The sequence below is a fragment of the Bombina bombina genome, chromosome 1 (genome assembly GCF_027579735.1).
Source record: "Bombina bombina isolate aBomBom1 chromosome 1, aBomBom1.pri, whole genome shotgun sequence".
Classification (NCBI taxonomy): domain Eukaryota; kingdom Metazoa; phylum Chordata; class Amphibia; order Anura; family Bombinatoridae; genus Bombina; species Bombina bombina.
Genome location: NC_069499.1, coordinates 1347911473 through 1348055651, shown reverse-complemented (window position 1 = coordinate 1348055651; position 144179 = coordinate 1347911473). Strand labels below are relative to the sequence as shown.

The 144179-nt window shown below is 40.3% G+C and overlaps 1 protein-coding gene across 1 annotated transcript; it reads right to left on the bottom strand.

The window, feature by feature from the left end:
* Window positions 1-64153: 64153 nt before the first annotated feature.
* Window positions 64154-123567, bottom strand: LOC128642596 (junctional adhesion molecule A-like). The gene is made up of 7 exons (XM_053695370.1): window positions 123392-123567; window positions 92213-92275; window positions 85889-86002; window positions 85621-85776; window positions 85349-85551; window positions 64879-64978; window positions 64154-64556 (listed from the first exon to the last, which is right to left on the bottom strand). The coding sequence occupies exons 1-7, from the start codon at window positions 123474-123476 to the stop codon at window positions 64546-64548; spliced, it is 732 nt and encodes a 243-aa protein (XP_053551345.1). The 5' UTR covers window positions 123477-123567; the 3' UTR covers window positions 64154-64545.
* Window positions 123568-144179: the final 20612 nt, after the last annotated feature.

The following is a 144179-nucleotide window of genomic DNA, read 5'->3' as shown; positions in this document are numbered from 1 at the left end:
ACCTTATCCAAGGGAACTACCATAGGATATGCACTGGAATCAAGTTATTACACTTTTGGATTCCAGAATAATGTAATTGGGCTAATACCTGAAGGATACCTAACTGAAGAACAATTAATAGAACAATCCTTTGCATCCATGCCAGAGGGTCTATTTAATGTTCAATCTATTTATCCCTTCAGCTCAGAGGAAGGCATCTGTAAAATTGAAGAAGCCTCTCTAGTGTTTGATCAGCCAATCAAACAGCAAGATTACCCCAATACCCAGAATCATGGGAGCAATGTAAATTATAATCAAGGGGACCTCACCTCTAGATTGGAAGAAGCCTATGAAATAGGACAGCCTGAAATATTTCCAGGATTTCAGCAAATAGTCGAAGAGCAAATATCCTTAGCTAATGGCTGTTCCAGCGATGACGAACGCCAACAGCTGCGAGAACTCCTAATGGAATACAAGGATATTTTCGCTAAGGATTCTTATGACTGTGGTACTACAGACTTGCACATTGCAAGAATACAAACAGATCCTAATGCGCCACCTGTATTTGTCAAACAATACAGACTTCCCTTAGCCTCATATGATTCTCTTGCAGAGATCATAAGGAATTTGGAAGAAAGAGGTATTATCAGACAGGTGCACAGCTCTTATAATAATCCTATTCTAGGTGTCCTTAAGCCCAATGGACAATGGCGTTTGTGTGCTGACTTAAGACAGCTAAACAAACGAGTATACATGTCTGGCTGGCCTGTACCATACATTGACCAGTGCCTAGCACAAATGCAGGGATCCAAAATATTCACTGCCATTGATTGTGCACAGGGATATTGGACCATAAAGGTACATGAAGAGGACCAATATAAGATGGCATTCTCTTTCCAAAAGGTCCAATATGCATTCCAGAGACTTCCATTTGGATACATAAATTCTGGACATGAATTTGCTGTATTCATGCATAAGGCTATGCCTGACGCACTGGAAAGGGGGACCTTATCTTATGTTGATGATGTTTTAATCAAAAGCACAGACTTTGAAAAACACATCACAGAACTTAAACACGTCCTCAGCCAACTTAAAAGGGCAGGTGTCAAATTATCCCTGCAAAAAGCTCAATGGTGCCGCACTTGGGTAAACTTCTTGGGACATGAAGTTACCTCTGAAGGATTAAATCCCCAAAAGAAAAAGGTGGAAGCTATAGTGAATTCTAAAAACCCAACTAACTTAAAGGAATTGAGATCATTCCTGGGTATGACAAATTATTCTCGCAAATTCATTGATAATTATGCGGAATTAGCTAAACCACTACTACTTCTTCTAAAGAAAGATGTGAAATGGCACTGGAGTGAGTCTCAAGAGACAGCCATCAGAGAGCTGAAGAGAAAACTCACTCAAGCACCTTGCTTAGCGTACCCTGAAGGTGGTAAACCTTTCTTCTTAGAGACAGGTTACACAGATATAAGCATGAGTGCTGTGTTATACCAAAAGCATGATAATTTGAACAAAGCCATTGCTTATGCGAGCAAAAATCTATCCCCAGTAGAAATAAAATTTAGCGATTGCGAAAAAGCCCTCTTATCTACTGTATGGGCTCTACAAAATTTCCGCAGCTATATACAGGGCGAGAAAATTATTGTAGAAACGGCCCACCAGCCTTTGCTATATTTGCAAAGTGAGAGAATAAGAGATGGGAATCTGTCTAATAGCCGCATAACAGCGTGGACTCTTTCCTTACAAGGCTGGCCCTTAGAAATTCGCTACAAACAGAATAAAAAGAATCCAGTCGCACAAGGGCTTGCTGAGCTCCACGACTGTACTGCTAGAGATCCTGGGGAAGAATTATCAGAAGATGATTTTCTGGAGGAACAATTGCTTTCCCCATATAAAATATACAATGAGGACCATTGTCAAACATTACCTTGGGTGTATGTTGATGGTTGTTCTTACCACGCCACTATTGATAGTGAGCGCAGATTAGTCGCTGGCATTGGTATAACTTGGACAAATGGAGTCTCAAATATATCTGTAGGTTTCAACATTGGGCCAAGATCCAGTCAAGTTGCAGAACTAACTGCTGTTTTCAAAACCATTGAAATGGCTATTGAACATGGTATTCATGAATTTGTGATCATAACTGACTCAAATTATGTGCGTGACAGTTTTGTTGAATACCTGCCAACTTGGAAAAGAAATGGCATGCAGAAAAGCAATAACAAACCAGTCAAGCATGGCAAGTTGTTCTGCGAGATTGATAATCTGGTAGTATCCAATGATTTAACCATACACTGGAAAAAGACCAAGGGTCATTCCAGAGTTCTAGGTCCTGATAAGGAAGGCAATGACCTTGCGGATTCATTAGCCAAACAAGGAGCCATAACTGGAGAACTCCTTAATATTGACCACTTAATGGGTGCAATTCAGGTAGAAGCCATTACCAGAAACCAGGCAAAACAACAGAGTGAGCCTAACTTGGTACAATGGAGTCAGGATTCTCCTAGTGAGGACCTGATCACTAGTCAAAAAGAAGACCCCATTGTAGGCATCTTCTATAAACACATAGAAGATCCTGAAAGCAACCCCATCTCAAAAGATGATTGTATTGGCAAAGAAGATCTGAGAATCTTAATAAAATCTAAATCACAATTCAAATTACAGGATGGTTTGTTAATTAGAACCTCCAAAACTGGCATCCAGCAGTGGGTAGTACCCACCAAGTTCAGAGGTCTAATGCTTCAACATGCCCATGATGCTCCCACATCTGGTCATCGTGGTGCCAAACTCACGTATGAAATATTACGTGATTATGCTTTTTGGCCACACATGTTGAAAGATGTTCAAACCTACTGTCAAGGGTGTTTAATCTGCCCACAGTTCCAACCCACTGCACCAACACATAGAGCGCCATTGCAGAAAAGGGGGATGGTAATGCCATGGTCAGATATACAAATTGATTTTATTGGTCCGGTAACAAGGTCATCAAGAGGTAACAAGTACATGTTAACAGTGACATGCCTGTTCACTAAATGGGTAGAGTGCATTAGTGCACCTAACAATAGTGCTGAAACATGTGCAGCATTGCTCATCAACCATATATTTTCCAGATTTGGTCTGCCCCAAAGAATCGAGTCAGATCGGGGGACCCACTTCACTAGCGAAGTGATGACAAAAATGTGGAAAATACTAGGGGTTAAAAGAAAGCTCCATATTGCTTATAGAGCTGCCTCAAGTGGTGGTGTAGAGCGTTACAACCAGTCCATTGTTAAAATCCTCAAAAAGTTTGTGAGTGAGACAGGTAAAGACTGGGATGTAAAACTACCTCTAGTCTTAATGGCATTAAGAGCAACTCCAAGTAGTGCTACCAAGATGTCACCTTTTGAACTGATGACTGGTAGAAGAATGGTTCTACCTCAGCATCTGCTGTACCGTACATCAGACCAAAATTTGATAAACGCTGCCAATACACATCAATATGTGGAAAACCTAAGGAGACACCTGCAACATGCCTTTGCATTTGCTCAAAGGAATTTAGAAAGAGCCGCAACTGCCACTAAAACCTATTATGATCTCAAAACATCCAAAAAGGAATATGAAATAAATGATAAAGTTTATCTTTATAACTTTGGAAGAGATCAGGTTAGGGAGAAGAAATTTCTTCCCTCATGGAAAGGTCCTTTTGTCATTACTGACAAAATATCTCCAGTGGCCTATAAAATACGGATCCCCAAAAATGAAGGTTTCATAGATAAATGGGTCCATATCAATCAATTGCGAGCGTGTCATCCCAGATCCCAACTACAAGTCATAGAGGGAGAATGAAGTGTCACATCCCCAAATGAACTAAAGACATACTGTAGTTTAAAGGTGCCCAACTGATAAACATGAAGGCTCAAAATAACAAACTTTCTACATAAGAGACTGTCTAGGAGATGTACGGTCAACATCCTCACCAAATACCACTAACTTTGATCCAATTCAAATACATGTGTCCTACATATTTTTGAATTGGAAAGGGGGATTTATGTCAAGGTATTTGAAATATTATTAAATAATATATAGAGGTATATTTGTCTTTATTTAATAGATCTGTGGATATGAACATGGTCTGTAGACAAAGGTTTGTTCCTAAGAGATCTCCCACATTCATTATGTAAAATTATGCTGAACACACAGGGGGAGACAATGGAACATTTGGCCTGCCAAATTTCAGAACAGTCACTTAGAGGAATGTTGGGGGAAGTAATTTTGAAAGAGAACAGGATGAGTCATAAAAGGCAAATTAAGAGGATAGATTGTCAGATAGGTAACACCACACAAAATATATGGAGACGAAATGTCTGAAATACCCATCTTGGAACTGATCAAAATCATAGAGAAACCGCTTTTATACACATAGGTGTTAATCATCCTTAAACATCAAATACACATCTGCACTACTAGCTAAACAGGAAATATGCTGCATTAAGACTTTTACAACTACTCGTGGATTGACCCCATGTGGTGAGTATGAGACAAAAAGTCTGGCAACTGAAGTTACTGAAAAGTTAGAATGTTAGGATAATACAGTGAAGGCCCATGACTTACATTATGATTTCAAAACAACTGTATATATTTTAATGGATATGAGATGTGTATATATATATATATATATATATATATATATATATATGTATATATGTGTGTATATATATGTGTATGTTTTGAAAGCATGAATATCTTAGCCTCTGCGTGTTTAAGAACATGAATAGATGTTTATGGACCTGAAGAGGAGTGATTATTAACATTTATTTTATTTCAGATCTACATAGACAGGATTCACTTGGAATACAGTACAATACTGAATTAAAAATAAGCTATTATTCACATATAAATGCCAGGATACCGATAACATTGTAATGCATTTTAAACTAATAATTAGCAGTATTAAATTACCTAAATAAAATAAAATATTAATAATATAACATATTTGGTATCAGAATAATCAGAAAAAATAACCTAATATTAACCATCTGTAATTGGGGTTATATATGATTAATGCAGAGAGTGTGATCTGATTAAATAACCATTTTATGAAAGAAATTTTTTTTTTTAACTTGCTTAAAAATGTTAGAGATGGTCTTGTTGTATTTGTTTGTTTGTACGTCTGCTGCCACCTGGTGTTATGTTGCGAGAACTACAGCCAGAAGGTTCTCTCTGGTTGTTAAAAATGAAATTTCCAAGGGCCAATCCGATTTAGACTTCCCAGATAACCAATGGGAAGGTCAGCTCCCGCAGGGCCACCCACAATTTACCAGTGATGGGAAAACCAAATAAAAAGTGAATGCAATGGAGAGAAAGACACAGATTTTCTGCTGAAGCTAAAACTTGTAACTGGTTCCCGCTGGTGTGAGATACCACTTTACTTGAGCAAAGCGAATCTACCCTTCTCATTGATTGCGATATACACTTATTGGTGATCTGAGGTAAAATAATTCCTACCAAGGAACATCGGCTATCGACTGCTTTTTACTTTGGTAACGTATTCAAGGTTTTGTAAGATAAGTTATATGCATAGTTAATTTGTATTTAATAGATTTAAAGAAGCAGTGTGTTTTTCTCAAGTTAGCATTTCACAGCCTATATACATATATTGTTTAAATCTGCGTCTGATTGGCTAAGTAACTCATCTATACAAGTTCTGATATTGTCAGTTAATTTTGTATTAGGATAAATTGCAATTAAATAGCAGAATATATATTATCCTATTGTTTTATAAACACTGTTTAGAATTGTATTGCTTGGATGTTAAAGGTTTTTAGTCCCATTGTGTTAAATAAATAAAAGGCTGAATTGTGAAGGTATATTTTTCTGGGTTTTGTAAGAAGGATAGCATATCTTAAGAGTTGGTTTTAACGCATATACATTTTGTTTCATTTCCTTTTATTGCAAATATACTTCAATATGTTTATGGATATTAACTAAATAAAAGAATTCAGATATTTATATTAATTGTATGGTCTAGTAGGTGCATGGTTGATAAGGGTTTCTACTTCTTTGTATTGTGTTTATAACCCTGCCATAAACTTATATATATTATTTGGATAGCACTACTAAGATTTTCATAAATATACTGACACTGCCTTCAAAAGCACTTACTTGTTTGGCTAAATTACCTAAACAGTTATGTAATGTCTTTAACAAACATTATTATTTTTAGGGAATCACACATTTTTCTTGGCTTTGCCTCATAGGCATTCACTAGTCAAGACAAATTCCTCCTATACCCAGCAGATATATTTATTATATTTCAAAGGGCACCTTCCTCAGCCACATTTTTTGTTCTCTTCCCCTATGGACAGGTTCTCTTTTTTATTCTAATTTGTTGTCTTGGTTTATTTAATATACATTTTTAGTCTATAACCTTTAGAGCATGTCTCCCTTTCCTGCTTTATGCAGTGTATTGCATTTATTTAGCTTTGCAGTGATATAACTCTTATGTGGGTTTTTAAACTGATAAAAGCTTGCATAAACCTCAAAACTGCGTAAAATTAAAAGTAGAATAACAAAACAATATATTATAGTAACCTAGTATGTATGTGTATAAATGTGTGAGCGTGTGTGTATGTGCGGGGAGGGGGTTATGTGTGTGTGACTGAGGCAGAATAGCAGCTCTGTATTGTTATATGTTTATAGGCTACTGAGAAAGGCTGATCTCAGAGTGTGCATGTGTGTGTAAAAATGTGTGTATGTATGTGTGCGTGTAAATATGTGTGTATGAATATGTATGTATGTAACCATGTATGTGTGTGTGTAAATGTGTGTATGAATATGTATGTATGTAACCATGCATGTACGTGTGTAAATATGTGATATGTGTGTCCTGTATAATACCTGGGGGGGGGGGGGGGGGGTAAGTGGAGCTCTGTTAACGGGGAGAAAAGTGTCCCTCTTTTGTTCTGCCCAATAGTAATATAGCAGTTGTTCTTTTGATGCCAACACCTAACAGTGGCCTCAAAAAAAGAGAGTTTGTGGATAAAACAAATGTAATGTTATGTGTTAAAGGAAACAATCCAGACATCATTTACTCCTTATATCACAAGGCATGCTGTCCATACAGATTTCTTCTATAAGTCCTGACAGTCTAGTGAGAGGAGAGGCAGAGTTGTAAACCCCCATTTGAATAATTCACAAGCCGCCACTGCTTATATCCTTGGCAGAATGAGCTACATGGAATAGAGGTTTAACATATGACAGTCCTCTGTACTTTGCAGGAGATTTATCACCTCTCCACCACCAGAGCCTGTTTACGCCATACTAGCGCACATACTTCACCCTCTCAGCAGCAAGGCTGGCGTCCCAGCCACTCGTCCTAGTGAATACATTGTGTTGCAGTCTCAGTGAGGATCGGGTTGGGACCCCTGCAACACTGCTACAATTAGCGCTGCGACATAGCTGTGGACTGCACAGAGAAGACACAACTGGATATCACTGCAGACTGGTCATACCGGGTTGGAGCGCAGGGATCCTACATCTTAAATCGCTTGGTTTCTACTCAAGGGAGGACTGACATCGCTACCATTGCTGAGTCTCTGGGGGTTGCAGAAAAGCTGAGCAAATACAGGCGCCATATTGACAGCCCACAAGCATAGCATAGGCCTGTATCTGAGATCAGCACATCTTGAAGTGGGTCTTACAAGATTGCCTGTAACTGGTGAGATCAGTGTTCCAGAAAACCAAGCAAGTCATCTGTATCAGAAGTGTGATATCAGTATTACCTTATTTGAACACTTGCGGCCACACTGACACTTTCTAGGGTGATTACCTTTCAGAGTGAACCTCTAGTCTTCATATACATATTCTTCTACATGGTATAATCTGGGAACATTACTGTAGGATCAGATGATTAGCATTTTTTTTAGCAATAAAGTATTTTTTTATTAAGGTATGTACAATATTTTTTAGACATAATGCTATTGCACACGTAATAGACAATGATATAGTTTAATTATAACTTTTAATATGCATTGGGAAACAAAAAAATGTGTGTGATTAACTTTATTGCGGTGGTCCGGAACTGAACCTGCAATATCCCTGAGGTACATCTGTAATTTACTCAAAGTTGAACTCTTGTAAAAGTTTTTATTTTGATTAAATCTTGCCTCAGTATCACATTTACTTACTTTACTTCCATCTTGTGGTTTTCTGTGGAATTGCACTGGATTTCACTATTATTTTATCTATCTATGCAACACTGTTCTGACTTTTACTGAATATTCACGTCCCAGGTCCTCACATGTTGCCCTTGTGGGACAAACAACCCAAGAAGTGGAATAGTTTTAAACCTTAAAGGGACAGTATACACCAATGTTAATATAACTGCATGTAGTAGACACTAATATAAGAAGAATATGCACTAGTGATACTGATCTCAAAATATAGTATAAAACCTTTTAAAAATGTACTTAGACGCTCCCAGTTTAGCACTGTTGATGAGGTAGTCTGGCACACCCACTGAAAGGGGCTGGATAAACAAAAATAGTAGACACTCCCCCACCTCCCCCTTCCCTGCATATGAAAAGACAGATAACATAAACAGGAGCCTGCAGGAGTCTGTAAACACATGTATACATCTGGCGCAGTAGGGCTTGGTTAAGACGGAGTCTGAAAATCAGCGAGTTTATAAATTGTTGGCAAGTATTTTAAAATAATTTTCAAAAACAAGCAAAAATACTTGATTAGCCATGCTGTCTGGAGCACTGTGCTCCACCCCCCTTATCAGTGTTTAGACACAGGCATTGTATTTCAACTGAGTTCACAGCTTCTAGGCATGCTCCAACAGATACTCCCTATGCATTTTTGTATTCTACCAAAGCAACAATAGAAATACATACAGCCATAAAAGGAATGTATACAACCCTCATATTATGTTTGCTTTTCTATGTTTACTCTGTAAACATTGTTAATCTCTGTTTCAATTACTGTTGATATATATGTGTATGGAGAAGTACTTACCACATATCCCAATGGCAGGTCATAATACAAATAGTGACCATAGAACAAAAATGTAATCAGAAAATAATGGACAGGGACAATCTAGGGAAGCTCTACTAGAGGGTAACTCACCTGAGACGCATTTAACAATGAAACAAATTTCAAATCTATTTATGCCGAAAATTAATAACCTACAAAAGGGGTTAGATACCTTAACTGAAGATGTCAAACAGTTCTCAGCAAGGCTAACTGAGGTTAAGAGTAGGATCTCAGAACTAGAGGACACAAGTGTTACCAACACTGGTAAAATTGAATTGCTAGAAAAACAATCTATGTTATTGCAACAAAAATTAGATGACCTTGAAAATAGATTGCTGGACAATAATATACAACTATTAGGCCTACCTGAATCTATTATACAATCTGACATCTACATTTTGTTGAGAATACCCCTCCCACATTACTAGGCATTTCCCCTGAGGAGCTAGTGAGCAGTGTTTAGGGGACACACAGGGAGGGAAGAGCTACCTCGCCCAATTATGATTAAATCCCTCCACTTTCAAACTAAACTTACTGTTCTCAGAGCGTACAGAAAATTAGACACAAAGTTTTCACAACTCCCGTCTTCTACTTTTTAGGATTTTTCGGTAGAACTTATGAAAAAATGTAGGGAATTCTCCCCATTGTGTACAAAACTTAACAAAGAAGGCAAACAGGCCTTTATTCTCTATCCGGCTAGGCTTAAACTTATAACACCAAGAGGGCCTAATTTTTTTATTCTCCAGGCAATGCTAGAATTTATCTAGATACAGGGAGGAATTCCTTAGGACCTACTGCACCTGTTCATTTTCAGGGAGAGGAAGGGTGAAGACCTGAATTGCTAACTTTTCTGTATTTAAATTTTCATTATGATAAGAGTAATGATAATGATAAACAAATGTCATCCTAATTATCCCGAAAAGTCCCGAATTGCCCTCCTCTGCACACAATGTTTTTTTTATATATATTATTATGATTTTATTTTTAAATGGTGTTTTTTTTTTTTAATATTGGTTGTTGTCTGTAGGGTGCGCTAAGTTGTGCTATTTATTTAGAGCAGTAGTTCGGGGTAAGGAGGGAAATACTTTTTCACGGCACCTGCACTTATGCGGCTTATGAGGCTTCTCACTGACGCCTAGATTTAGAGTTTTGCGGCCAAAGGGGTGCGTTAGCTACGCGTGCTTTTTTCTGGCCGCACCTTTTAAATACCGCTGGTATTTAGAGTTCACAGAATGGCTGCGTTAGGCTCCAAAAAAGGAGTGTAGAGCATAATTTACCGCCAGTTCAACTCTCGATACCAGCGGTGCTTACGGACGCGGCCAGCTTCAAAAACGTGCTCGTGCACGATTCCCCCATAGGAAACAATAGGGCAGTTTGAGCTGAAAAAAAACCTAACACCTGCAAAAAAGCAGCGTTCAGCTCCTAACGCGGCCCCATTGTTTCCTATGGGGAAACACTTCCTACGTCTGCACCTAACACCCTAACATGTACCCCGAGTCTAAACACCCCTAACCTTACACTTATTAAACCCTAATCTGCCGACCCCGCTATCGCTGACACCTGCATATTATTATTAACCCCTAATCTGCCGCTCCGTACACAGCCGCAACCTACATTATAGCTATGTACCCCTAATCTGCTGCCCCTAACACCGCCGACCCCTATATTATATTTATTAACCCCTAATCTGCCCCCCACAACGTCGCCGCCAGCTACCTACAATAATTAACCCCTAATCTGCCGACCGCATCTCACCGCTACTATAATAAATGTATTAACCCCTAATCCGCCTCACTCCCACCTCAATAACCCTATAAGAAATAGTATTAACCCCTAATCTGCCCTTCCTAACATCGCCGACACCTAACTTCAATTATTAACCCCTAATCTGCCTACCGGAGCGCACCGCTACTATAATAAATGTATTAACCCCTAAAGCTAAGTCTAACCCTAACACCCCCCTAAATTAAATATAATTTAAATCTAACGAAATAAATTAACTCTTATTAAATAAATTAATCCTATTTAAATCTAAATACTTACCTGTAAAATAAACCCTAATATAGCTACAATATAAATTATAATTATATTGTAGCTATTTTAGGATTAATATTTATTTTACAGGCAACTTTGTATTTATTTTAACCAGGTACAATAGCTATTAAATAGTTAATAACTATTTAATAGCTAAAATAGTTAAAATAATTACAAAATTACCTGTAAAATAAATCCTTACCTAAGTTACAATTAAACCTAACACTACACTATCAATAAATTAATTAAATAAAATACCTACAATTACCTACAATTAAACCTAACACTACACTATCAATAAATTAATTAAATACAATACCTACAAATAAATACATTTAAATAAACTAACTAAAGTACAAAAAATAAAAAAGAACTAAGTTACAAAAAATAAAAAAATATTTACAAAAAATAAAAAAATATTTACAAACATTAGAAATAAATTACAACAATTTTAAACTAATTACACCTACTCTAAGCCCCCTAATAAAATAACAAAGACCCCCAAAATAAAAAAATGGCCTACCCTATTCTAAATTACAAAAGTTCAAAGCTCTTTTACCTTACCTGCCCTTAAAAGGGCCCTTTGCGGGGCATGCCCCAAAGAATTCAGCTCTTTTGCCTGTAAAAAAAAAAACATACAATACCCCCCCCCAACATTACAACCCACCACCCACATACCCCTAAACTAACCCAAACCCCCCTTAAAAAAACCTAACAGTCGGAAGTCCAACAACGGGATGAAGTCTTCTATCAAGCCGCATCTTCAATCTTCTTTCTTCCGGAGCAGAGCGGAGCCATTTTCTTCCCATCTTCCATCAGCCAATCAGAATTTTCCTACCTTAATTCCGATTGGCTGATAGAATCCTATCAGCCAATCGGAATTCGAGGGACGCCATCTTGGATGACGTCATTTAAAGGAACCATCATTCGGCTAGTAGGCATCGCTTGAAGAGGTTGGATCCGCGTCGGCTGGGAAGAAGATGGCTCTGCTCCGCTCCGGAAGAAAGAAGATTGAAGATGCGGCTTGATAGAAGACTTCATCCCGATGATGGACTTCCGACTTCATCCCGATGATGGATTTCTTCAGCCGCCGCTTGGATCCAGACTTCAGCCCGAGGATGGACGTCACTCTTCAGCCCCCCGCTTGGGCTTGGATCAAGACTTCGGACCCTCTTCTGGACCGATCGGTGAACCCGGCGAGGTGAAGACAAGGTAGGAAGATCTTCAGGGGCTTAGTGTTAGGTTTATTTAAGGGGGGTTTGGGTTAGATTAGGGGTATGTGGGTGGTGGGTTGTAATGTTGGGGGGGTATTGTATGTTTTTTTTTACAGGCAAAAGAGCTGAATTCTTTGGGGCATGCCTCGCAAAGGGCCCTTTTAAGGGCTGGTAAGGTAAAAGAGCTTTGAACTTTTGTAATTTAGAATAGGGTAGGGCATTTTTTTATTTTGGGGGTCTTTGTTATTTTATTAGGGGGCTTAGAGTAGGTGTAATTAGTTTAAAATTGTTGTAATTTATTTCTAATGTTTGTAAATATTTTTTTATTTTTTGTAACTTAGTTCTTTTTTATTTTTTGTACTTTAGTTAGTTTATTTAATTGTATTTATTTGTAGGAATTGTATTTAATTTATTTATTGATAGTGTAGTGTTAGGTTTAATTGTAGATAATTGTAGGTATTTTATTTAATTAATTTATTGATAGTGTAGTGTTAGGTTTAATTGTTACTTAGGTTAGGATTTATTTTACATGTAATTTTGTAATTATTTTAACTAGGTAACTATTAAATAGTTATTAACTATTTAATAGCTATTGTACCTGGTTAATATAATTACAAAGTTGCCTGTAAAATAAATATTAATCCTAAAATAGCTACAATATAATTATAATTTATATTGTAGCTATATTAGGGTTTATTTTACAGGTAAGTATTTAGCATTAAATAGGAATAAGTTATTTAATAAGAGTTAATTTATTTCTTTAGAATAAAATTATATTTAACTTAGGAGGGTGTTAGGGTTAGGGTTAGAATTAGCTTTAGGGGTTAAAAAATTTATTAGAGTAGCGGTGAGCTCCGATCGGCAGATTAGGGGTTAATACTTGAAGTTAGGTGTCGGCGATGTTAGGGAGGGCAGATTAGGGGTTAATACTATTTATTATAGAGTTATTGAGGCGGGAGTGAGGCGGATTAGGGGTTAATAACTTTATTATAATAGCGGCGCGGTCCGGTCGGCAGATTAGGGGTTAATAAGTGTAGGTAGGTAGCGGCGACGTTGGGGGCGGCATATTAGGGGTTAATAAATATAATATAGGGGTCGGCGGTGTTAGGGGCAGCAGATTAGGGGTTCATAGGGATAACGTAGGTGGCAGCGGCGTGCGGTCGGCAGATTAGGGGTTAAAAAAAATTAATAGAGTGGCGGCGATGTGGGGGGACCTCGGTTTAGGGGTACATAGGTAGTTTATGGGTGTTAGTGTACTTTAGAGCACAGTAGTTAAGAGCTTTATAAACCGGCGTTAGCCCAGAAAGCTCTTAACTACTGACTTTTTTCTGCGGCTGGAGTTTTGTCGTTAGATTTCTAACGCTCACTTCAGCCACGACTCTAAATACCGGCGTTAGAAAGATCCCATTGAAAAGATAGGATACGCAATTGACGTAAGGGGATCTGCGGTATGGAAAAGTCGCGGCTGGAAAGTGAGCGTTAGACCCTTTCCTGACTGACTCTAAATACCAGCGGTAGCCCAAAACCAGCGTTAGGAGCCTCTAACGCTGGTTTTGACGGCTACCGCCCAACTCTAAATCTAGCCGTGAGTGCGTGCAGAAGGGATGGTACTGGAGTTGGAGCGCTACAAAGGTAGGCTTTAGCAAAATTACTCGATCGGCATACCATAATTACTCAGTCTCTAACGTTCCCTTCATGCACTGTGTTTTCCCCACATCCTAAAAAGTGAGGCATGCTTGAGGACTGAATAGTCACTGCAGCCACAGCCAGGGAGTCAGACCTGTATTCTTGGATTGCAGGCAAGTTCCCTGCTCTGTGGTATTGGTGCTGATAATTTATGTGCTGAATGCTGCATATCATTATGTCAGGCAGCGTCCAGCACACTAAGCCAGCCACGGATTTACAGAGCAGTGCACCGAGCTCCTCGTGTGTGTGTGTGTATGTGTATATAGCTATCTATATATACACAGTATATGTATATGAGAAAGGGAAAATGCTGGCGATCAATGAATAAAAGTAAAAAAATGTATGGTATCCAACATTAAAAATGCATAGATCACACACACACACACACACATATATATATATATATATATATATATATATATATATATATATATATATATATATATTACACACTCTCCAAAGGGTGTCCCTCTTTGGAATGTTGACATTTTGGGAGGTATGTCGCAGAGCACTACCAATAGTGTGCTCTACTTTATTTGTTGCACTAGAACAACTTACTTGAGAGTGCTGTAGTTCGTGGTGGTGAGCCCAACACTGTTCTCGTGGATCTACAGAAGATGGCTGTAACAGAGGCCGAGTTGATACAGATACTGCAGCTCATTTTTTAAAGTTAGAGCAGCAGTTGACTGAAGTTTTTGGATAATTTCTTGGATAGAGGGTAGACCTGGCCTAGGCTATCGTACCACAGATACAGGATAATTTGCACAAAAATGCAACAAAAGTTGCACACAAAAAAAAGGATAATTTGGTTCGTCACCTTCCCCAACAAGATGTTTAGGGAGATATCACAGAGGGTTCTCTAAGCTATGTGGAGCCCTCAGAAAAAAATATCACTCAAAATGAGCCCGCGTGCGACCCCGACTTTTTGATCTCTGCTTCAGAGGAAACCTGCAAAGAGGACGTCTCAACTGTACAAAAAAAGAAGCACCCACTAATGGTTTACTGATTGTATGTCCATATTAAACCAATGCCTGTGCCTGTAAACAGAAATTCAATATAAGTTTAGCAGCCCAAAAGTGGCCTTTATCTTCCAGAAGGGGTTGACAACTTCTTACATCTTTAAATATCTAGGGGACAAAAAGGGAAAATCTGTTTACTATTTTTTTCTTATGTTTTCTTATATATTAATGAATTAAGAGTTTTATTTCTTTTTTTATTGAGCGTTTGCACGTTACAAAGCTATTCGGATATACATAGTACAAACTCACGTGTGGCATACAGGTACAATTCTGTAAAAACATATTCTAAAACATATAACTTTTTTTTTGTTTGTTTTTGTTTGGACTACTCTTGAGTCCTGTATATAATAGACAAAAGGGATATGGGAATACAATAAATTGATATGTCCTATTAAAAATTTTTAACAAAATGTAAACTGCATTCTTTGAAGAGTAAGAAACATAACGTATTATAAATATAGCCTTCTTGTATAAAAACCGAGGAGATGCTTAATAAAGAGATGGTGGTAGGAAAGAAAGTTAATTTACAGCGCTCTGGCAACCTGAAGTATAGAGAACAAGTTTTTCTAAATTTGCTATTGTAGGTAAACCGTACATTTTGATTTAGTGATGTGATCATCTAGTGTCTAGCAAAAGTTGTTTATGTCTTACATAAATATTAGAGATGGCATTTAGTTCCCCCTTATTTAATGTAGTGCTGTCCCTTCTACGGTCTTGGCCGCTGGCCGCAAGACAGGGATCAAGCTGTGAGTTACATATGTTAGCCCTCGTACATATTATTTTTAAAGTGATTCTAAGAAAAATAAGATAACTTGTCAGACCCTCTTACTTGCTTTCAGACACCCTCACATGTACACGTAAGGAGAGAAGAAATATGAGGCTGAGACAGTAACAATGTTAAGATAACCTCTGCTGAATTATAGTGTGCAAAATCGCTAAGGGGGAGATGTACACAAATGAAGGGGATATGCAGAGATATTTACAGGAGTGTGTTATTAAACATTTGTCCTTTCTAGATATTATTGTCTACCAGATTTTTATCTTATATATACAGTGGGGAAAAAAAGTATTTAGTCAGCCACCAATTGTGCAAGTTCTCCCACTTAAGAAGATTAGAGAGGCCTGTAATTTTCATCATAGGTATACCTCAACTATGAAAGACAAAATGTGGAAACAAATCCAGACAATCACATTGTCTGATTTGGAAAGAATTTATTTGCAAATTATGGTGGAAAATAAGTATTTGGTCAATATCAAAAGTTCATCTCAATACTTTGTTATATATCCTTTGTTGGCAATGACAGAGGTCAAACGTTTTCTGTAAGTCTTCACAAGGTTGTCACACACTGTTGCTGGTATGTTGACCCATTCCTGCATGCAGATCTCCTCTAGAGCAGTGATGTTTTGGGGCTGTCGCTGGGCAACACAGACTTTTAACTCCCTCCAAATGTTTTCTATGGGGTTGAGATCTGGAGACTGGCTAGGCCACTCCAGGACCTTGAAATGCTTCTTATGAAGCCACTCCTTCATTGCTCGGGTGGTGTGTTTGGGATCATTGTCATGCTGAAAGACCCAGCCACGTTTCATCTTCAATGCCCTTGCTGATGGAAGGAGGTTTGCACTCAAAATCTCACGATACATGGCCCCATTCATTCTTTCATGTACACGGATCATTCGTCCTGTTCACTTTGCAGAGAAACAGCCCCAAAGTATGATGTTTCCACCCCCATGCTTCACAGTAGGTATGGTGATCTCTCTCCTTCAAACATAACAAGTTGTGTTTCTACCAAACAGTTCTACTTTGGTTTCATCTGACCATATGGCATTCTCCCAATCCGCTTCTGGATCATCCAAATGCTCTCTAGCATACTTCAGACGGGCCCGGACATGTAGTGGCTTAAGCAGGGGGACACTTCTGGCACTGCAGGATCTGAGTCCCTGGCGGCCTAGTGTGTTACTGATGGTAGCCTTTGTTACGTTGGTCCCAGCTCTCTGCAGGTCATTCACTAGGTCCCCCTGTGTGGTTCTGGGATGTTTGCTCACTGTTCTTGTGATCATTTTGACCCCATGGGGTGAGATCTTGCATGGAGCCCCAGATCGAGGGAGATTATCAGTGGTCTTGTATGTCTTCCATTTTCTAATTATTGCTCCCACAGTTGATTTCTTCACACCAAGCTGCTTGCCTATTGCAGATTCAGTCTTCCCAGCCTGGTGCAGGTCTACAATTTTGTTTCTGGTGTCCTTCGACAGCTCTTTGGTCTTCACCATAGTGGAGTTTGGAGTGTGACCGTTTGAGGTTGTGGACAGGTGTCTTTTATACTGATAACAAGTTCAAACAGGTGCCATTAATACAGGTAATGAGTGGAGGACAGAGGAGCCTCTTAAAGAAGAAGATACAGGTCTGTGAGAGCCAGAAATCTTGCTTGTTTGTAGGTGACCAAATACTTATTTTCCACCATAATATGCAAATAAATTCTTTCCAAATCAGACAATGTGATTGTCTGGATTTGTTTCCACATTTTGTCTCTCATAGTTGAGGTATACCTATGATGAGAATTACAGGCCTCTCTCATCTTATTAAGTGGGAGAACTTGCACAATTGGTGGCTGACTAAATACTTTTTCCCCCCACTGTATATATATATATATATATATATAATTCAGTGATGTGCTAAAAGTTCCATTTATCTATTGTCAAATAAAAACATTAAAATAAAAATGTATACAATATATACATCTCTCATATAAAACAGGTTTCAGGACTACCCACATGTATTAACTAGGAACATGAGTCGTTAGTGAGCTCTTACTTCGAGTTATCACTTCCGACAGTATTAATGCAGATAAAGAGACTTCTATAGCCCGTTTCAAAACTAAAGTTCATCTGGATGTTTAGTTCAGGTAAGAACCATGGGCATCTTAACTTAGTAATTGGCAGATCGCTTATAAAGAAGATCTTTTTGGGAGAGAGTCCAGGTATTATTAGTTAATTGCTGAATGAATGTGTATCGCCATGCTTGTCTTCAAGGAGGGATATCGGCAAGGGTGATCGCGTTGTGCCTTTTGGAGCCTGTAGAATGGCGTCAAGTTGATTTACCTTTGAATCCAATGTTGTCTCTGTTAAAGTGAATGTAAATTTTGATGCTAAAGTGCCCGGTTTTTAAAAAGGAAATTTATGCTTACCTGATAAATAGATTTCTTCTACGATACGACGAGTCCACGGATTTCATCCTTACTTGTGGGATATTAACCTCCTGCTAAGGAAGTGGCAAAGAGCACCACAGCAGAGCTGTATATATAGCTCCTCCCTTCCCTCCACCCCCAGTCATTCGACCAAAGGTTTAGGAAGAGAAAGGAAAAGTTAAAGGTGCAGAAGTAACTGAAGTTGTAAAAAATTAAATATAATCTGTCTTAAAAAATGACAGGGAGGGCCGTGGAAGAAATTAATTTATCAGGTAAGCATAAATTTCCTTTTCTTCTACAAGATACGACGAGTCCATAGATTTCATCCTTACTTGTGGGATACAAAACCAAAGCTACATGACACGGATGAAACGGGATGGACAAGACAGAGACCTAAACGGAAGGCACCACTGCTTGAAGAACCTTTTTCCCAAAAACAGCCTCAGAAGAAGCAAAAGTATCAAATTTGGAAAATTTGGAAAAAGTATGAAGAGACGACCAAGTTGCAGCCTTACAAATCTGTTCAACAGAAGCATCGTTTTTAAAGGCCCATGTGGAAGCCACAGCCCTAGTAGAATGAGCCATAATTCTTTCAGGAGGCTGCTGTCCAGCAGTCTCATCTGCCAGGCGGATGATACTCCTCAGCCAAAAAGAAAGAGAGGTAGCCATAGCTTTCTGACCCCTACGCTTTCCAGAATAAACAATGAATAATGAAGATGATTGACGGAAATCCTTAGTCGCCTGTAAGTAAAACTTCAAGGCACGGACCACGTCCAGGTTATGTAACAGACGCTCCTTCTTAGAAGAAGGATTAGGACACAAGGAAGGAACAACAATTTCCTGATTAATATTCTTATTTGAAACAACCTTAGGAAGAAATCCAGGTTTGGTACGCAAAACCACCTTATCAGAATGGAATATAAGATAAGGCGAATCACATTGTAATGCTGAAAGCTCAGAAACTCTACGAGCAGAAGAAATAGCAACTAAAAACAAAACTTTCCAAGATAACAATTTAATATCTATGGAATGCATGGGTTCAAACGGAACCCCTTGAAGAACTCTAAGAACTAAATTCAAACTCCAGGGAGGAGTAATTGTTCTAAATACAGGCTTAATTCTGGTTAGAGCCTGACAAAAAGACTGAACATCTGGAACATCTGCCAAACGTTTGTGAAGCAAAATTGACAAAGCAGAAATCTGTCCCTTTAAGGAACTTGCTGATAACCCTTTCTCCAATCCTTCTTGGAGAAAAGACAGAATCCTGGGAATCCTAACTTTACTCCATGAGTAGCCTTTGGATTCACACCAATAAAGATATTTACACCATATCTTATGATACATTTTTCTAGTGACAGGCTTACATGCCTGTACCAAAGTATCGATGACAGAATCTGAGAATCCCCTCTTAGATAAAATCAAGCGTTCAATCTCCAAGCAGTCAGCTGCAGAGAATTTAGATTTGGATGTAGGAAAGGTCCTTGAATGAGAAGGTCCTGTCTCAATGGAAGTTTCCACGGTGGCAGAGAGGACATGTCCACTAGATCCGCATACCAAGTCCTGCGTGGTCATGCAGGCGCGATCAGGATTACTGAAGCTCTCTCCTGTTTGATCCGAGCAATCACGCGTGGAAGGAGAGGAAACGGTGGAAACACATAAGCTAGGCAGAACGACCAAGGTACTGCCAAGGCATCTATCAGTTCGGCCTGGGGATCCCTCGACCTGAATCCGTATCGTGGAAGCTTGGCATTCTCTCGAGATGCCATCAGATCCAATTCCAGCCTGCCCCATTGGAGAATCAGTGAGGCAAACACCTTCGGGTGGAGTTGCCACTCCCCCGGATGAAAAGTCTGTCGACTTAGAAAATCCGCTTCCCAGTTCTCTACTCCTGGGATGTAGATTGCCGACAGATAACAAGAGTGGGCCTCCGCCCATCGGATTATCTTGGATAATTCTATCATCGCTAAGGGACTACTTGTTCCCCCCTGATGATTGATATAAGCCACAGTCGTGATATTGTCTGACTGGAATCTGATGAATTTGGCCGAAGCCAACTGAGGCCATGCCTGAAGCGCATTGAATATTGCTCTCAGTTCCAGAATATTGATTGGAAGTAGAGACTCCACCTGAGTCCAAACACCCTGAGCCTTCAGGGAATTCCAGACTGCACCCCAACCTAGTAGGCTGGTGTCCGTTGTCACTATCACCCACGAAGGTCTGCGGAAACAAGTCCCCTGGGACAGATGATCCGGCGACAACCACCAAAGAAGAGAGTCTCTGGTCTCTTGATCCAGATTTATCTGAGGAGATAAATTCGCATAGTCCCCATTCCACTGTCCGAGCATGCACAGCTACAGTGGTCTGAGATGAAAACGAGCAAACGGAATGATGTCCATTTCCGCTACCATTAACCCAATTACCTCCATACACTGAGCCACTGATGGCCGAGGAATGGACTGAAGGGCTCGACAAGTATTTAGAATTTTTTATTTTCTGATCTCCATCAGAAATATTTTCATGTCTACAGAGTCTATCAGAGTTCCCAAGAAGGGAACCCTTGTCCGTGGAACTAGTGAACTCTTTTCTATGTTCACTTTCCAACCGTAAGTTCTCAGAAAGGACAACACTGTGTCCATGTGAGATTTTGTCAGATTATCGTCCAGATAAGGCACCACTGCTATGCCCCACGGTCTGAGAACCACCAGAAGGGACCCTAGAACCTTTGTGAAGATCCTGGGTGCTGTGGCCAACCCGAAGTGAAGAGCCACAAACTGAAAATGTTTGTCCAGGAAGGCAAACCTTAGGAACTGATGATGATCCTTGTGAATAGGGATATGAAGGTATGCATCCTTCAAGTCCATGGTAGTCATATATTGACCCTCCTGGATCATTGGTAAAATTGTTTGTATAGTCTCCATCTTGAACGATGGGACTCTGAGAAACTTGTTTAGACACTTGAGATCTAAAATGGGTCTGAAAGTTCCCTCTTTTTTGGGAACCACAAAAAGATTTGAGTAAAACCCCTGCCCCTGTTCCAGTTTTGGAACGGGACAAATTACTCCCATGGTAGAGAGGTCTTTTACACAGCGTAAGAACGTCTCTCTTTTTATCTGGTCTACAGACAATTGTGAAAGATGAAATCTCCCTCTTGGGAGAAAATCCTTGAATTCCAGTTGATACCCGTGGGTTACGATTTCCAATGCCCAGGGGTCCTGAACATCTCTTGCCCAAGCCTGGGCAAAGAAAGAAAGTCTGCCCCTACTAGATCCGGTCCCGGATCGGGGACCGCCCCTTCATGCTGTCTTTGTAGCAGCAGCGGGCTTCTTGGATTGTTTACCTTTATTCCAAGCCTGGTTGGGTCTCCAGACGGACTTGGATTGAGCAAAATTCCCTTCCTGCTTTGTGGAGGAAGAGGAAGCAGAGGGTACTCCTTTAAAATTTCGAAAGGAACAAAAATTATTTTGTTTACCCCTCATCTTAACAGACTTATCCTAAGGTAGGGCGTGGCCTTTACCTCCATGTCAGAAATTATTTCCTTTAATTCAGGCCCGAATAAGGTCTTACCCTTGAAAGGAATAGCTAAAAGCTTAGATTTTGATGACACATCAGCAGACCACGATTTTAGCCATAACGCTTTACGCGCTAAAATGGCAAATCCTGCATTTTTCACCGCCAATTTAGCAATTTGAAAGGCGGCATCTGTAATAAAAGAATAAGCTGGTGGACCGGGGGAGGAGACTGATTGCAGGACAGGTGCAGGTTATGCTGCAAACAAGCTCTCTCTGAAACTCCCATGTTAGCCAGTGGCGGTAACTCCGCGCCGAAAACCCAGTCCGGGGTGGCTACCTATCTAAAGACATCGTGATACCGGTCTCATAGCGGTGCAATTACAGCGCACCATTTCTTTATGTATTCCTGCCTGGTCCCTATAGGTGTACGAAATCCCTTTGCGGTGAGAGCAGAAAATTGAAAATTGGAAAACTGTTTAGCCTCCCCTACCCCTCCCACCGGTGCTGCGTGAGGAGGTAGATGGGACGCCGGCAACTGACACTGACTGCAGAGGGCTGTTAAAACCAGAGAAGGAAAAGCGGTAATGTTGTGGCTCTACCTGGATCCAAAAAACGGCTCCCTGTGACATCCTAACTCCCTTGAGCTGCACTAACTCCCCTGGTTGGAGTGAAGAAAAGCGAGCCCGGTTGCCCTACTTCTCCCTTCCTTCTAATACTGCGGGAGGGAGTAGAGCGGACACTGCCTAACAACGCTGGAACCCCGGGCAGGGTTATTCAAGGGTACGGAGCAGGAACAGCTATATATCCATAATTCTTCCACACACCGATGTTGCCTGTGGAGATTTGGCTCATAGCCTAAGTGAGACTTGTCTGGCTGGTTATCCTGTGGCTGAAAAGAGAAAGGGCAGAAAGAACCAAACAACCAAAGGCTCTCATAGTGCAAAAATGGCATGTGGAAGGAGAAGCCTGGACTCAACCATCGCACAGAGCTGCATGGTATAAGGTACCTCCATCACAAAGGCATAAGAGTCTGGACTCTGGGTGGAGAAAGAAAGAGGGAAAAAAAATAAAGAACTTGTGTTGCACGATATACACATTTTCATATACATCTTTTTCCCCCCTTTAAAAGAAACAGAAGCTTAAAGGAGAAAAAAAAGGAAAAAAAAAAAAGTCCCTTTTGGACAACACTCCTATAGTTCAGGGGTGAAAGGAGTAGGAAAATAGCACAGGTTACCTTAAAGAGAGACACTTTTAAGAGGAAAGGTATATATTCTCCTTTATAATCTGGAGGAAGATAACTGGGAAAGGAGAGAACTATATGTTTGTTTTTTCTTAACAACAGCAGCTGCCACTAACTCCCCCACTCGCTTATGCTTGCTCTGCCTACTTTTCTTCTTCTTGACTGAGGACAATCTTCACCTTTTGCCTGTGCAAAAAGCATGAAAAAAAACAGAAAGACTCTGCTACTCCCTAACCCCCTGGCTACTTTATATGCAAAGCATTCTTTATAGTTTAAATTACAAAGGCTCTAAAGAAGTTAATATGCAGAGCATAAAATGTTACAATGTGTATTAACAACCTGGCTTCTGTCTCTGGGGGAAATAAGTAACCATAAGTAATAGTGTACTTGGTTTATCACTGACAATTAATTACTTTCTTTTTTAAAGATGAAAGTGTTGATATTCATAGCATATATATCTGCATAGTATAAAGTATTGATTCTGCCAAAGCATAAGTGGTTAAACCTGCATTGTAATATTGGGGGATAAAGGGAAGGAGGGGGGAAAAAAGGGAAGAGAAGGGGAAGGGAAAAGAAAGGCAGCTTCCACTAATTACTGTGCATACTGTTAGCTGCTTTGTCTTTTTTTTCTTTTTGTTTGCTTGATAATCCCTACCTCTTCTTAAAGACACTACCCATGTCTATATATACACTGGTAAATTAAGCTGTTATCAGTATAGACAGAAAGCTGAGGGAATGCTTATGATCCTACATGTTGATGCAGAATAGTTCATCCTGTTACCTGGGCCTTAATTAACTCATCCTCACTCTACTACATAAGCAAACAGTAACTGAAAGACATTGTACAGCATTAAGGGATAAGGGGCTTTAAAATTTTTTTAAACCCCAGCTAAGAGTATATATAGCTAAGGCGAGGAAGGATATTGGTTTGATATATCAAAATATATAAATTCGGATTAAAACTGCTCTAATTAAACTGCGGCAAGTCACAATCTCATTTAATTTCTGAGACCATTTTCCTTGCCTCCACCATGACTGTCTTCCTTCACTGAACTCACCCCCTTATTTTTTTTTTTTTTCCTTTTTCTCCTCCCTCACCTTGCTCCACCCCACTTCCTCACTGTTTCCCTTCACTACCCCATTAATTAAATCTCACTATTTTTTCCTCCACTAATCTACACACACCACTACAAGCACAGGTATTAATTTAATTTTTTTTTTCACTTCCTATCACACTTTCAGTCATGATGGTTAGACAAGGGGATTAAAAGAAAAAGGAAAAAAAGAGAAAAATCATTATTAAGACTCTAGTCAAGGTATAGATATTCATAAGTTTCTTTACAATCATCCTGTATGCTACACTGACCGTGCGGCAAACTGCATGGACAAATATCTGGAGTCAGCCAAAATGACCTCAAAAAGTAAATCTAGTGATAGAAGGGCCAAACAAAACCCTGAAATGCAGCTCGCTGCCCAACCAGCCTCCCCAGGTACAAATATAAATACGAGTGAGATGCACATTATAGTCCAACAAATATCCTCATTATTTCTACCAAAAATAGAAAGTCTTCAGAAAGGCGTAGATAGTATCTCTGAGGAACTTAAGCAATTCTCAGTGAGAATGCTTGAAGTAGAGGAGAGAGTCTCCGAATTGGAAGACGTGTCTGTTACAAATTCTAAGAAGCTGGAAGAATTGAATCTTCAGAATATTATATTACACCAGCGCCTAGAGGATCTTGAAAATAGGTCCAGGCGCAATAATCTGCGCCTGATAGGTGTACCAGAGGCTGTGAAGAACAATGAGCTTCTTGTCTTTGTGGAAACTACCCTCCCTACCTTACTGGGCTTGGAGCCCTCTCTTCTTAAGGGAAGTATTGAAAGGGCTCATAGAATTGGACCAGAGAGGTCTGCGGAAAGGAGTAACTTCCCTCGCCAGGTAATGGTCAGATTCTTACATTTTCAGATGAAAATAGCTGTTCTGAGAGCGTATCGCCTAATCCCTGCTGTAATGTATAATAATGCTAAAATATTTTTGTTTCAAGATTACTCGGTAGAACTAACGAAACGCCGCAGAGAATTTTCACCAATATGTACTGCTCTTAATAAAGAGGGACATAAGGCGTATCTGCTCTACCCAGCAAAATTGAAATTACTGACAACATCAGGCCCCAGATTTTTTGACTCACCGGGAGAGGTGACAGAATATCTAAAATCTACTGCATTATCTTCTAGACAATCACCTAACCATCCTGCGCAGATCGAACCAGGTCGATAAGGTTTTTTTATTTAGAATTCTATTTGGAATGATTAAACTTCCCTAGAATGGGGTACATACATAATTCTTTGTGAAGATCTAAATGTTTTTGATGGAATTTGTTAGTTTAATTATGGGTTTATTTCTATGGCTTGTTGTTTGGCACATAAGTGCGATTTTTAAAAAAATGTGTTTTGAAATTTTCTTGCAAAGAGTTCTATTTAGAACCTATTACAAAGATGTGGGTTTCCTTTTGTATCTATTGGACGGTTTGCTCTTACACAGTCTTAGTGGTTATAAATCGAATGTTTTGACTGTCTCTCTAAGCTCCATGTGCTTATATGTATATTACTTTCCTTTTTTTTTTTTCTTCCCCTCTCCTCCCCCCACCCTCCCTCTGCTCTTTTCTCCCCTCTGGGATTAGTTTTTATTTGTTTGATAATTAAAGAGGTATGACATTTAAATTTTGTTCATGGAATGTTGGTGGAATAAATTCCCCGATTAAAAGAAAAGCAATATTGACACATATGCGTAGACTTAATGCAGATGTAGCTATGCTACAAGAAACGCATCTTAACGATAGAGAGCATGACAAATTGAGGAGTGATTGGGTGAGGGAGCTCCAATATGTATCATATACCAATGCTAGTAGAGGTTTAGCAATTCTCTTTGGGAAGAGAAAATCAGTGGAAATCTTACAGACTTTAAAGGACCCAGAGGGTAGGTATTTAATTGTGCAAGCTAAGATAGAGACACATACATATACTTTATGTAACTTATATGCCCCAAATAAAAAAGATAAACGTTTTTGGCATAAGTTTATTCAAAGAATGATGCCATTTTCGGGCTCACATATGATCATAGGGGGTGATTTTAATTTAACTCCAAACCCGCTGTGTGATAGGATGGCTGGTCCCGGAGTCGTCCAAAAAAACGGCAGCAGATCTGCAGGTAAATTTGAAAAATCTGTCTTCTCTAGGCTTTCTTCTGATCTATTGGTTAGTGATAGTTGGAGATTAAGACACCCTACGGATAGGGACTTTACGTGTGTATCAAAGGCGAAGGCTTCAGCCTCTCGCATAGACCTATTTTTAATATCTGATGCCTTAATTCCTAATGTACAGTCAGATAAGATACATAATGTTTTCCTTTCAGACCATGCGTCGGTTGAACTTGTTCTTGCCTATAAGGGCCCTATCTCAAATAGAAACACATTAAGATTTCCAGCTTACTTATATAGATCAGATCCTTTTCGTAAATTCCTTCTGCATGCATGGACGGATTTTATCACTGATAATAAAGAACATAGTTCCTCGCCAGAGCTGCTATGGGAGACCGCTAAATCGGTTTTAACGGGTAACATAGTGTCGTATGTTGCACATGTTCGTCGGAACGCACAAAAAAAAATCATTTCTTTGAGTAAAGAAGTAACAGAAGCCTATCAGAAGTTCTGTGAAATTAAAACTAATTGTCACTTTAATCTCTATATGGAAGCTAAGATGTCCTTAGATACCATTGTGGAACGTCAAGCAGCACAGGGACTACTCAAGAGAAACGCTATATACTTACGTTATGGAAACAAATCAGGTAAACTTATGGCCTCGTTAGTAAATAAAAGATCTTTAAAAAAAAATATTGCCTCCATCTCTTATAAAGGGAAAACTTTTACAAAAACGCAGGACATTCTTACTTGCTTCGAAGATTACTATAAGCAATTATATACTAGACAGTCTGATACTAAATCCACCAATATTGCTTCCTTTTGGGAAAATAGTAAATTACCTCAACTATCACAAGAACAACTAACTAATTTAAATGTCCCCATTACTATAGAGGAATTGAATAATACAATATCTTCTCTTTCACTGGGGAAAACTCCTGGACCTGACGGTCTTCCAATTGAATTTTATAAAATTCTACAACCACAGGTATCAGAACTCTTAGTGAAATTGTTTAATACATATTTCATAGAAAAGGCTACTCCATCTGTATTTTTCTCATCAGCCAATATCACTCTTATTCCTAAAAAAAATAAGGATCATACACTGACAGAAGCCTATCGCCCAATATCGCTACTTAACGCGGATTACAAGGTGTACATGAAGATTTTAGCCTCTAGGCTACAACCACTCCTGCCAGAGATTTTACACGCGGATCAGACCGGCTTCGTTACAGGTAGATCGTCAGTCGTGAATCTGCGTAGAGTGCTACATATAATTAATCATTACTGGTCGACTAAAAATGATTCAAACACTCAGTTAGAGGAGGCCTTCCTGTTATCCTTGGACGCAGAGAAGGCCTTCGATCGCGTTGAGTGGCAACATCTTCTGAATACTATGAGACTCTTTAACATACAGGGCTCTTTCCTACAGGCAGTTTCCAATATCTATCTCGCGCCAAGGGCACGAATAATGGCTAATGGTTTCTTTTCAAGTGACATTCCTCTACAAAGAGGAACCAGGCAAGGCTGCCCATTATCACCACTTCTTTTTGATCTGGCACTGGAGCCACTCGCTCACAAATTACGTCAAGCATATGTAGGAATAAATATTAAGGACTCATATCATCACTTAGCACTCTATGCAGACGACATGTTACTCTTTGTAAATGACCCTGCAAACTCTACGCCCAAAATTCTTAATATTATAGAAAAATTTGGTACCTTTTCAGGTTATAAAATAAATATATCAAAATCTGAAATATTATGGTTAAGAAAATGGCCGCATACTAGAACAGTATATCCCTTTAAAGTGGCCACCTCGTTCTTAACCTACCTAGGTATCCTCCTCCATCAGAACCCCAACCATCTTTATCAACTTAATATTAATAGACAATCTATACGGGTATCCCAGCAGCTTGATAGCTGGTCCCTGTTACCGCTATCTTTATCAGGTTGCATTAATTTAATTAAGATGGTTATTTTACCTCGAATTTTATATACTCTATCGATGTTACCCTTCTTACTTCATAGAGAAGATCTTTTAATACTCAATCAAGCTATTAAACGTTTCCTTTGGAAAAACAAAAAACCACGCATAGCGGCGGAAAAACTTTGTATGTCATATGCGGATGGTGGGTTGGGGCTACCAGATCTCAGATTTTACAATTGGGCGATGCTTCTAAGATTAGTATTTGACTGGCAGCTGGATACGGCACATTTTTATCATAAACAGCTAGAACAAGCGGCCCTAGGGGACATTAATCTATCTTTTCTCCCTTACATGGACAGGGGTAAGCTACCACCATTGGTAAAAAATAACATTCTATTCAAAGATCCATTGCGAGTTTGGAAGTTATCTTTTAAACACTTGAATATTTCTCAACCCGATCCTAAATATATACCTTTGAAAGGCAATCCTGATTTTCCCACAGGCACAGAATCCCTGCCCTTTCGTGTATGGGAGACGGTGGTTGGATGCCTTCTGGATCAGTCTTCTTGCACAGTGAATTAAGTAAACAATTTAATATACCACGCACGCAGTTCTTTGCTTATTTACAGACAAGACATTATATTAATAGTCTTAAAGATAAAAATAAGAACTTTTGGAGTCCCTCACCCTTTGTGGCTATACATGCTGCATTTAAAAGGGGACAGTATTCAATCACCCCACTTTATCAAATTTTACTACGTAAAACAGCACTAGTACTACAAGAGTCTCTTTTGGACAAGTGGAAACCAAGGATAGGTAATATAGCTATTCCAGTTCTTAAAACTAGCCTAGAAAAGACCAAAAAAACTACCTTATCCTCACAGTTGAGAGAATCACAAGTTCGTATGTTACACCAAGACTATCTCACTCCCAAACGTATCTCACGCTGGAACACATTGATTGATAATCAGTGTGTCAAATGCTCAATACCTGCCCCATATTTCTACCACTATTTTTATGATTGTCCTCGTATTAAGAACTTCTGGGGCAAGTTACAACATTGGTTACTAATAACCTTTAACCTTAAACTTACTATTGGATTGGAGATGATCTGCTTCTTAAATTGGGACACTAGTTTCAATAGGATATGCCCTATTTTACCCCTGATTTTCTTAATAGCCAGAAATTGTGTGCTGTTCCTATGGATAGAGAGGAAAGCTCCCATGGTAAAGCATCTTATTCACAAATTGTGGCTACAGCTACTTATTGAACAATATGATGCTCAAGTGGATACAATACAACGCTCAACGTTATTTCTTAAAAAATGGGAATGCTACATAAAATCTCTAAATATATCCAAACAAAAACAGATTTTATCTCCCTTCTTACAAACAGAATACATGTTAAATGCGCGTCTGAGAGGTGAATGGTCCTTGGTGTATAGAGACTAATATATAAACATGGTCCCCTTACGGACTGAATGGGTGGGGGGGAGGGGTGGAGGAGAAGATCCCTGATTGTTTTAGTCTTGTGTTTATGGGTTTTTTTTTGGGTTTTTTTCCTCTTCTTCTTTGTATTATACAATATCGTTGGATATGATAGTTCACTGTAATAAACACATTATGTGTCTAGTAACAACTACGGGGGCTGGGGGGGGGAGGGATATGGTCCAAGAAAAAGGGAACTAAAATAAAACTGTCTTTCACTCTGAATGTAACGATACCCACGAGATTGGGATATTATGTATCTTTAAGTTTTGTTTAATAAAAAGAAATTAAAAAAAAAAAAAGAATAAGCTAGCTTGAGAGCTTTAATTCTATCCAAAATGTCCTCTAAAGGGGTCTCAACCTTCAGAGACTCTTCTAGAGCATCAAACCAAAAAGCTGCTGCAGTAGTAACTCGAACAATGCAAGCTGTAGGTTGTAAAAGAAAACCTCCACCTTAGGGACCGACTGCCAGGAGTCCCTAATGGTGTCTGATATGGGATACATTTTCTTGAAATGTGTAAATGTGTACTGCGCCTTTGAGAAATAAAAAGCGTACAATTTTTCCTAAACTGCTTAAAACGTTTAAATAACGCTATACAATTAAATAAACATTCAATTGGGCCAAAAATTATTGCACCCTAAGAGCTAAGGGTGAATTTAACCTCTTAAAGACATTTTAAAGCACAAAATATATTATAGAACACAAGTTTAGGCCCCACTGGAGCTAATGCCTGCTGCCTTCTCAGTCAGAGTAAACTGCGCATCTGAGCGCGTGAAAAAAGGCCCCGCCCATCACGCCGAACATATCAGTCTTTATAACCGCATGGGAAGCGGTTTGCAAAGTAAGCCATGTGGATCCCTAAAACATTACTGTTACACTGCAGCCATACTGACTATTTGTTTTTGCAATCAAATAAAAAAACGTCAAGCTGCCTCTCCCAGTGTCTTATTGATATTGCCCAGTACTATGTCAAATAAAATTATAAACACAGGATTTTCAGTAATACCCTTCATGTACAGGTCTACTGCTTACCCCTTCCCTAGCAGGGAAAAAATGTCAGCCAGTTCTGATATACAAAGGTATCATAGCAAAAAAGTCATGTTGGTCCTCTTGAAAATCTTTCAATAACACCCGGTTCTCTAAGTTGTCCGAGTGAACTCGTGGGAAACCAGGCATTTTTTTCTGTAAACTGTTCTGTTTTCCGGTCCCTTTCATATGCTTTGGCTGGTAACAAGTCCAGCTCCAGTATTTCTGCTCGTAAATGCTTTGGCAGGAGTTCAGAGTTTTCTATGATATCTCTAGGCAGGGATCTTTGGAACAGTTTGGTTAGCATGTTATCTAGTTTAGCGAAGCGTTGGTCTAAGGCCTGCGCTATGTCATGCTGCCATGCGGTCGCCATCTTAAAAAAAACTGCAGACGTGCTGATAAAAGCTGTAGGTTCGGGAGGCTGCTTATGTAGTAATAGAATATTATATTGTCCGGTGTTAGAGAAAAGCTCAGTAAGACAGATTTCTGCTGTCGGCACTGGTAACGCGGCAAATCTGGGGGGGGTTGTTACCTAATGGTTGGCTGCCGCCTTAGGCCTTGTACTTCCGATTTGCGGCTCTGGTTTCATGAAAACAGCGTCTAGGAGCTGAAATTTAGCCACAAGTTTTTATGTAGCTATGATTTGATGGGTGTTATATAGAAGTGTGCTGTTTTAAGATCAATAATCGGCGGATTAAAGAATATTCCTTCAGAGCACACATAGAAGTAAAGAAATTCCCTCAGCACAACAGTAATGAAATATATTCCAAATTTATTGGGTACCTGGAGGAAAAAACATGACGTTTCGGGCTCAGTTGCCCTTAATCATATTATGATTAAGGGCAACTGAGCCCGAAACTAGACGTGCACGGCTAAAAAATTCGGTTCGTTTTCGGTTCGGATCGATTCAGACTTTTCGAATTTCGGTTCGGATCGAATCGAATTCTGCAAAATTTGAATGAATTAGTTTCGGATTTATTCGGATTCGAATAAATTCGTTTCGGATTTATTCGGATTCGAATAAATTCAGCTGAATTTGGTTCTATTCGGTTCCGAAATTCGGTATGTTTTAGTACACTAACACCCATTTAGTACACTAAGTCACTAACACCCATAAGCTACCTATGAACCACTAAACCGAGGCCCCCCCACATCGCAAACCCTATAATAACATTATTTAACCCCTAATCTGCCAACCGGATATCGCCGCAACCTACATAATCCCTATGAACCCCTAATCTGCTGTCCCTAACATCGCCGACCCCTACATTATAGTTATTAACCCCTAATCTGCCCCCCCCCCAACGTCGCCGCAATCTAACTACAAGTATTAACCCCTAATCTGCCGACCGTATATCGCCGCCGCCTATATTATAGCTATTATCACCTAATCTGCTGTCCCTAACATCGCCGACCCCTACATTATAGTTATTAACCCCTAATCTGCCCCCCCCAACGTCGCCGCAATCTAACTACAAGTATTAACCCCTAATCTGCCGACCGGATATCGCCGCCACCTACATTATAGCTATTAACCCTTAATCTGCTGTCCCTAACATCGCCGACCCCTACATTATAGTTATTAACCCCTAATCTGCCCCCCCCAACGTCGCCGCAATCTAACTACAAGTATTAACCCCTAATCTGCCGACCGGATATTGCCGCCGCCTACATTATAGCTATTTACCCCTAATCTGCTGTCCCTAACATTGCCGACCCCTACATTATAGTTATTAACCCCTAATCTGCCCCCCCCAATGTCGCCGCAATCTAACTACAAGTATTAACCCCTAATCTGCCGACCGGATATCGCCGCCGCTATAATAAATGTATTAACCCCTAAACCGCCACACTCCCGCCTCGCAAACACTATAATAAATTTTATTAACCCTTAATCTGCCCTCCCTAACATCGCCGCCACCTACCTACAATTATTAACCCCTAATCTCCCGCCCCCAACGTCGCCGCTACTATAATAAGGTTATTAACCCCTAAACCTAAGTCTAACCCTAACCCTAACACCCCCTAACTTAAATATAATTTAAATAAAACGAAATAAATTTATTATAGTTAAATAAATGAATCCTATTTAAAACTAAATACTTACCTGTAAAATAAACCCTAATATAGCTACAATATAACTAATAGTTACATTGTAGCTATTTTAGGATTTATATTTATTTTACAGGCAACTTTGTATTTATTTTAACTAGGTACAATAGCTATTAAATAGTTATTAACTATTTAATAGCTACCTAGTTAAAATAATTACAAAATTACCTGTAAAATAAATCCTAACCTAAGTTACAATTAAACCTTACACTACACTATCATTAAATAAATTAACTACAAGTACCTACAATTAAATAAACTAAACTACAAAAAAACCCCACTAAATTACAAAAAAAACAAACACTAAATTACAAAAAATAAAAAAATATTACAAGAATTTTAAACTAATTACACCTAATCTAAGCCCCCTAATAAAATAACAAAGCCCCCCAAAATAAAAAAATGCCCTACCCTATACTAAATTACAAAAGTTAACAGCTCTATTACCTTACCAGCCCTTAAAAGGGCCTTTTGCGGGGCATGCCCCAAAGAAAACAGCTCTTTTGCCTGTAAAAAAAAACACAATACCCCCCCACATTACAACCCACCACCCACATACCCCTATTCTAACCCAAACCCCCCTTAAATAAACCTAACACTACCCCCCTGAAGATCTCCCTACCTTGAGTTGTGTTCACCCAGCCGGGCCAAAGTCTTCATCCGATGGGGCAGAAGAGGACATCCAGACCGGCAGAAGTCTTCATCCAAGCGGGGCAAGAAGAGGTCTTCCATCCATCAGAAAAGTACCAAAAAACAAACAAACACTAAATTACCAAAAATAATAAAATATTACAATAATTTTAAACTAATTACACCTAATCTAAGCCCCCTACTAGCTATTAATATAGCTACAATATAACTAATAGTTACATTGTAGCTATTTTAGCATTTATATTTATTTTACAGGCAACTTTGTATTTATTTTAACTAGGTACAATAGTTATTAAATAGTTAATAACTATTTAATAACTACCTAGCTAAAATAAATACAAATTTACCTGTAAAATAAATCCTAACCTAAGTTACAATTACACCTAACACTACACTATCATTAAATTAGTTAAATAAATGAATCCTATTTAAAACTAAATACTTACCTGTAAAATAAACCCTAATATAGCTACAATATAACTAATAGTTACATTGTAGCTATTTTAGGATTTATATTTATTTTGCAGGCAACTTTGTATTTATTTTAACTAGGTACAATAGTTATTAAATAGATATTTACTGTTTAATAGCTACCTAGTTAAAATAATTACAAAATTACCTGTAAAATAAATCGTAACCTAAGTTACAATTAAACCTAACACTACACTATCATTAAATAAATTAAATAAATTAATTACAAGTACCTACAATTAAATACAATGAAATAAACTAAACTAAAGTACAAAAAAACAAACACTAAATTACAAAAAATAAAAAAATATTACAAGAATTTTAAACTAATTACACCTAATCTAAGCCCCCTAATAAAATAACAAAGCCCCCCAAAATAAAAAAATGCCCTACCCTATACTAAATTACAAAAGTTAACAGCTCTACTACCTTACCAGCCCTTAAAAGGGCCTTTTGCGGGGGCATGCCCCAAAGAAAACAGCTCTTTTGCCTGTAAAAAAAACCCACAATACCCCCCCCCACATTACAACCCACCACCCACATACCCCTACTCTAACCCAAACCCCCCTTAAATAAACCTAACACTACCCCCCTGAAGATCTCCCTACCTTGAGTCATGTTCACCCAGCCGGGCCGAAGTCTTCATCCGATGGGGCAGAAGAGGACATCCAGACCGGCAGAAGTCTTCATCCAAGCGGGGCAAGAAGAGGTCTTCCATCCATCAGAAGTCTTGATCCAGGCGGCATCTTCTATCTTCATCCATCCGGAGCGGAGCGGCAGCATCCTGAAGACATCCGACGCGGAGCATCCTCTTCTTTCTTGATCCGACGACTAAATGACTGTACCTTTAAGTGACGTCATCCAAAATGGCGTCCCTTGAATTCCGATTGGCTGATAGGATTCTATCAGCCAATCGGAATTAAGGTAGAAAAATCTGATTGGCTGATTCAATCAGCCAATCAGATTCAAGTTCAATCCGATTGGCTGATCCAATCAGCCAATCAGATTGACCTTGCATTCTATTGGCTGTTCCGATCAGCCAATAGAATGCGAGGTCAATCTGATTGGCTGATTGGATCAGCCAATCGGATTGAACTTTATTTATTAGCTAGGTAGTTATTAAATAGTTATTAACTATTTAATAGCTATTGTACCTAGTTAAAATAAATACAAAGTTGCCTGTAAAATGAAAATAAACCCTAAGATAGCTACAATGTAACTATTAGTTATATTGTAGCTATATTAGGGTTTATTTTACAAGTATTTAGTTTTAAATAGGATTTATTTATTTAACTAGAATAAATTTATTTCGTTTTATTTAAATTATATTTAAGTTAGGGGGTGTTAGGGTTAGGGTTAGACTTTTTAGAGCCTGTACAGGGAGTGCAGAATTATTAGGCAAATTAGTATTTTGACCACATCATCCTCTTTATGCATGTTGTCTTACTCCAAGCTTTATAGGCTCGAAAGCCTACTACCAATTAAGCATATTAGGTGATGTGCATCTCTGTAATGAGAAGGGGTGTGGTCTAATGACATCAACACCCTATATCAGGTGTGCATAATTATTAGGCAACTTCCTTTCCTTTGGCAAAATGGGTCAAAAGAAGGACTTGACAGGCTCAGAAAATTAAAAAATAGTGAGATATCTTGCAGAGGGATGCAGCACTCTTAAAATTGCAAAGCTTCTGAAGCGTGATCATTGAACAATCAAGCGTTTCATTCAAAATAGTCAACAGGGTCGCAAGAAGCGTGTGGAAAAACCAAGGCGCAAAACAACTGCCCATGAACTGAGAAAAGTCAAGCGTGCAGCTGCCAAGATGCCACTTGCCACCAGTTTGGCCATATTTCAGAGCTGCAACATCACTGGAGTGCCCAAAAGCACAAGGTGTGCAATACTCAGAGACATGGCCAAGGTAAGAAAGGCTGAAAGACGACCACCACTGAACAAGACACACAAGCTGAAACGTCAAGACTGGGCCAAGAAATATCTCAAGACTGATTTTTCTAAGGTTTTATGGACTGATGAAATGAGAGTGAGTCTTGATGGGCCAGATGGATGGGCCCGTGGCTGGATTGGTAAAGGGCAGAGAGCTCCAGTCCGACTCAGACGCCAGCAAGGTGGAGGTGGAGTACTGGTTTGGGCTGGTATCATCAAAGATGAGCTTGTGGGGCCTTTTCGGGTTGAGGATGGAGTCAAGCTCAAATCCCAGTCCTACTGCCAGTTTCTGGAAGACACCTTCTTCAAGCAGTGGTACAGGAAGAAGTCTGCATCCTTCAAGAAAAACATGATTTTCATGCAGGACAATGCTCCATCACACGCGTCCAAGTACTCCACAGCGTGGCTGGCAAGAAAGGGTATAAAAGAAGAAAATCTAATGACATGGCCTCCTTGTTCACCTGATCTGAACCCCATTGAGAACCTGTGGTCCATCATCAAATGTGAGATTTACAAGGAGGGAAAACAGTACACCTCTCTGAACAGTGTCTGGGAGGCTGTGGTTGCTGCTGCACGCAATGTTGATGGTGAACAGATCAAAACACTGACAGAATCCATGGATGGCAGGCTTTTGAGTGTCCTTGCAAAGAAAGGTGGCTATATTGGTCACTGATTTGTTTTTGTTTTTGAATGTCAGAAATGTATATTTGTGAATGTTGAGATGTTATATTGGTTTCACTGGTAAAAATAAATAATTGAAATGGGTATATATTTGTTTTTTGTTAAGTTGCCTAATAATTATGCACAGTAGTAGTCACCTGCACACACAGATATCCCCCTAAAATAGCTATAACTAAAAACAAACTAAAAACTACTTCCAAAACTATTCAGCTTTGATATTAATGAGTTTTTTGGGTTTATTGAGAACATGGTTGTTGTTCAATAATAAAATTAATCCTCAAAAATACAACTTGCCTAATAATTCTGCACTCCCTGTATATATATATATATATATATATATATATATATATATATATATATATATATATATATATATATATATATATATGTTAATTTTGATGCTGTGTCATCACCCTGGATACTTTTTGATTGGCCTGTACTATTTATGCACTGACCTGAATAAAAATCATATTAAAAAAAATTAATAAAAAACAAACTTGCATGATCTGTCTAAAACATTAAGAAAAAAAATTGGGTTTCATGTCCCTTTAAAGGGAGAAGCATTTCAGACATAATATTGCTAGGCACTTTGCAATCTAAACTCTGTTAAAAAGACTACAAGATTTTTTTCTTTCCAATGGCATGGAGAGTCCACGATTCCATTCAATTACTGTTGGGAAATTCAACTCCTGGCCACCAGGAGGAGGCAAAGAGACCCCAGCAAAGCTCAAGTATCCCTCCCACTTTCCAGTCATTCTTTGCCTCTGTAACAAGGAGGAAACGAAGATAGTACTCTGAAGAAAAATGAATCTAAGTACTTTAATGGGTATTTCCCCTTCAAGATATGACTGGGGTTAATGCTGTGTCCATGTAAAAGTATTGGTAGCTGTTAGCTGCTGGATGTCGCAGGGAACTTCTCTGTCCTCCTCCAGCAATCTGTGCTAACCCTTCTGGCAACCAGGGTTAGTTACTCTGCTTTCCTTCTACTTCAGGTCCCTATAAGAAGTCTGGATGAAACTGTCAGACCTGAAAGTGCTGTGTCTGCTCCGCAGCATTGACCCTGGAGGGTAAGTGCCTTTTTAATTATTTTATAGGACACTGAGAAGATGGGCCTTACTATAGGTGACCAGATGGCACCTAATACCCTCTGATAGGGTCTAGGGAAAATGCCTGATGGTTTTTTTACTTTAAATATGCAGCAGACTTTTATTCAGGGATTGCCTGTGTTTAGGGACTTGGCTATCAGAAGGATCTTTGTTTTTTTATCATCTTATTACATCTAAGGTGTTACTGTGCCTTTCAATATGTATGACCACAGTGTCTGCTCATTTATTAAGCATCTTAGATGCGATGGGTGTGTAGACCTTTGCAGCCGCGCCATTTTTGTGGGTGTGTAGACTTTTGCAACCGCACCATTTTTGCAGGTGTGTAGACTTTTGCAGCCGCGCCATTTTTGCGGGGGTGTAGACTTTTGCAACCGTTAGGTACTTTATTTGATAAGGAAATAAAAGAACTAAAAAGGGGTCTTTTGTTACTTTGTTACTGTTGGGTTATTTGTTGTCTCATGATGGAGAGGGACAGTATGAACAAATTTAAAAATGATTCAACTTTATTTATTGCAAATAAATGCCTTTACTGTGAAGAGCAAACGGTTTGCCCTCCTGCATAACTGTGTACCATATGTTTGTCTTCTGTCTTGCAAGCCAGACCCCAGGGTAATAAATCTGACAGCCTTGTCAGGAATAGTTAACCCCTCAATGCCTTCTACCTCAAAACTATTAAAAGGCAATTTAGAAAATAAAAAAGTTAAAACATTTTCCTTTTTATTTCTATATTTCTCCAGTATGGAGGGCACAATGGATTAAGGGTCAAAGTTACCATTATCTTTTGACAAATGTTTATATTGTGAAGAGGCCCATGTGATTCCCCCTGCTCAATTGTGTTCCACATGTTTAGCATCTATGTTGCAGACAAAAAATAAAAGATCTGCTATTGCTAAGAGTTAACCCCTCAGAGCCTTCTACCTCTCAGGACATGACATGCCTCAACTTTCTCCTCAGTCCCCGTGCCTAGTAGTTGCACCGGCAATGCCCTGTGACCCACCTCCGTCTCTTTCTAGGGGAATAGTTTTACCAGGGGACTTTGCAGCACAGCTTACATTGGCTGTTTCTGCTACGAGTTCCTTGCCTATTGGAGGGAAGAGAAAGACTAAACATGTTTCTTCTGAATCAGGAATTCTGTCTATCACCAAGGCTGCTTTAGTCAGTTTATCTCATATTTCTGAGGATGACCATTCCTCAGCGGCCTCTGAAAGTGAAATCTCTGATTCTGACTCTGCTTCAGACAGTCCAGTAGAATCAGAGGATGTTAATTTAAGGTTTAAGCTTAAACACCTTCACTTATTACTTAAGGAGGTGCTAACTACCTTGGATGTCCCGGAGCCCAAACCATCTGAAACTCCTAAGATCCCTAAGTTGGACAGAGTTTATGATGTCAGGCCTAAGACTGTGGAACTTTTTCCAGTCCCGGCTCTTATGTCAGACATCATCTCTAAGGAATGGGAAAGACCGGAATTCCTTCTTTCTCCATCTCCTATATTTAAAAAGATGTTTCCAGTTTCTGACTCTATATTAGAGTTATGGTATACAAATCCTAAGGTGGACAGAGCTATCTCCACCCTGACCAAGAGAACTACTATACCTTTAGAGGATAGTACTTAATTTAAGGACCCCATAGATCGGAAGTTGGAGGGGTATTTAAGGAAAATTTTCCAGCATCTTAGTCTGCTATGGCAGCCAGCAGTGGATAGAGCAGCAGTAGCTGAAGCTGCCACGTATTGGTGTGGCTCCTTATCTGAGCTGATATTACAGGAGACTGCATTGGAAGAGATTCAGGATTGGATTAAGGCTTTAAAGATAGCAAATTCCTTTATTTGTGATGCTTAAATGCAAATTGTCAGTCTGAGTGCAAAGTCCTCAGGTCTGGCAGTTCTATCTCGCAGAGCCTTGTGGCTAAAGTCCTGGTCAGCAGATATGGTTTCTAAATCAAGGCTTCTTTCCTTACCTTTTTAAGGGGAAGTCTTTATTTGGTCCTGGTCTTGACTCAATTATCTCCATGGTGACTGGGGGCAGATTTCTCCTATCAAGAGTCTCATCAAATCTAGTGAAAAGAGAGGATTTCTTAAATTGTGTAAAGGACCTCTCTTCCTTGGGAGTGATCGTCCTGGTCCCTCCTGCAGAACAGGGATTAGGGTTTTATTCAAGGAAGAGGGATCATTCCGTCCTATTCTGGATCTAAAATGTCTCAAAAAGTTTCTCAAGGTTCCGTCCTTCAAGATGGAGACTATCAGATCCATTCTCCCTTTGGTCAAGGAGGGTCAGTTCATGACCACTATAGACCTGAAGGACGCATACCTCCATGTTCCTATTCACAAGGAACACTTTAATTTCCTGCGGTTTGCCTTTCTAGACAAACACTTTCAATGTGCAGCCCTTCCCTTTGGTCTAGCTACAGCTCCCAGAATCTTTACGAAGGTACTGGGGGCTCTTTTAGCAGTGGCCAGGTCTCAGGGAATCGCTGTGGCCCCGTACCTGGAAGATATCTTGGTTCAGGCTCCATCTTTTCATTTGGCAAAATCTGACATGGATCTGTTCTTCATCGCTCTCACAGGTGGAAGAAAAACCAGGACAAGAGTTCCCTGATTCCCAATACCAGGTTCTGTTTTTTTGGGGACAATCATAGATTTCGTGTTTATGAAGATCTTCAGATTTTCAGAATTCCTCAGACTTCTCTCTGCCTGTCTCTCCCTTCAGTCCTCGACACAGCCTTCAGTGGCGCAGTGCATGGAAGTATTGGTCTCATGGTGGCCTCCATGAACATTATTCCTTTTTGCTCACTTCCATCTGAGACCTCTCTCACTATGTATGCTCAGACAATGGAACGGCGATCATTCGGTTCTGTCTCAGCGAATCGTCCTAGACAACCACACAAGAGAATCTCTCTCTTGGTGGCTTTGTCAGGATCATCTGTCCCAAGGCATGTGCTTTTTGAGACCATTGTGGGAGATTCTGACTATGGATGCCAGCCTCTCAGGCTAGGGAGCTGTTTGAGGTTCCTTAAGAGCTCAGGGATCCTGGTTGCCAGAGGAATCTGTCCACCCAATCAACATTCTGGAGCTGAGAGCAATCTACAATGCTCTGGTGGCATGGCCTCAACTGAGTTCTGTCTGATTTTTCAGATTATAATCAGTCAAGGTAACTTCTGTGGCTTACATCAATCATCAGGGAGGAACAAGGAGTTCCCTGGTGATGAAGGAAGTCTCTTGTATCATTCAGTGGGCGTAGTCCAACAATTGTCACATTTCGGCAATTCATATTCCGGGAGTGGACAACTTGGAAGTGGACTATCTGAACAGACAGACGTTCCATCCAGGGTGGGCTCTTCATCCAGAGGCGTTCTCTGAGATAACTCTTAGGTGGGGTGTTCCAGAGATAGACCTCATGCCTTCTCGCCTCAATACCAAGCTGTCCAGATACGGGTCCAGATCAAGGGACCCTTAGGCAGTGCTGGTGGATGCACTAGCAGTTCCATGGGCGTTAAATTGGATATATCTGTTCTCTCTGTTTGCCCTTCCCTGGGTCATAGCCGCATCAAGCAGGAGCAGACCTCGGTGATCCTAATTGCTCCAGCTTGGACTTGGTTTGCGGATCTGATGAAGATGTCGTCCTTTGCTCCATGGAGGTTGCCGCTGAGGAAGGACCTTCTACTTCAAGGTCCATTCCTTCATTAAAATATATTCTCTAAGGCTGACTGCATGGAGGTTGAACACTTAGTCCTGTCTAAGAGAGGTTTTTCACATAAGGTCTGGTGCACCAATCTCTCTTGGTGCAAGTCTCAAGGTTTTCCTTGGCACAAGGTACGGGTTCCTCAAATTCTTTTGTTTCTCCAAAAAAGGGTTTGGAGAAGGGTTTGTCTGCTAGTTCTTTAAAGGGACAGATATCTGCCCTTTCAGTTTTGTTGAATAAAAACGTAGCCAGTTTGACGGACGTTCAGTCTTTTGTTTAGCCCCTGGTTAGAATCAGGCCTGTGTTTAAGCCTGTTGCTCCTACCTGGAGCCTTAATCTAGTTCTTCGTATTCTGCAGCAGACTCCGTTTGAGCCTATGCATTCTGTTGATATTAAACTTTTATCTTGGGAAGTTTTGTTTTTGTTGGCTATTTCTTCTGCTCAGAGTTTCAGAATTGTCGGCCTTACAGAGTGACCCTCCTTATCTTATGTTCCATGCAGATAAGGTTGTTCTCTGTACTAAGTTAGGTTTCCTTCGCAAGGTGGTTTCTGACCGCACTATTAATCAGGCGATTATAGTTCCTTCCTTCTGTCCTAATCCTTCTCAGAAGGAACATTTGCTTCACAACCTGGATGTGGTTTGTGCTCTAAAGTTCTATCTCCACGCTACCATGGAGTTTAGACAATCTTCTTTATTGTTTGTAATGTATTCCGGTAGGCGCAAAGGGCCTAAAGGCCACTGCAATTACTCTTTTCTTACGGCTGAGGAGTGTTATTCGTTTGGCTTATGAGATAGCTGGACAGCAGCCTCCTGAGAGGATTACGGCTCACTCTACCCGTGCTGTTTCTTCTTCCTGGGCTTTTAAGAACGAAGCTTCCATGGAACAAATCTGTAAGACGGCTATTTGGTCCTTTATATATCTTTTCAAAATTTTACAAATTTGATGTTTTTGCCTCAGCTGAGGCTTCTTTTGGGCAAAAGGTGCTCCAAGCGGTGGTGCCTTCAGTTTAGGTCCACCTGCCTTTAGTTCTCCCTCCCTGTCCATTCTGTGTCCTCTCTGGCTTGGGTATTGGTTTCCCAACAGTAATTGAATGGAATTGTGGACTCTCCATACCATTGGAAAGAAAACAAAATTTATGCTTACCTGATAAATTAGTCTACTGTGAAAGTCTAACCCCTCACACGCAGGCTAAATATGTCACCAGAAGTGCTAGGAAGTACAGAGGTGTGTATGAACAGCCAAGGGGGTGCACGCCTGATAGTGGCTAGTTCTGCCACAGGTAAGCAGACAAGAAAAAACGGCTGCATGCTACAGGCGCAGTAGGTTAAAAAATAACTTTTAATTAGACAGGTTAAAAAGTAAGGTACATAGAGGCAGCATAATCTGATCAGACTATGATGCCTCTATATACCTAACTTTTTAACCTGTCTAATTAAAAGTTATTTTTTAACCTACTGTGCATGTAGCCATTTTTTCTTCTTGATAAATTATTTTCTTTCTTGGCATGGAGAGTCCATGACCCGCCCTTTTATAATTTTTAAGGCTGCATTTATATTGATAGTCTTCAGGCACTTCTATACTCCTTGTGTTCCTCTCTTTCCTTATTTCCTCGGCTGAATGACTGGGGAGTATGGGAAGTGGGAGGAATACTTGAGCTTTGTTGGGGTGTCTTTGCCTCCTCCTGGTGGCCAGGAGTTGAATTTCTGAACAGTAATTAAATGCAATCGTGGACTCTCCATGCCAGGAAAGAAAATAATTTATCAGGTAAGCATAAATTTCATTTTTTTAACTCTATATTGGTGCATATGCACTGGGGCTGATTGGTAGGTATGTTCTGTGCACAGTGCTAACACTTTGGGAGGCTTTAGTCATGCTGCACTATAGAAGCTGTATATAATACTATATTACAAAGAGCATCTTTCAAATCAGTGTTTCTCAACCGCAGTCCTCAAGTACCCCTTACAGGTCAGATTTTCCTTATATCTGAACTAGAGCACAGGTGAAATAATCAGCTGATGTGTGAGAACAGGTTAGTAACCATGGTTACTGATCAGCTAATTATTTCACGTGGTTTAGTTCAGCTATAATGAAAACCTGGCCTGTTGGGGGTACTTGAGGACTGCAGTTGAAAAACACTGCCCTAAATCACCCCATTCTGCTACAAGAAATAGCGTTAAAGGAGAGCACTAGAAAGGTGCACAATGATACAAAATAATAGAGATTTTATATTACTTTCCATTTGTGTAATTAAATAAAAGTAATAGTAATTTCAAAAGCCGATGTGACAGGGGGATGAGGTGAGACTGTGGAATAAAGAGAATACATTAAGATGATGAGTTTTTAAGAACACAGAGTGTGATAGACGTATGGAATGAAGAGCAAGCTGGAGAATTAAGGATGGTAAATATGTGAGGGCAAAAGATCAGTAAGGCAAAGGGAGCAACGGAAGCAGGGGAGTGAGATGAAATAGCTGAAGAAAATGAATAGTATTATCACTGCCAGTGGTACCTAGTGCTGCTTGGCATTATCAAGCTGGGGATAGGCAATAGGTGGGATGCCAGGCTAGAGAACGGAAAGCAGGAATGAGCAGGGTTAGAGATTGTGAGCCTGACAGGTGAGTGTATGGAATTACCTACCATTGGTGTAAAGCTGAGGCCTTGATTTGTAAATTTGGTCAGACAATTAGGCAGCAATAGGAGAGAGATGTGACAAATAGTGATGTCGCGAATAGTTCGCCGGCGAATAGTTCCCGGCGAACATAGTATGTTCGCGTTCGCCTCGGCGGGCGAACATATGCGATGTTCGATCCGCCACCTATTCGTCATCATTGAGTAAACTTTGACCCTGTATCTCACAGTCTGCAGGCACATTTCAGCCAATCAGCAGCAGACACTCCCTCCCAGACCCTCCCAGCTCCTGGACAGCAGCCATTTTAGATTCATTCTGATCCTGCATTCTTAGTGAGAGGAGGGATAGTGTAGCTGCTGCTGATTTTATAGGGAAATTGATAGCTAGACTAGTGTATTCAGTGTCCACTACAGTCCTGAAGGACTCATCTGATCAGCACCCCAAAAAGCCCTTTTTAGGGCTAGAACATCTTTTTTTTTTCTTGCCTGTGAAACATCAGTCTGCTAGTGTAATCTAATTGCAGTTGCCTGCCTGCAGTGCCACCACTCATATCTGTTGTAACAGTAGTGTAAATTTAAAAAAAAAAACTTTTTTGACTGTGAAACATCAGTCTGCTAGTGTAATCTAATAGCAGTTGCCTGCCTGCCAGCGTGTGCGCCAGGCCCACTTGCCAACTAGTGCCACCACTCATATCTGTTGTAACAGTAGTGTAAATTTAAAAAAAAAAACTTTTTTGACTGTGAAACATCAGTCTGCTAGTGTAATCTAATTGCAGTTGCCTGCCAGCGTGTATGCCAGGCCCACTTGCTAAGTGCCACCACTCATATCTGTTGTAACAGTAGTGTAAATTTTGTAAAAAAAAACTTTTTTGACTGTGAAACATCAGTCTGCTAGTGTAATCTAATTGCAGTTGCCTGCCTGCCTGCCAGCGTGTGTGCCAGGCCCACTTGCCAACTAGTGCCACCACTCATATCTGTTGTAACAGTAGTGTAAATTTAAAAAAAAATAACTTTTTTGACTGTGAAACATCAGTCTGCTAGTGTAATCTAATTGCAGTTGCCTGCCAGCGTGTATGCCAGGCCCACTTGCTAAGTGCCACCACTCATATCTGTTGTAACAGTAGTGTAAATTTTGTAAAAAAAAACTTTTTTGACTGTGAAACATCAGTCTGCTAGTGTAATCTAATTGCAGTTGCCTGCCTGCCTGCCAGCGTGTGTGCCAGGCCCACTTGCCAACTAGTGCCACCACTCATATCTGTTGTAACAGTAGTGTAAATTTAAAAAAAAAATAACTTTTTTTACTGTGAAACATCAGTCTGCTAGTGTAATCTAATTGCAGTTGCTTGCCTGCCAGCGTGTGTGCCAGGCCCACTTGCCAACTAGTGCCACCACTCATATCTGTTGTAACAGTAGTGTAAATTTAAAAAAAAAAACTTTTTTGACTGTGAAACATCAGTCTGCTAGTGTAATCTAATTGCAGTTGCCTTCCTGCCAGCGTGTGTGCCAAGCCCACTTGCCAACTAGTGCCACCACTCATATCTGTTGTAACAGTAGTGTAAATTAAAAAAAAAAAACTTTTTTGACTGTGAAACATCAGTCTGCTAGTGTAATCTAATTGCAGTTGCCTGCCAGCGTGTGTGCCAGGCCCACTTGACAACTAGTGCCACCACTCATATCTGTTGTAACAGTAGTGTAAATTTAAAAAAAAAAAACTTTTTTGACTGTGAAACATCAGTCTGCTAGTGTAATCTAATTGCAGTTGCCTGCCTGCCTGCCAGCGTGTGTGCCAGGCCCACTTGCCAACTAGTGCCACCACTCATATCTGTTGTAACAGTAGTGTAAATTTAAAAAAAAAAAACGTTTTTGACTGTGAAACATCAGTCTGCTAGTGTAATCTAATTGCAGTTGCCTGCCTGCCAGCGTGTGTGCCAGTCCCACTTGCCAACTAGTGCCACCACTCATATCTGTTGTAACAGTAGTGTAAATTAAAAAAAAAAAACTTTTTTGACTGTGAAACATCAGTCTGCTAGTGTAATCTAATTGCAGTTGCCTGCCTGCCAGCGTGTGTGCCAGGCCCACTTGCCAACTAGTGCCACCACTCATATCTGTTGTAACAGTAGTGTAAATTTAAAAAAACAAAACTTTTTTGACTGTGAAACATCAGTCTGCTAGTGTAATCTAATTGCAGTTGCCTGCCTGCCAGCGTGTGTGCCAGGCCCACTTGCCAACTAGTGCCACCACTCATATCTGTTGTAACAGTAGTGTAAATTAAAAAAAAAAAAACTTTTTTGACTGTGAAACATCAGTCTGCTAGTGTAATCTAATTGCAGTTGCCTGCCTGCCAGCGTGTGTGCCAGGCCCACTTGCTAAGTGCCACCACTCATATCTGTTGTAACAGTAGTGTAAATTTAAAAAAAATAAAACTTTTTTGACTGTGAAACATCAGTCTGCTAATGTAATCTAATTGCATTTGCCTGCCTGCAGGCGTGTGTGCCAGGCCCACTTGCCAACTAGTGCCACCACTCATATCTGTTGTAACAGTAGTGTAAATTTTTTAAAAAAAATGTTTTTTGACTGTGAAACATCAGTCTGCTAGTGTAATCTAATTGCAGTTGCCTGCCTGCCAGCGTGTGTGCCAGGCCCACTTGCCAACTAGTGCCACCACTCATATCTGTTGTAACAGTAGTGTTAATTTAAAAAAAAAAACTTTTTTGACTGTGAAACATCAGTCTGCTAGTGTAATCTAATAGCAGTTGCCTGCCTGCCAGCGTGTGTGCCAGGCCCACTTGCCAACTAGTGCCACCACTCATATCTGTTGTAACAGTAGTGTAAATTTTGTAAAAAAAAACTTTTTTGACTGTGAAACATCAGTCTGCTAGTGTAATCTAATTGCAGTTGCCTGCCTGCCAGCGTGTGTGCCAGGCCCACTTGCTAAGTGCCACCACTCATATCTGTTGTAACAGTAGTGTAAATTTTTAAAAAAAAAAACTTTTTTGACTGTGAAACATCAGCCTGCTAGTGTAATCTAATTGCAGTTGCCTGCCTGCCAGCGTGTGTGCCAGGCCCACTTGCCAACTAGTGCCACCACTCATATCTTTTGTAACAGTAGTGTAAATTTAAAAAAAAAAACTTTTTTGACTGTGAAACATCAGTCTGCTAGTGTAATCTAATTGCAGTTGCCTGCCTGCCAGCGTGTGTGCCAGGCCCACTTGCCAACTAGTGCCACCACTCATATCTGTTGTAACAGTAGTGTAAAGTTTTTTTAAAAAAACTTTTTTGACTGTGAAACATCAGTCTGCTAGTGTAATCTAATTGCAGTTGCCTGCCTGCCAGCGTGTGTGCCAGGCCCACTTGCCAACTAGTGCCACCACTCATATCTGTTGTAACAGTAGTGTAAATTTAAAAAAAAAAAACTTTTTTGACTGTGAAACATCAGTCTGCTAGTGTAATCTAATTGCAGTTGCTTGCCTGCCTGCCAGCGTGTGTGCCAGGCCCACTTGCCAACTAGTGCCACCACTCATATCTGTTGAAATAGTAGTGTAAATTTAAAAAAAAAAACTTTTTTGACTGTTAAACATCAGTCTGCTAGTGTAATCTAATTGCAGTTGCCTGCCTGCCAGCGTGTGTGCCAGTCCCACTTGCAAACTAGTGCCACCACTCATATCTGTTGTAACAGTAGTGTAAATTTAAAAAAAAAAAACTTTTTTGACTGTGAAACATCAGTCTGCGAGTGTAATCTAATTGCAGTTGCCTGCCTGCCTGCCAGCGTGTGTGCCAGGCCCACTTGCCAACTAGTGCCACCACTCATATCTGTTATAACAGTAGTGTAAATTTAAAAAAAAAAAACTTTTTTGACTGTGAAACATCAGTCTGCTAGTGTAATCTAATTGCAGTTGCCTGCCTGCCAGCGTGTGTGCCAGTCCCACTTGCCAACTAGTGCCACCACTCATATCTGTTGTAACAGTAGTGTAAATTTTTTTAAAAAAAAACTTTTTTGACTGTGAAACATCAGTCTGCTAGTGTAATCTAATTGCAGTTGCCTGCCTGCCAGCATGTGTGCCAGTCCCACTTGCCAACTAGTGCCACCACTCATATCTGTTGTAACAGTAGTGTAAATTTAAAAAACAAACTTTTTGTCTGTGAAACATCAGTCTGCTAGTGTAATCTAATTGCAGTTGCCTGCCTGCCAGCGTGTGTGCCAGGCCCACTTGCTAAGTGCCACCACTCATATCTGTTGTAACAGTAGTGTAAATTTAAAAAAAAAAAACTTTTTTGACTGTGAAACATCAGTCTGCTAATGTAATCTAATTGCATTTGCCTGCCTGCAGGCGTGTGTGCCAGGCCCACTTGCCAACTAGTGCCACCACTCATATCTGTTGTAACAGTAGTGTAAATTAAAAAAAAAAAAACTTTTTTGACTGTGAAACATCAGTCTGCTAGTGTAATCTAATTGCAGTTGCCTGCCTGCCAGCGTGTGTGCCAGGCCCACTTGCCAACTAGTGCCACAACTCATATCTGTTGTAACAGTAGTGTAAATTTAAAAAAAAAAACTTTTTTGACTGTGAAACATCAGTCTGCTAGTGTAATCTAATAGCAGTTGCCTGCCTGCCAGCGTGTGTGCCAGGCCCACTTGCCAACTAGTGCCACCACTCATATCTGTTGTAACAGTAGTGTAAATTTTGTAAAAAAAAAACTTTTTTGACTGTGAAACATCAGTCTGCTAGTGTAATCTAATTGCAGTTGCCTGCCTGCCAGCGTGTGTGCCAGGCTCACAGCGTATACTGTGCCCACTTGCCCAGTGGCACCACTCATATCTTGTTTAATAGTAGTGTAAGTGTACATTTTAAAAAATAAAAACTTTTTGGACTGTGAAACATCAGTCTGCTTTTTTGTGTCAGGCTCACAGCGTATACTGTGCCCACTTGCCCAGTGCCACCACTCATATCTTGTTTAATAGTAGTGTAAGTGTACATTTAAAAAAAAATGACAGGCAGAGGCAGGCCTCCCCGCAGGTGCCATTGTGGTCGTGGTGCTGTGATTCCCTTTGGCCGTAGAATAATGCCCAGTGTTCAGAGGCCACGTCCCATGAACTCGAAAAGTTCTCAGGAGGACATAGTTGACTTTTTAACACAGGACACCCAATCTTCTATAGCTTCCGCTCCGAACCTTGACGCACCATCCTCCTCCAGCTTATCTTCGGGCACCTCTCAAGTTACCACCACTCGCCCGCCTGCCGCCACCACCAACACTAGCATCACAGCCGCTTCACTTGATGTGTCAGAGGAGTTTTTTACACATCAGTTGGAAGAAATGAGTGATGTGCAACCATCATTGACAGAGGATGTAGATAACAGTGATATGTCTCAGTCAGGCAGCATTACAGACATGGACGTACGGTGTGATGATGATGATGTTGTACCCGCTGCTGCTTCCTTTGTTGATTTGTCAGATACAAGTGAAGCGGTTGATGATGACGATGCGTCCGTGGATGTCACGTGGGTGCCCGCTAGAAGAGAAGAAGAACAGGGGGAAAGTTCAGATGGGGAGACAGAGAGGAGGAGGAGGAGACGAGTTGGAAGCAGGGGGAGGTTGTCGCAAGGAGCTAGTGGCACAGTCAGACAGCATGCATCGGCACCTGGGGTCAGCCAGACAACACGCCAATCAACGCATGCTGTTGCCACCACCAGAATGCCGTCATCGCAGAGCTCAGCAGTGTGGCATTTTTTTTGTGTGTCTGCCTCTGACAACAGCGATGCCATTTGCAACCTGTGCCAAAAGAAACTGAGTTGTGGGAAGTGCAACACCCACCTAGGTACAACTGCTTTGCGAAGGCACATGATCGCACATCCCAAACGCCTATGGGATCAACACATGAGTAGAAGCAGCACACAAACTCAAAGCCGCTATCCTCCTCCTGGTCCAGCATCTTCAGCCACGTCAACCACTGCTGTCCTCCTTGCCCCCTCTCAACCATCCGCCACTCTGTCTCTCTTCCGGAGCAGTTCCTGCTCATCTGCCCACAGTCAGGTGTCTGTCAAGGACATGTTTGAGCGTAAGAAGCCAATGTCACAAAGTCACCCCCTTGCACGGCGTCTGACAGCTGGCTTGTTTGAACTCTTACCCCGCCAGCTTTTACCATACAAGCTGGTGGAGTCTGAGGCGTTCAAAAAATTTGTAGCTATTGGGACACCGCAGTGGAAGGTACCCGGACGAAATTTCTTTTCACAAAAGGCAATCCCCAACCTGTACTCGATTGTGCGAAAGGAAGTAATGGCATGTCTGGCACACAGTGTCAGGGTTTTGACTGTTACTGCACCTTTAAGTTGGTTCACCAATCACAGTGATTCATCACCTATTTTAACACCTGCTCTCCTAACTAGCATTGCTTAGTATTTTGTTTCTCTATCTAGAGTAACTCTGAGCCTTACTCTCTGAGATTTTCACAGATACCTAACTTCAATTTTCCTCCTCAGGATTCATTGTTTAACAAAGTCATTTCTTTAACAAGAGGACAACACTCCTGTCAGCATTGGAATCTGCAGACCTCTAACTTCTTGCTAATTCCTAGCCTGTAGTGTCTTGGCATCTTAACAACTACAGAGAAGCTGTTTCCTTTTTTCTACAAGCAGGGATCTGTTTCTTGCAACACTAACAGGAAGTGATTGGGACCAAATTGTGCGCGCACAAGGAGTCAGAACAGGCAGCAGGTTCGGACAACAAACTTTGTGAGTAACATTTTCTAACCTTCCACAACTACTGTTTTGTGTTTCTCTGCCTGTATTTCTACCGCTTCTCATGCTAACTGGGATTACTAGTTCAACACATACTGTGCACATACTTTGCATTAGCCTGATTTGTGATCTGCTTCAGATTGAGGCTGTGTTTTCCAATTGTGTATTATCCTCAGCAGAATATTAAGATTCATACCAAGTGTGACTGTCTAAATGTTATTTGATGAATAACTACTTCTAACCTTTCATTGTGGATTACAACTCTGAAATTTGTGTTTACCTTACTTAAGGATTTTCTACAGAGATCACTGAGGATTACAAATAGAGATTCTATTTTCGCATATTTTCTATCTAATGTCTAACATGTCGCTTCTCCCTCAATAAGGGTCTAACGTGACACCTGGGTATATAATTAAGTATTCAGTATATCCTGAAAACTATACTTTATAACAACTTTACACTATACTACTTGGTTTCACTTTGAAGCTAGTGTTACCAAATCACAATAGTGTTACATTTCACATTTTTGTCTTGTAAAGTTGTTACCTCCTTGACATAATACTAAGCCTAAAAAAGTTACGTCACAAGTATGGATCCTGCTGAAATACCCCAGTTTGTATTTAACCTAAACCAAAAGGTGGATAAAATGGGGCAAGCAATATTAGACCTACAACTAGAAACACAGGTTCTTAGAGAATTGATAAAGGATCTGAAAGTCCCGCACACCTCAACTATTGAACCACAAGTTAGTTTACCTGACTCCTTTTCTGGAGACAGGCGGTCTTACAGACAATTTAAAAATGCTTGCCACCTCCTATTTAACTTAAAACCTCACACCTACCCAACAGACAGGGTAAGGGTACTCTCTACAATATCTTTTCTCAGGTCAGAACCTAGGGTATGGGCTGACCACCTATGTGAAACCAATGACCCTCTAATAAATTCTTTCTCTGGGTTTTTCTCTGCTATGGATGAGTTATACAGTGATACAGATATCCAACTCACAGCAGAACAAAAAATGAGAAACCTTAAACAAGGAAAAAAATCTGTGGAGGATTACATCACAGAATTTAAATTATATGCTTCCGATTCAGCCTGGAGTTTGGTTTCACTCCGCAATCAGTTTAGGCTCGGCCTCTCTGATTCCGTTAAAGACGAACTAGCAAGGATAGAGATGCCAAGTACTCTGGATGCTCTCATGAAAGTAGCAACTCAGATTGATCGTAGGCTAAGAGAACGTAAGGCAGAACGCACCTACACTGAACCTGCTTCTAAGGTCCCATCGTCCAGCACTACACACTCAAGACCTACAACTAATGACCCCGTCACCCCTATGGATATCGGGGTAATTAGGGGACCACTCACTGCCGAAGAACGAATGAGAAGAAGGAACAACCACTTATGCATGTATTGTGCAAACCCAAGTCACATGGTCACAGTCTGTCCCATTCTACTTAAAAACAAAAAGAGTAAGTTTAATATTGTAAATAATGTAACAAGACTTGATGAACTACCTTCTTATTGCAATTTATCTCTCTTGTTACAGTGGGACCTTAGACGTCTGCCAATCAATGCCATAGTGGATTCTGGAGCTTTTGGCAATTTCATTGACAACACCACTGTACAAATTAATAAAATACCCACTGTTGAAAAAAAACACCCTGTCTCTCTCAAGGTTATTGATGGTTCCGTACTAGAAAACGGTCCTATCACGCACAAAACAATTCCCTTATTAGTGACCACTCAAGGGGGACATACTGAGTATATTACCTTTGACGTTATACCTTCACCACATTTCCAAGTTGTTTTAGGTCTATACTGGCTACAATTACATAATCCTAATATAGACTGGTCATCACTCACTTTGACCTTTCAATCAACATTTTGTAAAAATACTTGTTTTCCTCAAACAGCAGTACTACACACTAGCACTGATGTACCTCCTATACCGACTCACTATCTAGATTTCCAGGAAGTGTTTAGTAAGGTGGAAGCTGATACACTTCCACCTCACCGGGTATACGACTGCCCAATTGAATTAATCCCAGGAGCAACACTACCTGTAGGTCATCTTTACCCCCTTAGCCAACCTGAACTAGAACATTTAAAAGAATATCTGCAAGACAACCTAAAGAAAGGTTTCATCCGACCGTCTACCTCTCCTGCAGCTGCAGGTATGTTTTTTGTGACTAATAAAGACTCCACTCTTCGTCCCATCATAGATTATAGGGAGCTCAATAAACGGACCGTAAAAAATCGGTATCCACTCCCTTTAATTCCCGAAATGATCGAACGACTTACTGATGCCACAGTGTTCACAAAACTTGACTTGCGTGGGGCTTACAACCTTATTCGTATAAGGGAAGGCGACGAATGGCTCACTGCCTTTAGAACTAGGTATGGGCTCTTTGAATATCTTGTGATGCCATTCGGCCTTTGTAATGCCCCCGCAACTTTCCAGCACTTTATAAATGATATATTTCGCGATCTCTTAGATGTTTGTTTAGTTGTCTATTTAGACGACATCCTGATCTACTCTCAGAATATTTCTGACCACATAAAACACGTACGCTGGGTGCTGGCCCGTTTAAAGGTACATAAGTTATATGCCAAGCTCGAGAAATGTTCGTTCCACAAATCTACTATTTCCTTTTTGGGGTATACCATCTCCTCAGAAGGCGTACAGATGCAGTCTGAAAAGGTTGAAGCAGTAAAAAATTGGCCACAACCTCATGACCGCAAATCCCTACAAAGGTTTCTAGGTTTTGCTAATTATTATAGAAAATTCATAAGGAATTTTTCTAGAATTGTTAAACCATTGACTCAACTTACTGGTACTACACACCCATTTCTTTGGGAACAACAACATACCGCTGTCTTTGAACACCTGAAAACATTGTTCACCAAAGCTCCCATCTTACATCTACCTAATCCTAACCTTCAGTATATTCTGGAGGTGGACTCTTCAGACTATGCTATAGGTGCAGTCTTGTCCCAACAGAAGGCACCTCATGAACCGATGCATCCCATTTCTTTCTTTTCTAAATCCATGAGTTCAGCTGAGAAAAACTACGCAATCGGTGATAAAGAATTGTTAGCAATCCGAAGATCATTAGAATTCTGGAGACACCTCCTAGAAGGGGCTAAGAAAACCTTTTTGATTTATACTGACCACAAAAACCTTCAGTATCTCCAAAATAATAAGACTCTCTCATCCAGACAGGTTAGATGGAGTCTGTATTTTGCAAGATTTGATTTCCAGATAATCTATCGCCCGGCATGTAAAAATGGTAAGGCTGATGCCCTCTCTCGCCAATCGAGTCCACCATCTCAAAGTACCAGTTATACAAATATTATTCCGACTGAACGATTCATTGGTTTAACTTCTGACATTTTAACAGACATACAAAAGCTCTCACATATGCCACTACCTAACTCTAAGGTTCAGCTAATTAACCGGAATGGAATATATTACTACAAAGACAGAATATTCTTACCTGAACCTTTAAGACATCAAATTCTACAAGAGCAGCATGATTCACCTCTTGCAGGTCATCCAGGAGAGAGACGTACATTAGAGTTGATCAGCAGAGCGTATTGGTGGCCAGACATGAAAAGATCAATTTCTGACTACATAAAAACCTGCCTTATATGTCAAACTTGCAAAACAGAGAAAAAGAGCCCATATGGACTACTTATGCCCCTACCTGTTTCTGATAGACCATGGAAACAAATAGGCATAGACTTCATAGTGGATTTACCTCCCTCTAAAAATCATACCACTATAATGGTGGTTGTTGATAGTTTTTCAAAAATGGCTCACTTTCTACCATTTCATAAATTACCCACTGCACCTGAAACAGCCAGACTTTTTATGGATCAAATTCTCAAGTTACATGGAGTACCAAGTACTGTGATTTCTGACAGGGGATCTCAATTTACTTCAAGGTTTTGGAAATGTTTATGCAAAGCCCTTAATATCAAACACCAATTCACTACTTCATTCCATCCTCAATCAAATGGACAAGTGGAGAGAATAAACCAATGGTTGGACGAATACCTACGATGTTTTTGTGCTTATCAACAACATAATTGGATTTCATGTCTCTCTTTCGCAGAATTTGCATATAACAACCTTACTAATTCTTCAACCAATCTTACACCCTTCTATGCAAATTACGGATACCACCCCACTTTCACTTCCATCTCATCAACCCCTTCTGATTCACCTTTGGTTGATGAGTTGAATAATTCTTTACAGAACAACTTCAATTTTATAAAAGAGAACATTATTAAGGCTCAAAACTCACAGAAATATCACTACGACTTAAGACATAGAGATCCTCCTAAGTATAAAATCGGAGACCAAGTATGGTTATCAACCAAGAACCTACGAATACAAGTGCCAAGTAGGAAACTAACACAAAAGTTTTGTGGACCTTTCAAAATTCTCAAAGTAGTCAATCCTAACGCCGTTACTTTAGACCTACCCTCTTCCATGAAAATACATGCTACATTTCATGTATCTCTCCTCAAGCCTTATAACCCAACCAGAGTTCAAGCTTCTCACACACCTTCGTCTCTTGAATTACAAGATACCGATGTATATGAGGTTGATCAGATTATTGACTCTAGGATTTCCAAAGGAGTATTGCAATACTTGGTTAGATGGAAGAACTTCACCAAGGATGATGATACGTGGGAACCTTCTACTAATATCTATGCTCCTAAATTGGTCTCCCAGTTCCATCAGAAATTCCCGGATTCTCCTAGACCTTAAGCTGAGGATCAGCTTGCTTGACGGGGGGATCATGTCAGGGTTTTGACTGTTACTGCACCTTTAAGTTGGTTCACCAATCACAGTGATTCATCACCTATTTTAACACCTGCTCTCCTAACTAGCATTGCTTAGTATTTTGTTTCTCTATCTAGAGTAACTCTGAGCCTTACTCTCTGAGATTTTCACAGATACCTAACTTCAATTTTCCTCCTCAGGATTCATTGTTTAACAAAGTCATTTCTTTAACAAGAGGACAACACTCCTGTCAGCATTGGAATCTGCAGACCTCTAACTTCTTGCTAATTCCTAGCCTGTAGTGTCTTGGCATCTTAACAACTACAGAGAAGCTGTTTCCTTTTTTCTACAAGCAGGGATCTGTTTCTTGCAACACTAACAGGAAGTGATTGGGACCAAATTGTGCGCGCACAAGGAGTCAGAACAGGCAGCAGGTTCGGACAACAAACTTTGTGAGTAACATTTTCTAACCTTCCACAACTACTGTTTTGTGTTTCTCTGCCTGTATTTCTACCGCTTCTCATGCTAACTGGGATTACTAGTTCAACACATACTGTGCACATACTTTGCATTAGCCTGATTTGTGATCTGCTTCAGATTGAGGCTGTGTTTTCCAATTGTGTATTATCCTCAGCAGAATATTAAGATTCATACCAAGTGTGACTGTCTAAATGTTATTTGATGAATAACTACTTCTAACCTTTCATTGTGGATTACAACTCTGAAATTTGTGTTTACCTTACTTAAGGATTTTCTACAGAGATCACTGAGGATTACAAATAGAGATTCTATTTTCGCATATTTTCTATCTAATGTCTAACATGTCGCTTCTCCCTCAATAAGGGTCTAACGTGACACCTGGGTATATAATTAAGTATTCAGTATATCCTGAAAACTATACTTTATAACAACTTTACACTATACTACTTGGTTTCACTTTGAAGCTAGTGTTACCAAATCACAATAGTGTTACATTTCACATTTTTGTCTTGTAAAGTTGTTACCTCCTTGACACACAGTGTTGGGGCAAGGGTCCATATGACCACTGATAGCTGGTCTGCAAAGCATGGTCAGGGCAGGTATATCACCTACACTGCGCATTGGGTATACCTGCTGACGGCTGCCAAGCATGGAATGCGTGGCTCTGCAGAGGAGGAGTTGGTGACACCACCACGACTTGCAGGCAGGCCTGCTGCCACCTCCTCTACTCCTCCTACTCCATCCTCTTCCATAACCTCCTCGGCTGAGTCCTCTTCTGCTGCTGCATCTTGCTCCACATCAACGGCACCCCCCCAGCTCCACAGGTACTATTCCACATCCCAGATATGGCAGTGTCACGCCGTCTTGGGGTTGACTTGCCTGAAAGCAGAGAGTCACATCGGACCAGCACTCCTGTCCGCCCTGAACGCACAGGTGGATCAGTGGCTGATTCCGCACCAACTGGAGATCGGCAAAGTGGTTTCTGATAATGGAAGTAATTTGGTGGCGGCATTGAAATTGGGCAAGTTGACACATGTGCCGTGCATGGCACATGTGTGTAATCTGATCGTACAACGCTTTGTGCATAAGTACCCAGGCTTACAGGACGCCCTGAAGCAGGCCAGGAAGGTGTGTGGCCATTTGAGGTGTTCCTACACGGCCATGGCGCACTTTTCCGATATTAAGCAGCGAAACAACATGCCAGTGAGGCGCTTGATTTGCGACAGCACGACATGTTGGAATTCAACACTCCTAATGTTCGACCGCCTGCTCCAACAAGAAAAAGCCGTTAACGAGTATTTGTATGACCGGGGTGCTAGGACAGCCTCTGCGGAGCTGGGAATTTTTTTGCCACGTTACTAGGCGCTCATGCGCAATGCCTGTAGGCTCATGCGTCCTTTTAAGGAGGCACCATCAGCGACATCATACCATTTGTTTTCTTCCTGGAGCGTGCCCTGCGAAGAGTGCTGGATCAAGCCATAGATGAGCGTGAAGAGGAAGAGTTGTGGTCACCATCACCACCAGAAACAGCCTTATCAGCATCTCTTGCTGGACCTGCGGCAATGCTGGAAGAGGATTGTGAGGAAGAGGAGTCAGAGGAGGAATGTGGTTTTGAGGAGGAGGAGGAAGACCAACCACAACAGGCATCCCAGGGTGCTCATTGTCACCTATCTGGTACCCGTGGTGTTGTACGTGGCTGGGGGGAAGAAGATACCTTCAGTGACATCACTGAGGACGAGGAACGGGACATGAGTAGCTCGGCATCCAACCTTGTGCAAATGGGGTCTTTCATGCTGTCGTGCCTGTTGAGGGACCCTTGTATAAAAAAGCTGAAGGAGAACGACCTGTACTGGGTGTCCATGCTACTAGACCCCCGGTATAAGCTTAAAGTGCCAGAAATTTTACTGAATTACAACAAGTCGGAAAGGATGCAGCATTTCCAAAATAAATTAAAAAGTATGCTTTACACAGCGTATAAGGGTCATGTCACAGCACAACGTGAATCTAACAGGGGAAGAGCTGAAAGTAATCCTTCAACTCCCACAACCACGCCGGCAAGGACAGGACGCTTTACAGACGTGTTGTTGATGGAGGACATGCAGAGCTTTTTACCTCCTATGCATCGCCACAGCCCTTCGGGGTCCACCCTCAGAGAACGACTCGACCGACAGGTAGCAGACTACCTCGCCTTAACTGCAGATCTCGACACTCTGAGGAGCGATGAACCCCTTGACTACTGGGTGTGCAGGCTTGACCTGTGGCCTGAGCTATCCCAATTTGCAATCGAACTTCTGGCCTGCCCCGCTTCAAGTGTCCTGTCAGAAAGGACCTTCAGTGCAGCAGGAGGTATTGTCACTGAGAAGAGAAGTCGCCTAGGTCAAAAAAGTCTAGATTACCTCACCTTTATTAAGATTAATGAGGGATGGATCCCGAAGGGACAGACATTGGGCGATACATTTGAGTAAAAAAGGCCTGATGAGATGAGCTGCCTTGGGCTAAAAATGGTCCACACGCTGCTGTATTTTATCTTCAAATGCCGGATGACTTGCGTGACTTATCCGCCACCAACTAGGGTTCAAGCCGCAATGTTTTAGGGCACTTTCTGCCTGGGAAACAAACATCAATTTTTCTGGCCACTGCTACAGCAGCGGCTGCAACAATACCTAATTTTTCAGGCATGTGTACATGCCAAATTTTTCTGGCCTCTGGTGCTGCAGTGTGTGGCTTCAAAAACAAAAACAAAAAAAAGACACTTAACAGGATTAAACTGATAGGAATAGTACTACTTAACACACCACTCCTATCTGGTGGCACATTAGATTGCACGCGCAGTGCCCCAAATTTGAAGTAGGAGGACCGACCAAGCATCTTTTTCCATCTCCCGGTTCCTAAAATCCATGCCATATACACATCCCCTGATAGAGGACACCGCAGTGGAAGGTACCCGGCCGAAATTTCTTTGCACAAAAGGCAATCCCCAACCTGTACTCGATTGTGCAAAAGGAAGTAACCTTTCCATGGGTCCCAGACCGCACGTCTTGTAATTCTCTGTCTGGGAAATTATATATCTATCAAATCTATCTATTTATCTATCAAATCTATCTAACTATCTATCGTATCTATCAAATGTATATTGCATCTATTGATCTATGTAATCTATGTATCTATCTATCAAATCTATCTCGTGGCCGGGCGGTTTTGTGACAGCCACTTGTGTTTCGGCCAAATGTCCGTCGGCCAAATGTCCGTCGGCTAAAAGTCCGGCCACGATTGCACGCGCAGTGCCCCAAATTTGAAGTAGGAGGACCAACCAAGCATCTTTTTCCATCTCCCGGTTCCTAAAATCCATGACATATACACGTCCCCTGGCGCCGCAACTGCCTCTGGGAACCTTACCATGGGTCCCAGCCCGCACGTCTTGTATTTCTCTGTCTGGGAAATTATATATCTATCAAATCTATTTATTTATCTATAAAATCTATCTAACTATCTATTGTATCTATCAAATGTATATTGCATCTATTGATCTATGTATCTATCTATCAAATCTATCTATCTCGTGGCCGGACTGTTTTGTGACAGCCACTTGTGTTTCGGCCAAATGTCCATCGGACAAATGTCCATCGGTCAAATGTCCGTAGGCTAAAAGTCCGGCCACGATCGCACGCGCAGTGCCCCAAATTTGAAGTAGGAGGACCGACCAAGCATCTTTTTCCATCTCCCGGTTCCTAAAATCCATGACATATACACGTCCCCTGGCGCCGCAACTGCCTCTGGGAACCTTACCATGGGTCCCAGACCGCACGTCTTGTATTTCTCTGTCTGGGAAATTATATATCTATCAAATCTATTTATTTATCTATAAAATCTATCTAACTATCTATCGTATCTATCAAATGTATATTGCATCTATTGATCTATGTAATCTATGTATCTATCTATCAAATCTATCTATCTCGTGGCCGAACTGTTTTGTTACAGCCACTTGTGTTTCGGCCAAATGTCTGTCGGCCAAATGTCCGTCGGCCAAATGTCCTGCGGCTAAAAGTCCGGCCACGATTGCACGCGCAGTGCCCCAAATTTGAAGTAGGAGGACCGACCAAGCATCTTTTTCCATCTCCCGGTTCCTAAAATACATGCCATATACACGTCCCCTGGTGCCGCAACTGCCTCTGGGAACCTTACCATGGGTCCCAGACCGCACGTCTTGTAATTCTCTGTCTGGGAAATTATATATCTATCAAATCTATTTATTTATCTATAAAATCTATCTAACTATCTATCATATCTATCAAATGTATATTGCATCTATTGATCTATGTAATCTATGTATCTATCTATCAAATCTATCTATCTCGTGACCGGACTGTTTTGTGACAGCCACTTGTGTTTCGGCCAAATGTCCGTCAGACAAATGTCCGTCGGCCAAATGGCCGTCGGCTAAAAGTCCGGCCACGATTGCACGCGCAGTGCCCCAAATTTGAAGTAGGAGGACCGACCAAGCATCTTTTTCCATCTCCCGGTTCCTAAAATACATGCCATATACACGTCCCCTGGTGCCGCAACTGCCTCTGGGAACCTTACCATGGGTCCCAGACCGCACGTCTTGTAATTCTCTGTCTGGGAAATTATATATCTATCAAATCTATCTATCTATCTATCTATCTATCTATCTATCGTATCTATCAAATGTATATTGCATCTATTGATCTATCTATCTATCTAATCTATGTATCTATGTATCTATCAAATCTATCTATCTCGTGGTTGTGCAAATGGACTGTTTGCGGTTGTTTGCGGTGCGTTAAACGGGGAGTTTGGTCTGTCACTGTGAAGCGGGCGTAACCCTTACACTACCTGATCAATACAACATCATACCTGATGTTTTAAAGCACGTTATTCCAAACAATTTAGGAATGTTAGGTGATTTATGCCCTTTATGGCTTAAAACCAGACTCTGCATCAACTATGTAATTTTCCGTGGAAGTTTTGCCATGGATCCCCCACCGGCATGCCACAGTCCAGGTGTTAGTCCCCTTGAAACAACTTTTCCATCACTATTGTGACCAGAAAGAGTCCCTGTGGGTTTTAAAATTCGCCTGCCTATTGAAGTCAATGGCGGTTTGCCCGGTACGCCCGTTCGCGAACAGTTGCGGAAGTTCGAGTCCACCGTTCGCGTACGGAAAATTTTAAGTTTGCAACATCACTAGTGACAAAGGCAAGTGCCTTGCTCTATTCACCCTAATTGCTAGCCCAGGTAATCTTTTTATACAAAAAACACATAATTGCTGCTATTAGCCCTTTCATATGCTTAGAATTTAAGTTTTGTGCGCTCTGCATATCTTGTTAGCATAAGGCAGCAGGGTTGGTCTTTCATATTTGTATCTTGTTACTTCCCAATTTTAGACGCAGTGGGCGCCATATGCAAATAACTAATATGTGACACAGTTTTACTCAAGTATAAATTTGTTTAAATAAATGCTGTTAGTTTACAGATCTTCACCCCTTTGTGACCTAGATTACAAGTGGAGCGCTATCCATATGGTGACCCTGCACTAATAGGGCATAATCTGGTTTTACAAGTCAATGGTAAAAAAGATTTACCAGAGAATGTTAGCGCGACCATCATTTTTTAACTGTGCCCTATACTTTCAATTTAGTGCTAGGCGCACTATCATCGCTCAGAGAACAAGTGGTGAGTTATATAATGTGCTCAAGCACAACACATAATAGTGTTGAAAAATTTAGCGTTTCTGGAGACCTAAATCAAAGTGTTAGGGCTAGAACAGATGTAAAATAGATAAAGATAAAGTATTTTCATATTTCTATGTGTGTAGATTATATATGTGTTTGTGTACAGTATGTATGTGTGTGTGTACAGTACGTATGTATGTGTGTACAGTATGTATGTGTGCACACATACATATCTACATACAAACAAATACACACACACAAACACCTTTGACCCCTTAACAGGCCAACACCATGTTTTATATCATATCCCTTTAAATTCCCCTATTTCAATCATAAACATAGATACAGTATCTCACAAAAGTGATTACACCCCTCACATTTTTTTAAATATTTTATTATATCTTTTCATGTGACAACACTGAAGAAATGACACTTTGCTACAATGTAAAGCAGTGAGTGTACATCCTGTATAACAGTGTAAATTTGCTGTCCCCTCAAAATAACTCAACACACAGCCATTAATGTCTAAACCGTTGGCAACAAAAGTGAGTACACAAAAAAATAAAATAGGCAGGCACAACTTACTTTTAAGTAAGGAGGTAACCGCAACCTGGACAAACAGCTCCTGACCCGGAAGCCCAAGAAAACTTGATGAGCAGTAAGACCTGACATCCTGGTGTGCCAGCCAGTCGCGGCGGATCAGACCGCAAAAATTTTCAAAAAAAGAAAATAGGCAGGCACAACTCCAGACCGCAAAAATAGAAAAAACAGAAAAGTGCTTTATTATTCTTCATTAAAAGATACATGCAGACAAGGCAGTGAAGGAGACCGACAGTCTAACATGTTTTGCGCCGGCGCTTACTCATAGACTAAAGTCTGTGTCTGAACTCTAACCCTTTATAGAGCATGGGAGCAGCCTAATTTAACCACTTCATGCCTGAAAGGGAATAAAAATAAGAGTAAAAACAATTTCCTATGAGACACTGACAAAATCATTGCTGTAATCTATAAATATACTTAGACAATATTTTCCTAGTGTATAGTCCCATTATTTCTATATAGGGAACTATAAAATGATGTTACCAAAAATAGAAACATATTAACATAAATATCTTGAACAATCAGCATATATTTACAATTAGCTTTCTACTACTTTGATTTCTTTTTTTAGAAAAATAATGTTTTCTTTCTAGAATATTCTGTAGAACAAAGAAATATGTGTATATGAACTAAGCTGTATATTATTACAAAATTCACATGTTGGGTACTGAATAGCATGTGCCACAGATTCTACAAGAAGTAAGAAATGTGATAACATAAGTCATGTCTAAATATTGATACAAACTCTATCATGCATGTTATATCTATTAAACACAGTAGCTGATAAAAATGATCAACACTATCATCAATACCTATCAATAATATAGATATTAGTTATCTATAAAAAAGTTTATATCACATTCTCTGTTCATGCCTTGTGGCGAGCCTGTGCATAATTTCAGAATCCAATATGTAGGGAAAACCACACGAACAGTTAGGACACACTTTAATGAACATGTTAGGGATGTAAAAAACTTTAGCAAAGATTCTACAGTGGCAGACCATTTTAATAATTTACACTTAACTAATAAAGCGAATCTTTCATTACAAATCATAGATATTGCTAAAATACCACCAAGAGGTGGCAATAGGGATAACATACTGGAAAAGAAAGAACTTTATTGGATTCTGAAATTATGCACAGGCTCGCCACAAGGCATGAACAGAGAATGTGATATAAACTTTTTTATAGATAACTAATATCTATATTATTGATAGGTATTGATGATAGTGTTGATCATTTTTATCAGCTACTGTGTTTAATAGATATAACATGCATGATAGAGTTTGTATCAATATTTGGACATGACTTATGTTATCACATTTCTTACTTCTTGTAGAATCTGTGGCACATCCTATTCAGTACCCAACATGTGAATTTTGTAATAATGTACAGCTTAGTTCATATACACATATTTCTTTGTTCTACAAAATATTCTAGAAAGAAAACATTATTTTTCTAAAAAAGAAATCAAAGTAGTAGAAAGCTAATTGTAAATATATGCTGATTGTTCAAGATATTTATGTTAATATGTTTCTATTTTTGGTAACATCATTTTATAGTTCTCTATATAGAAATAATGGGACTATACACTAGGAAAATATTGTCTAAGTATATTTATAGATTACAGCAATGATTTTGTCAGTGTCTCATAGGAAATTGTTTTCACTCTTATTTTTATTCCCTTTCAGGCATGAAGTGGTTAAATTAGGCTGCTCCCATGCTCTATAAAGGGTTAGAGTTCAGACACAGACTTTAGTCTATGAGTAAGCGCCCATGGAGGCGCGAAACATGTTAAACTGTCGGTCTCCTTCACTGCCTTGTCTGCATGTCTTTTAATGAAGAATAATAAAGCACTTTTCTGTTTTTACTATTTTTGCAGTCTGGAGTTGTGCCTGCCTATTTTCTTTTTTTGAAAATTTTTGCGGTCTGATCCGCCGCTACTGGCTGGCACACCAGGAGGTCAGGTCTTACTGCTCATCAAGTTTTCTTGGGCTTCCGGGTCAGGAGCTGTTTGTCCAGGTTGCGGTTACCTCCTTACTTAAAAGTGAGTACACCCCTAAGTGGAAATGTCCTTGTGTGGCCACCATTATTTTCCAGCACTGCCTTAACCCTCTTGGGTAAGGAGTTCACCAGAGCTTCACAGGTTACCACTGGAGTCCTCTTCCACTCCTCCATGATGACATCACGGAGCTGGTGGATGTTAGATATATATAAAATGGTCTGCCATATTGCCCTTCCTGATATTTGACTCTGGATCCGCCACTAGGCCCATTGCGCACAAGCCTTTGAAGTAGAAGTCATAAAAACATGGTGGGGGAGGGGCATATGAGATGGGAGGGGCAAGGGAGGTTGGAGGGGCACATGAGATAGAAGGGGCAGAGGAGGTAGGTAGGTGGAGCAAAGAGGATGTGGGCGGCCCTGCCACACTTTTGCCCGGGGGCCCTGGTTGGTGTTAGTCCGCCACTGTATAGAAGAGATAAGGTAATAAAATGTTAATTTTCCATTGTTCTCTCCGAGTATTGGTATTTGGTTTACGGACAGATATAAGATAAAGAAGCATGTATATGTACACAATGTGATAAAGTAATGAGATCTGATAATACCTACACAAGCTCAACCCATTTTACTAGGTTGTGGTTTCAAATTCATATACACAAAAAAACCTTAAGCAAGCACATTCTCATACATTTTATACTCTGCAACTGGTAAAACAAGTAATTGGCAACACATTAAGGGAAAAACTATTTACAGTACACTGTTCCTTAAAGTTATGCAGGCCACTTACCGACACTCATAGTCACAGCTGCAGAGGTTTGCTTTCCCTGAGAGTTTGTAGCTTCACAGTAATAGTCTCCAGCATCAATTTTCTGCACTGTTTCAAATGTCTGCATGACAAACAATTATTACTTTATGGCAATATTATTTATACTAATCCTTACTTAGCTTCATTAAATTATGTACATAACTAGTCTTTAAAATGAATAACCGTATATACAATGCATTGCAGAAATCCTATGGCTTAACTAGAGATGTTAACTGGATTCCACAACAAGGGGCTTTGCGGTTGGTAGTAAGCCCAGGAGAGAAGCACAAGACAGGGCTAAACGGAATATTGGTTGCAGGTTTGACAGCTCAGGTAAGCCATAGTGTTGTAATGTAACTTGTTAGTTACAGTTTAAAGTTTGCAAATGCAAATCTAAAAGTAAGGGTGACAAATGATGAGAAAATGGTCTATTACATGACAGAGGGATACTTGTTTCTATGTAAAGAATAAAAAAAAAAAAAACTAAAAACCTAGGTCAAAGAATTTACTCGTTCAGCTTTTAAAGTCCCTTTAAAATAAAAATAAAAAAATTCAACTGAAATTCTTTAAACTATTACAATTTTATTTATGGAGAGATGTCTATGTAGCCTAAGCTGTCAGCTTCCCCTCAGCAGCCAGTGAGCAATCACTACATCATTACATTGTCTTCCATCCTCTATCAGTTTAAACAGTTGCTAGTTAAACATTTGTACCCATTTGTTATTCCATGTCAGATTAACACTTTAGCATGCCTACTGATTAATATGATGCATTTGTCTAGCAGCATAAAATGGTTTTCCGTTTCTCAAAAGGTGCACACACACATACATAGACGCAAATTTTTCAAAAGGTGCATATATCAAAAGGTGCACATATTAATGAGACTATCTTTTGTCTTTGATGACTTTTCTGATTTTTCTTCTCTCTAACAACACCTATGCTTTGTCAAATATTGCCATATTTGTATATATAAATGAATTTGCTTTGACAAGTATAGTATCGTAGTAACTAGAGAGCATATTTTTACAAGGATTGTTACATTGGTTACATTAAGAATTTGTATTTGATGTGTTCATAGTGTTATTCTATGTTAGTCGTTCTTGTAAATTGTCCTATCTGATTTTCAGCTGATTTGTTATATTTGCATATAGCTTTTAAATTTTGAATTGTAAGTAATTGCCATTTATAAAATAAATGTGTTTCATATTATTGACACCAAGGCAATTGTGGTTTGGGGTGTGGACTCCATGTCAGGTAATGGTTTTATTTTATCCAATCAGATTCTACTATCAGGCTTATATGGCAATTAGTAATCTGAGCCTGCAGCTACGATTACGGATTTCTGAGCCGAAACATGTCAGCAGTCAGTCCCTGAGTGGAGCCCACACCACTCACATTGCCACCGGTGATCCAAGTTTGCTTCCCTATTTGGGAGAATATTTTTATCTGCTAATAAAAGTTTTCAACTACACAACGCTGTGTGCTGGTGCACCTCATCCTTTCTTTCCTGCCAGCGTATGCCAGGGTCAGGCTGCAGTCAGGATGAGGCCTCTGTTTTACCAGCACCGTGCCCGCACACACCTTTTCCCAACAGGGCGCACATGCTTTTTAAAAGTGTGCACAGACCAGGACGGAATATACTAAAAAAATAAAAATTTGGTGCCACTAGAGGTCAGGAGAGAGAGTACCAGTAAGACCAGGGAAATATTGCACGCTAGTTACTTGGAGCAGGAGGTAGTCCAGGAACAGGTGCCGTGGTAGTTATTTAGAGCAGGCTGTAAAAGTTAAATTAAAGTGCGCACTTATTATTTACAGCAGGAGTCAGTGTTAACAGGAGCAGCATCCACATGCAGTATGCTGAAGCAGAGACATCCATCTGCAGTAGGAGCTTTATATAAACAGTATCTAGATTTCTATCTGTAGCGGGAATGTCACTGTAGGGACACACATAGGTAGTTGCGATTATGGAGCTGCGTGGGGAGATTGAGTGGAACACACAGAGCTGTGGGGGGGAGGGGTGGGTGTTCCACTAAGTGTAGGAAACAAGGAACTGTGGGCAGTATCACTGAATAGTGAATACAGAGCTGTGGAGAACACACCAGTGGCGGACTGGGCCAATGTAGAAAGAGCACAGGGAAGCAGAGCCAGCTTATCTCCTTATTTTCTGCAGGAAGCCTGAAAGCCCTGCACATTTGTGTAATTCTTCAATGTCTGCATTGGTAGATGGTGGAGGGTAATTAGATGCCAATTAGAGCCAACACTAGGGCTAAGGCCATTAATAGGCTAATAATCTTTTTTTTTTTTCATATTTAATTAGGTCCAGCAAAGTATACATTTGTACAGTTCAATATTTGTGCGCCACGCAGGGCAGAAAAATGTATATCATAGAACAAAAAAAAAACAAAAAACAACAAAACAAAAAACAAAGATATCATCCATATTATATCAGTGTTTACAAAAATATGCATAAATGGAAGATCTTCAACCTTCTACCCTTGAGGAAAAGGAAAAAAAAAAAAGAGAGAGAACAAATTGTATACAGTGCTGGGATTTTATCATTTAGTGCAGAGTAAATTAACAATAATATACTTAAACAAAAATATCCGTGTCTTCTCCCTTAGAAATATACGTCTTAAAAAAAAGAATTATAATAAACGACTCTGCTATAGAAACATTGGTGACAATAGAGAACAATGTGCTCTAGAAATTAATACCTAGTAATAGGGATAAACCTATGAACTAGTCTAAAAATAATTGTATATCTCTTATGAAGCAATATGCTAAAAAGAAAGAATATAAAGAGGGTTCTACTTATGCCACAGATTTCATTTATCAAATAGATCTAATCAAAACTAGCGCAAAAATTGTACTCTACTTTTTAGGCAAAGTCTGAATTTTAAGAGCGGGTCCATTACTAATTTAGTTATAGGTTAGACAAACGGATAAGACAGAAGGGAACATGAACAAAAAACAACAACAACAACAAAACAAAAAAAAAAAAAAAAAAAAAGGGTCTCCCAGAGTGAAACCAGGAATTTACCGCCAGTGCGGCAGGAAGCATTCCGACTGCAGCAATTGAAGGAAGAGAGCAGAGGAGCGAAAAGGTTTTAGAATCTGTGTCTGAGTATCCAGAGGAAGAGATTGTATAACCTTCTCCCATTTTTTGAAAAAAGAGTTTTAATTTATTATCAGTAAATATTATTGGGTCTTGTTGGTCTAGTAGCATTTGGTATAACATATTCTTAATAAAGGCCGCAATAGAAGGCGCCTTTCGGTCTTTCCATGAACTTAGGATCATTTGTCTTGCAACTATTATAGCTAAGTTAATTAGCTGATAGTTTTGGGGATTTTGTGCTGTAACTAAAAAGAACACTGAACAAGCGTCCAAATGGATTTTCAAAGGGAGAAATTTGTTTAGCCAAAAAGTTACCTGTGCCCAGAGTTTCTGTATTTTCGGGCAAGTAAAGAAAGCATGGAAGAGGTCAGAGGCTGGATAACTACATCTTGAGCAAACATTATTAGGTAGTGGGTACCATTTGGCCATCTTTTTAGGAGTAATATATGATCTTTTTAATAGTCTAATATGGGATTCTCTGAAGGATATCCCTTTTGTAACTTTAGTTATCTTTAAGAAGCTCTCATTGAAATGGTCAAAATTAAGATTAGGAAAATCTACCATCCATTGATGGAATAAGTTTACCTTTTTAACTATGGCATCCTATGAGAGTAAGAGGTTGTAGATAAATGAGATGGAATGAAAACCTAATTTAAAGCGGTTCACAGCTGCACCCAAATTCCCCGCTGACCAGGGAATATGGTCTAATAGTCTTTTAGATGAAATTAAATGACGGATCTGTAGGTAAGCAAAGAAGGATTTGTGTTCTAGGTCAAATTCTACTTTCAGACTATCAAATGATTTGATCGTCTTTAGCTGTGTATCATTTATTTGGAATATATAATTAAGCCCCTTTTGTGACCATTTTTTGAACCCTGCTGTTTGAAGAGCAGATATAAACTCAGGATTGCCCCTAATTGGGAGATATACAGATAGCTCTATATTTACTTTTAAGAATTTACAAACTTGATGCCAAGCTAGATGGATATTCATTATCGTGTATTTTGGTATTCTCTTTTTGGTAAGTACATCCATTTTTGAGTGCAACAACGATTTGAGGGAGTATGGAAAGACTAACGCTTCTTCTGTTGCTAAGTTGGTGATAAATTCTGACTCAGAGAGCCAATCTAAAGCGATTTTGCTTAAAGATGCCCAGTTATAGAGCTTGATATTAGGGAAGGCAAAACCACCATATTTCCTCAGGTGAGATAGCTTATTAATCAATATACTGGGTCTTCTTTTGCCCCAGAGAAAATGTGAACACTTAGAATTGAATTTCTTAATATCTTGAGTTTTTAGAATTATTGGAACATTTTGAAGGGCAAATAGCAATTTGGGGAATAAGATAATTTTAACCAAGGCTATTCTAGCTGAGAGATTTAGATGCAGTCTGGTCCAATTCTGTAGTAAGGAAGAACATTTTTGCCATAAGGGCTGGAGGTTCAGTTCATACCAATCGTTAGGATTTTTGGAGAGCGAAATACCTAAATATTTGATTTTATGTTCTGCTTGAATAAAAGGGTTTAGGTAGAGACTGTCCTTTTTTGCAATAATCCATAAGAGTTCTGACTTATGAAGATTAATTCTATATCCTGAAAATTTACCAAACTCAGCTATGATCTCTAATAAACAAGGAATATTTATTTTAGTGTTGCCCATATAGAAGAGTATATCATCTGCATATAAAGATATGTCTTTTTCCCCCTAATAAGACACCTTCTAGTGTGTTTCTACAGAGTACCGCTAATGGTTCCAGAGCTAGATTAAATAAAAAGGGGGAGAGTGGGCATCCTTGCCTAGTACCTTTAGAAAGAGTTATACTAGGGGAAAGGATTCTGTTTATGTTCAATTGTAATGTTGGATTTTGATAGAGTGTCCTTACAAATTTAGAGAAACCGCCTACAAATCCAAATTGATCTAGAGTGGTGAATAGATGGTCCCATGAAATCGAGTCAAAAGCTTTGACTGCATCAATAGTCAACAACGCAAAGTCTTCTTTGACAGGATTTTTATTCTTATAAAGAGAAGTAAAATGTTCGATTAGGACCATAGCTAATCTAATGTTTCTTTGGGATGTTCTCCCAGGTATGAACCCGGTTTGGTCGGGCCCTATTATCTCTCCAATAAGAGGTCCTAGTCTTTTTGAGAGAATACTTAATAGTTTGTAGTCAGTGTTGAGCAGAGATATTGGTCGGTAAGAGTCTATCAGATTAGGATTCTTATCTTTTTTAAGAATAAGGGTTACGTTTGAGGCAGTAAAATATTTAGATGGTTTTATTCTCTGTATAAAATAGATGTTAAAGAGTTTAACAAGAAGAGGGGCTATGTGTTCCTCTAAAATTTTATAAAATTCAACAGGAATTTGGTCCAGCCCAGGGGCTTTACCGTTCGCAGTTATGAATAGCCTGTAGAACCTCCTCCAAGGTAATATCTCTGTTCAGCACTGACATCTGATCTAGCGATAACTTTGGCAGCTTAATCCTCTTCCAAAATGCTTCTTTTGCTTCTAAGTTAGGTGAGTCCAGAGCGTATCATTTTTGGAAGAATTTAAAAAAATGGGACATAACATATTTCGGAGAACTATAATTGACTCCTTCAACTGAGATAGCTCCGATATAATTGTTTTTTTTTCTGGATTTGGCTATTTTTGCTAATAATTTGGCTGATTTCGGGGAGAATCGGTTATAAATTGCATTATGCTTAATGTCTTTTTGTACTACTTGTTGATTAAGAAAAGTTTCCCTTTCAACCTTAGTTTTTTGATATGACAACCAATTCACTCTAGAAGGTGTTTCTATGTATTTTGCATAATGGTTCTTAACAGAGTTTGTTAGTTGGAGATCCCTATTAGTGGTAATTTTCTTTCTTTTAGACATATATGCAATAATTTCTCCTCTGAGAACCGCCTTCGCTGATTCCCAGAATATTTCCGTTTTAGACAGATAATCAATATTTCGGTTTTTAAATTCTCTCCATTTATCTAATAACCAGTTTCTAAATTTTATATTGGATTGTAGATAAGAGGGGAAAAAAACTTCCCAGTTTGTCTCTTCCAATTGGGGGTCGTTTGAATGAGAATAGATATAACTGCATGACCCGAAAAGAGTATATCAGAGATATTGGAAGATATTTCAGCACTCAGTAATGATTCATGAATCAAGAACATATCAATTCTAGAGAATGTTTTAAAGGATTTTGATTCACATGAAAAAACTCTTTCATCTGGGTGCTGAAGTCACCATATATCTCTGAGTTTTAAATTTTTTGCAAAGTTTGTAACAAATTTGGCTTCTTTGACATATCTCTGTCTATTAAGTACTTTTAAGCGGTCTAAAAAAGGGTTGAAAACACAGTTAAAATCTCCTCCAATTATTAGTTGAGTATCTGAAAACTCTATTAGTCTAGTAAATAATTTTTCCCAAAATTTGGGATTAAAATCGTTTGGGGCATACAAATTGCAGAATGTAAAGTTGGTTCCCTGAATTTCTGTTTTCAGAATTAAGAATCTGTCTTCAGGATCCTGGATTTGCGTAGCTATTTTAAAGTCTAAGTTCTTGTTGAATAAACAGGCTACTCCTCTCTTCCACCCAATCGCTGGAGTAGCGATCACTTCACCTATCCAGCCCATCCATAGCTTGTCAACCTCTATAGTGTTTAAATGGGTTTCTTGAACGAACACTACATCGGGAGTAAATTTTTTAAGGTACTGCAGAATTCTTTTCCTTTTAATAGGGGAGGATATCCCTCCCACATTCCAAGAAAGGAGCTTAAGCATATTTTTCATAGTAGCGACAGAGTGTATGTATTAAAACCTCTGGGAGAGATCAGAAGAAACTAGAAGAAATAAGTGGCGAGACAGAGAAAAAGGAAGAGAGAGAGAAAAAAAAAATAAAAAAAAAAAATAAAAGAACACACACACACAACAACACTAAACCAGCAAAGGCTGGCATACGATCCAGCAGGAAAAAAAAAGAGAAAAAGAGATGGCAATGTCTTAACTCTTTATACCTAACTTAGCTAACTTTCTCTTCACTATCTAAGATGACTACGCTAGAATTATGCATAACTTTTATTTTGGCTGGGTAAATCATGGTTGCCTTAAATCCTAATTCTATTAGTTGAGAGCAGAGAGTGGCAATAGCTTGTCTGTTTTTGGAAGTTTCATTAGAAAAGTCCTGAAAAAACAGGACATTATTGTGCTCAAAGCTAAATGGCATGTGCTGCCGATATAGTGACAACAAGTTCTGTTTATCTTGGTATTTAAGGAATTTTATTATAATAGGTCTTTTTAATATTGATTGGTTGTTTCTAATCATAGGGGGACCAAGTCTGTGTGATCTCTCCTTGGTATATGGTAAATATTTTTCTGGTACTCCCAGTGCTTGAGGCAATCGGACTGAGACCAAATGTGCTAAGTCTGCATATTCAGCTGTTTCAGGAATTCCTATAATTTTCAGGTTATTCCTGCGCGTTCTATCCTCTAATTCATTTAACCTCAGTTGCAAAGATTGGATCATCTTAGCTTGAAGATCAATGGACCCTTGTTGCGACTGTTGTAGTGTATCAAAATCAACAATTCTATTCTCAATGTCTGTTAATCTATTTGAGAAAAGTCTTACTTCATTTGTAAGAGAGATAAGATCATTTTTTACCCCTTCAAATTGTGGCGTAAAGATATTGGAAATTTGTTTCACCAGGGCGTCAGTATCAATTGTCGTAGTGCTAGTCTGGAGTCTCTCTTCAGTGTTTAAGTCACAGCTGCCAAAACTATTCCTCATCTTTTTATCCTTAGATTTTGCAGGCATATTGGTAGGAAGGAGTTTATTAGTAACTAAGAACCTGTCCATCAACAGAAAAAAAAAAGAAGTGAATAATGTGATTGGGGTGGAGAGGTAAGTGCTTAAATTAATAATACGTATGCTTGAAAATGTGAGTGTGTGCACAATAAAAAGTGGAAGGTGAGCAATTAAGTGACAAACTTAGTGCAAGGAGCTGGATATTGGAAGTGATACGTGGGGATTGTGTGTGGAGAAGGAATTAGGGTGGTCAAAAAAAAAAAAAAAGAAGAGACCACTATGTTAGTGAACTAAACGGTCTGAGACACAGGTGTTAGTGAAAAAAAAAAAAAAGTATCCTAGGGGAGGTTCTCGTCTTTACTGTGTTTTTTTTTTATTGTGTTTTTTTTTGGTTCAATCTAGTATTTCTTCAGCTAGCATATACCCTCCTAGTTTTTAACACTTATAAACTTTAAAGTTAAAGGAAAAAAATAAAATAAAAACAATACCTGGATGAATCAGGTAATTAGAAAACAGAATTGAGAATATTTACACTAATTGTCTTTGAGACATTGAAAGGCATAAAGTATAACATTCAAACTGTCTTATAGAGTATAGAAGCATATATCATTTTTTTACACAGAGATAGATATCAGAGCCCTTTTATATCAATAAACAATTGGCCCGTTAGAACTATCTGTACCAGGAATAGTTTTCGCAAAATATAGAAACATTTATAGTATATATTTTTACCCTCAATAATGGTCACCAAGGGATTTTCCTGGCCTAGATAAAAGGCACCTACTTGAGGGAAACACTGACTACTTCTTGGTGAATTTAAGATATATAGTGAAGCACATTATTCAAAACATGTTCTTTCTTAAAGTCAAAGGTAAACTTTATATACCCAGTTTAAGCTATTAGCAAGTATACCAGTTTTAAGAAGAAATATCAAGATTAGTCAGAGTTTGATCTGGTCCTGAAAGATCATTGCCAGTTCTACGAGAATGTTAAGCTAAAGCCAATAAAATTTTTGACGATACAGTCCAAAAGCTAGACAAAGTTATTAATTCTCCTGTTACTAAAGCATAATCCCCATGTCCTGGTTTACTTTATAATAGGCTTTTTGTGTTATAAGAGATTCAAGGTAGCAGTCCTCACTCAAGGGAGTGTACGTAAGCCTTATTCATGGCCAGGCTTATTTATTCTATTCCCCTTCCTTTTTAATGGTGCTGTAATATTAACGTTTCAAATTAAAGATCTTCAAAGGGGTTTTTGTAATAGAGTGCTAGACACTAGGGAGAAACACAATCCTTTACAGTATGTAAATTTTTCCAAAATTAGCAGAATAGTTAGTACTTATCTTGTATTGAAGCCTTGAACACAATTTATGACCTGGCTTTCCGGGTTCGTCTGATCCTTTTATCCCACCTGGAATTCAGCGACCTTAGCCACAGGTGATTGACTTAAGGTGGAGTGAAGAACGATGATTCTCCTATTCTGGACGCTAGAAATCAGGCAATGCGGTATGACCCGCTTCCCTGGTTCTAGTGAAATCCACAGGGTCTTGGGAGGCTCTTGGTTGGTTCTTACTTTAGAACATACTCATCAGGCAGTTCCCGTCGTAGCATAGGGTAAGGTGTAGTCAGGTGTAGTCAGTGGTATGAGGGACCAGACCCACTGCAAGGTAATCGTGCAGACCGCTCTCAGTATACAACTGGAAAGTGAGGCCGTTATTTAGGCTTAATCTGGAGTCTGTCTGAATCGTGGCTCCAGCGACTGAGCCAGGCTGGCTATAGGAGGCTTCCACCACAGAAACACTGGTGGGGGGATCCAATAGTAGGACCCTTCTTCCAGTGCAGCCCAGTGAGGATACACCATCGGCAAACGTGGCTCGTGCAAGGAATCAATCAACAGCTCTTACTCGACAGGAGACTCCATCTAGCATGCCCACTGTAGCTCCTCCCACATCGGAAGTCTCCCGGAATTCCTGTCTCTGGCCAATAGGCTAATAATCTTACTGTAGGGAAAGCTGAGGTAACTTCTCTCACAGCTGCAGATGGACAACTTCTATTCTGTGCGATCATGAAACATTTGTTGCTGGAGAGAAAGGTGCGCCGTTAGCCTGCTACTGTATATGTGTACACAGCCTGTAGGCTCTCTATATAGAGAGAGAGAGATATTTCCCTTGAACTGTGATCTGTTATTTTAAAACCATACATTAATATTTGATTTATTAAAACTGTGCTGAACCGACCCATGTGAGTGTGTACCAGCTTGAGACTTTCTATGTATGAATGTAATTCTGTGTGTGTGTTTCTGTAAGTGGGTATATGCGTGACTGTGTTCCCAGGGCCACTATCAGGGGCTGAGAGTGGTGACTCTAGTCAGATGACCCAGGGTGCCATTGGTGAATTAAAGTAAGGCAATGTCACCCTGGTTTGGGCCCCCCTAACTCACATACCCATTAACTCACACAGCCAGCTGCATTGGAAATTTAGTCCGGAGCAGCTGGGCTAATATCTACAAATCTGAGTGGGGTGGGAGGAATTGTAGAGTTGCCACCAGCCCAGGTTAAAACACAGTGCTCAGTTTTGCATGTTTGAAAGGACAGACTGGGACACTTGCTATGGGTTGTGTTGCCTTTGCTTTTCCTGTCAGGGCTCCTCCTGCCTCTGACCCAGCTGCCAGTTCTAGAAGGAAGAGAAGCAGAGCTAGATATTCTGCAAAAGTTATCATCATCAGGTCAGCTCTTGGGTCAGGCTGTTCAGGGCAATGCCTCTCACTCCTACTGTGAGATAGGAGGGGGTTGTTTACTCTGATAGCTGCTGAAACAGCCGGATGTCCTTAACCCTCTGACCCCAATTAATTTTGCCACGAATGACACCTATAAAAGCTTAAAAAGAAAAAAGGGAAAAAAGGAAGGTCTCACACACACTTTTAAAAGCATCTTGGTGAATTTTGTCAGTAGCCGTATTAACTTAATACAACTGCAGGTTAAAAATATCAAGAGATTTCATAAATCTGCAAAAAAAATCCTCTTCACACCCTTAGGAAGTTCCATGCCATCTTAAAGGGATAGTAAACCCTATTTTTTTCTTTCATGATTCAGATAGAACATGTAATTGTAAGCAACTTTCTAATTTACTCCTATTAAAAAATGAAAAATTGGTAATAGGAGTAAATTAGAAAGTCGCTTAAAATTGCATGCCAGGAGTTGAGCATCCCACTAGTAATTGGAATGACGTTGTGGACTCTCCATGTCATAGGAAAGAAATTGGGGTTTACTATCCCCTTAACCATGCTGAGCTTTAATGCCCTTAGGACGGCATGGAATGTCCTACTTTTTTTTGCATCCTGCAGCCTCCTCATTTTTTTTAATTTTTTTTTTAATAACTTTAATTTAAAGAAGCTTGAACAACTTCACAAAGCATTACACAGTAGTAAACATTGTGGTGCATAGTGTAGGCGATAATGTACAAACATATTATTATAATTGAATCTGTTTTGTTTTAAAAAGTTCGGTCTTAGACTGTGTGAGGTAGCCAAGCTTCACATTTTTGCAATGAAGGGGGGGGGACCCTCCAATTAACATTTAAATAAAACAAAACAATAATAAATAACAATAACTAACACAAACAGGGCTTGAGGTGTGACAGCACCTGGTAAACAGATGCACGGTAGAGAGCGTCCTTAGGGCATTATCAACATGGAAAATGAGTCTCCTATTAAGGACAATGTAAGTTTCGTCTTGTGCCCAAGTGTTTACTATGTACACCTGAGGTTGAGGAACCTTCCACATGAGGTGACAACATAAAAGTCGATAACCAAATGGTGGCTTTTTAAGCATTCTTCTTTTTGAGTTGGCAAAAACTGAAGTCAACAATCAAGCAGACAAATGAATACAGTGATATCAACAATTAGCATGCATAGGATAATACCCTCCACTTTATAAATCTGCATCGGCGAGTGGCTGTGGTCCTAAATCTCTGGTCTCCCCGCCAAGATATCAGTCCTCCCCTCCAAGTCAGTCACTGTCAGTCAAGTGTCAAGGTCAGATCCTGGTAAGCACCAGTGGCCATGTAAGTTTTCATTAAGAATGAACACAGAATGTTGCAAAGGGTGTCAAATTTTGTTCCCCAGGTAGATACAGTAGGTATGGTTCCCACTTGCTTATAAATTATTTTTTTATTGCATCTTGATTACCCTGTATGTCCGCTTGCTCTATCAAGATTTGTTGGTGCAATGCGTGGTTTAGTTTTTTGAAAGGGGGTTCCTCTTTTCCTGGCCCAGTACTGTAAGATTAATTTCCTTGCTATTAATACAGCCAAATTAAGGAATCTTTGGTGATTGGGGGGCAGAGTGTTGTCATGGAAGAAGAATATATATGTTGCAGTTAATGTGATATTAGTTTTAAATATTTTTGACAACCAGAATTTTATTTTGCCCCAGAACCTCTGCATCTTAGGACAATCCCAGACCTTGGTGAACACGTTTAGTTCGTCCGGAACACATTTGGATCGGAGTTTTGGTGTTATATATGCATGATGTAAAAAATGTATTATTGTTTTGCGTAAGTTTGAGGACAGGGTGGCTGCTCTAACTGCCGTTATACCGTGTGTTATATGATCCTGTGTGACATCGAAAACACGCTGGTTTTGCCATTTGGTTAGAATGTGCTGTATTGTTTGTGGTTCATGATGTGTAACTATTAGTTTGTAGATAGGTGTAATAGAGTGTGTTCCCTGTGAGGCCTGGTTACATAGGGTGACAACATTGGCTATATCAGAGGATGCGAGACCTTCAGTCAGTAAGGTTTGAACATAATGGCGGCTTTGGAAATAGGCAAATCTATGGGTATTAGGGAGGGTGTATTGTGTTTGGAGGTCTGAAAAGGAAAGCATTTGATGCGATGTAGGATTAATCAGTTGCGCCACTGTTATTAATCCCTGGCGTTCCCACTGCTTGAAGACAGTTGTGGTGTACCCAGGGATAAAGTTAGGGTTTCCTTGGAGAGGTAGGTATTTACTAAATGCAAACTCCACCTTCCATACTGTGTAGAGTTTAGCCCAAGCTTTTAGCGGGTCTCTAAATAATACGTTTTGTTTAATATGTGGGGGGAGTGTTGATAGCGTTGTGTGTGGAAGGAATGCAGGGTGTATGGGTGCCAATAGCTCACGTTCCAAGGGGGGGCAGAAGTAGTCTGATTGGGTCAACCATCCCACTACCACCTTAACTAAAAATGCCCAGTTATACCACTGTAGATTAGGGAGACTAAGTCCACTAGATTTAATTGGTATTGCTAGATGAGGCCTGCCAATTTTTGGTTTCTTTTGTTGCCAAACGAACGTGCCAAACAAAGTTGTTAAGTTGTTTAGGTCTCGTTTTGTTAGTAAAATGGGGAGCATCTTGAGAGAATACAATAGTTTTGGGAGGATAATCATTTTTAAAAGTTGAATTCTGCCTATGAGAGACAAAGGCAAATTTCTCCATCCTTTCACCAGGTTTTGAATGTGGGATATTGATTTACCTATGTTTAAGTGATACAATTGATTTGTATCTGTGTGTAGGTGGATCCCTAAGTATTTGAAGGTTCCTGTAGTTATTTTCAAATTAACGCCATGTAGTTGGGGTTTTTTGGTATTGATTAGCCATGTTAGTTCGGATTTATCTTTGTTTATTTTATAGCCTGAAATGGAGCTGAATAGCTAGAGAGGTGTAAAGGTGGTCCCATTCTATTTTATTGAACGCCTTTTCAGCGTCAATGGAGAGAAGGCATGCATCAACATCGGGTCCATGGAGGTCAGTGTGGTATGGATTATTATAATAAGATATTGTGGCCAGAGTTTTCCTAATATTGATCACTGAGGCGTGATGTTTAATGAACCCAGTCTGATCCAGGTGTATTAGATCTGGCAACACCTCAGCCAATCTATCCGTCAGAATTTTAGCAAATAGTTTGTAGTCGCTGTTAAGCAATGATATTGGTCTGTATGAGGGGGTTAACATAGGATCCCTGTCTGGTTTTGGGAGGATGCAAATATGGGCGTCTGTAAACCTTGTGTCTGGCGTAGATTGTCCCAATAAATAATTGGAGTAAGTAGTGGCTAGCACCGGGGCTATATCAGTGCTAAGAATCTTGTAATACTCAATGGGGAGGGAGTCTGGGCCTGCCGCTTTCCCTATTTTCGAGTTACAAATGGTGCATATAACTTCCTGTGTATGTATGGGTGAGTTAAGACTGTCTCTTTGGGCTTCAGTCAGAAGGTGTACTCTGACATAGAACATATGCTTGTCTCCATCCCTTATATATTGTCTGGTCTATAAGGACCTGTAATAGGTGGTGAATTCATTCATTATGTCACATGTATCAGTCTTGAGGTGTGTGCCTGCCTTAATTGCAGTTATAATAGATTTGGGCATGTGAAGCCTTACCAGATTTGCCAATAGTTTTCCAGCTTTATTGCCGTGTCGGTAAAACCTGCCCTGCCTGTGTAGGTTAAACTTATGGTCAAGAATTTGTAAGTGTGTGTCTCTTTCTTTTTTAACATTATAGTATTTCTGGTGGTTTGTCTCCGAAGGGTTGTTTAAATAAGTGTTATAAGCACTGGTCAGATCGGAGAGGAGTTGTGCGGTAACCCTCTTTTGAGATTTGCTGTGATGGGCCGTATAAGCCATGATTCTACCCCTAATAACTGCCTTAGAGGCATGCCAGAACAGGTCAGAATTGGCTCTGTGTTGTTTATTGTCAAAAGCGTATTCCAGCCAGTAAGATTTCAAGTGTTGTCTAAAGTCTGCATTATTGTACAAGTAGGAGGGGAACCTCCAAGTCTTTGGTGGAGGGTTCATTTTGTGAGGCTGGAGTATCAGCCGTATGGGGGCATGATCCAATATTGTGATTGGGAGGATGGATGTATCTATTACGTTGGGGCTTATTTGAGGGGAGGTAAGGGAATAATCAATACGTGAGAGAGTATGGTGCGCAAGTATAATCCCTTTGGTCTGGATGTCGGGATCTCCATAGGTCATTCAGTTCCAGTCCGTCCCTGAACACGGATATAATTTGTGTTTCCTTTATATGTTTGGAGTGGGATGCCCTTGTTGTATTGGGGCGAGAGGGGTCGAAGAATCTGTCCAATGGGAAGGCCTGGGCCAAATTAAAGTTGCCTCCCACTATCACTGGTGAGTCAGAGTGTTGGACGATAATTGATTGTAGAGATGACCAAAAGGTCTGGTCAAGGTTATTGGGGCCATAAACGTTACATAACTGATAAATATGTGTGTTGATGTGAAGTGAGGTAAAAATGTAACGTCCTTTTCTGTCAATTTTTGTATTGGAGAAAGTCACTGGTAGGTTTTTACGTATTAAAATTGCCACCCCACATTTTCTGCCCTCCGTTGGAGTGTATAAGATTTGTCCCACCCATCTAATTTTCAACTTCTCATGTTATTCTTCAGTGAGGTGTGTTTCCTGCAGTAATGCAATGTCCGCATGTAATGAATTGAGGTATTGTAGGATTTTGCTCCTCTTGGCTGGGGAAGTTATTTCCCCTACATTCCAGGATATCACGATAAAATTCATGAGATTCATGAGAGTGGGCAATAGAAGAAAAGGAGCAGAATATATATTTGGGGATAAGGAAGGAAGTTAATATGAAAGTTGAGGGCCTGAGGATATTGTTGGGAAATACCAATGAGATTGGGGTAGGAAAGGTAAATTGTTTTCATGTATATGACATGGTGTGTATTGTAGTGGGTGAAAGGACTCATTGACACCAGTAGTAAGGGCAGCCCGCGTAGGGTGTAAGTCATCTGTTCAGATGTCAGTCTCCAGGTAAACCACTCGCCGAGCATGGCTGTAATGATCTCTGTTGAAAAAGAATGATTAATACACATTACATGTTTGGAGTGAGTAAGAAGGGGGTGCCTCTGTTGGATCAGGTTACAAGGGTTTTCCAGCACACAACAGTATGGGATCAGATAGCATACTTGAACATTAGTCAAACAAAACACAAGAACAATGCTAAAGATACTAAAAATAATTACAACAGTAATATTAAATAATTTGTCTCCTAATGAGACAGGAACAGCAATGGGAGAGTTTGGACACCTCCGCTGAGAAGTCATGAAATAGCAGGAGTTTTTTCCCTTTAAAAAGAATATCTGTGTTGTGCGCTCTATAGGCTCTTAGCAAGGCAAGCTTCTCTTGGTAGTTGAGGCATTTGAATATGACCTGGCGAGGCCTGGAGGATGTAGTAGTAGAGAGGTCATTATCAGGACCAATACGGTGGGCTCTTTCCACATCCAGTGGAAGACGTTCCGGATCCATGCCTAAAAGTCTGGGGAATGTTAATGCTGTAAACTCCAGCAGGTCTTTATTTTTTATATTTTCTGGAACTCCAACTATGCGAAGGTTGTTGCGCCTGCTGCGGTTCTTGAGGTCGTCCACTTTGTCCTGCAGGACATGGCTTTGGCGTAGTAACTGTCTGAGGGAGGTAGAAGTAGTAGTTTGACGATCCTCCATGTCTGAGATTCTCTGTTCCGTCTGGTTCATCCTTGTAGAAAATTGGCGTACCTCACTGGTTAAGGTATCCATGCCTGCTTGGAGAGATTCCATTTTAGGCAGGAAGAATGCTTTGAGTTCTTGCAATAAGGTTGAAGAATCATTAATTTCTGAGTGTGTGGGACTTGGAGAGGGGGGGCTTTTGATCTGTCTCTCTGTGGCTGTCTTTGCCTTCTATCTGTTTGCTTGCACTTTGAGGTCATCTTACCCTCCAATGTGCCAGGGATTGGTTTGAAGTATTTATCCACCTTCATATGAGATATAGGAGAAGAAGGGAATATAATAGTAGAGTTCAGATGTGTATTTAGATTTATACCACCAGATGGCACTGCTGGTCTATAGTTAGAGGGTGGCTGAAGAAATATGCTGAAGAAAGCCTGGAGATGTGGATATAAACGATCTCAGCAGAGTATAATGAGGCTAAGTGGTGTAAGCCTTTCAAGTGATATTAAATTGCAGTATGTCTGGCAGCTCACACACAAGTATCCCCACAAACATTGGGAGTCCTGGTTATATTTTGAAATAGCCCTTGGAATGCTGTATAAGCTGCGCCTAGAGTTTGAGTAAAAGTGAGAGTATAGTTCAAGTCCCCAGTGTTTCAATGTACAAGCTTTAGTTTAAATCAGGGAGTTCTTATGGGTTAATGGGTGAGCCATGCAAGAGGCCAGTGCAGCGACTAGCTGTGGTTTATACTTTTCCTGGGTGTAAGCAAGGGACAGGAAAACATAGCCACTGAAAAAAACAGAAAGGCGCAATGCGGAAATACTTAACTTGCCCCTGTGGTCCTCCCCAGTAGTTCCACTACTTGGTGGTAGCCGGATGCTTGTGGGGGGTATGCGCTGTAAACCGCACTGGGTCCTTGAGGCAGGCGTAAGTCAATCCCTTAACTGTTGACGGCGATTCTCTGGGTGTCAGCCAAGATGGCGCCCGCGCCTCGCGCCTTGTGAATTCTTTAGAGCCACTGGGGCAAGGGTGGTGTTTAAAGCTCCTTTATGCTCCATGTTCCAGCAGCGGCAGGGTTTAGGAGGCCTGCCAGATGTTTTTCTGCAAGGATCTTGCGTGGGGGTCCGGTGGTTGTACACTTTGTGTGGAATTAAAGCAGGAGTTTTTCTTCTGTGCTTCCACTCGGTAACCCCGCCTCCCGGAAGTCTCGCCTCCTCATTTTTTTAATGGGAAATTTAACTGGGGGGCATGTATAGCATCATAGGCAGTCCCCATGATCTAATCCTGGCCTTGAAATCACGTAATCGTACAGACTATTGCGTGATTTCATTTTTCAAGCAAGTGCTTACATCTGAATTTCATTCCAATGTTAAACACTTCCCCTGGGCATGAACGGGTTAATATATATCATACACAAAAATACATCATTAAAATGCCATTGCCCACCAGTAACACAGATAGAGATAGATCAGCTTATCCACCTGTCAGCATTCGCTATAAGGAACAGTTGTACAATATTAGTTTTCCTCCTAGACATGTTCCTAATCACTCCTTATACAGTGTATTAAATGTATGCTATAGGAATAGCTAACTTTATTTGTATTTATTTTTTGTTATAAATAGCTGGTTTTATGCTGCAGCTTTTGCCCAATTGAAGTGTACTTTGCTTGCAACTGGTAATTAAAATCAGGGATTTAAATGCCCTGGTTAATTCCTGGTTTTCTTTGCCACCATATTTGAAAAAAGGTGAATTGTTTTAATGTTACCCAGTCTAGGTTAAAACAATAATTGGACTTCTGCATTCTATGTGTAACCTATATATTTGTGATCCTGTGAGGGAGAGTGCGCAAGTGTCTATGTGCGAGTTTGTGTATTTGTGTTATGCAAGATAGTCTGTGTATACTCTGAAAATATTTTTTTTTTGCGGCGCAAGAGAGTTAAGGTGTGGCCTAAACCAAAGGTGGCAACCCTAGGAGTAGAACATGAGGACTGGGGAAGAAGGGGCCCCCAGAGTAGCAGCATCAGCACATGGGGATTGGGTGAAGAAGCGGAACACAGAGGAGGCAAAATTGCAGCTGACCACCTCTCTCCTCCACTTGAGAATAAAGGTAGGCATTTGTTTTCACTTAATAAACTGTTGCTGTGCCCTTCTAATACTTTGTGATTACTAGTAGTATTTTCCAAGTGCTCCTGGGAAGGGGCTCCTGGTCAATATTTTAGTAAGGGGCCCAAGAATTTCTACTGGTGGCCCTGTGCGTTCTTTTAAGCGGTTATAGTTATGACTGGGTGTGTGTTTTTATGCTGTTGAATGTAACTATTTATGTGTTCCTTGAAGCGGATGTGTGATTGTGTGTGTACTCTTAAGCAGTTGTATGTGTGACTATATGTTCCTGTAAGTCAGTGTATTTGTGACTGTGAATGTAAGACTTTGTGTTTGTCCTTGCATGTAAGTGTGATGCTTTGTGTAGGACACCAGGTATGTGCCCGAACATGTGACTTTTACCATTGGTGAGCATGTGTGACCCTGTATGTGTGAGCAGCAATACCTATTTACTGCTTGACTGATCTGACTGATCTATTAAGTATGTAAGACTAAGAATGCATGCATGTGTGTGGGAAAGAAAAAGAATGTGTGTAAGAGAAACAGAGTGTGTGTGTAAGAATGTATGTATATACACGAGTTTGACATTTTCAAGTTTCAGTACACTTCCAGAGGGTGGCTCGCATTGGTAGGAGCTGTGGTGTGGTGCTCTTCCACCACCGCAAAGTAAAAACACCGAACTAAAGGCCCTTGGAGTAAGAGGAGAATCCCCTGGCCAGGCAAGCCAGGGGGGGGGGCTAAGTGGAATCTATAAAAGTAGCTGTGAAGACATCTGGAACAGCACCGGTGGTCAAATAAAGAAAAAGAAAGAACTTTGCAGAAGGCAGTCTGCACTCAAGAAGTGCCGTGGTAGAAGTATAATTGTACAGCTATCAGCAAGGTAGACTAGCGCTGCAGAATTTGTTGGCGCTCTACAAATAACTGTTGTTAATAATAAAAATAATAATAATAAGTCGGGGGAAGCTCGTCCGGTGATCCAATGGCACAAGAAGATACAAGGGAATAAACTGTGGGTGCAACTTATGATGTGGTTGGATAAGAGATAATAATCCAGGCAGATCGTACACAAACTGATATGTAGGAGTGTCTTCCCCTCAGTGAAGTTGGCTGCTGTGAAATATGTTAAAGTACCAGAGAGTGGTAGCAATTTTATATAAAATAGAATCCTTAGAGAACAACATTGAACGTATGTGTCAGCTGTAATCGCCAACAAAGTGAAGAATACTGTGGTTGCTGGATTACACCGTTTGTCTGGTTGCTTGTTTTTTTCATTATCCTCATTGAGTAGCTCCGGTGTTATTACTAATTTGCCAAGGTGGAACCAACCTGGTGGTAGGGAAGGGTGGTACTCCAGCTGACTGGGTCACTCATGTTTATGCACTCATATGGAGAAACGGTTGTGGGCTGCTGAACCCCTAGAAGTCTAAGTCAGTGGGGGCAAGTTGATAGGTGTCAACAGTAGGAGATTATATTAAGAGCTGTGAAAGGCTCTAAATGAGGAGGTGGATTTAATCTCTAAGTGGTAAAAGAGTGACATCAAGAAGTATAAGAACTCTGTATTCTACCTGTTTTAAGGATACGCTTGGGTATAATTTTGTGGACACTACAGACTTAATTGGTCTGGTATAACCTGGCCGCAATATGCAACGTTATCTGGTGAAAAGCGAGGAGATAATATTAATTCTCATGTGCTGAATGAAAAAGAGCAAGAGATACAAGTACTTTGGACTCTCCCTGCGGTTATAAATTTAGTAAAAGAGCTTTTGCTAATTGATGATGTGAACTGCTTGAAGTTAGATGCACTGTATTGCAGCAAGAGTATTTCATAAGCAAAAAGATTTCTAGTATTTTATTAATAAGTGAGCATGCACTTTTAGTCAGTTTGCCTAAAGTTGCACATTTAAAAAAAATATTGCACATAGTGCTCTAAAAAATTTAGAGGGAACATTGCTCACCAGTACGCCTGTCTTGGGATCCACAGTGTAGCTTGAGTTCTGGAAGGCCGGGCTGCTCTTGGGATTTTCAGGAAGAGGGATTTTGTTCTTGTACCAAGTAAATGTTGCTGGAGGGGAGCTATCCATCTCTAAACAGCTTAGCTGTGCCACTTTATTGTTTGTTACTGAGGTGGGCACCTGTGCAACTGGTACAGACGGGGGGACTGCAAAACAGAAATAACTGTTACATTTGTGTCTAATGTATCTAAAAAGATCCAATGTCAGCTTCTTACCTAATACAATCAGTTGGATTTTGTCAAATCCATATGTAAGTGATCCAGTGGAATCTTTGGCGGTCACTTCACATATATACTCTCCATTGTCCTTTCTAGTTATATCATTTAATCGGATTCCTTGATGGAATGCAGTAGCACGATTTTTGTAGGCAGCTAGAAATGAAAAAGGAGCAAAGCTGAATAATAAACTCTCCAAGAAAAAAATATTTTCAATGTCAAATTTCTGAATTTCTGCTTTATCGTGGGTAATTTAGAATTATTTTACCTGTAAGAGTCCCATCATAAAAGACAAAGCTGATTTCCTGGTCATTATTCACAAATTTCCACTCCACACGCGCATCAGTTAAACTATTGCTGTAGGTGCATTGAAGATCTCTAGCTGTAGAGAAAGAAAATTTAAAAAATCCCCTCAATACTGTATGTAAAACAAGGCCTTTAAAATAATAGCTATAGATGCAGGAGCCAATGGCGCCACCTTTCCTTAATATAAGCGCTTAGAAATACCTTTATCAATATTATGAATTTACTCTATTCAAATAGGGTCAATATGGTGCTGTGTTGAGAATATGTTTCAAACCTAGATCAGAATAGAGACTGAACCGGCAGAATTGTTCATAAACTGAGTTAATATGTTACATTGTAATTTCCAGAATATTTTATGCTCAATAGTAGTATAGTTCTGTTTTACTGACTGAAGGCAGTTAAAGGGACAGTATGCACCAATTTTCACATAACTGCATGTAATAGACACTAGTATAAAGAATAATATGCGCAGATACTGATATAAAAATCCAGTATAAAACCTTTTAAAAACTTACTTAGAAGCTTCCAGTTTAGCTCTGTTTAAAAGGTAGCTAGAACACCCACTACAAGTTATTATTATTATTATTATTATCGCTTATTTGTAGAGCGCCAACAGATTCTGCAGCGCTAAAGTGGGAAATAGCAGACACCCCCCCCCCCCTTTCTTTGCATATAAAAAACCCTTTACACAAACAGAAGCAAGCTGGAGTAGGTATACGTCGATATTCTCCTAAAACTTTGGGGCTTGGTTAGGAGTCTGAAAATCAGAGCAATGTTATTTAAAAATAAGCAAAACTATACATTAAAAAAAACAAAAAAAACTATGGGCTATATAAATGGATCATCTACAAAACATTTATGCAAAGAAAAATCTAGTGTATAACGTCCCTTTAAAGGGATATTGAACCCAAATTTTTTCTTTCATGATTCAGATAGAGCATGCAATTTTAAGCAACTTTCTAATTTACTCCTATTAATTTTTAGTTCAGATCCCTGGATAGCGCTTGCCGATTGGTGGGTACATTTTGCCAACAATTATCAAGCTGTACCCAGGTGCTGAACCAAAGATGGGCCGGCTCGTAAACTTACATTCCTGCTTTTTCAAATAAAGATACCAAGAGAATGAAGAAAAATAGATAACAGGAGTAAATTAGTGTCCCTTAAAAGTAGTTTCTGTTAACTTAATAGCAATCTGATACTTTTTTTTGCCTAAAGGCAAATTCCAAGTAGTTTCTTTAGTCAATATTGATATTTAGGTCTTGTAGCAATAACAAAATGTATGCTTACCTGATAAATTCTCCCTTTCCGGGCATGGAAAGTCCACAACGTCACTCCAATACTAGTGGAATATTCAACTCCTGGCCAGCAGGAGGAGGCAAAGAGCACCCCAGCAAAGCTGTTAAGTGTAACTTCCATTACCCATAATCCCCAGTCATTCCGCCGAAGGAAAGTGGAAAAAGAAGAAACACAAGGGAATAGAGGTGCCTGAGGTTTACTCAAAAAAACAGCTGAATTATATTTTAAAAAAGAGGGCGGGTCATGGACTCTCCATGCCCAGAAAGAAAGAAATTTATCAGGTAAGCATACATTTTGTTTTCTTTCATAAGGCATGTAGAGTCCACAACGTCATTCCAATTACTATTGGGAACTAATACCCAAGCTAGAGGACACAGAATGAAAAGGGAGGGAGAACAAGGCAGGAGGACCTAAACAGAAGGCACCATCGCTTTAAAAACCTTTCTCCCAAAAGAAGCCTCAGCCGAGGCAAAAATATCAAACTTGTAGAATTTGGAAAAAGTATGCAAAGAGGACCATGTTGCCTTGCAAATTGAAAGCCCAGGATGAGGAGACCGCCCTAGTGGAATGAGCCGTAATTCTCTCAGGAGGCTGTGGTCCAGCTGTCTCATAATCAAAATGAATCATACATCTTAACCAGAGGGAAAGGGTAGTAGAAGTAGCCTTCTGATCCTATTTAGTAGCTTGTAGGTAAAATTTTAGAGCACGCACAGCATCCAAGTTATGCAAAAGACGTTCCTTATGAGAATCAGGATTAGGACAAAAAGAATGAACAACAATTTCCTGATTAATGTTTTGATCCGACACTACCTTAGGGAGAAAACCAAATTTAGTACAAAGGACCGCCTTATCTGCATGAAAAATAAGGTACGGGGAATCACACTGCAGAGCTGAAAGCTCAGAAACTCTGCGAGTGGAAGAAATAGCAAGAAAAAAACAAAACCTTCCAAGATAACAATTTTATATCAACAACATGCATTGGCTCAAATGGAGCCTGTTGCAAAACTTTAAGAACAAGATTAAGGCTCCAAGGACGAGCAACAGGTTTAAACACAGGCCTGATTATTACCAGGGCCTTAAAAAAAGCTTGAACATCTGGCAAATCTGCCAGACATTTGTGCAAAAGAATAGACAGTGCAGTACTTACTGACAAACCTTTCTCCAGGCCATCCTGAAGAAAAGATAAAATACGGGGAAAATCCTCACCCTGCTCCAGGAGAAACCCTTAGATTTGCACCAATAAAGATATTTACGCCATACCTTATGGTAGATCTTGAGAGTAACAGGTTTGTGAGCCTGAAGCATAGTATCAATGATCGCTTCAGAAAACCCACGTCTAGACAGAACTAAGTGTTCAATCTCCAAGCAGTCAGCTTCATAGAATCCAGGTTTGAATGGAGGAATGGACCCTGAATTAAAAGGTCCTTCCTCAGAGGTAACCTCCAAGGAGGAAGAGATGAGATCCTTACCAGATCCGCGAACCAGATCCTGCGAGGCCATGCAGGAGCTATTAGAATTACCAATGCTCTCTGTTTAATATGAGCAATGACTCGTGGAAGAAGAGCAAACAGAGGAAACAGGTATGAAGATCCAAGGAACCGCAAGAGCATCTATCAGAGCGGCCTGAGGATCCTCTGGGTGGAGAGCCCACTCCCCGGAATGAAAAATCTGCCTTCTCAGAAAAACCATCTCCCAGTTGTCCTCCCCTGGGATGCGGAAGGCAGAATGGAACTCGGAGTTCCTACCTGGTGATTGATGTAAGCCACAGAGAAGATATGGTCTGATTGAAATCTGATAAACCGGACTAAAACTAATTAAGGCTAGGCTGATGAGGCATTGTAAATTGCTCTCAGCTCCAAGATGTTTATGGGAATAAGAGACTCCTCTTGAGTCTAAAGACTCTGAGCCTTTAAAGATCCCCAAACTGCTCCCCAGCTTGAAAGGCTGGTGTTCGTGGTTACAATCACCCAGGATGGTCTAAGGAATAATGTACCCTAAAATAGATAGTCCTGTGAAAACCACTAAGATAGAGAGACTCTAGTTAGGGGAACCAGAGCTATCCTCTGCGATAGGTCTGAGTGGTCTCCGTTCCATTGTCTGAGCATGCATAACTGTAGGGGTCTCAGATGGAACCGAGCAAACGGAATGATGTCCATGGAAGCAACCATCAGAACAATTACTTCCATACACTGAGCTACAGATGGACAGGTTGAGGACTGAAGTGACAGGCAGGAAGTCAGAAGTTTAAGCCTCTGACGGAGCCATCATTTGCTTTGAAGACCTACAAGTGTATGAGAAAGCTAAAGTCGCCCAGAGGTCGGCCTTGGGAAGGGGGTACTGTCATACCCCCGTGGGGTCTTGAACTCTGGTCTCTCATGTTGTACTTTACACTGAGCCACCAGAGGGCTTTGGATTTTCTGACCTTCGTCAGCAAAATCTTCATAGACAGAGAATCTATAAATCGTTCCTAAGAAGCACACCCTTGTGTCTGGGAAATCTTCTCCAGATTCACTTTCCACCCATGGGAATGTAGAATAGGCAATAACATCTTGCGAAAAGAAGGCACCTGCAACAAGATATAGTCCAGGAGAGATGCCGCTGTAATTCCTTAACATTTGGCTAGTGCCAGAAGAGCCCCATCGAACCTCCGTAAGATTCGAGGAGTAGAGGCTAAGTATAAAATTTAATAATCATCTACGGTAGGAAATGGACAAAAAAGGTTAAGAACCCCTAGAGCATACATTTAAAATGTATCGAGCAAATTAAGCAATTATGATGCTTATAACAATAACAGTATACACCTATACTGAATCATAATGAATCAGGATAGAGATAAATCAAATAAATGTTAATAATCCATAAACCCATATTATAAATGAGATAGTGATAATGACTCACTTATACTATAGCCTTCTTTACGCAGACTTCTCCTAAATGCCATAACATTGCTAAATACACAGCTGTAAGGAAAGCTAGGGTTAAAACAGGAATCCAGCTGGTAGATTGGAGATTTATCCTCTGAATCTGAGTCTAGGTCGAAACGCGTTGGCATACTGGTGAGCTTGGTTTTAATTACCTATATTATATATCATATACAGTGTTGCACTATTTGTTTCTCTTTTGTTCCCTTTTAGGTATTTTATCGATGTATTTGTTTGTTATGGATCTTACCAAGAATTTTTAACATCTGAATTAAGGATTTGTTTTCACTAGATCTTTAGTGCTTTTTAATATTATCACTGATTTTCTATTTTTGTCTTTTGATATTTTTGTCTTTTGATTTTTGTCTTTTGATTTTTGACCTTTTGTTTATCATTTGAATTCAAGTTTTCCACGTGGATTTTTTCACAAGTTATTTTTATTTTTATTTTTATACACCTCACGGATTTACAATTTTTTAATTTAGCAGCTGAACCACAATAATTTGACCCACTCAACGTTTACATTCTACTATTATTGACTTCACGTTATATTTCTACACGTCACTTTGGAGGAAACACTACTGGATTCACTTACATATAACCGGTTGAACATTTGAACATTTTTTATGTACGCCAATTTTTGTGAACACTATTTTTTGTGAATGCTATTTTTCTTTGTTGAAAGCTATTGTGTACACTCAATCACTCACTTAGGTTGTTTATATTATTGAATGTAAATGTCCTAACTCCTCATCACTGGCTCACTAAGTCAGCGTCACATGCTATACTCCATTGGATATTTTTAGATATTTTTAGATTTGTTTATTATATATATATATTTTTTTGTTAAGTCAGACATGGATCCATGCGTCTGATTGACATTAACAGTTATACCTGCCAAGGGAAGGGTTTAAATAAGGATATAAACTGACTTACCCTCCAGGATCTTCTGCTGTGGAGAAAACACAGCACTTCCCAGTTTGTCAGCCTCAATCGACCGCTGGCAGGGACATGGAGAGAAAAGAAAAAACAGAGTAATCATTCCTGGTTTTCTATATAGTGGTAGCATAAATGTTAGAAGTAAAGCAAAGACTACCTTGCAGCCTTCTAACTGCTAAAAGACACCACTACTCTTACTAAAGAGATTGACGTGGACACAGCTAGACCCCAATCTTTGCTTGCAGGGAAAAGTGCTCATTAAAAGGATTAAATTCTTCATACACCGACTTCGCACATCCTCCATTGACAAAGGCAAAGAGAATGACTGGGGATTATGGGTAAGGGAAGTTACACTTAACAGCTTTGCTGGGGTGCTCTTTGCCTCCTGCTGACCAGGAGTTGAATATCCCACTAGTTATTTGAATGATGTCGTTGACTCTCCATGCCATAGGAAAGAAATAGCACTATTGTTTGGAAACTGTTTCCATTTAAACCTTACACTCCTTTATATTGGTATTATAGATCTCTTGCACAGTATAATTAAAGGGATAGTAAACCCAAAAAAATTATTTTATGATTCAGATAGAACAACAGCATTGCACTACTGACAGGAAGCTGAAAATATCTATTTAGCCAATCACAAGAGACAAATGTGTGCAGGCACCAATTAGCAGCAGCTCCCACTAGTGTATAATATATGTGTATTCATTTTTTAACAAGGGATACTAAGAGAACAAAGCACATTTGAAAATAGAAGTGAATTTAAAAGTGTCTTAAAATAGCATGCTCTATCTGCAAGTTTAATTTTGACTTTCCTATCCCTTTAAAATGTCAAGTGCATACAGGTTGGTGTAGCATTACATTTCATTAGCTACATTTAAATGTTACTAACTGTGCAAACAAAAAATAATTAGATACAAATTTGTTCTGGAAAATCATCTAAGGAGTACCCATTACCCTCCCACCTCCCTTAACGCACTTTGTCGACAATTTGGCTTAATAAAAAAAAAAGGTGTTCTACTAGGCCAAGAAAGGTTCTCATGGTGGTAAAAGATGCTTAAAATAAACAAAACAAACAAATGGACATTTATCTACATTATAACATTACCCCCACAACTAATAAAAATTACCTTCTCCTTCTTTGGCTTCAATCACAGGGTTCGGGGCAGTCACCCCTCCTGTAGCAGAGACACCTGTGGAAGAAGAAAAGATCACTATTGGTCAAACAAACATTTCCTTCAAAAAATTCCTGTCCACCCTATCCCTTCCATAACGTATCTGCTACAGGAACTTCCCAGATATGAAGATGTAAGTAAATACTTCCTTGAATGGCAATAGGTTAAACGTAAATACATTCAAATAAATTCTTAATCTAGAGTTGTGTAAAGTGATGTCTGATAAGTTCACAGCAGGGCTTTCTATAACCTGCCTGTCACATATACACCAATTACTACAAAGTTTGTTGTAGCATTTAAAAATGTTTTATTTGCAAGTGGATGTGTGCATATATCTAGCAATCTCTATATCTATCTTACAGACTTAAAAAATTGTTAGAATAATTACACAAAAAGTAATTTGGTATGGTAGAACTGCCCAAATTTTTTAAATGAACCCCCAAAACTATATATATTTCTAAAGTAGACAACCCAAGGTATTGATCTAGGCCCATTTTAGTATATTTGATTCCACCATTTGATTATATATATATATATATATATATATATATATATATATATATATATATATATATATATATATATATATATATATATATATATATATATAAACAAAATATATGCTTACCAGATAATTTCCTTTCCTTCTGTATGGGAAGAGTCCACAGCTGCATTCCTTACTTGTGGGAAATACTGAGCCTGGCCACCAGGAGGAGGCAAAGACACCCAAGCCAAAGGCTTAAATACCTCCCCGACTTCCTCATAACCCCAGTCATTCTGCCGAGGGAACAAGGAACAGTAGGAGAAATAGGGTGAAAAAAATGCCAGAATAATAAATGTAGATTTAGGGCTGCCCATCAGAGAACACGGGCGGGAGCTGTGGACTCTTCCCATACAGAAGGAAAGGAAATTATCTGGTAAGCATAATTTTTGTTTTCCTTCTTAATATGGGAAGAGTCCACAGCTGCATTCCTTACTTGTGGGAAACATATACCCAAGCTCTAGAGTACACAGAATGCTAACGGGAGGGAAAAAGGAGAGGCGGACCCTAATCTGAGGGCACCACAGCCTGCAAAACCCATCTCCCGAAGGCTGCTTCAGCCGAAGCAAAAACATCAAACTTGTAAAATTTGGAAAAAGTATGTAAGGAGGACAAGGTAGCTGCCAAGACTGTATGCTAAATGGATGACACTCCTCAGCCAAAAGATAAGGAAGTTGAAGAGGCACTCTGACCCCTACGCTTCCTGGAAAGGAGAACAAACAGCGAAAGAAGTTCGTCTAAATTCCATTGTGGCCTGAAGATAGAACTTCAAGGCACAAACCACATCCAGAATTACGTTATAAACGTTCCTTCGACAAAGAAGGATTAGGACATAAGAAAGGAACTACAATCTCTTGATTGATGTTGCAAAATGACACAACCTTAGGAAGAAAACCTAACTTGGTTTGTAGAACAGCCTTATCAGCATGGAAAGCCAGATAAGGAGGGACGCATTGCAAGGCAGCAATCACAGATACTCTGTGTGCAGAAGCAATAGCCAGTAGAAAAGGAACCTTCCAAGACAACAATTTATTGTCTACTTCATGCATAGGCTCCAACGGAGCCCATTGCAAAACTTTAAGAACAAGATTCAAACTCCAAAGAGGAGCATTAGATCTAAACACAGGTCAGTGATCCTCTTGTGCAATAACACAGACAGGGCCGAAAACTGTCCCCTCAGGGGACTTGTAGAAAAGCCCTTCTCCAGTTCATCCTGGAGAACAGAATAAGTAGGTCCTCCACAACTTATGATAGATGTGACGAGCAACCAGCTTACGAGCTTGAATTAGAGTAAAAATAACTCTCTCCGAAAACCCTCTCTTGGCTAGGACTAAGCGGTCAATCTCCACGCAGTCAGCCTCAGAGAATCAAAACATTGATGAACAAAGAGACCTTGGTCAGCAGATCCCTGCAACAAGGTAACTTCCACGGAAGAGATGATGACATCCCCACCAGATTCGTGAACCATATCCTTCGCGGCCAAGACGGAACAATCAGAATCACTGACGCCTGCTTGAATCGAGCCACTACACTAGGAAGTAGTGGTAACCGCCGGAAAGATAAATTAGATTGAACCTCCAAGGCACTGCTAATGCATCTGTTAGCTCCGCCTGAGGATCCCTGTACCTTGACCCATATCTGGGTAGCTTGGTATTGAGACTTCATAAGATCCTCCTCTTGCAAATCTCCGCAAACACCTGGGATGGAGAGACCATTCCCCCGGATGAAAGGATTCTCTACTGAGGAAAACCTTCCCAGTTGTCCACACCCGGAATGTGGATCGCTGACAGCAAACAAATGTGGGTCTCAGCCCACTCCAGAATCCGAGAATCTTCCCTCATAGCTAGGGAGCTTCTCGTTCCCCCTGATGGTAGATGTAAGCCACCGAGGTTATATTGTCTGATTGAAATCTTATAAACTGGGACAAACCCAGCAGAGGCCAAGCCTTCAGAGCATTGTATATTGCCTGAAGATCCAAAATGAGACCGGGAAGGAGCTTTCCTCCTGAGACCAAAGTCCTTGTGCCTCCCTGGCACCCCAAACAGTTCCCCATCCTGACAGACTCGCAACCGTAATTACAATCACCCAGGATGGTCTTAAGACGGACGTCCCTCAGGACAAGTGATCCGGACAAAAACACCAAGAGAGCGGTTCTCTCGATCGGATGTCCAGAGAAATCTGTTGAGACAGATCCGATGATCGCCGTTCCACTGCTTCAGCATGCACAGTTGCAACAGTCTGAGGTGAAACGTGGCAAAGGAATGAAGTCCATGCTGGACATCATGAGACCAATCACCTCCATACACCGAGCCACAGATGGCCTAAAGGAGTTCTTGAAAGCAAGACATGTTGAAGCTAGCTTGCAATGTCTCTGGTCCATTGTTTACATGCATTGTTTACTTATATGGATAGTTTGAGAGAATTAAGTGTCTATAACCAATAGGATTGTATATCAGGCGATAAATACCTCTTTCTAACCAACTCTAAATTATCCCTTGACAAAGTCCGGATGATACCAGATGAAACGTGTAGGGTGGACTCTTTTGGCCAAACAGTGAACCCGTAGTATGATCACAGAAGGAGAGCGGGTTGTCTGAACTGTCTGCAGCATCGGATTGAGACTAAAGCCGGGTGTTCGAGCCAACTACTCCGGATCACTACAGTGCTACGGTTTTGGATTTTAACCTAAAAGGATGTTTTATACATACCTCTTGTGAGTATGTTTTTATGTTTGCATGGGATTTGTTATTAAAGTTATTCACTTGAATCGTGAGTTGCGCGGTTTTCTTTTCTACAGATTGCACCACAGCCTGTTTGGGACATACAGGCTTTGTTCACAGCAGCACCCTCTCCCTAAGAAATCACTGGCAAGTTGCAGCTTGAATCTCTACATTCAGGGAACGGACATTATTCTTTGGATGAGTGCAAGTATTATTTCAAATTTCAATAAGACTGGACATTTTTTGCTGACACGGTCACACTTATATATGTGTGTATATGTTTTGAAACATTTTTAATAATAATCATTGTGTGTTTTTTATTATTTTATTTGGATTATATTTTGATCAAGTCGCGGAATTAACATTTAGTAATTAGTATTTAGAAATTATTTCTTAGACCATTTTAATAGGGCAGGATTGGGAATTTATTATAATTGTTATTTTTATGCTTATACATTGTATCTCCCAGACAAAGTTTTTATCGGAAGATATTTAGTGGAGCAGCTTTCAGCTTAGTTTTTGTTAGTACCTTGAGCAAGGGAAAAGATAGCGCCTTTTAGGGACGGAACCTCATAACTCCATAGAGAGTCCAGGACCGGGAACAATTTGTAAAAGGGAAAAGAGGGGAAAAAGGAATTCAATCCTGTTCGCCATCTAACAGGAGCAGGGAAGGATAAGGTACCACCCTGTCCTCAAACTCTATTCAATTTAGGAATCAAAGGTTCATCAAGCAATTTGGCCTCTGGAACCTCTGAATTCGCCAAAAACTTCCTTTAGAAGAAGGTGCAAATTCCAAAAACTAAAGTCTGATTCCTCCGCAGCCGGAGGTTTAGAGGCAGCAGACTCCGACCCAGAATGTTCTCTGAAGTCTCAGAAAGAACTTCGTCCTCGGATAACCGTATCAGTTAAATCCAATAAATCATCTGATGTACTGTGGGAAGGAGTGCAATATGTAACCTTTCACTTGCGCTAGGCAGGGCGAGGTAAAGCATTAAAGGCCGCAGACACCGCTGCCTGAATTGCACAGTAACATCTGGTGAAAAAAAGGCCCCCTCCGGATGGAGGATCAGCAATGCTACAGGAAACTGCATGTGTAGAGAGAGAAGAATGTAGGGTACGTACCTCACTGGATGACAACTCCCCAGAGGTGGACGGCTCAGTGGTATCAAACATGTTTGATATTATCACATTATCAAGGCATATGGAACATAATTGAGAGGGCGGATCTAAGGCCTCCTGACAATATAAACAGGAATTACTCTTTAGGAATAGAGGGAGTGCCCTCTAAAGTAACAGAATCCTCTGTTGCTAGTTTAATAAGCTAAGAACTATATAAAATAAAACAATCATATTCTATTCACAAAAACAGCACCCTTATACCCCAATGGCTGGGGCATTCCCCACCTCCTGTGACCCAGACAGTACAGAGATTTATGACTCCTCTCTGATAAATAACCGGTCAGGAAAGAGGGAATGAAAACTGCGCAATGCAGGACCTTTCTACTATGAGAAAAAGCGTTCCAAACTTGTAAGCTGCACTGCTCTCAAAGTGAAACCTGTATATTCCATAACAGCCTATGAGCTGTTAAAATCAAATAAACATATAAGATTATTCCACACTGTTCAATAATGCCCCTCAGGAGATATTAACTCTTGATACTATACAAATAAAAGGAGTCACACTGTGACCCTGTCTTCTTGCGTTATCATACATGTATAAAAAATGAAACAATCTTACCAGAATCTATGCCGTGGAACAGTAACACGGCCCTTCAAGTGTGACAGATAGTAGTGTCGCTTCTGACATGGACTTGAGAGAAGAAAGACAGGCAGCGAAACTCATCAACGCTGATTGCTTATGGAGCTGTTAATATGAGTCAGGATGGTTTCGCAGAAAGACTCTCCCTGCATCTCCGGACTCTAACTTTCATCCATGCTCTCACTGAGAGGCTGACAGGACTACTTAAAACTCCAGTCCCATCTCGAAGAGTACTACCCTTCATAAGAGACTACTCTGAAATCTTCTGACTCTTCTCTGCCAACCTCCTGTGACGAAAGGCAAAGAATGACTGGGGTTATGAGGAAGTGCGGGAGGTATTTAAGTCTTTGGCTTGGGTGTCTTTGCCTCCTCCTGGTGGCCAGTTTCAGTATTTCCCACAAGTAAGGAATGCAGCTGTGGACTCTTCTAATATTAAGAAGGAATTTAACTTTTCACAACTACTGCAGTCATAAGACAAATATTTGTAAAAGCTGACAGCGGGGATCGCAGCATGCGCCAGTGTATTACCTACATCTATATGGTGCAAGGGGTTAAAGAAGGGTGTCAACAAGTCTGTTTAAAATGTAGTGAGCCAGTAAGAATATTTAGAAGCCAGATAATATTATTTATATATAGATATATGGAGAATAACCCAAAAAGTTAAGAGCCAGGGATAAGTTTCAATAAACATAGATGTGCAATGAGACAATATTGTAATGTGAAGCATACAATACAGTAAATGCATATATTTTAAGGTAGGTCAAGGAAATAATGATTATAAGACCCATAGAATTCTAATAAATTTAAAAGGAAGAAAAAACTACTCATAATTTGACATTCAGAAATTGAAGTGCTATAACTTTGTTTTTGTTGTGCATTTGTGGATTATGCAATTCTACTGCACTTAATGGTCATTTAGGCAAAGCTGAGTAGAATTCGGTTACCATGGATAGGAGGGGATCAAACATTTCAAATGGCAAAAATCATCAGGACCAGTGTAGACATTGATTACAAGCAATAGAGCACTGGGACTGGATATTGAACTGACCAACACCCATCCCTCACACACACAAAAGAGACGAGATGCCAGTTAGACTAGTCTCACAACATTCCTTTCTATATGGCAGTTTCATCAGGAAACAACCACTTTTTGTGATACTACTTTGCTCTTTTTAACCCTCTTACTATGGAGTCATTTCTAACCCCATGTGCCCTTTGTTCTTAGTTTGGGGGATTCCAGGAGGCTGGAGCTGAATGTTTGATTATGTACAGAAATGAACTTCCCTTGGTGAATGATGCAAGTCACATTGTCAAATGAAAAATGATGAGACTTCCAAATCTTTAGAAATGCCATGCCCCATGAAGATTAAAGAAAACGATTTATGAGGTAATGAGGCCTAGGTGAATTCTAAGGGGTTTACAAACACACCCCACAACCTTATTTCTGTTTATGAACCAGACAAAATTGGATTCAGTTGTAGTGAGTGAGTGATTATCTGTTCTCAATCAACCTTCAACTGAGTGGTAAACTAAAAACCTTTGGTTAGATTGAGCTGATTTATGCTCTGACGAAAATGAATCACTAAAGAAAAATAGCAAACTACTTACTCTGCATTCACAGCCTTTAATCTTGGTATTGTTTACTCTACAGTCACTTGAAAACCTTTAGCCCTGAACGGCAGGAAACTTCAGAAAATTATTAAAAACTAGTCAATACCAACAGTCAAAAAAAAAACATCTCAAAGCTGCTCCATTGTAAACAAAAAGGGGGTATAAAACATATCTGCCATAAAATGGTAAGATTGTAATTTCACCCTAGAGCTTTGCTACCAGTTGGCTAAAGCAAAAGGAGACTAAGAACACAAGCTACTAGGATATTCAGGGGTGTATCCCACAACTGCTCTAGAATGTCAATATTTGCAGAGATCTTAGAGTGTAGAATTTTTACAAGAAGAAGACCAGCTATAAAAAATGGTCACTTTCTTCCACATTAGGATCCTAACGAAGGATCCAAATGTACAGTACTGTGCAAAAGTCTTAGGCCAACATTACATTTGTCATTTTAGCAATGGTATAATGACCATATATAATTATTTCTCAGTCTTTATTAGAATACAACCAGAAAAAACAGGATATGTGTATGCTGTATTAAAAAACAAAAAGAAACAAAAACAGCTTCTTTTTTTGTCAAGTATTTAGTGTGACCTCCGCTTACACTTGAGCAATAGCAGGAACCTGGCTTTCTTAAACCTAAATAGAACCCTAATTAAAATCTTTAACACCTGTATTTGTCCTACTATTTCATGTCAAAATTACTGCTGTGAAAAAGGTCTATTGCACCACATTTGTGCAAGACATGCTTGAGCATTACATACACGTGGTATGAGTTTAATTCATTGGAAGCTTGCTAATAAGACCAACTTTCAAATCACATCATTCCATTAAAAATGCCAAAGATCACATATTTTGACAGACATAAAATCATAGTTTTGCATCAGCAAGGCCACTCTCAAAGGGAATTCAGCAAACAAACTGGATACTCAAGATGTGGTATTAAAGCTGTTATAAAGACATTTGAAGAATCTGGTGAGGTGAAGGACAAACAAAGGACTGGAAGGCCAAGAAAACTTTTAAAATCTAATGAGAAGTTTCTCTGAGTTTCTTCTTTGAGAGACCGGAAGAAGTCCAGCAAGAACCTAGCTCAGCATCTGGCAGCTTCATCAGGATGCCAAGTTGACCCTTCTATAGTCCGAAGAAGCTTGATCAGGAATGGTCTTTGTGGAAGAGTAGCAGTCAAGAAACCACTTTTCGGGGGAACAGGGTGAAAAGGCTAAAATATTCTAAATCTCACAAAGATTTGAATGAAGATCAGTGTTAAAAAAAAAAGTGTATTATTGAGTAACGAATCCAAGTTTGAAGTTTTTGGGTTGAATCGTCGACAATATGTGAGAAGAGTTGGAGAGAGATGGAAGAATGAGTGCTCGCAGCCTTCAGTGAAACATAGTAGAGAGTCTGTCCTGGTTTGGGGCTGCATTTCTCCCAGTGGTGTTGGTGATATTGTCTGAATTGATGGGATCATGAATGTTGAAAAGTTCAGACAGGTTTTAATTCATTATGTCATTCTTTCTGGGAAGCGCCTGATTTGGTTTTATTTTTCGAAATCCTATTTGGAGAGAAAAACAGCTGATAAAACACTGACAGTCATGGACTGGCCTCCCCAGAGTCCAGACCGGAATATTATAGAGGCAGTATGGGATCGCCTGGACAGAGAAATGAATAAAAGATAACTTAAATCTAAAGAACTCTGGGAAGTGCTGAAAGAAGCCTGGTATAATATAGCAGAAGATTACTTCAGGACAGTCTCCTAAAAATAGTTCAAGATGTGCTTAGTGCCAAGGGAGGTCACACTAAATACTGACTTTTTCTGAAAATTGTGTGTTTTGTTTTTTATTTTGTGTACATAGTTCCTGTATTTTCTGTTTGTATCTTAATAAAGACTAAATGTAGCCACCAATCGCTACCCAGGTGCTAAACCAAAAATGGTTCGGCTCCTAAGCTTACATTCCTGCTTTTCAACAAAAGTTACCAAGAAAACAAAGAAAAATTGAAAAAAAAAAGTAAATTAGAAATTTGTTTAAAATCGCATGCTATGAATCATGAAAGAAAAATTTTGGGGTTTCATATTCATTTAAAATGTGAAGGATAAGACCTCTCTCTGCAAGAAATATTTTTGTAAAAGACACTTGCCCATCTGATCACGTAAACTGTTGATGCCAGTTTCCCTAACCTTTCCATCCATCCAGGCTCTTGCTGCGAGGAAACTGTACTGTAACAATTTGTCCAGTAGGAAACAATGTCTTAAATATATTGCAATGGAAGGAAAGCTATGTCCTCTGGTGCTGAAAATTCTTCCTAAAACAATGGTCTCCTGAGTTAGGGTAATCTGGCACTTTTATCTGTTTATTATTTAAAAGGACAGCAACGTCAAAATTAAAGCATGATTCAGGTAGAGCATGACATTTTAGACAACTTTCCAAATTTACTTCTAACATAATTTGCTTTATTCTTATGGTATCCTCTGTTGAAAAGCATACCTAGCTCTAGCTCTTCAACAAAAGATACCAATAGTACTGAATTGGCCCAATGAGATGCTTGGAAGTTTCCTGGATGGCCACCGGTACCGCAGGGCCACATCCTGGCCAGAAGTGCAGAGGGAGCCTCCCAGCCAGGACACCAGAACCCATTGATTGGAAATTGACTGTACTTAAAGGGACATTCCAGTCAAAATTAAAATCCACATGAATGCATTTCAGTTTTGAATAGAAGCATCTTTGTAATATACATGTGTTAGCAAAAATGTTTCTAATAACAGATATAGCTATAAATGTATTTAAGTATGCACCGTGCACCAGAATTTTATACACAGTACTTGCTCAGAGAGCCTAAGGTGCTTGTACCATCTGTTAATTACTCATTTTGTTAATTGCTGATATGATACAAATCCCTCTGGTGCTCTGAGCAGCTACAGTATTTAAAATGATGGTGCACTGACAATATCTAGCTATCCTTCACATGCATGTGCAGAGAAAAAACAAAATGTATGCTTACCTGATAAATGTATTTCTTTCCGGACATGGAGAGTCCACAACGTCATTCCAATTACTAGTGGGATATTCAACTCCTGGCCAGCAGGAGGAGGCAAAGAAACCCCCAGCAAAGCTGTTAAGTGTAACTTCCCTTACCCATAACCCCCAGTCATTCAGCCAAAGGAAAATGGAAAAAGAAAAAACACAAGGGTGAAAAAGGTGCCCAATTATAATTAAGAAGAGAGCGGGTTGTGGACTCTCCATGTCCTGAAAGAAAGAAATTTATCAGGTAAGCATTAATTTTTGTTTTCTTTCCTAAGGCATGGCGAGTCCACAACGTTATTCCAATTACTAGTGGGAACCAATACCCAAGCTAGAGGACATGAAATGAACAGAGAGGAAGAAAAAAGGCAGGAGGACCTAAACAGAAGGCACCACCGCTTGAGGAACCTTTCTCCCAAAAGAAGCCTCAGCTGAGGCAAAAGTTTAAAATTTGTAGAATTTGGAAGAAGTATGCAAAGAGGACCATGTTGTCGCCTTGCAAATCTGTTCCACAGAAGCTTCATTTTTGAAAGCCCAAGAAGAGGAGACAGCCCTAGTGGAATGAGCCATAATTCTCTCAGGAGGCTGCTGTCCAGCAGTCTCATAACCAAACTAATCATACTTCTTAACCAGAGGGAAAGAGTAGTAGAAGTGGCCTTCTGACCTTTACGCTTTCCAGAGAAAACAACAAAAAGATCAGACGATTGCCAAAAATCTTTAGTAGCTTGTAGGTAAAATTTTAGAGCACACACAACATCCAAGTTATGCAAAAGACATTCCTTTTGAGAAGAAGGGATTAGGACAAAAAGAAGGAACTACAATTTCCTGATTAATGTTTAGATTCAACACCACTTTAGGGAGAAAACCCCAATTTAGTAAGAAGGACCACGTTTTCTGCATGAAAAATAAGATATGGGGAATCACACTGCAGAACTGAAAGTTCAGAAACTCTGCAAGCGGTAGAAATAGCAAGAAGAAACAAAACCTTCCAAGATAACAACTTTATATCAACAACATGCATCGACTCAAACGTAGCCTGTTGCAAAACTTTAACAAGGAGGAGCAACAGGTTTAAACACAGGCCTGATTTTGACCAGGGCCTGAACAAAAGCTTGAACATCTGGCAACTCTGCCAGACGTTTGTGCAAAAGGATAGACAGAGCAGAAATCTGACCTTTCAGAGTACAGACTGACAAACCTTTCTCCAGGCCATCCTTAAAGGGACACTGAACCCAATTTTTTTCTTTTGTGATTCAGATAGAGCATGTAATTTTAAGCAGCTTTCTAATTTACTCCTATTATCAATTTTTCTTCGTTCCCTTGAAAAAGAAGGCATCTAAGCTAAGGAGCCAAACAATTTTTGGTTCAGTACCCTGGACAGCATTTGTTCATTGGTAGGTGAATTTATCCACCAATCAGCAGGAGCAACCCAGGTTGTTCACCATTAATGGGCCGGCATCTAAACTTACATTCTTGCTTTTCAAATAAAGAAACCAAGAGAAAGAAGAAAATTTGATAATAGGAAATTAGAAAGTTGCTTAAAATTGCATGCTCTATCTGAATCACGAAAGACAAAATTTGGGTTCAGTGTCCCTTTAAGAAAAGATAAAATTTGTGGAATCCTCACCCAACTCCAAGAAAAAACTTTTAGCTTCACACCAAAAAAGGTATTTACGCCATACCTTATGGTAAATCTTACGAGTAACAGGTTTACAAGCCTGAAGCATAGTATCAATGACTGCCTCCGAAAAACCACGTCTAGACAGGACTAGGCGATCAAACTCCAAGCAGTCAGCTTCAGAGAATCTAGAGATGGAAGGAGGAATAGACTCTGATTAGAAGGTCCTTCCTCAGATGTAACCTCCAATGTGGAAGAGATGGCCTCTTCACCAGATCCCCAAACCAGATCCTGCACACCAGGCAGGAGCTATTAGGATAGAAGATGCTCTCTCCTGCTTGATATGAGCAATGACTTGTGAAAGGAGAGGAAACAGAGGAAACAGGAATGCTAGGCCTAGAACTGTACTTGGTGTTTTGACAAGATGCCATCAAATCCAACTTCAGAAACCCCCACCTGAGGGTTATCCTTTAACACATCCGGAAGGAGTGCCCATTCCCCGGGATGAAAAGTCTGTCTGCTCAGAAAAACCACCTCCCAATTGTCCACTCCGGGAAAGTGGATGGCAGATAGAAGATAATCGTGAACTTCCGTCCACTGCAGAATGCGAGTCGCCTCATTGATGGTCAAGGAACTCCGAGTTCCTCCCTGGAGGTTGATGTAAGCCACTGAGGTGATGTAGTCCGACTGGAATCTGATAAACTGGACTAAAGATAATTGAGGCCAAGCTGTCAAGGCATAGAAGATAGCTCTCAATTCCAATATGCTTATGGAAAGAGAAGACTCTTCCCGAGACCACAGGTCCTGAGCTTTTAGAGAATCACAATCAGCTCCCCAGTCTAACAGGCTGGCGTCCATAGTCACAATCACCCAGGAAGGTCTCAGGAAGCAAGTTCCCCCGAAACAGAAGGTCCTGTGAAATCCACCACCACGAGAGAGAGAGGCTCTATTTTGGGGATCCAGATTTATCCTCTGTGATAAATCTGAATGGTCTCCATTCCATTGACTAAGCATGCAAAGCTGCAGAGGTTGTAAATGGAACGGAGCAAAAGGAATGATATCCATGGAAGCCACCATCAGACCAATCACATCCATGTATAGAGCCACTGATGGGCAAATAGCAGACTGGAGAGAAAGGCAAGAAGCAAGAAGTTTGGATTTCCTGACATCCATCAGGAAAATCTTCATGGACAGGGAATCTATGATAGTCCCTAGGAAAATCACTCTTGTAGTTGGAACTAGAAAACTCTTTTCCAGATTCATTTTTCACATGTGGAAACGTATAAAAGATAACATCTCAATATGAGATCTTGCTAGATGAAAAGATGACACCTGAACCAAGATGACATTTTCTAGCTTTTGTTCTGTCTCAGCTGAGTGCATCTCTCTCTCTTTTTATATTCATGCAAATTGCTCTTGGGTCTCCCTAAGAGTAAAAGGGGAAACCAGACGTGGACTCCTTGCACACATGCCCTTAGAGAGATGTGACTGCACCTCACTGACGAGGCCCACAGAAGGCCGAAACGATCGTCTGGGGTTGTTGTTTCTCTTGTTCAGAGAAGAATTGCCTGGTATTTCGGTGCTGGACTGTCATTGGGCAGGGTCAGACTAATATGCTACAGGATATTTTTTCTCTGTGAAGGGGCATAGTGTGCTAAAAGAGTATGCACCCTGAGTGGCACCCTAAAATGAACAGGCACAGAAGTTTTTCTAGCTTTTGTTCTGTCTCAGCTGAGTGCATCTCTCTCTCTTTTTATATTTATGCAAATTGCTCTTGGGTCTCCCTAAGAGTAAAAGGGGAAACCAGACGTGGACTCCTTGCACACATGCCCTTAGAGAGATGCGACTGCACCTCACTGACGAGGCCCACAGAAGGCCGAAACGATCGTCTGGGATTGTTGTTTCTCTTGTTCATCCAAGCCGCATCTTCCATGTTCTTCCATCCGATGACGACTGGCTCCATCTTGAAGACCTCCAGCGCGGATCCATCCTCTTCTTCCGACGACTAGACGACGAATGAAGGTTCCTTTAAGGGACGTCATCCAAGATGGCGTCCCTCGAATTCCGATTGGCTGATAGGATTCTATCAGCCAATCGGAATTATGGTAGGAAAATTCTGATTGGCTGATGGAATCAGCCAATCAGATTCAAGTTCAATCCGATTGGCTGATCTGATCAGCCAATCAGATTGAGCTCGCATTCTATTGGCTGTTCCGATCAGCCAATAGAATGCGAGCTCAATCTGTTTGGCTGATCGGATCAGCCAATCGGATTGAACTTGATTCTGATTGGCTGATTCCATCAGCCAATCAGAATTTTCATACCTTAATTCTAATTGGCTGATAGAATCCTATCAGCCAATCGGAATTCGAGGGACGCAATCTTGGATGACGTCCCTTATAGGAACCTTCATTCGTCGTCTAGTCGTCGGAAGAAGAGGATGGATCCGCGCTGGAGGTCTTCAAGATGGAGCCGGTCGTCATCGGATGGAAGAACATAGAAGATGCGGCTTGGATGAAGATGTTTGCCGGTCCGGATCGACTCTTCTGCCCGGATAGGATGAAGACTTCTGCCCGAAGATGGAATTCTTTAGCCGCCGCTTGGATCCAGACTTCAGCCGGATGATGGACGTCACTCTTCAGCCCCCGCTTGGGCTTGGATGAAGATTTCGGAGGCTCTTCTGGACCGATCAGGACCCGGTGTGGTGAAGACAAGGTAGGGAGATCTTCAGGGGCTTAGTGGTTTATTTAAGGGGGGTTTGGGTTAGATTGGTGGTATGCGGGTGGTGGGTTGTAATGTTGGTGGGGGTATTGTATGTTTTTTTTTTACAGGCAAAAGAGCTGAATTCTTTGGGGCATGCCCCGCAAAGGGCCCTTTTAAGGGCTGGTAAGGTAAAAGAGCTTTTCTATTTTAATTTTAGAATAGGGTAGGGCATTTTTTTTATTTTGGGGGGCTTTGTTATTTTATTAGGGGGCTTAGAGTAGGTGTAATTAGTTTAAAATTGTTGTAATATTTTTCTAATGTTTGTAAATATTTTTTTATTTTTTGTAACTTAGTTCTTTTTTATTTTTTGTACTTTAGTTAGTTTATTTAATTGTATTTATTTGTAGGTATTTTATTTAATTAATTTATTGATAGTGTAGTGTTAGGTTTAATTGTAACTTAGGTTAGGATTTATTTTACAGGTAATTTTGTAATTATTTTAACTAGGTAACTATTAAATAGTTATTAACTATTTAATAGCTATTGTACCTGGTTAAAATAATTACAAAGTTGCCTGTAAAATAAATATTAATCCTAAAATAGCTACAATATAATTATAATTTATATTGTAGATATATTAGGGTTTATTTTACAGGTAAGTATTTAGCTTTAAATAGGAATAATTTATTTAATAAGAGTTCATTTATTTCGTTAGATTTAAATTATATTTAACTTAGGGGGGTGTTAGTGTTAGGGTTAGACTTAGCTTTAGGGGTTAATACATTTATTATAGTAGCGGTGAGGTCCGGTCGGCAGATTAGGGGTTAATACTTGAAGTTAGGTGTCGGTGAGGTTAGGGAGGGCAGATTAGGGGTTAATACTATTTATTATAGGGTTATTGAGGCGGGAGTGAGGCGGATTAGGGGTTAATAACTTTATTATAGTAGCGGCGAGGTCCGGTCGGCAGATTAGGGGTTAATAAGTGTAGGTAGGTGTCGGCGACGTTGAGGGGGGCAGATTAGGGGTTAATAAATATAATATAGGGGTCGGCGGTGTTAGGGGCAGCAGATTAGGGGTACATAAGTATAACGTAGGTGGCGGCGGTGTGCAGTTGGCAGATTAGGGGTTAAAAAAATTAAATCGAGTGGCGGCGATGTGCGGGGGCCTCGGTTTAGGGGTATATAGGTAGTTTATGGGTGTTAGTGTACTTTAGAGCACAGTAGTTAAGAGCTTTATGAACCGGCGTTAGCCCAAAAAGCTCTTAACTCCTGTTTTTTTTCTGCGGCTGGAGTTTTGTCGTTAGAGTTCTAACGCTCACTTCAGCCACGACTCTAAATACCGGCATTAGAAAGATCCCATTGAAAAGATAGGATACGCAATTGGCGTAGGGGGATCTGCGGTATGGAAAAGTCACGGCTGCAAAGTTTCCTGACTGACTCCAAAAACCAGCGTTAGGAGCCTCTAACGCTGGTTTTGACGGCTACCGCCAAACTCTAAATCTAGGCGTATGAGTACATATACCCCAAACATCCCCTGCAATGAGACATACACCTGACCTGAAAAATATATCAGAGTACAAATATTCAGACAAGGACAATTTAATAGATATATGTCTGAGTCTTTGATATCAGTATTTAATGAGGATACAGAAAAAAACTGAAATACATAAGGTGCAGTAATAAAAAAGTGCCACTAGATGGAAGCAGACACGAGGTTGCAGAAATATAGGGAAATTTAGCAAAATTTGAGACCAGTCTTTTGATAAAATAAAAAATGTCAGTCTATTGTCACACAAACTTTATATCCCAGAAAAACATCTATAGGGAAATAAAAGTAAAAACACCTTTACATATGTCCCTATAAAAAAAACTGCACCTAAACAGAAGTCTGCTTTCAGCACTGCAGAAAATAACCTGATCTCTCTGAGGATAGGGTTCTTAACTTACATATACGGCTGCCATCATACAACTATTTAGAAGCTTGAGAGACCCCTGTTTCATGTCTCATCTTACATGGATTACACCCAGAACTGCTGGCTAGCCTAGTGGAGAAAAAAAAATGTACCGGCAGGACAACAAACCCCCAGGGGGTTAAAAAAGCACACCAGCTCTACAGATCCTGTTAGAGAAAAATGGCGCCCGCAAAAGCCCTAATTGCCGGTACATACAAACATAAACTTTTCAATAATAAAAGAACAGGCCTATGAACATTATCCACTGCCCGTCTCAAGTCCTAACCCAGATACACATGAGGTCTGAGGTCTGTCTATGGAAGAAAAATATACATAGCGATTGTATTAAACAGATCTTTGTAAAATAGGGTATCAATGTAAGGAACATACAATCTGATGTATCCTATAAGAGACCGCTTTAACGAGATCGGATATGCTGCTAAGGATAGGGCAGCCCCACACACTCGCACCATCTTGTCTCCCTCAACTGTTGTTACACAAATGCGTCACAAACAACCTGGTCCTAGGAAGTAGAGAAATCATTACCCTCCCACCGCTGAAAAACTGAAGAAGCTTAGGGCAGTGGTTCACGTAGATACGTGTCCCCTACAATATGAGGGAGTTAGAAATAAAAAGGCCAGTAACTGTAAACTGCCGCAAACGATGCTGAAAGAGGGAAACCCTCTTAAAAACTATACAGCCCATTCCGGTTCACCGATAAAGGTAAAAACCCTATTTGAAACCGGAACATCAAGGCTGAAATAGAAGGGAATAAAGAACCCCCATAAGGAGCTGTTCCCCAGATGGCCACTAGATAAAAGTTGCCACAGACACCTTCCCCTACACTAAAGGAAGTCAGTTTAACTGTAGCGGGTGAAGTAAAACCCTGCTTAAAATGCCATAAAAATAACCTGAGCACAGGACATATAATAATTTTCAGACCCACTAAGAGGGAATTTAAGAGCCATCTAGGGCACCCACTACAGAGTCCCCCTCATAGAACCCCTATGAGGGCATAAAAATACAAAAGAACTTACCGTCCAGAGTCTTCTGTTGTGGAGCAGACACAACAGCTGCAGGTCTGCCAGCCTCATCTGATCGCTGACAGGGACCTGGAAAATAAGAAAGAACAAAGGGGTAGCAATGTGTTAAAAGTAAAGCAAAGACTACCTTGCTGCGTTTTAACTGCTAAAAGCCACCACTACTCTTACTCAAGAGATTGACGTTGAACACAGCTAGACCCCAATCCTTGCTTGCAGGGAAAAGTACCCATAAAAGGATTAGATATCTTCAGACACCAACTTCGCACATCCTCCTTTGACAGAGGCAAATAGAACGACTGGGGGATATGGGTAAGGGAAGTTACACTTAACAGCGTTGCTGGGGTGCTCTTTGCATCCTCCTGCTGGCCAGGAGTTGAATACCCCACTAGTAATTGGAATGATGTTGTGGACTCTCCATGTCTTAGGAAAGAAATATTAACATTAAAGGGGTGATAACTTTTACCAGAAGCATTTTAGCTAATACATGTTTATTGCAAATATGTTTCTATTCAAAGATGTAATTCATCTATGCACATTTATATTTTGGCTGGAATGTCCCTTTAAAAAGAGACAGTAAAGTTGCAATTAACTTTCATCATTCAGATAGAGCATGCAATTTTAAATTATCCAATTTACTTATATTATAGCATTTGCTTGGTTCTCTTGATACCCTTTGTTGAAAAGCATATCTAGGTAGGCTCAGGAGCAGCAATGAACTACTGGGATATAGCTGCTGATTGGCATATACATCTATACATATACACAGAAAATGTTAAATTGCAAAGTATTACACGGAACACGTTTGGCTGCTTCATAATAACACCAGGCTGCAAACTTTTCTATATATAACAATGGTCTGAAAGCTGCTTTGGGCCTGCGTTATGAAGAGAATTAAACAAATGACTTTACTGGAGATGTTCAGTAGATCTGGCCATCCTAGTTTCACTATTCCTTTGTTTTCTTATGGTCACTTTTTTTGTTGACCAAGATTACCATGCCAGGTAAAGACTGATCTGTATAAAGCCCCCTCCACAAGTCACTCCACACTCCTTATGTCCCGTGCTCTTGGGTCAGAAAGTAATAGCTCAGCCTGGGTAGGTCATCAATGCAGCACACCACATGGTCTGCAAAAATGCTACCTGCACAGGTACGGACACAGTACAGCAATCACCTAAGCATGTTTTGCCACCATGTATTTGCAACTCTGTGGGCTGTGCATGGTAGTTACCAGGCACAGCATAGAGGAGATTGTTGGTCTATTGGGAAGATGGCAGCCAGACGAAAGTTAATAGATACCTTTAGTTATAGTGACGTATATGCCCAATTTCAATTGCCAGTAAACACAAGGCATTTCTATTGTGCTGCTATAGAACAACATATCAGCAAAGTTTAAACATTTTTGAAAGAACACATTTTGTTTGCTGCAATCGTTTTTTTTTGCCTTATTTGGAGAAGGCTTGAGTCTGCAGACAGACAACAAAGCTGGCCACAGTCAATGTTAATATAAAATGCATTGTTTAGAAGTTACTGATTAAAGCCAATTAGGGACAGATATGTAGCAGAGTTCATTTCGAATTCTGAGAATCCATTTTTAGAGCTAAATTACTCGAAAAGGGGGCAAAATAAGTAATGAAAGTATATTGTAAAGGTATTTCATTACACATAACTAAATATTTTATACAAAAATATTGAGGTGTTTATTGTCCCTTTAAGATACCAAGCACTGTTCAAGTGTATAAGGCTAAAAAATTATTCTTTAATAGAAAAGATATAGCTGTCATGAAAAGACAGTATATGGGGCCTATTTATCATGATGCAAGCAGACATGATCCAATATTGTGGATCATGTCCGCTGCACATCGATAAATGCCGACAGCATACACTCTTGGCATTTATCATTGCACCAGCTGTTCTTGTGAACTGCTGGTGCAATACCGCCCCCTGCAGATTTGCGGCCAGGGGGTGTCAATTTTTGGTGATGTCTGTCCGCCGCCTCAGAGCAGGCGTACAGGTTATGGAGCAGCGGTCTTTAGACTTGCCAGATATATGCCCCTTAGAGTGCATTATCTAAATACAGATTTAAAATGTTGAGAGTATGAAACCAGAGAAGTAGTATATTAAAAAAAGGAAGTAGTGTTAATAAAATAAACTTTCCAATGATCCAGTTTACCTGACAGAGGCCTAGATTTGGAGTTTTGTCGGTAACGACCCGAAAAACTAACGCCGGCTTTTTTCTGGCCGCACCATAAAAATAACTCTGGTATCGAGAGTCCACATAAAGGCTGCGTTAGGCTCCAAAAAAGGAGCGTAGAGCATTTTTAACGCAGCTTCAACTCTCGATACCAGAGTTGCTTACGGACGCGGCCATACTCAAAAACGTGCTCGTGCACGATTCCCCCATAGGAAACAATGGGGCTGTTTGAGCTGAAAAAAAAACAAACACCTGCAAAAAAGCCGCGTTCAGCTCCTAACGCCCCATTGTTTGCTATGCGGTAACCCTTCCTACGTCTGCACTTAACACTCTAACATGTACCCCGAGTCTAAACACCCCTAACCTTACACTTATTAACCCCTAATCTGCCGCCCCCTCTATCGCTGACCCCTGCATATTATTATTAACCCCTAATCTGCCGCTCCGTAAACCGCCGCTACTTACATTATCCCTATGTACCCCTAATCTGCTGCCCCTAACACCGCCGACCCCTATATTATATTTATTAACCCCTAATCTGCCCCCCCACAACGTCGCCTCCACCTGCCTACACTTATTAACCCCTAATCTGCCGACCGGACCTGAGCGCTACTATAATAAAGTTATTAACCCCTAATCCGCCTCACTAACCCTATCATAAATAGTATTAACCCCTAATCTGCCCTCCCTAACATCGCCGACACCTAACTTCAATTATTAACCCCTAATCTGCCGACCGAATCTCGCCGCTATTCTAATAAATGTATTAACCCCTAGAGCTAAGTCTAACCCTAATACTAACACCCCCCTAAGTTAAATATAATTTAAATCTAATGAAATTAATTAACTCTTATTAAATAAATTATTCCAATTTAAAGCTAAATACTTACCTGTAAAATAAATCCTAATATAGCTACAATATAAATTATAATTATATTATAGCTATTTTAGGATTTATATTTATTTTACAGGTAACTTTGTATTTATTTTAACCAGGTACAATAGCTATTAAATAGTTAAGAACTATTTAATAGCTAAAATAGTTAAAATAATTACAAATTTACCTGTAAAAGAAATCCTAACCTACAAATAAACCTAACACTACACTATCAATAAATTAATTAAATACAATTGCTACAAATAAATACAATTAAATAAACTAGCTAAAGTACAAAAAATAAAAAAGAACTAAGTTACAAAAAATAAAAAAATATTTACAAACATAAGAAAAATATTACAACAATTTTAAACTAATTACACCTACTCTAAGCCCCCTAATAAAATAACAAAGCCCCCCAAAATAAAAAAATGCCCTACCCTATTCTAAATTACTAAAGTTCAAAGCTCTTTTACCTTACCAGCCCTGAACAGGGCCCTTTGCGGGGCATGCCCCAAGAAATTCAGCACTTTTGCCTGTAAAAAAAAAACATACAATACCCCCCCCCAACATTACAACCCACCACCCACATACCCCTAATCTAACCCAAACCCCCCTTAAATAAACCTAACACTAAGCCCCTGAAGATCATCCTACCTTGTCTTCACCATACCAGGTTCACCGATCGGTCCAGAAGAGCTCCTCCGATGTCCTGATCCAAGCCCAAGCGGGGGGCTGAAGAGGTCCATGATCCGGCTGAAGTCTTCATCCAAGCGGGCCAGAAGAGGTCTTCCATCCGATTGAAGTCTTCATCCAAGCGGCATCCATCCGGAGCGAAGCGGCAGCATCCTGAAGACCTCCACCGCGGAACATCCATCCTGGCCGACGACTGAACGACGTATGACGGTTCCTTTAAATGACGTCATCCAAGATGGCGTCCCTCGAATTCCGATTGGCTGATAGGATTCTATCAGCCAATCTGAATTAAGGTAGGAATATACTGATTGGCTGATGGAATCAGCCAATCAGAATCAAGTTCAATCCGATTGGCTGATCCAATCAGCCAATCAGATTGAGCTTGCATTCTATTGGCTGATCGGAACAGCCAATAGAATGCGAGCTCAATCTGATTGGCTGATCGGAACAGTTAGGTTTATTTAAGGGGGGTTTGGGTTAGATTAGGGGTATGTGGGTGGTGGGTTGTAATGTTGGGGGGGGTATTGTATGTTTTTTTTTACAGGCAAAAGAGCTGAATTTCTTGGGGCATGCCCCGCAAAGGGCCCTGTTCAGGTCTGGTAAGGTAAAAGAGCTTTGAACTTTAGTAATTTAGAAAAGGGTAGGGCATTTTTTTATTTTGGGGGGCTTTGTTATTTTATTAGGGGGCTTAGAGTAGGTGTAATTAGTTTAAAATTGTTGTAATATTTTTCTTATGTTTGTAAATATTTTTTTATTTTTTGTAACTTAGTTCTTTTTTATTTTTTGTACTTTAGCTAGTTTATTTAATTGTATTTATTTGTAGCAATTGTATTTAATTAATTTATTGATAGTGTAGTGTTAGGTTAATTGTAGGTAATTGTAGGTAGTTTATTTAATTAATTTATTGATAGTGTAGTGTTAGGTTAATTGTAGGTAATTGTAGGTAGTTTATTTAATTAATTTATTGATAGTCTAGTGTTAGGTTTATTTGTAACTTAGGTTAGGATTTCTTTTACAGGTAAATTTGTAATTATTTTAACTATTTTAGCTATTAAATAGTTCTTAACTATTTAATAGCTATTGTACCTGGTTAAAATAAATACAAAGTTACCTGTAAAATACATATAAATCCTAAAATAGCTATAATATAATTATAATTTATATTGTAGCTATATTAGGATTTATTTTACAGGTAAGTATTTAGCTTTAAATTGGAATAATTTATTTAATAAGAGTTAATTAATTTCGTTAGATTTAAATTATATTTAACTTAGGGGGGTGTTAGTATTAGGGTTAGACTTAGCTTTAGGGGTTAATACATTTATTAGAATAGCGGCGAGATTCGGTCGGCAGATTAGGGGTTAATAAGTGAAGTTAGGTGTCGGCGATGTTAGGGAGGGCAGATTAGGGGTTAATACTATTTATGATAGGGTTAGTGAGGCGGATTAGGGGTTAATAACTTTATTATAGTAGCGCTCAGGTCCGGTCGGCAGATTAGGGGTTAATAAGTGTAGGCAGGTGGAGGCGACGTTGAGGGGGGCAGATTAGGGGTTAATAAATATAATACAGGGGTCGGCGGTGTTAGGGGCAGCAGGATAACATAAGGATAACGTAGGTGGCGGTCGGCAGATTAGGGGTTAAAAATTTTTTTTGAGTGTCGGCGATGTGGGGGGACCTCGGTTTAGGGGTACATAGGTAGTTTATGGGTGTTAGTGTACTTTAGAGTACAGTAGTTAAGAGCTTTATAAACCGGCGTTAGCCCAGAAAGCTCTTAACTACTGACTTTTTTCCTGCGGCTGGAGTTTTGTCGTTAGATGTCTAACGCTCACTTCAGAAACGACTCTAAATAAAGGAGTTAGAAAAATCCCATTGAAAAGATAGGATACGCAATTTACGTAAGGGGATCTGCGGTATGGAAAAGTCGCGGCTGGAAAGTGAGTGTTAGACCCTATTTTGAGTGACTCCAAATACCGGCGGTAGCCTAAAACCAGCGTTAGGAGCCTCTAACGCTGGTTTTCACGGCTAACGTCAAACTCTAAATCTAGGCCAGAGTGTACTAAATTGTTTACAAATAGCTCATTTACCTGTAAATCAGATTTTTAAATAGCTTATTTTGACTGTGGTGGTATCATTACCTATACTAAAAATAGGCAAGGCCTCCCCAGGGGGAGGCGCAGGAGCGATGGCACTGTCCAATGGAAACCACAAGAAGCAGCTGATTTGACAAAACTGAGAATGTTTTTTTAAGAGACGACAATGACACTTGCCATGTTGTGGTGGAATAAGGAAAAGGGCTAGATGTAGGTGGAAGAAAGGCAATGAGGCCGAAATCGCTCAGACACTGTGTTGCAGTAACTTGTGTTTAACAAATGAGAAACAAAGTACAAATTGAAATGTGAGTGAAGCACTCATTTGGTTGAGCAGAATCAGCTCTGATCACTGGATGAGATGTAAAATCTAACAAAAATTGCAATTTTCTTTTAAAGAGAAAAAAAATATATAAAGTAAACATCTATTATGGGAGGGGGGCACTGTCTTAGGCTCACCACCTAAGACTTTGAAAAGTTTAAACATAGCCAGATGTAGAAATTACACTCCAAGTGGGGAGTTAGGATAACTAATAAAAAAATAAATCAAAAGTTCTCTCTAAGTAACTGGAGTCAAGCTATTAGACAGTTGACAAATTCAAGTCAAGCTATCAGACACTGTTTTGGAGCTATCAGACAGTTATAAATCAGTAATCAAGCTATCATACACTTATTTGTTAGCACTTTTTTAAGACTATTAAAGGCTGTACCATACATATATGCTAATAAGAAATATTTTAATGAATACAACAAGCATTTTTGTTATGGCACTCAAATTTTAAAAAATAGTAATTTTCCAGCACTTCTCTAAGTGTTAAAAACAAAATTTCCCATTGTGCCACTAAATGTTCACTGCAGTTATCTCACACAATGACCCCTCTACGATATCACAAAGTTTGGAGGCTTTTTACTGTGGAATTTTAAAAATATTGGGCCCCAAATGTCCCTCAAATTGCAAAAATAGGCACTTTCCAGCAAATTCACTTAGGGATAGAAACAAAATCTCACATTGTGCCACTACATTTTCACCACAGCTATCTCACACAATGACCCCCTCTACGATATCACAAAGTTTGGAGACTTTTTACTGTGGAATTTTAAAAATATTGGGCCCCAAATGTCCTCTAATTGCAAAAATAGGCACTTTTCAGCAATTTCACTTAGGGATAAAAACAAAATCTCCCATTGTGCCACTAAATTGTCAGCACAGCTATCTCGCACAATGACCCCTCTACGATATCACAAAGTTTGGAGACTTTTTACTATGAAATGTTAAAAATAACGGGCCCCAAATATCCCTCTAATTGGAAAAATAGGCACTTTCAAGCAATTTCACTTAGGGATAAAAACAAAATCTCCCATTGTGCAACTAAATATTCACCGCAACTATCTCAAACAATGACCCTTCTATCATATAACAAAGTATGGGGACTTTTTACTGTGGAATTTTAAAAATATTGTGTCAGTATATACCAGGGCTATAATACAATTTATTTATTATTATTATTCTTAAAAATAACCTCCAATGAAATTAATTGAAATTAATAGTTATTCCTAAATTCTTGAGATTAGTTACATTTATAAGCACATTGAAATATATTTATATAGAAACTAGAGTAGATTATGAATCAACTATACACACTTATGCTGTTATAATATTCTTTACAAAGTAAATAAAAAATATATCTCTAAAATGGACCTTACAATGAATCACATAAAAATATCACAATAAAATACCAGAATTGTCTAAAATTAGCCAATAACTCTAATTCAATGCACAAACTGGATTACAAACTTACTCTGCTTAATTTACCACTATCAGAGATTTAAATACCATAACCAATTTATATGAGATTCCACAATAATAAACCTGGCTTAGAGATATAAAATACAAAAGACCTTTATCTAGCAAATAAGATTATTTAGCATTAATGTGACTAGCTCTAAACTACACAGGACTATGGATATAAACTTAGAATACAAAAATATGCTCTTTAAATACCAGCTGCAATCTAACTGTAGCAACAATAAATGTATTTGCTTTAAAATATTAAATTATAGTCACTGCCATACTTTGCTACATAAGCCAATTTAAATGTTTCAGCTTTTTCAGATAGATCCAGATTCACCTCATATGAAGAAAGGTATTGCAATATAATTAAAGAAGTTAGCCCAATATTTGCTTATAGAGACTGTGTTTCCAAAAAGGCCAGCAAGGTTATCAGTCAAACTTTTAGCAAGCAAAAACCCCTTCTATCCTCTTGCATGAGGTTATATCATGTAAAACACCCCAACCCTTTTTATTCTAATCATTAGTGAACCATTTGGATACGCCCCACAGTGCTGTCTGTGATAGGCCCTCCGGAGCTGAACATCTCTTATTGGCTTACTTTGTTTTGCATATGTTTTAAACAGTCAATTCGTTTGGCTGTCACACCAGTTCCAATCCACTAGGGGGCAGCAGATAACCAGAAATGCAGTCTCACCAATGGGAGATTTTGTTTTTATCCCTAAGTGAAATTGCTGAAAAGTGCCTATTTTTGCAATTTGAGTGACATTTGGGGCCCAATATTTTAAAAAATCCACGGTAAAAAGCACTCATAATTTATGATATCATAGAGGGGTCATTGTGTGAGATAGCTGTGGTGAAATTTTAGTGGCACAATGGTAGATTTTGATTTTATCCCTAAGTGAAATTGCTGAAAAGTGCCTATTTTTCCAATGTCAGGGACATTTGGGGCCCAATATTTTTAAAATTCCACAGTAAAAAGTCCCCATACTTTGTGATATTGTAGAGGGGTCATTGTGTGAGATAGCTGCTGGGAAAATTTAGTGGCACAATCGTAGATTTTGTTTTTATTCCTAAGTGAAATTGCTGGAAAGTGCCTATTTTTGCAATTTGAGGGTCATTTGGGTCCCAATATTTTTAAAATTCCACAGTAAAAAGTCTCCATAGTTTGTGATATCATAGAGGGGTCATTGTGTGAGATAGCTGTGGTGAAAAGTTAGTGGCACAATGGGAGATTTTGTCTTTATCCCAAAGTGAAAATGTTGGAAAGTACATATTTTTGCAATTTGAGGGACATTTGGGACTCAATATTTTTAAAATTCCACGGTAAAAAGTCCCCATACTTTGTAATATCGTAAAGGGGTCATTGTGTGAGATGGCTGCGGTGAAAATTTAGTGGTACAATAGGAGATTTTGTTTTCATCCCTAATTTAAATTTTTGGAAAGTGCCTATTTTTTGCAATTTAAGGGACATTTGGGGCTGAATATTTTTATAATTCCAGAGTAAAAACTCTCCAAACGTTGTGATATCGTAGAGGGGTCATAGTGTGAGATAGCTGTGGTGAAAATTTAGTGGCACAATGGGAGAGTTTGTTTTTATCCCTAAGTGAAATTGCTGAAAAGTGCCTATTTTTGCAATTTGAGGGACATTTGGGGCCCGTTAGTTTTAAAATTCCACAGTAAAAAGTCCCCATACTTTGTGATATTGTAGAGGGGTCATTGTGTGAGATAGCTGCTGGGAAAATTTAGTGGCACAAAGGTAGATTTTGTTTTTATTCCTAAGTGAAATTGCTGGAAAGTGCCTATTTTTGCAATTTGAGGGTCATTTGGGTCCCAATATTTTTAAAATTCCACAGTAAAAAGTCTCCATAGTTTGTGATATCATAGAGGGGTCATTGTGTGAGATAGCTGTGGTGAAAATTTAGTGGCACAATGGGAGATTTTGTCTTTATCCCAAAGTGAAAATGTTGGAAAGTACATATTTTTGCAATTTGAGGGACATTTGGGGCTCAACATTTTTAAAATTCCACAGTAAAAAGTCCCCATACTTTGTAATATCATAGAGGGGTCATTGTGTGAGATGGCTGCGGTGAAAATTTAGTGGTACAATAGGAGATTTTGTTTTTATCCCTAATTGAAATTTTTGGAAAGTGCCTATTTTTTGCAATTTAAGGGACATTTGGGGCTGAATATTTTTATAATTCGAGAGTAAAAACTCTCCAAACATTGTGATATTGTAGAGGGGTCATAGTGTGAGATAGCTGTGGTGAAAATTTAGTGGCACAATGGGAGAGTTTGTTTTTATCCCTAAGTGAAATTGCTGGAAAGTGCCTATTTTTGCAATTTGAGGGTCATTTGGGTCCCAATATTTTTAAAATTCCACAGTAAAATGTCTCCATAGCTTGTGATATCATAGAGGGGTCATTGTGTGAGATAGCTGTGGTGAAAATTTTGTGGCACAATTGGAGATTTTGTTTTTATCTCAAAGTGAAAATGTTGGAAAGTGCCTATTTTTGAAATTAGAGCGATATTTTGGGCCCAATATTTTTAAATTTCCAAAGTAAAAAGTCTCCACACTTTGTGATATGATAGAAGGGTCCTTGTGTAAGACAGCTGCTGTGAATATTTAGTGGCACAATGGGAGATTTTGTTTTTATCCCTAAGTGAAATTGCTGGGAAGTGCCTATTTTTGCAATTTGAGGGACATTTGGGGCCCAATATTTTTAAAATTCCACAGTAAAAACGACTGCATACTTTGTGATATTGTAGAGGGGTCATTGAGATAGCTGTGGTGAAAATTTTGTGGCACAATGGTAGATTTTGTTTTTATCCCTAAGTGAAATTGCTGGAAAGTGCCCATTTTTGTAATTAGAGGGATATATAGGGCCCAATATTTTTAAAATTCCACAGTAAAAAGTCCCCATACTTCGTAATATTGTAGAGGGGTCATTGTGTGAGAGAGCTGCTGTAGAAAATGTAGTGGCACAATAGGAGATTTTGTTTTTATCCCTAATTTAAATTTTTAAAAAGGGCCTATTTTAGCAATTTGAGAGATATTTGGGGCCCGTTATTTTTAAAATTCCACAGAAAAAGTTCCCATACTTTGTGATATTGTAGAGGGGTCATTGTGTGAGAGAACTGCTGGGAAAATGTAGTGGCACAATGGGAGATTTTGTTTTTAACCCTAAGTGAAATTGCTGGAAAGTGCCTATGTTTGCAATTTGAGGGATATTTGGGGCCCAATATTTGTAAAATTCCAAAGTAAAAAGTCCCTGTACTTTGAGATATCCTAGAGAGGTCATTGTGTGAGATAGATGTGTTGAAAATTTTGTGGCACAATGGGGAATTTTTGTTTTTAACGCTTAGAGAAATGCTGGAAATTTTATTTTACATTTGAGTGACATTTATAACAAAAATGCTTGTTGTATTCATTAAAACATTTCTTATTAGCATATATGTATGATACAGCCTTTAATAGTCTTAAAGGGCCATGAAACCCACATTTTTTTTCATGGTTTAGAAAGAGAATGCAATTTTAAACATCTTTCTAATTTACTTATATTATCTAATTTGTTTTATTCTCTTGATATTCTTTGCTGAAAAGCATATCTAGATATGCTCAGTAGCTGCTGATTGGTTGCTGCGCATAGAAGCCTCGTGTGATTGGCTCACCATGTGCATTGCTTTTTCTTCAACTAAGGATATCTAAAAAATGAAGCAAAATAAATAATAGAAGCAAATTGTAATGTTGTTTAAATTTGTATTCTCTATCTGAATCATGAAAGAAAGATTTTGGGTTTAGTGAAGTGAAGAAAGTTTTTAATAAAGTAATGTGTATAGTTATTTTTATGAATATAATGGTGAAAGACAGCACCTTTTCTGATGTCCTGGGGCACAGGAAAGGGTTAGCCAAACCCCAATGTAAAATCCAAAGAAGTAATTTTCCAGCCTCCAGTAAAATTTAAAAGACCTTTATTGTTTCCTTGCAGGGTCCATCATACAAACAACGTTTCAAACCATAACTTGGTTCTTAACCTCTTAAGGACATATGACGGAATTTTTCCATCATAAAACAATTGAGCAAACTGAAAGCTGTGTCCTTAAAGGGTTAATCGTGTCTTAAGAACCATGTTATTAAGAATCAAGTATGATGGACCCTGCAAGGAAACAATAAAGGTCTTTTAAATTTTACTGGAGGCTGGAAAATTACTTCTTTGGATTTTATAGTTATTTTTAACCTGTTTTAATGTTAAATGGATATCTGTTTTTATTGGATTTTTACTGAAAATTATATTTGACACACAGCACACACAGCAGTCTATACTAATCCTGAGCTGCTCAGTGCTGTGTGACTCGGACTCAGTAATAGCTTGTGCTTTTACCTGGGACTTGCAGAGTTGTCTGTAAAGCAGAGACCCATTAGGACAGGAGGGAATCAGACTAAATGGAGGGATCTTTAAGTGCTGGAAAAAGAGTTAGGCAGGGAATTAAAAAGCACATTTGTCTATGATAGTGTATTGTGCAATCTAATACATTCACACAGTTTAAATATCAAACATTTCATGTTAGATATATTTTGAAAAGTATTAAACAGATTAATATATTTATCTGAAATGTATATTATAATCACATAGTTTAATAGGGAAACAGTTGTGACTGAAATACATAAAAAATAATTATGCATAGTTTGAGTGTTTGTTTCTCTTCACAACAGTGAATCCCTATTAAAGTGTGTGATTCAAAGATCTGTTGCTGCACACAACTCCTCTGAATCTAAAGAGCTGCTGACACATTCAGTACTGAGTGTGTCAGACTTAGGGCTAGATTTATTAAAGCTGAGGTGGACAGGGGCGCGTATACGCGCCCCTGTACGCCTCAGCTCGCCTGTGGCGGTGAGAAATTACCCGCAGGTATTCGCCATTGCACACGAGCGCAATTTTGCACTCGCGTGCAATCCCGCCCCCTGCCCGTGCACAGCCAATCAAGCGCGGGCAGGAGCTGTCAATCTCCTCGGTCTGACTTGACCGAGGAGATTGAATTTTGTCACCTTAGAGGTGGCGAAGAGGTTAGGGAAGCGGCGGTCTGGTGACCGCTGCTTGATAAATTACGGAGAGGAAGTTCTTGTGAGAACTTGCAGCCGTAGGGCTTTAATAAATCTAGCCCTTACTAGTGACTGTGCCTGGTTTGCAGGAAATTAACCAGGATTTGATTCAGTGATTTAAATAATTTGACTGATCTGATCCAAATGATTCGAAACACTAAAAAGAATCACTTTGCCCAAGTCTACCTTCAAGTGTCAATCCCTGGCCAGGAACAACAAGGCTGATCCAATTCTAAACCTGGGGAGGGGGGGGGGGTTAAAATAAATGAGCTTTTGGGAAACCATAATCACAGTGAATCATAGTATACACTACGCAGTCCCAAATAAATACAACCCTCAGGCCTATTTTTGCAATTTGAGAAATATTTGGGTCACGTTATTTTTAAAATTCCACAGTAAAAAGTCCCCATACTTTGTGATATTGTAGAGGGGTCATTGTGTGAGATAGCTGCTGGGAAAATTTAGTGGCACAATGGGAGATTTTGTTTTTATCCTTAAGTGAAATTGCTGCACACAACTCCTCTAGGAATCTAAAGAGCTGCTGACACATTCAGTACTGAGTGTGTCAGACTTACTAGTCACTGTGCCTGGTTTGCAGGAAATTAACCGGGTTTTGATTCAGTGATTTAAATCATTTGACTGATCTGATCCAAATGATTCAAAACATTAAAAAGAATCACTTTGCCCAAGTCTACCATCAAGTGTCAATCCCTGGCCTGGAACCAGGAACATCAAGGCTGATCCAATTCTAAACCTGGGGAGGGGGGGTGTTAAAATAAATGAGCTTTTGGGAAACCATAATCACAGTGAATCATAGTATACACTACGCAGTCCCAAATAAATACAACCCTCAGTACAAAGCAATCTCAAAGAAACTGGCGTTTCAGTAGAAAAATAGCCCATAAAGCACTTACTTCCTCCCCCAAGAGAACTGTTTGCACCTTCCAGTATAATCATAAAGGTGTCATCAAATAAATTACCCCCTTCAGTCCCACAAATGAAGTATGAGGCTCAGACAACTTCTCATTAACACAAACAATAATACAGAAGGCGCATATCACACCATTCGGCAAGCTCCTTTTCGGTAATGTACTAGTGGGCAACTAGTTATTAAATATTGATCTGGCATAACTAGTAGCAGCCTATAGTCCCAAAACAATACGAGACAATACTCAGGTACATAAAAACTAAAGACAAATACTCGGTTAAATAAAAAATAGCATAACTCTGTGTAGCCGTGACTTTAGTTCTCACAATTACCAGTGTCATCTCCAATTTAATGAATGTTGAGGCCCTGTGTACCAGAAGAACACATACAGGACAACCCAGTAACACACTCCCAAGACCTAGGCTTAAAAAACCCTGGAACCCGTTACCAGCAAACTAAACACGTAGAATCCTAGCAAGGATATATTCTTTCCAATACTTACCCAATCCAAGGCTGTACAGGATCCCCAGACACAGCAGAACTCGTAGCCTCTTGTTTCCAACCTCCATATTTAGTATAATTTTCATTATATAGCAACAGCTGCTTGTTATGGCTCCAGAACTGGGTATAATGCTTTGCTATTAGCTTCGATTGTGGGATAAGTATGACACTACTCAGTTAACTTTTCAATTCCTGTTATGGCTGGTTTCTGGTAAACAAATAAAGGTGTCTCTACAGTGTCATATAATATCATAAAATGAGTCAGCGGTTAAAGCTGGGAACTTATTCAAACAAACATTTCTGCTCTTTTAAAGTTCTCACTTCAGTTATATGGATTACGCCTGGAATAAAAAGCGTGGAGAATAAAAGGATCACTTATATAAAGTGCTTGATCAGAACTTACTTTTATACGGAAAAGGAAAAGCGCTCAGTAGTTAGGGTTGCCACCTCAGCCATGTTTTCCAGGACACTTATAAGTTACACATGCTACAGGGTGTGCAGGGAGGAATAAGAATAGGGCTGTCCAGAAACATAATACATGTTCCTCCCTGCACACCCCGCAGCATGTGTAACTCATAAGTGTTCAGGAAAACATGGCTGAGGTGGAAACCCTATCAGTAGTAAGAGAATAGCAAGTGCTAGTTCTGGAAAGGAAGAACCATAAAGGAAAAAGACTGAGAATGTTTATGCTGATATTGCTATTTTTAGCATGTTATCGGATTTTCTCTCTTGTAATATCTATTATTGTAGGATAATAGCATTTTGAAACATTTCTCCTCTTAATATATAAGGTCACCTTTTTTTCACGTACTCAAGATTATAGTGATGTATTGCACATACAAGCTTATAAGGTAAGGTTCTTTATAGTTAAAAGGACCTATAGTTCACTAGATTGGATATTCAGAGATTAGTGGGGAAGTTCACATAGAGGGTAGGCAGGACTCCACCTCTCACAGAATATACTTGTGGGATGTACTAAAAGGAATGACTATAATGGGATTACTGTACATTTAAAAGTGCTATAGCAACGAAAATATGAGACATTTTCTTCTTAAATGGAAAGAGTCCACAGCTGCATGCATTACTTTTGGGAAATAAGAACCTGGCCACCAGGAGGAGGCAAAGACACCCCAGCCAAAGGCTTAAATACTCCTCCCACTCCCCTGATCCCCCAGTCATTCTTTGTCTCTCGTCTCAGGAGGTTGGCATAGACGTGTCAGAATTTTAATTTTTATTTTTTATTTCTTATGGAGGGTAGTACTCTTCGACATGGGACAGGAGTTTTAAGTAGTCCTGCCAGTCTCTCAGTGAGGGCTTGGATGAAAGTTAGAGTCCGGAGATGCAGGAAGTTTCTTTCTGCGAAACCATCCTGACTCATATTAACAGCTCCTCAAGCAATCAGCATTGTCGAACATTGCGCCGCTGCCTGCTTTCTTCTCTTAAGAGTATGGCGGAGGCGAAGCTACTATTCTTCACACTTGAAAGGCAGTGTTCCTGTTCCACGGCGTTGATTCCGGTAAGATCTTTTCATTTTACTTTATTCAGTGTACTGTAACATGATGTTTCCCGTGAGGCTAAAGCTCCTCGCGGGTTTAACTTATAACATAAGGGTCTCAGTGAGTCTCTGTTAGAACTTGCAATCAAGGGTTAATATCTCTTAAGGGGGGTTATTGGACAGGGGGGTTTATAATCATGTTTATGTGATTCAACCTGCTTATGTGTGAGGTTTATGGGCTTGTGGATTCGAACTTTGAGGCCTTTGGAAGTGACACAGCTTTTTGGCTGGGCGCGCTTTTTGGACTGTACGGTTCACCCTGTGTCTGGCGTGGTTACGCTCTGTTTCCCATTTTTGCATTCCCGACCATGTGGCGACTAAGATACTCTAGTCCGCAGGGGTCTGGTCATAGGAGGTGGTGAGTGCCCCAGCCATCGTTGGTGTCATGTGTCGTTTTTGTTTTTTACTGTTTATAGTCCATATTGACATATCCTCTTACAGTTATGGGGGATTTTGATGCTGAGACTGTGCTCATTTCAGATTCAGTTACGGAGGATTCTGACGCTGAGACGATTATAATATCTGATTAAGATTCTGTGTCCGGTGATGAATCCGGTTAAGCATTGTTTACTCCTGTCAATCAGCCTTGTTCCATATGCCATATGAGAGTGCCCGGTTCCTCGGGCTCTGGGAATTAGCGATCGGCTGAGCCGTCCGCCTTTGGGGGTCCTGTCTCCCAGGGAGCAAGTTCCCTGCAGATTCTTCCTCCTACACATGCGGGTGTCAGGGTTTTTCCCTGTTTTGTTTGCCATGTGCTGCTGGCAGACATTTTACTCATCTCTCTTCCTGACTATGAAGCATTGTGGGGATGCTGCTCATTTCCTGCACTTCCTTTTATGGCCAATCTGGTGTGCATCATCAGTGTGAGACAGGATGCAGTCTCAGAATTGTGATGTCATCACTTATTATTTAAATGGCCTCTGTTCAGTATGCTTTGCCTTTGCGTTGTCTCAGACCTGTTTGTGAGAGTTCCTGTGTATTACCTGGCTGCCTAACATCCTTCCTGGTTCCTGATCCCTGGCTTGTTCCTGACTCTGCTGTTTTCCTTGTTGCTGATTCCGGCCCGTCTGACTATTCCCTTTGGCTCCTGACTCGGCTCGTCTGACTACCAGCTCTGGTTTTGACTCCTGGCTTGTTATTTGACTTGTGGACTTTTTATTATTTTTTGCTATTAATAAAAGTGTGATTATTTTTGCACTTCTCGTCTCAGTCTGATTCCTGGCACCCTGACATTACACAAAGGCCATGAATCCTGATGGTGCTAATAATCCACCTTTACCTGCCATCATTTCCAGGATGGATGTACAGGATCACTGCTTGAATCAATTTGCACTAGCCCTGCTAACCCTGCTGACTTGCACTGCACATTTGGACCAAAGTGTCTCGCAAGTTATGGCTGCTCCTGTTTCCGCTGCTGCACCTATGCCTACCAGGAGCATGTCTGGTTCTGCACCTCTACCTCAGCGATATGGAGGCGATCCTATTCAGTGCAGAGGGTTTTTGAACCAGGTGGGCATTTACTTTGATATGTTACCTCAGACGTTTCCCTCTGACAGAGCTAAGGTGGGATTTCTCATCTCGTTACTCTCTGACACAGCTCTTGCCTGGCTAATCCCTTGTGCGAGACAAATAAACCTGTGATTTCAAATTACCCTGAATTTGTGGCCTCCTTTCAAAGGGTATTTGATGTTCCGGCTCGCTCCTCCACTACTGCTAAATGACTCATGTCCATTCAGCAAGGTACAAGATCTGTTGCTCAGTATGCTATTGAGTTCCATACGCTTGCCGCAGAGGTAGGTTGGAACAATGAAGCCCTTGTTGCTGCCTTCTTTCATGGGCTCTCTGATGCGATTGAAGATGAAGTTGCTGCCAGAGATTTACCAGAAGATCTCGAGGCATTGGTGTCTTTTTTTATCCTAATTGACATCAGACTCAGAGAGAGGCCCTCTTTCAAGGAGCGCTTGCGGAAGCCTCCTGTTCCGTTGTCTCCTACGTGTTCGTTCCCACCCATGCCTCCCTTTCCTCCCACGCCTCCTGGTCCCGAGTCACCAGGTACTGCTGAGCCGATGCAGTTGGGATTCACATGTCTCTCTGCGGCGGAGGGGGTCTGCAGGAGGAGGGAGGGGCTCTGCCTCTATTGTGGGTTACAGGATCACCTTTTGAAGTCTTGTCCTACACGGCCGGGAAACGCTCACACCTAAGGTCCTGTCGGGGGCAGACCTTGGGTGGTTTATCCTCGTCCCCTGAACCGCTTAAGGAGAAACCTTTGGTCACGGTTGTCCTTTCCTGGGTGGACTCCTCCATAGTCACTCAGGCTCTTGTTGCGGGCTATTTCATTGACAATGCTTTTGTATCAAAGCACTCCATTCCTATTTTGCCTCGGTCTGTTCCACTTGCTATTGAGGCAATTGATGGCAGGCCCCCTTCAGCCCGCACTCGTTACTCACGAAACTGCTCCGTTGTCCATAGCTGTTGGGGCTCTCCATTTTGAAACCCTCCAGTTCCAGGTGATAAACTCTCCGCATTTTCCGGTTGTTCTGGGTTATCCCTGGCTCCAAAAGCACAATCCCAGTCTCGACTGGCGCAGGTCCGAAATTTTGTCGTGGTCCCCGCAATGTATTTCCACTTGTCTTCAGAAACCAGTTAAAGTCTTGTGCACTTCTTTCGGTATCTCAATTGCCAGAGGAGTACCGAGAGTTCCTAGACATTTTTGACAAGGTGCGTGCCAGTACGTTGCCTCCTCACCAGTCTTACGATTGTGCCATTGACCTGCAACCCGGAGCCATTCCTCCTCGGGCCAGGTGTACCCTCTGTCTGTTGCAGAGAATTGTGCTATGGAGGAGTATGTTGCCGATGCTCTGTCGCTGGGGATCATCTGCAAATCCTGCTCTCCTGCAGGGGCTGGCTTCTTCTTTGTGAAGAAAAAAGGTGGCGAGTTAAGACCATGCATCAATTATAGGAGTTTTAATCGTCTTACCATTAAGAATACTTACCCTATTCCGCTCATTACGGAACTCTTTGACCGCCTCAAGGGAGCTATGGTCTTTACTAAACTTGATTTGAGAGGAGCGTACAATCTCATTAGGATTAAGGAGGGCTACAAATGGAAAACAGCATTTAACACCAGGAGTGGGCATTATGAGTATCTTGTAATGCCCTTTGGCCTATGTAATGCTCCTGCTGTTTTTCAGGAATTTATTAATGATATCCTATGAGATATGTTGCAACAGTGTGTTGTGGTGTACTTAGACGACATCCTCATACACTCACCCACACTTGAGGCTCAACATTCTGATGTTACACAGGTTCTTCAGAGACTACATGAGAATGACCTGTATTGTAAACTAGAGAAATGCGAGTTACATCAGACTCAAGTAACCTTCCTAGGTTATGTTATCTCCGTTGCAGGGTTCTCCATGGATCCTGACAAGTTATCTGCAGTTCTGCAGTGGCCTCGCCCAGTTGGTCTTCGGTCTATTCAACGTTTTTTGGGGTTCGCCAATTACTATAGAAAGTTTATTAAAAACTTTTCTTCCTTGGTCAAACCTTTCACAGACATGACCCGTAAAGAGAATGATCCACTCCATTGGTCACCTACTGCCATTAAGGCCTTTGATAGTCTTAATACTGCCTTTGCTGCCGCTCCAGTTCTGGCTCATCCTAACCCTGTCCTGCCTTTCGTTCTTGAGGTCGATGCATCTGAGACTGGAGTAGGTGCCCTCTTGTCTTAACGTCCTACGCCTGATGGTTCCTTGCATCCATGTGGTTTCTTCTCTAAGAAATTGTCTCCAGCGGAGTGCAATTATGAAATTGGCGACAGGGAATTACTGGCCATAATTTTGGCACTTAAGGAATGGAGGCATCTTCTCAAGGGTACTAGCGTGCCAGTGCTCATTCTTACTGACCACAAGAATTTAACTTATCTATCTGAAGCAAAACGTTTGTCGCCCCGACAAGCCAGATGGTCTCTTTTTTTGTCTCGGTCTCCTACCTGCCTGGTAGTAAGAATGTTAGGGCTGATGCCCTCTCTCAACAATTTTTGCCTCTGTCCAAGGAGGAGTCTGTACCTACTCCTGTTATACCTCCTGACCATATTTTGGCTACCATACGTACTAATTTGAATTCTCCCTTGGGGGAGGAGATCCTGGCTGCACAAACCAATGCACCACCTGAGAAACCTAGTGGTAAGTGTTTTGTTCCTGAGAATCTTCAAACTAAACTTTTGCACACTTACCACTATCCTAAAGCCGCAGGTCACCCAGGCAAGAACCAAATGATTTGGTCTGTCACTCGACAATTCCGGTGGCCAGGTCTTCGTTCTGATGTTGCTGCGTATGTTGCCTCCTGCTCAGTTTGTGCACAGAATAAGACTCTTTGACGTCTTCCTGTGGGTCTTCTTCAACCTATTGCTAATGGTGAGCGTCCTTGGACACATTTTTCCATGGACTTCATTGTCGAGCTACCTGTTTCCAATGGCAATACTGTTATCCTTATGGTGGTTGACCGTTTTTCTAAAATTGCATTCCCTTGATTAAGCTGCCTACCGCTCAGAAGCTTGCTTCAATTTTTGCTCGGGAGGTCTTCCGTTTACATGGATTACCCAAGGAGATAGTGTCGGACCGGGGTAGACAGTTTGTCTCCAGATTTTGGCGTTACTTTAGTGCTCATATGGGGATACAGCTTTCCTTCTCCTCGGCATATCACCCTCAATCCAATGGGGCTGCAGAAAGGACTAATCAAGCTCTGGAACAGTTCCTCCTTTGCTATGTCTCAGATCACCACAATAATTGGTCTGAACTGTTACCTTGGGCAGAGTTTGCTCGTAATAGTGCTATTAATGCTTCCTTCAAGTTATCCCCGTTCATGGCGAATTGTGGGTTTCAACCATCCTTGTTGCCCGATTCATTCATGTCTCAGGGTATTCCGGCTTTGGAGGAGCATCTCCGGCAACTCCGTTCCACATGGGTGCAGATTCAGGATTGCCTTCATCGTTCTATGCAGCGCCAAAAGTTCCAGGCTGATCGTAGGCATCTGCCCGCGCCTTCCTACCAGGTTGGTGAGAGAGTTTTGCTGTCCTCCTGCAACTTGAACCTTCGTGTGCCTTCCAATAAATTGGCTCCCCATTATGTTGGTCCTTTTCGAATACTCCGACGGGTTAATCCTGTGGCCTACGCTCTTGACCTTCCTCCTGCTATGCGCATCTCCAATGTTTTTCATGTCTCCCTCTTGAAACCATTGGTTTGTAATTGGTTTACCACTGTGTTGCCTTGTCCCCGTCCTATCTTTGTTGACAACCATGAGGAGTATGAGGTCAGCATCATTATTGACTCTCGTATGTCCAGGGGCCGTTTATAGTATTTGGTTCACTGAAGGGGCTACGGTCCGGAGGAGCGTTCTTAAGTTCCCTCCTCTGATGTTCATGCTCCCGCCCTCCTCCGTGCCTTCCATACCCGTTTCCCCAATAAGCCTTTTGTCCTCCCACAGGGAGGGGTCGTTGCGGGGAGGGTACTGTCAGGGTTTTTCCCTGTTTTGTTTGCCATGTGCTGCTGGCAGCCATTTTACTCACCTCTCTTCCTGACTATGGTGCATTGTGGGGGATGCTGCTCATTTTCTGCACTTCCTTTTATGGCCAGTCTGGTGTGCATCATCCGTGTGAAACAGGATGCAGTCTCAGAATTGTGATGTCATTACATATTATTTAAAGGGCCTCTGTTCAGTATGCTTTGCCTTTGCGTTGTCTCAGACCTGTTTGTGAGAGTTCCTGTGTATTACCTGGCTGCCTGATGTTCTTCCTGGTTCCTGATCCCTAGCTTGTTCCTGACTCTACTGTTTTCCTTGTTGCTGATTCCGGCTCGTCTGACTATTCGCTTTGGCTCCTGACTCGGCTCGTCTGACTACCAGCTCTGGTTTTGACTCCTGGCTTGTTATTTGACTTGTGGACTTTTTATTATTTTTTGCTATTAATAAAGGTGTGATTATTTTTGCACTTCTCGTCTCAGTCTGATTCCTGGCACCCTGACAGCAGGTAACCCAGTTTATAGTTCCTCCACGCGGGATGGTGTCCCCCTCCTAGAGCTTGCAGCACGTTTTCGCCTTCAGATAATAGTGGCGCTTGCTCGTCTGCATAGTCCAGACGTTTCTTTGAGAATGTGCTCGTATTGTCCCGAGTATTCCGCCTTGGGTGGGCCTCCGCAGTATCCTGAGGGCTCTCTTATGGAGTGCTATGCTTTTCGGTACCGGATTGCGCGCCTTTGCGTATTGCTCAGACATCTGTTTGAGTCACTGAATGACCCTATAGTTCATAGATATGGGAATTTTCAGTCTGATGGTCTGAATGGTACAACGCGTTAGACATATGGGGATGAGGTAATCTCCTATTGTCTTTATTTCTTTCCCAGTTTTTGTGGGGTCCGTTTGGCTGGTCCTACAAGTAGGCCCATGTCTTTTTTTGGATGTTAACCTTTGGGTTGCCTTATATTTTATTTTGTATCTGATGGATGTCTTTTATTTGTTTTTTGTTTCCTTTGGGAAACATCTGGGATTGATACTCTTTGTTACTTCTGCGGAAGTTGTTTGGACATGTTAGTCCTATGGTTAAAAATGTCTGTTTCATTTTCCCCTATGAGGGAAAGTTTTTGCAGCTTGCCGGTTAGGACCCCTAGTACAGGCTGGTCCTGTCGGGTTCGTTCGGTCTTGCGGCTGTTCAGACACGTGGCGCTGTTCTGCTTGGTTCTGTAGAAGCGCTGAATGCTCAGGTTATCATTGTTTTTCAAGTTCCACTAAGCATTCGAGAACCGGTGGGTTTGTGAGGCGGGAAGTATTGTCCTTATACCCTCCAGTCCTAGATGACTGGGCGGGGCAGTGTTCCGCTGCATTACTCTGACATCTGATTTCATCAGAACCTAGAGTACCTCCTCCATGTGGAGTAGGGTTGGTGGGTTTAGGCCCAGTCACCACTGTTTGAGTGGTTTGGCCTTCAGCTTTAAGCCTCTGGATGGTCCTGTGGGACTTGATCCTACAGCTTGTATGGATAGCTGTCCAGCATGCGGAAGGTTTTGCATTTTAAAGCCTATTGCAGCTCTCGGCACCTTGTGGGTGTATGTGTAAGCTGTTTCTAGTGTATCTAGATACAGCTTTAACTCTTAGATGTGATGGGCTGACTGAGTTATGAGGCCTTTGGGTCTCCTTATATGTCTCCGGGTGAGTTAGATCTCCTTTTAGGGATCAGCGTTCCGGATGATGGTTGATCTCTGTGGGGACTTTGATTAGCTTGGGGTTCTCCGGAGCTGGGAAGGTTTAGTGCCTTTCACTTCCCTGTGTCCTCTGCCTGTGTGGAGGTGATGGGGAGACTAGCCCTGCTAGTAGGGTTTTGTGGACCTCAAGGTATCCCTTCAGTTGTCCTGAGGCTTTGAGAAGTCCCTTCATACGACTTCTAGCCCTGCTCCTTGGAGCGTTGGAATTTGGCTAGGAGTGGTTCCTTCCTTTGGTCGGGACTTTCAAGTTCTCCTCACTATCAGGATTCTCGGGATATGTATCCATTTCCCTTTTCTGGCTTTTTGGTCAGTTGGGATGGTTAGTTCCAGGGTATGGTTTCCTGAACTATTAGGCGCCCAGACCTGTTTTTCTCCCTGAGACTTCCACTTTCTAAGGCTTCGCTTGGCCTTCTTCCTGATCCAGTCTTGATTTGTTTTGGAATCTTAGATCTCAGGGTTGGTCGGGGTGTTCCATGGTAGTGGGAACTTGGACTATTTCCTTGCTCCGTCTACCTGACCGGGTCAGGGTTGGCTTAGTTTTAGGAGTATTTCTTACTCTTTACAACAGAGTAACCCATGTCATCTAGGGGTTAGATGGCTTGCGCCTCAAGGGTTGTGGGTTTATACCCAGCTGCTGGCATTGAATTCCAATTTCTGGTGCGCTTTAAGGTTGCATTCCCCTGGTCAGTTTGCCAGTTTACCTGTGGATTCTCTGTCCTACAGGGAATGGGTCGGCTGTGCCTCTGTTTGGCAACGCTACCTGTAGGGGGGTCCTTTCTAGGACATTTGTGTTTGGGATTTTTCTTCCCAATTTGCCGGTGGCTTTTGGCCTTGAGGACAGTTGTTGATCTTCCGGCTTCTTCCCCTTTTTCTTTAGGGGATATTCTCCCTCCTATGGAGATGGAGTCCTTTCTTAGGGCTTCTCCTGGTTGGGAAGTGGAGGGTGGAATTGGTTCCACCTGGGGTCTTGCTGGCTCCAAGTCAGACTGTGGGGCCTTATTTGAATGGATCCTTAGGTCTATGGCCTTGTCTGTTTTCAGAGTCAAGTTATACTTGTACTCTGGGGAGATGGCTGTACCATCTTTACGCTCGTTCCTGTACCAGTTTCGGGATTCTTCTGTTCCTTGTATTGGATCCCTGTGGCTGGGTTGGTCCAGCTGGGTGTGGGTCTACAGATCAGGATGCCCGAGCGGTCTATTGGTTGCAGTCTCTTCTGGATGTGTGAGCTTATTGAGTTTATCCTAGGAGATGGATTTTCCTTTCCCCTTGCTCCTTTGACAGGAGAGGGTTTACTCTTCCTTTGTGTTCTGAGGGCATATTCTCCTTCTTTGGGGGCTTCGATGGAGGTCTCGTGTTCCCCTTTTTTAGGGACCTGTGAGTAGGTCCGGCGGGGACCTATGAGTAGGTTCGGCGGCTTAGATTGCCTGGATTGTGCCCTCTGTCAAGGGGCTGTTTTATGCGGTCTGTCTTTCTGCTTCTTATCCTTGCAAGCTTCCTCTGGGCTGTCCTGCTATGGACTCTGTGTTCTCAAGCTTGGGGTTTCACCAGGGGCTATTACACACTTTTCACGGTTGAATCCTTTAGTATTCTATGGACAGGCACTGGGAGGATTTTGCCTCTTTAGTTGCATTCCATGCTTGTGGGATGTTGAGGAGACGTCCTTTCTGTCTCCATGCCCGGTATTATCCCGGGTTTCACTTGCTATAGGCATGGTCTCTTTCCCTGTTGGGTCCATTCGGGTCTCTGTGATCGGGGCCCACTTACAGAGGTGTTTTTTCTTGTGTTCAGGGACCTTTGCGGTGTTCTCGGTCCTCCTTTGCCTTATCCCCTTGGGATTTCGTCTGGGTTTCCCTTCATCGTGAGGGATGAGTGGTGTGGGACCGCTTGTTGGGCGACGGTGTCTCTTGGTGGACTGTCGGCTCAGTAGAGTCTGTTTTGCGGTCTCTGGTTTGGCTCTGGACTAGTTGCGAGTCAGTGTCACTGGGGCTTTTCCTTTGAAATTTTTTCTGGGCCTCGGACAAAGCGGGATTTTTCATTGGGTAGAGGTTCAGGCTTGGTGCCCTCAGTATGGGCCGCCTAATGTACCCTCCCGTCTTGGCATTCAGTGTCCTCTATAGCTTGGGTATTGTTTTCCCAAAAGTAATGAATGCAGCTGTGGACTCTTTTCATTTAAGAAGAAAAAGGAAATTTCTGCTTACCTGATAAATTGATTTCTTCTACGATACGACGAGTCCACGGATTCATCCTTCCTTGTGGGATATTATCCTCCTGCTAACAGGAAATGGCAAAGAGCACCACAGCAGAGCTGTATATATAGCTCCTCCCTTCTCTCCACCCCCAGTCATTCGACCGAAGGTATAGGAAGAGAAAAGAAAAGCTAAAAGGTGCAGAGGTGACTGAAGTTTTGATAATAAAAATACAATCTGTCTAAAATGACAGGGAGGGCCATGGACTCGTTGTATCGTAGAAGAAATCAATTTATCAGGTAAGCATAAATTTCCTTTACTTCTACTAGATACGACGAGTCCACGGATTCATCCTTACTTGTGGAATACAATACCAAAGCAACAGGACACGGATGAACGGGAGGTACAAGACAGATACCTAAACAGAAGGCACCGCTGCTTGAAGAACTTTTCTCCCAAAAATAGCCTCCGAAGAAGCAAAAGTATCAAATTTGGAAAATTTGGAAAAGGTATGAAGGGAGCCTTCATACCTTACAGCCTTACAAATCTGTTCAACAGAAGCATCATTTTTAAAAGCCCATGTGGAAGCCACCGCTCTAGTAGAATGAGCTGTAATTCTTTTGGGAGGCTGCTGTCCAGCAGTCTCGTATGCCAAATGGATGATGCTTTTCAGCCAAAAAGAAAGAGAGGTAGCCCGAGCTTTTTGACCCCTACGCTTTCCAGAATAAACAACAAATAGGGAAGATGTTTGATGGAAGTCCTTGATCGCTTGTAAGTAAAACTTCAAGGCCTGAACCACGTCCAAATTATGTAACAGACGTTCCTTCTTAGACGGAGGATTAGGACACAAGGAAGGAATAACAACTTCCTGATTAATATTCTTGTTTGAAACAACCTTAGGAAGGAATCCAGGTTTAGTACGCAAAACCACCTTATCAGAATGTAATATAAGATAAGGCGAATCACATTGTAACGCAGAAAGCTCAGAAACTCTTCGAGCAGAAGAGATAGAAACTAAAAACAAAACTTTCCAGGATAACGTCTTAATATCCATGGAATGCATTGGTTCAAACGGAACCCCTTGCAGAACATTGAGAACTAAATTCAAACTCCATGTTGGAGCAACAGGTTTAAACACAGGCTTGATTCTGACTAAAGCCTGGCAAAAAGACTGAACGTCCAGGACATCCGCCAGACGCTTGTGTAGTAAAATTGACACCGCAGAAATTTGTCCTTTTAAGGAACTAGCTGATAATCCCTTCTCCATTCCTTCTTGGAGAAAGGATAAAATCCTAGGAATCCTAACCCTACTCCAAGAGTAGCCCTTGGATTCGCACCAATAAAGATATTTACGCCATATCTTATGGTAAATTTTCCTAGTGACAGGCTTTCGAGCCTGAATCAAGGTATCAATGACCGACTCAGAGAATCCCCGCTTAGATAAAATCAAGCGTTCAATCTTCAGGCAGTCAGCTGCAGAGAATTTAGATTTGGATGTTGGAACGGACCTTGGATGAGAAGGTCCTGTCTCAATGGCAGTTTCCTGGGTGGCAGAGATTACATGTCCACTAGATCTGCATACCAAGTCCTGCGTGGCCACGCAGACACTATAAGAAATACTGAAGCCCTCTCCTGTTTGATTCTTGCAATCAGACGAGGTAGGAGAGGAAATGGAGGAAACACATAAGCCAGGTTGAACGACCAAGGTACTGCTAGAGCATCTATCAGTATGGCCTGGGGATCCCTTGATCTGGACCCGTAACAAGGAAGTTTGGCATTCTGACGAGATGCCATCAGATCCAATTCCGGTGTGCCCCATTGACGGATCAATGCCGCAAACACCTCCGGATGAAGTTCCCACTCCCCCGGATGAAAAGTCTGACGACTTAGAAAATCCGCTTCCTAGTTCTCTACTCCTGGGATATAGATTGCTGATAGATGGCAAGAGTGAGCCTCCGCCTATCTGATTATCTTTGAAACCTCTATCATCGCTAGAGAACTCCTTGTTCCCCCTTGATGATTGATGTATGCCACCGTCGTGATATTGTCCGACTGGAATCTTATGAATTTGTCCAGAGCCAACTGAGGCCACGCCTGAAGTGTGTTGAATATTGCTCTCAGTTCCAGAATATTGATTGGTAGAAGAGACTCCTCCTGAGTCCAAACACCCTGAACCGGAATTCCAGACTGCACCCCAGCCCAAAAGGCTGGTGTCCGCCATTAAAGCACATGCCCTGGGACAGATGATCCTGTGACAACCACCAAAGAAGACAGTCTCTGGTCTCTTGATCCAGATCTATCTGATGAGATAAATTTGCATAGTCCCCATTCCACTGTCTGAGCATGCACAGCTGCAGTGGCCTGAGATGAAAGCGTGCAAACAGAATGATGTCCATTGCCGCTACCATTAAACCAATGACCTCCATACACTGAGCCACTGATGGCCGGAGAAGGGACTGAAGCACTCGGCAAGTAGTTAGAATCTTTAACTTTCTGACCTCCGTCAGAAATATTTTCATGTCTACCGAGTCTATCAGAGTTCCCAAAAATGGAACTCTTGTTAGAGGGATTAGTGAACTTTTTTCTATATTCACTTTCCAACCGTGAGTTCTTAGAAAAGCCAACACAATGTCCATGTGAGATTTGGTTAGATGGTAAGTTGACCCCTGAATCAGAATATCGTCCAGATAGGGCACCACTGCTAAACCCCATGGCCTTAGAACCGCCAGAAGGGATCCTAGCACCTTTGTGAAGATTCTGGGAGCTGTGGCCAACCCGAAAGGAAGGGCCACAAACTGGTAGTGTTTGTCCAGGAAGGCGAACCTGAGAAACTGGTGATGATCCTTGTGGATAGGGATGTGAAGATACGCATCCTTCAAGTCCACGGTAGTCATATATTGACCCTCCTGGATCATTGGTAAAATTGTTTGTATGGTGTCCATCTTGAACGATGGGACTCTGAGAAATTTGTTTAGACATTTGAGATCTAAAATCGGTCTGAAGGTTCCCTCTTTTTTGGGAACCACGAACAGATTTGAGTAAAACCCCTGCCCCTGTTCTAGTTTTAGAACTGGGCAAATTACCCCCATGGTATAGAGGTCTTCTACACAGCGTAAGAATGCCTCTCTTTTTGTCTGGTCTACAGACAAACATGAAAGATGAAATCTCCCTCTTGGGAGAAAATCCTTGAATTCTAGTCGATACCCCTGGGACACAATTTCTAATGCCCAGGGATCCTGAACATCTCTTGCCCAAGCCTGAGCAAAGAGAGAAAAGTGGCATCGGTAATAAAAGAATTAGCTAGCTTAAGAGCCTTAATTCTATCCAAAATATCATCTAACGGGGTCTCAACCTTAAGAGACTCCTCAAGAGCCTCAAACCAAAAAGCTGCTGCAGTAGTAACTAGCACAATGCACGCTATAGGCTGTAGGAGAAAACCCTGATGAATAAACAATTTATTTTAAAAGACCCTCTAATTTTTTATCCATAGGATCTTTAAAAGCACAACTGTCCTCAATGGATATAGTTGTACACTTAGCCAGGGTAGAAATAGCTCCCTCCACCTTAGGGACCGTCTGCCAGGAATCCCGAATGGTGTCAGATATGGGAAACATTTTCTTAGTAACAATGACCGAAATCCTTTTAGGGACTGGAAACACATTAGTGTAAGTAGGAACCTCTAGATATTTATCAATTTTACACAATTTCTCTGGTGGTATTACAATAGGGTCACAATCATCCAGAGTCGCTAAAACCTCCCGGAGTAACAGGCGGAGGTGTTCAAGCTTAAATTTAAAGGCCGTCACGTCTGAGTCTGTTTGAGGTAACACATTTCCTGAGTCTGAAATCTCTCCTTCAGACAGCAATTCCCCTACCCCCAACTCAGAACACTGTGAGGGTACATCGGAGATGGCCAATAAAGCATCAGAGGGCTCAGCATTTACTCTAATACCGGACCTACTGCACTTACCCTGTAAACCTGGCAGTTTAGATAATACCTCTGTAAGCAGCCATATCTTGCAGGGTAAAAAGAATTAGACGCACTAGAAGAACTTGGCGTCACTTGAGTGGGCGTTAAAGGTTGTGACACTTGGGGAGAATTGGATGGCATAACCTGATTCTCTTCAGACTGAGAATCATCCTTAGACATACTTTTATCACCTAAAAAATGTTCCACCATGGCTTCTAAACACATAGAGCATTGACTTTCCTCAATGTCAGACATGTTGAACAGGCTAGTAATAACCACAAAAAGTCTTGAAAACACTTTATTTAATGAAAAACACAACAATCTGAAAAACGGTACTGCGCCTTTAAGAGAAAAAAAGTGTACAATTTTTCCAAAACTGCTTTAAAATGTTATAACACTCACAATTTTAGCATATATGTGTCTTATCTGGCAGCCTAAGATTGGACCACAAGTAAGGGACAATTAACCCTCTATGAGAAAAAACGTTACCCAAAACGTTATGAAAAATAAAATAGCAACCCCCTGCACCTCACCACAGCTCTGCTGTGGCGCCTACCTACCCTCTGGGGACTGAGAATTACATTCTCACTTCGATTAGGCTATCTCTTCAGTTTAGGCCCACCGGAGCTGGAGCTTGCTGCCTTCATGTGAAATACAACTGCGCATCTAAGGCACAAAATTAGGCCCCGCCCATCTTATACGATGTTTCTGCCTAGAAAAAAATTGCTGTAAAGCGGTATAGGAACTAGCCATGTGGGTTTTCATATACCCAATACAATACTGTCAGCCATGTGATACCCTCCAGTGCCATCAAACACAAAAACGTTTGTTCATAAAAACGTCATTCGCCCCTGCACATAAAATCGTTTTCACTCAAACATTATGCTATCAGTGTCATTCAATATTTAGCCCCATAATATACAGGTCCCAGTAACATCCCTCATTGCATGTAGGATTACTGCCTACCCTTTCCCTCATGGGAACTATGTCAGCCGGTTCTGAAATACCACAGTCTCTCCAGAAAAAAATGACTGAACATACCTCAATGCTTGTAGCATGAAAAACGTTCCCCACACTGAAGCTTCTCAAGTACTCCTCAGCCATTCTGTGGGAACTCCTCTGGATCTTAGTGACCTCCAGGCAGAAATCTTCTTCCATCTGCTGCCTGAGGAAAATTAGCACTCACCAGTACCATTTAAAAACAAAAAGTCTTGCTTGAAGAAAATAAAAACTATAATTTTATCACCTCTTTCACTTTACCTCTTCCTATTACTAGTATAGGCAAAGAGAATGGCTGGGGGTGGAGAGAAGGGAGGAGCTATATATACAGCTCTGCTGTGGTGCTCTTTGACACTTACTGTTAGCAGGAGGATAATATCCCACAAGTATGGATGAATCCGTGGACTCGTCATATCTAGTAGAAGAAAACATAAATTTCCTTTTCTTCTGATGGGAAGAGTCCACAGCTCCCCACCCATAATTTTATGTGGGGCGTCCTTATATTCTTCTGGCACCTTTTCACCCTGATGTTTCTTCTACTGTTCTTTGTTCCTCGGCAGAATGACTGGGGGATGAGGGGAGTGGGAGGAGTATTTAAGCCATTGGCTGGGGTGTCTTTGCCTCCTCCTGGTGGCCAGGTTCTTATTTTCCAAAAGTAATGAATGCAGCTGTGGACTCTTTCCATCTGAAGAAAAGGAAAATGTCAGGTAAGCATAATTTATGTTATCAACTAGATTTTTACCAGATATGTTCCCCAGGTACAGTAGCTGTGTTTTATGGAATGACAAGGGTGAACGACAAGATGGAATGCCCATAGACTTTAATGGGGTTTAAAATTAAAAGTGTTGAAGCAACAAAACTATGAGACATTTCAGCTAGATATTTAACAGATATGTTCCCCAGGTAAAGTAGCACATTCTGAAAGTTAGAATACGTCAAATAATAGCTGTTTTCTATGGAATGACAAGGGTGAATGACAAAATGGAATGCCCAAAAAAGGAAGATAAACGTATGGTAATGGTTATGGATCACAATAACCACGGTAGCGAAATTATGAGTGTACTAAAAAAAACACTGGCGTATCCTACAGGGTTGCCATCCAGGTGTTGCTGAATTTGCAGTACCCCCCATGCCTGCCTATAGAAGAAGGAGAAATCTCAGAGATGAGCTTATACATACAGATATTGGAAGTGCAAATAAAAAACAGCAGAGCTACACATCTGATAGAAACTATGGGTGTTATCCTTGTCTGGGATGTGGCAACTGCAATTCAATGATCAAAGGCCCTCAATTTGTACATCCTCTCACTGGTAAGAAATTCTTGATAAAAGGTTTTTACACATGTGATACTGCTTTTGCTATCTATCTCATAAAATGTCCATGTGGAAAAATTTACATTGGCGAGACGACGTGTCCGTGATAGGATAGTACAACACAAAAGCAATATCAGATGTGGAAATCTAGAGGCACCAGTGTCAGGACATTTTATCCAATGTGGCCACAACATTAGTCAGGTCCGTTTTCAAATCATTGATGCAATGCCACGTCCCAGAAGGGGGGGTAATAGAGCGTTAATGCTAAAAAAGAAAGAGGCATTTTGGATTTACAAACTCAATGCAATGCAACCCTTGGGTTTAAATAAATAATTGGATTATACTCTATTTTTATAATCATTTTTGCAACTATTTTTGTAATCATTTTGAGTCATGAAATGTCAAATTTGCTGCAATTGTTTTTCATCTAATTTGCTGCAACTGTTTTTCACCAAATTTGCTGCAAGTGTTTTTCAACAAATTGTTTTTTTAATAATTTTCAATAATTTGTCTATCAATAATTTATTTGGTTGAAAGTACATTGGTATCTGTATATGTCATTGTTTTGCATATGTATACATCTTTTGTATTGATTTTAATTCTATCTTGCACCAAGGTGAAATGAGAACATTAAGTTCTAATATAGATGTAATTAAGTGAGTAACCACTAGGTGGAAGTGTTGAGAAATGTTAATTGAACACCTGTGCATAGGTAGGCCTTTATAAGGTTTGAACAGTGTGTTTTAGCTTTGTATGATTAAGGGTGTTCACCCGAAACGTCACTGTTTTATTCCAGCATGTGGAAATAAAGATATTTTTTATACTGCAAGGTGCTGCCTTCTTCTGTGGATTTATTGTGACTCAAGGGATTACATCACCCTTTTTGGCCTGCACCTGACAGTGGAGCTAAACTACAAACTGTTCTAATAGACTATAATGGGATTACATTTAAAAGTGCTATAGCAACAAAAAAATCAGACATATCAAATAAATATTTACCATATGTTCCCCAGGTACAGTATCATATTTTGAAAGTGAGATTACATTAGGTTATAGCTGCTTTCTATGGAATGACAAGGGTGAATGACAAAATGGAATGCCCATAGACTATAATAGGATTACATTTGGTGTTATAGCAAAAAATATATGAGACATATCAACTAGATGTAATAAATAAAGAGAAAAGTCCAACGAAGCCAGATGATGATGATAAAATCTTGTTCACTTTATTCCATTAAAAAGTAGAGGGTAGTACAAAACCATGTGGTTAGGTAGTTAGCATGGTATAATCTGACCGGTTTCGGTCATGTTGACCGTAATCATAGAATAGCACCTGTAAGAAGGTGCTCCCTTTTATGCTAAACCCACACTGATTTGATTGGTTAAAAACAAATGCCAACATTTAACCCTTTAGAAGCTTACTCTAATTAACATATACATACTATACATGGTATTTACATTTAAATCACACAATGTTTATGATAGACATTAGGAGATGCCCAGAGTTATGCTTGCAATGAAAATTTGGAGAATGATTATACAATTCACTGGCTTTTCACACTACTAATCTGGGACTACTAAGGACATTAACTTTGTTGACTGGCTTTTCACACTACTAATCTACTTCTCTTTTTATATCAACTAGATATTTACCAGATATGTTCCCCAGGTACAGCAGCATATTCTGAAACTGAGATTACATTAGGTTATAGCTGCTTTCTATGGAATGACAAGGGTTATTAACATAATAGGATTACATTTTAAAGTGCTATAGCAAAAAAAATACGAGACATATCAACTAGATATTTACCAGATATAGGACTCACCACCCATGGAGTATCAGCCCACTTTCTAGAGACACATGGAAAAGATAGTAGGGATCTAAAAATCAAAGTGTTCGAACATGTAAAGAGAAAGGAAAGGGGTGGTGATCGCCTAAGACTTCTGAGACAGAGAGAGACATTATGGGGCCCATTTAACAAGCTCCGTAGGGGGCTTGTGGGCCCGTGTTTCTGGTGAGTCTTCAGACTCGCCAGAAACAGCAGCAGTGACGTGCAGTCATAGGAGGCAGGGGAGGCAGTGCCTCCCCTGTCCTATGTGTGTATTACACTTTTTTTTATTTTGTTTAATAAAAAATATATTTTTTTAAAGTTTACATATATACAGTATATATATTTTTTATTTGCCCTTAGGTAAGCCCCCCCCCCCCCTGCCAGCTCCACGATACAAGGTTGCCTGCCTGCAATTCATCCATATCCATGTTGTGCAATGGAGAGGCTGTGAGCTGTTCAGCTGCCCTCACATTACACAACATGGATATCTTGCTAATTTAATTGTATGAGCCGAGAGCTAGCCCCACCCAGTTTGCTCCTAATAGAGGCTGCTGTCCAATGCAGCCTCTAGACAATCAGGTCTCAGTCAGTGACATCACTCTTCTTGTGGAGCCTGTCAGCTTGGAGGAGGCGTGTGTTATTCTGGCTGGGAAGAGTGAAGTCTGATCAATACAGCACTGAGCAGTGAGCACATGGGTAATGCAGCAGAAGAAGGTGGTTGTGGCTCTCTCTGTTTCACATCCTGAGGTATGTGACCGTGTAGCAATATTACTGAGCTTGGTGTGTCTGCAGACTGCTGCTGCCTGCCACTTCTCACTCCCTGCATTATTATTCCTATTTGGAACTATCCCTATTGGAATGCAGCTGCCAGCTTTTCATTATGTGGTTGTGGTGTGGTGTCTGTCTGTCAGGGAGTCAGTGAGAAATGACAGGCAGCAGAACTCTGACCCTACACTAATTACTTCCTTCCTACTTGGTGTGTTTCACTGTTTGCAAACTGCTGCTGCCTGTCGTTTCTCACTCACTTCCTGACAAAGTCCCTGAGTTGTTAGTCCCTCCTTGAAACGATCCCCACTGGAATGCTGCTGAGATTTCTCAGGAGCCTCAGCATGTGTCACTGCAGAGTAGGAGATTTTACTGAAGAGTCCCTGTTATTTTAAATAAATTGGCTGTTAAATGCATAAGATGTGAGTATTGTTTTTCCCCACATATGCATGTTTAATAAATGCTTATTCTAAATAATTGGGCATCCTTATACATAATGGCCAGCTCCATTTTGTGTTTCATAAGTTGCAAAGAAACTCATCCCTGCCATCTACCTCACATCCACAAACAAATACTGTGTATATAGCATACAAGAGGTTCTATGTAGCTTCTGCAGACAGGATTGCTGCACTTTTGTACACATTAAACTTTTTTTGTACTGGCTTAGTTTAGTATGTGTGTATCCTCAGTCCTAGAGGTGTCAGTGTATGTGTTTATCCTCAGTCCTAGAGGTGTTAGTGCATGTGTTTATCCTCAGTCCTAGAGGTGTCAGTGTATGTGTGTATCCTCAGTCCTAGAGGTGTCAGTGTATGTGTGTATCCTCAGTCCTAGAGGTGTCAGTGTATGTGTGTATCATTAGTCCTAGAGGTGTCAGCATATGTGTGTATCCTCAGTCCTAGAGTTGTCAGTGTATGTG

What these genes read in the sequence shown, in the direction of transcription:
- LOC128642596 (XM_053695370.1), bottom strand. Translation starts at nt 123,476, where the DNA reads ATGAAAATTATACTAAATATGGAGGTTGGAAACAAGAGGCTACGAGTT. An exon ending in CCTGTACAGCCTTGGATTGG is followed by an intron (nt 92,276 to 123,391) that starts GTAAGTATTGGA and finishes CTTCTTCCACAG; the next exon opens with GTGTCTCTGCTACAGGAGGG. An exon ending in TGAAGCCAAAGAAGGAGAAG is followed by an intron (nt 86,003 to 92,212) that starts GTAATTTTTATT and finishes CTTTCTCTACAG; the next exon opens with CTAGAGATCTTCAATGCACC.